The 144,179-nt window shown below is 43.8% G+C and overlaps 1 protein-coding gene across 2 annotated transcripts; it reads right to left on the bottom strand.

Annotated features, from left to right (window-relative positions):
• Window positions 1-35,054: 35,054 nt before the first annotated feature.
• Window positions 35,055-143,576, bottom strand: TMEM82 (transmembrane protein 82). 2 transcript variants are annotated; one of them, XM_078642524.1, is made up of 6 exons: window positions 143,264-143,576; window positions 124,229-124,301; window positions 68,930-69,104; window positions 39,493-39,904; window positions 38,660-38,847; window positions 35,055-35,901 (listed from the first exon to the last, which is right to left on the bottom strand). In XM_078642524.1, exons 1-6 carry the CDS (start codon window positions 143,343-143,345, stop codon window positions 35,821-35,823), a joined length of 1,011 nt encoding a protein of 336 aa, XP_078498650.1. In that variant the 5' UTR covers window positions 143,346-143,576; the 3' UTR covers window positions 35,055-35,820. The 2 variants fall into 2 exon arrangements, with proteins under 2 accessions (XP_078498650.1, XP_078498651.1); XM_078642525.1 differs by lacking the exons at window positions 124,229-124,301; window positions 143,264-143,576 and adding an exon at window positions 121,484-121,501 and having other exon boundaries at window positions 35,681-35,901.
• Between the last annotated feature and the right edge of the window lie 603 nt (window positions 143,577-144,179).

The raw sequence follows: 144,179 nt of genomic DNA, 5'->3' as shown, positions 1-144,179 counted from the left end.
TCATCAGGGATAGCAAGCGATATATAAATGCTTCCCTCTGCTATCCCTCAACTATCCCTTTCAATCTAAATAACAGACTAACATGCCCACCGCTCAAATTAATTTTATATTTCACTATATTAATTCAAAACGAATCCTTTTTGGGTTCCGGAGTAGAGTGCTACACACTGAAAAAGCGCTTCCAAGCCTCGTCAGGGGTAGTAAGCACTATATAAATGCATTTACAATTACAATTTATCACAAGAATACTGCACTCTGCAGTGCCGATTTCGCAGCACTGTCCAGCGTGCCCAGGGCATTATTATGTGGATAATGCACTTTACAGGACAAGTCCAAAAATGTACAGCGGTAAGTGGCAAAAGGGCACTATATTGGTGCCAATTAAGATATTAATACTGCACTGTACAGCACCAAAGACACAGCAATATAACAGCAACACAGCCCTGTAGCAGTCATGTTTTTTTTACAGCGCAAACCTTGCTCGAGGGCATTAAGGCGCTTTGGGACCGAACCAGACTATGAGTTGCCCAGGCGTAGAGGATGTTGGATGGAGGCCGAGATTCCATCCTGGGTCCTTGTGCTACGAGGTCGGCAGTTCCAGGCCCAAGGCCACCCTATCTCATCCCCAATAGTGAGATCGAATTCATCGCGCTACTTTTATGAATCCTGCGTTTCCGTAATGCCTCGAATTCGCAGCCCTGCCAAATGAATATTGCTCTTTACAATGCCCAATAACATCTAAATATAGCACCGCAATGTACCACATCCAGAGCAGTCCCCAGGAATGCAGTGCTGGGGTGTGTGGTAGGGAGGCCATCCAGCAACATTGCTACCAAGGCCACTCAGCCATCTGTTTTACGTAGTGCGAAAGTTACATTCCTTTGCAATTGTGACATCTAGTGGCCAATGTAGGTTTGACATAATTTATTAGAGGAATATTCGCAAGGGATGTTAGGAGTCTGAAACTCCGGAACAGTACAAGAAGAACGATTCTCGCACTAGTAACTTCCCTGACCAGTACTAGAAATAGATGAATAAACTCCAGAAACTAAACACGGCAGAGGGGTACTGGTCTTGAGGCGGGGAAACTGGATCATGGTGACAGGCAGGCAGCTGCTGGGCTGCCTGCTGACGTGTGCTCCAGGATCTCATCATTTCAACGTTACCTAATTACTCAAACGTCTCATTAGAGCTCCTTTACTCGTAATATGACGCTTATCAGCAAGGCTGTTGTACTATTAATGCACGATAGCTGCACTTCTCATCGGGTATACCAATAGTAAATAGCCACAGCAGTTCTGTTAAAGCAATGGTGAAGAGAACGAGCACTTCTCAACAGGCTTGTTAAACCAGCAGCAAAGAGTCTCTGTATTTCTCAGCAGGTCTCTTAAACAAATAGTAAACAGTACGAGCACTTCTAAGCAGGTTTGTTAAACCAATACTGAAGAGTACAGCACTTCTCATCAGGTCTCTTAAACCAATAGCAAACAATATGAGCACTTCTAAGCAGGTTTGTTAAACCAATAGCAACGATTACCAGCACTTCTCATCAAGTCTCTACAAGCAACAGTAAACATCATGAGCACTTCTAAGCAGGGTTGTTAAACCTACAGTGAAGAGTACCAGCACTTCTCACCAGGTCTCGTAAAACAATAGTAAACAGTACGAGCACTTCTAAGCAGGTTTGTTAAACCAATAGTGAAGATTACCAACACTTCTCAGCAGGTCTGTTATATCACTAGTGAAGAGTACTGGCACTTCTCAGCAGGCCTTTTAAAGCAATAGTAATGAGCGCGAGCACTTCTAAGCAGATTTATCAAAGCAACTGGGAAGAGTACCAGCACTTCTCACCAGTTCTCTTAAAGCAATAGTAAACAATATGAGCACTTCTAAGAAGGTTTGTTAAACCAATAGTGAAGATTACCAACACTTCTCAGCAGGTCTGTTATATCACTAGTGAAGAGTACTGGCACTTCTCAGCAGGCCTTTTAAAGCAATAGTAATGAGCGCGAGCACTTCTAAGCAGATTTATCAAAGCAACTGGGAAGAGTACCAGCACTTCTCACCAGTTCTCTTAAAGCAATAGTAAACAATATGAGCACTTCTAAGCAGGGTTGTTAAACCTACAGTGAAGACTTCCAGCACTTCTCACCAGGTCTCGTAAAACAATAGTAAACAGTAGGAGCATTTCTGAGTAGGTTTGTTAAAACACTAATGAAGAATGCTAGCACTTCTCAGCAGGTCTGTTATAGCACCAGTGAAGAGTACTGGCACTTCCCAGCAGGCCTTTTCAAGCTATAGTAATGAGTGCGAGCACTTATAAGCAGGTTTATTAAAGCCATAGTGAAAAGTGCCAGAATGTCTCACCAGTACTCTTAAAGCAATAGTAAACAGTACGAGCACTTCTACGCAACTTTGTTAAAACACTAGGGAAGAGTCCTGACACTTCTCAGTAGGTCTGTTATATCAATAGTGAAGAGTAATGACACTGCTCTGCAGGCCTTTTAAAGCCATAGCAATCAGTGCGAGCACTTATAAGCTTGTTACTTAAAGCCATAGTGAAGAGTGCCAGAATGTTTCACCAGTTCTCTTAAAGCAATAGTAAACAGTACGAACACTTCTAAGCAGGTTTGTTAAAACACTCGGAGAGAGTACTGGCACTTCTCAGTAGGTCTTTTATATCAATAGGGAAGAGTAATGACACTTCTCAGCAGGCCTTTAAAGCAATAGTAATGAGTGCGAACACTTATTAGCAGGCATATTAAAGCAACAGTGAAGAGTACCAGCACTTCTCACCAGTTCTCTTAAAGCAATAGTAAACAGTACGAGCACTTCTAAGCAGGTTTGTTAAAACACTTGTGAAGACTTCCGGTACTTCTCAGTAGGTCTGTTGTATCAATATTGAAGAAAAATGGCACTTCTCAGCAGGCCTTTTAAAGCAATAGTAACAAGTGCGAGCACTTATTATCAGGCATATTGAAGCAATAGTGAAGAGTTTAGCACTTCTCAGCAGGCCTATTATAGCAATAGCGGAGAGCTCTGGCACTTTTGAGCCGGTCGGTTATATCAATACCGGGGTGTCCCCGCACCTCTTACCGGGTTTCGTATTTCAATATTAGAGGGTCTCAGCAGGTCTGTTAAACCAATGGCGAAGACCCCCAGAACATCTCAGCAGGTGTCTTACACCAGCAGTGAAGAATAAAAGCACTTTATAGCAAGTATTTTATAGCAACAGTGGAGAGTACTAATGCTACTTTACAGGGCGGCCAGACCATTAATGGACAATACCAGCATTTCTCAGTAGGTTTCTTACACCAAATACTGAGGAGTCCTGGCACTTCTCAGGAGTGCTTCCTTAGCCATAATGAGAAGTCCTTGTACTTCTCAGCAGATCTGTTAGCAGCACTGGAGAGTCCAAAAACTTCTTAGAAGGTCTGTTCTCCTAGTAGAGAAGAGTACGAGCAGTTCTCAGTAGGTCTGTTACAGCATTAGCGAAACGTCCTGGTACTTATCAGCTCTATTATGCCAATAGTAAGGAATCCCTGTACTTCTCAGCAGGTACGCGCTAGCAGCAGCGAAGAGTACCAGCACTTCTGAGCAGCTCTGTTATACCAATAGTTGAGAGTACCAGTACTCCTTAACTGGTCCGTTATGCCAGTAATGGATAAAACACTTGCTACTCAGTTGGGCTGTTATACTTGCAACAGGATAGCACCACATGTTCCCAGCTGAGCACTAATAAAAGTAATAGCATCAGCAGTTAAAAAAAAGTATTTATTTACATTGACATGTAAAGCACAAACCGGGCCTTATGAGCGTCAGAGCGCTGTACACCAATAGTTTACTATAAACAGAGCACCTATTCAAGAGGATGTCATTTACATGATACCTCTATACTAGCAGCTGACTGTATTATCACAGACCTGCCGAACTTTGGGGCATATTAACAAGCAATAGCGATAATTATCGCTATTGCTTGGTTAGCGATAAAAATTTATCGTCGAGCTGCAACGGTTTTTTTTCGCAGATAAACCTTGCTATTAGCAAGGTTTATCTCTGAAACGATAAAAATCGGCCGAAATGCATGAATATCGCTGTAAAGTCAGCGATATTCATGCATTACCGAGCGAATGCTCTTAGCCATGTTATCCACCTCCCATTGGATAACATGGCTAAGAACTGCTCAGGGCAGGTGTTAGTTTTTGGAGATATTCGCGCTTAGCGCGAATATCTCCAAAAGTTGGTAATAGGAGATAGCGATGTTAGCGACTGTTTCCAGTCGCTAACATCTTGCCTCACCCACTTTGCATGTCATTAGTGATACATTTCTCTGACATGCAAAGCGGGGCCCAAGATGGTCGCTATCTCCTACTAGCTGTCGCTAACTGGTGTTAGCGACAGCTAGGTAATAGGGAGATCATTTTATCTCCGCTTTCTTGGCTTTTAAAGCCAAAAATGCAGAGATAAATCCCTTGATAATATGCCCCTTTCATCTTTTAAGGAGCACGTGCTTTTTGCACAGATTCTAGCCACAGTAGCGCACACGAATAGCACTTCGTTACAGGATGAGTATACTTTTAATGACCTTGGATCAGAGCAGTTCTGCAGGACTGTTATAGTTGTAATAAGACACTGCCAGTACTTCCAAGCAGAGATATTGTTCTTGTAATGCTCCAGTATAAGCACAGGTGTAGTAGGCTGCTGTATTGTTACGGGTACTACGGGTTAGGGTACTACGCCTCAGATCTACAATACTTGGCTATAATGGATCCTATTTGCACTTTATGCAGAACTGCTGCACTTTAAATTCAACAGGGCGATGAGTTCACACTTTAAATAAGAGAACGCAGGCTCTTCCCAGCAGGAAGCAGACATTTTGTGACTAAGTAATAAACCTGGCGGGCGGCCATCATTCCGGCGCGAGCCAAGAACGCTGGTGTGATTCACTGTGTTTCTCTTTGAAACAGCTCGCGGCGCACAGGAAGGACATACCATTTGGTGACGAGGGCGCTCTCATTGCCTGTGGTGTGTTCCAAGTGGGGGTGAGGGAGGGCGCAGCTGCTGGAAAAGGCGCGCTGTCACGTTCCGTTTCATTTCCGCACCCCTTTACTCTGATCATACCCTTTACTCGCCCTGGCTTTTTAGGTCTGGTCTAGAGACAGCTTTAGCATGTTCAACAGCATCATGTTATCAAAATTCCGAAAGAAAATGGATGCACATATACATGTATCGAGGGGTTTGGTTCTGCCCTTTTCATGCTTTGGGTTCTTCATTCACATTTTGCTTCGATTTTCAGGGCTGATTCTTTGCTTTCAAACTGCAAGCTAATGCTAGTCAAGGACCTTTTTGATTTTTGACGATCAACTCTCATCTTCCAAGATTTTGTAACTAAAGATAATATTATTGCTGCACTCCAGAAAACTAAAGTGAAGTGTGCACCTTGGCTTCAGTAGGTCATCACCCTGTCTGGACGCGGTAGTTATACATTTCACAGTTCATCTGCCATGATTACAGAGTTCAATAGCCCAGATTATCATGTCACAATGAACACTGACTTTTAATCACAACAAAAGCAAGCTGATGGATAGAACAGTTGACTCAATCTCAGGTTCTAGCAATTGCTTGGGGCTACATTCCAATCCATCCTTTTTCTCCCACCATGCCATTCTAGACTAAAACCTGCTTTGTGCAAATCAGTATCGGCTCTGCTCCTCATGGGAATAGTCTTTCCCAAACTGCCAGACAAGGCTCCCTCCAGAAGGAAATATATGCAACTCCAGACCAGTTTTGACCTACTTAGCGTTCATCAGTAAGGTATAGCTTGAGTCTTATGGCACAGTGAACATGCGGCCCACATCTGGGCATATTCGTAGTACTCAGAACTTAAAGTGTGATAATAGCAAGGTAATGAATGGTATGCTTAAATTAATCTTATCCACTGGCAGTTACACATGTATTTCAATTAATACTTTTTCGGCCACCATGCCTCTCTAGACAAGGCCTGCCTTATGCAAATCAGTATTGTGAGGATTTGGGAGGTATTATATGTTATGGCTGTGCAGCCTTACCATGGTATAAACTCTCAAAAACTCTCTTGGGTTCAGTCAGACACGTTTGCACAACCTTAAGCTCAGCCCTGGGTAGCTATTGCTTTGAGCAGCAAAGATTGAACAAAGGAACTAGCCTTCATTCCTGCCTAACATTTCTTTAATTATTTGTATTTTCTTTCATCTCTTCTTCTTTTCTTTCTTTTTCTCCATTTAAGTAAGAGCCTGATTTATAGGTTTAGGGAGGGCACTCCAATCGTCAAGGCAGCAGAAGACATTACCCCTGTTACCATAATGCACTACTATCCATCAAATTTAATGATGACCGCCAGCGCAGTGGTCATCTCTGTACATTGAAAGAAACCGCCACCACAGCGGTTCCTTTCAATGTTCACAACTTTTGGAAGGCTGCTGCCTTTAGCAGGTGTTAATTCTAAAAAAAAAAAAAGGTTTTCCCCCACACTCTGGGAGCTGTCTCCCAGAATGTGGGAGTCATTATTTATTTGTTCTGTGCCCCACCCCCAGGTGTTTCCCTGGAGATGATGGACAGGATAAAAAAGGCATTATACCATCTACCATAAATAGGGCAGGTGATGTAATGTCCTTCCTTCAACGGCCCCACCTGCATAGGGCCATAGAAGAAAGATTTCCTCCGATCTCTCAGTCAATTGAAAACTTAAGGTCCGCTTAGGGGGGCGGACCAAAGTACTCCATCATAGTTGTGATAGTGCACCTAGTCCGCCAATCTTTGAATCAAGCCCATACTTGTTATTCTTTACAGTTTAAATTAATCATTTTCTTTCAGTCATTCTATTTGGCTCCTTTAGTGCCACATATTCCTCCACAAGGGTTAGTGCTTAGTGGGAATTCGTCACTTTGCAGACTGTTGTTTATGGAATAATATGTTATTTTCATTACAATGTGTTGATTCCATTTGCGAGCTTTACTCTGTGCTTGTTCTTCTGATTTAGGTGGTGATTTATATCATGGCGACAGCTTGTTGTCCCGCCAGGGGGACGGAGTAAATAATCTCTTCGTCCTGGTGGATGGACTCCCAGCCAAATAAATGACAGTCAAGCTGGCGGTCATTCATAAAGCATTGGCAACAAGTTTATTTTTCATTTAAAAAAAGAAAATCCTAAAATGGGATTTTGTTTTTCTAAATACACCAAATGATGCTTCCTTTCCCATAGGAGTCCTTGCCCATGGCTGAGGGAGCATTATTTACATTTTACTGTCCGTAACGCCAGGGTTTGCCTGGTTGTGATGGACAGAAAACAGTGGCTACCTGTCCACCCATCTAATTTGATCAGGCGGACCTGTAGCTTTTTCTCAGTAGTCATCACCGTAGCCAATCCTATGGTCCACCAGCAATTCAATTGGCCCAGCAGACTAATATGTTGATGGTGTTTATACTCAGTTGCGATGAAGAATGCACAAAGCCAGCATATCAATTGTCACTTTAGTATTAGCTCTGAGTTTTCTTTGAACACTATACATATAGTTAAATTATACATGCAGTGCATACCACCTCCACTCTTTTGGGCATCATGGGCTAACCCACCAGGAAGTGGAACTCCTGGATTAAATTATTTGATTGCCAAGGATGGGAAATAACAATCAATGCAGAAAGAAAGAAAACATTATTGCTGAACTTATTGGGAGGAACATTAAAGAATATTTGAACACTTGCCTTCTTGTCAACCATCTTCAGGAACAACAGTAGGCAATTATGTTAGTACCATGAAGCTCTTTAGAGGTTGAAATGGCAATTTGAGGAGGATCCTCACCTTATAATGGAATGGCATAAATGTTGTGCTCATCAACAATTCCCTAATGAACCCACTGAAACTAATGTACCATAATTATGAGGTTTAGCGGCCCACTGCAAGTTTGATCGTACTTTGGATCTTTAGATCAGAGATCAAATTGTAGTTCATGGCCACAATAAAAATATTAGAACAATTGTTACAGCACCGTAACCTTTCTTTGAGGAAGAAAGTCAATATGTTTAAAAGTGCAAAGGTGTGGTGTTCTTGAGGATGTATGCTTTGTTAGGCAAAATATTTCTCCATATAAAAATAAGGGCAAATATATGAATCCTTTCCAATTCCTTATGCAGGAGTCACAAGTGTGGTTCACAATCACATGTGAGAAACTCCAGAAACTGTCCTGTTCAAGGTAGAGCATTTTTCAAATGCTGGGAAATTGGGCATTTTTGCATCAGCATGCGACCAGTCAGCAAAGAAAATAAATGTCATTCATGACATGGAAATTGAGTTCTATTAAGGCAAAGATAACATGATTCTTAGCATTGGAAAAATATTGCACCAATATGAAGAAGCAGACTGCCAAACTTCCCTAAAGTACAAGAGATATTTTCTGAAATGGGTCACGCAAGATTTTCTCCACTAGACCTATGTGTAGCCTACCATCAGATACAACTTGAGGATTGTTGTAAACATCTTGCGACATTTGTTACGCCTGATGGAGCATTTTGCTTTCACAGAATACCATTTGGCTTGGCTTCTGCAGTTTCTGTGTTTCAGAGACTTATGGATAATATATTCAGAAATACAGAGGGTGTTGCACCCTTCCAAGATGGTTGTATGACAGAGGCATGCATGGTTGAACCACGCTTGCCTCTACCATGCTGCCAAACCACAAATGCGTCTCAACATCGAATTCCTTTACCACGCATGCCTTTACCAAGTAATTTTGGGGTAAAGGCATGTTGTAAAGTTCACGCCCCTTTCCCTCCACCCAGAGTCCTGAAATCCTGGCCCATGCTCTATAACCTGACCCCCAGCCCTAAAAATGACCCCACCCCTTAAACCTTAAACAAACCTGACTCCCCCGCCCCAAAATCTGTCCCTTGAGCCCTAAAACTCTGCCCCCTACCTAAAACTTACCCTGAAACTCCCCCTTTGCCCTGAGCCCTAAACACTGCCATCCCTGCCCTGGAAACTGCCCCTTCTGTGCCCCCCCGCCCTGAGCCCTAAAACTCTGCCCCTACCTTAAAACCTACAGCAACCCCTGCCCCCCGCATGAGCCTAAAAACCATCCCCTCACTTAAAACCTAGCCCTCTTCGCCCCCGTCCTGAATCCTAAAACCGACCCCTCCCTTAAAAGAACCCCCACACCTCAGCCCAACTTACCACGTCGCATCCCCATCCTTCGTGCAGGTGCTCCTATCCTGTTCCTCTGCCTGCCAGCGAGCAGCTAGAACGCTGACTGCCTAAGGCATATGCATGGTTCAGCCATATGCATTGTGAAGGCAAACAGTGTTCAGCTTGCGGTGAAACAGAACGGGTGCCTGAAGCCTAGTTGTAAATTCCGTTTCCCTTCCATGATATTATCATTTTATATGCTCCAACGTTAGGTGAACATAAACATCTTCTTGTCAAAATACTGTCAGTTCTTAACGAAAGGGGAATGACTTTGGAAAAAGAGAAATGTAGATTACTACACAATGGTATGGAACAGTGGCAGCTGATGATCTTTGAAAGTGGTGGGGCGTAATACCGACCAGAAGCTCACCCCAATTCTTTCAAAATTTGTGTCACTGATACTCCAATCACTCTCACAGTTAGGTCTAATTAACAAACATTTTGCACTGGGTCTGCATCATAAAAGTGATGCAAACCTACACAAAACGTTTTTTTAACTTTCTAGCACAAAACTTGTTTTGGGATGGACAGTTGTCTGAAAGTAACGTAAAGCAGCGTAAAGTTGTGCTTTGTTGCTACTCTGCTTCATGGGGGTGTTCCATGGGTGGTACATGGAGGCTCCCAAGCAACCACCCATAGTTTTTGATTTAAAACCCTATCTACTAACAATAGTCGACTGGGATTTGCTAATAAAAAATAACTTGAAAGTAGGCGATGAAAGAGTGAAAATGCTTTTATTTCTCTTAACCTTTGCCAAACTGCATGTGCGCAGCACTGTACAGCATATATCCTAAGTAGGAAACGTTTTAAAGCTAGTCAAAACATAATATTTTGTAATAGAAGAGCACGTTTCCACTGCAAACGCTATGCTGAACTTACGCAGACAGCATTGCACTATGGCGCAAAGGTGTTTGCATGGCGCACAGCAGCCTAATGGTGCACCAGTGCTATGGAGAGAGCATGATAGTGCCATATCTGTGTAGGTATGGTGCTTTACTGCTCTTTCCCTCGCAAGCAACGCAGCATAGCAAGCAACGCAGCATAGAAACTTTGGGTGTTGCGCTGAGTGAAAGGTTTGATAATCTGGGCCTTCGTTTTTTTTCCCTCACTCACTCTAACTCATTCATCCATTTGCTCATTGTCACTCATACTCACTCCCACTCACTGTTACTCACACACAACTATACTCACTCTTACTGGTTCTCATTCTAACTTACTAATATGATTACACACCTTCCCTGGCTTTGGGCTTGGGTGCAACTGCACCTTCTGCACCATTGATAGCTACACCTGACTCACTTCCACTCTCACAACCTCGAATCAATCACTCTTTTTAACACAACCACAGTCCTCCACTCACTCCCTCGTACTCCCTTTCACTTATTCATACTCACTCTCAAAGTCAGCTTCTTACTCACTTTCATTTTCACTGACACTCTCAAACACCCTGACAAACACTTCCACTCAAAACCCTTCACTCTCTATTACTCACAATCACTCACAAACATGTACCCACACACATAGAGAAATCATTTTTTTACTTGCCTTGCCTACTTAGCTTGCAACTCAAAGGCTCCATGACAACAGCAGAGCAGGAATCTGATGCCGGGCACTGGAACCAGCAAGCCATGATCCCAGCGAGGAGTCAGACAGAGCAGCAAGGGGAGGACTGAAAAGGGAAACACACCTCAATCCTTGTCCCAGCTTCTTGATAGGACTGGAAGCACAGCCCTATAGGAGGCTGGGATGGTGCAGGTGATCCTGCCCATGCTGCTCTGTGTGGCTTTACATTGGCTTCAGGGATTGCACTGATGTGCAGCCCGACAGCCACAGTTTAGCAGACATACTGTGCTGCTTAAGACATGCACAGTATTTCTGATAAATAAAATGGATTGTGCCTGTGTGAGGGGGTTGTAGTTCAACTATGGGACACAGCCACGTGCAATCTAGACATCCAGCTACATAGTGTTTTATTTAAAAAAAAACACTCTGTAGCTGGCTCATGCCTCAGCCCTCTCCTCCTCCTGTCATCAGGAGCCTTGAGACAAAGCATGGAGGGCGGACCTATGCACCAGCAGTATTCATTAAAAAAAAGTCAAATGTGAGTGAAGTAAAATGTTTCTTGTGAGTTTGATAAGATTAACAAAAAAAGCTATTGCTGCACCTGCACTATCACCGTTTTAAGAAATGGGGAGCAGAGAGGGTTTAGGGGCTGTGATAACACAGGATACAAGAGGTAAGGATTAAAAGGAGCAAACCATAACATTTTCCTCTAGGTCATTGATGCAGAAAAGAGATACTCCACCATCGAAAGGGTAGGCACTTGCATATGTGAGCTTATTAGCATTTTAAGAGTTGTGGGGTGGCGGATTTGGGGCAAATGGTTGTACCTACTTGACTAAATGGTAACGATCAGTGGTTGGGGGGGGGATTATGTTCGATTCTAATCGTTCCTAGACTAAATGGGGAAGATTCCATGATTGTACTTAAATATCTAACATGTCACAGTGTCGACATGTTCTGTTTATTGGCTTTTTAAAATCCAATAAAATTGGTTATAAAAAAAAGAGTTGTGGGGGGGATTATTCCAATTGAATTCAGATCACAAGCCTCCTAAGACTGCCCTTAACTCTTTGCAGTTCTCACTGTCCTTTTTTAAATAATTGATGCCTTCCAGACAGCTACAGCTGTATTTAGCGGAACCTAACATGGCCCATAAAGAACAGTGTCATCCTCATATCATATTCAAGAACATCTGTCCAGTAGTGGCAACCCATGGCCCCTACCTCAAGAGCTGCCAAAGTGGATGCTTCACTACACACTTAACCAAGATATGTTTCTTCTCATTTCTTTTCATGTTAAATTTATTAGGGGCAAGAATGCTAATGTCCCATTGTGAATCTTCTTCTTGGGGGCTTGAGGCAATCAGTGTTAACTGGCAGCATCCGTCATGGATATTGTCATTTACCACTAGTGCCCCATTGGCACCAGTAATGGTGCACGGCAAATGGATAGTCAACTGACTCCCTTTGGGCACTGGACTCTATGGGTAGTGCTGTAGAGGTTTATGGTAGTAGGTGGTAGAGGTTAGAAACTCACAGACACCATCACAAAGTTCATGGTCCTTGTTCTAACTTTGAGTTTCTTACAGCAGAGGCCCCAGGAAGGGGGAGGAAGGCAGAATATTCAGTAGTTGCCAATCAAAACTTGCAGAAGCATATTTTAATTGTGTTAGTCAACTGGTTAGTGGATACTAACCAGTAGATAATGACCCTTCACCATTGTTGGGTGCTAACATCTCCAGATAGGGTGGCAACCAATCATGTCACAATCAGGGGCGGACTGGGAACCCAAAAAGCACTGGTAATTTTGTTGCACCAGCCCCAGGGGTGGAGGAGGGTATGTAAGTGTGAGGCAGTGCTGCTTTTGTCACTGGGGGCTGATATGGCAGCACCACTGCAAATCCGGCCCTCACTGCTGCAAAACCGCCCCCACCCTTCCAGCCTCCCGGGGAAACGCCTGTTGCCCGCTATGGCCAATCCAGCCCTAGTCATAATGGTAAAGACTACTTGTGTCACTAATGCCATACTTTGGCATTAGATGGAATGTTCAACCTGTGGTTGCAAACCAGCTTATAGAGAATGAGAGCATTAATTGTTAATAAAGGCCTTGCGTCCAGGGAACCACTGTTTATTCTCAAACAAACTTTTAAAAAGTTTTAAACTTTTTTTATTGATTTTTTAAAGCAGGCCCTTTTCCTTTAAGGATAACTGCTTGCATTTAAAAAATGTTTTTTTAAATGTGATCAGAAACATGGTGGTCTGCTGACCTGAGGTGATGATGACACGTAGCCGCAGGAATTTCAACCAATGCAAGCTAAATTGGTAGATAACAACACTTATACCTTATATAAGCACCGAGCCCAGAAGACACATCCAGTCCCCAAGCTCTTCACGCAGTGTCTCACTGGTGCTCTGTCCAGGAACCTTCATATGTCATCATGGAACCTTACTATGTCATTAGCCACTACTCGATGATCACATACTCATGACAAACACAGACACAGAATACACCTATGACTATACTACATGACCCCACCTAGCTCTTTGTATTTTGTAAGGTTCTAAAATTTGCTTTTATAGTCCCACCATTAACCTGTAATGCTTAAGCCCTCCTTGTCTTATCTCTAAAACTTTGAGATACCTCCTGAAGTTGCTGTTGACCTATACAATTTTCATTCATTCAATCATTAATCAAACGAGAATGCGTGTAAGCAGAGTAAAGTTTATTAACAGAGTTCCAAAATGCAAGACATGAACGTTACTGTTTGCGGCGTCTGTTCTGGACATGCCTTTTACGTGTAAACGTCATGGGAAGGTCCTCTCCGGAGGGCGGGACAAAGAGTCCAAAGCTGAAATGAAAACATGCAACATGGAAATAACTAGCAATGCAGAAGGCCTAAAAAATGACAGAAAGTAAAAACACAAGCTGTTTATATTTGAAACAAAAGGGATGTCAAGGAAGTTCGTATGAGGACAACTGGAAAAGTAAACACTTAATAGCCTGTGTGATTGGCTCTTTAAAGTGAGAGAGCAGACGGTACTAGAATGGAGATGTCATCAAGCTGATTATAATTATTGAAAGTTTGTAATATACAAAACAAATTCTCAGTGGAAACAACAACACACAATTTAAATAAGAAAGGCCATGGAAACAACCCACTAGTTCTTTTATTAAATACTGTATATGTATTACATTAGGCGTTTAAGTGTCACTGAGAAAGAAAGAAGATTGGTCTAGACATTGTATTGTCTTATACCAATGATGAAGCCCTTCAAAGACCAGACTTTGTCACAAAGCGCTCTGAGGCCATCCAGAAGCATCATAAGCACAGGCCCTGATCGCATGGTAAAGCAAACCGAGATCACTATAAGGAGTTCACCCAGGAATGACATATGCACAGGCCCTGGGGAAGCAAACAGAGAATGATATGTGGAATCTAGCCCAGGCCCTGGAGACATGGTTAAGCAACCAGAGAATATTGTATAGAGTCCACCAAGGAGCGACATAAGCCCAGGCCGTGGCTGTGATGGAGCAAGGAGTCGTAGAAAAGAGACTTGCTCGGAAGCAATCTGCTCGTTTAACTGACTAACCTGTTATTATTACGTATTGTGTGAAAATAACGTGCACCACATAAAAACATGAATTAGTGAAGCTTGCATATGTGTTTGCTAACGCTAACCAACTCGAACAAATTATTAGAACCGCTTTAACAGGGAAATCTTTACTGCGCATGCGTCAACCGCATCTACGCAATATGACGTACTAAAGCTTGGAGGGAAATTCTTGCGCATGAGCAAAAGGCACTATAATGGAGTTTTGAAGACTCGCATGCATGTCACCGGCTTAGCTGAAACAAAATCGAGATATTTAACTAATGCTAATGAGGGGAATGTATTAATAAGTAAAGGGGATTGGAGTAGAGATGGGCGATATACAGTGAAACCATTTATTTGTGAAAATAACATTTATCTTATCTGACTTTATCACTAGTGCGCTTTTGGGCCTCTCGTGTATGTCTAGCTAAACCACGTGACAACCGCGCATTACAACTGAAAGTCAGCCCGGAAGAATGACGTGCGAGTCGGGAAGAGGACAAGGTCACAGTGTGCCTGAGCCTGAGAACCAACAGTGAAAGATCTAAATGAATGAGGCTACAAGTTCAAATTAAATCATTTGTTGCAGATGAAATGTGAATGCGGGTGTGAAAATAAAATATGAATAAAAATACAGGGGATGGGTTTGTTAACAATGGGCTAACTGAAGAAAGTGATATGTAAGCATAGAGTGATTATCTTCCCCCCTTGCCTGACCAATTAGATCTCGTATTTGTATGAAATTGAAACTTTAATGGGTGGTACATGAGGAGTGAGAGGTATAACTGAGGTAGCTTTAGTTAGTTAATGAGCGGAGCTCAGGATGCTGTCTCTGAGATGTCGATGCTGAGATGCTGTGAGCCGTGGTTGTTGTCAGAGTAACGAGAGATGCTGATGAAGAAATCGAATGCAGAGCCCTCTATCCTAATCTATTAGGTTAGAAAGAAGATTGTGGAAGAATCTCCAGGAAGGAGAGAGTGTCAGAGAGGGGTGCGACGTTACCGTCTGTGTTAGAGAGGTCATCTATCCTGTCCTGAATCCTGTCCTGAAGTCTTTGTCTCCTGAACTATCCCGGGGGACCCTTACCATCCCTTTGGCCAGGGGGTTGGCCTTCACACCATCCTAGGTAAATATAGTTTAGTGTATTTGCAGATGTCCTTTTCTCTCTGTCCTCTCCTTTCTGAGCATAAGTCATTGCAGAGTTTTTTTAAAGTATGTGTTTGATGATTGATTAATTGAATTTTCCCTCCTATGAGTGGTGGTGGCTGTACTGTATTTTGCAGTGGTTCACAAGCAAATCATTTAGATAAAGATTTAAAACTTACCCACGTTTGTGGTTATTTTACTTTAAAGTATAGAAAAGTTAGAATTAAGTTAATTTTCACCATCAACTAGTTCAACCAATTGTCCATCGACCAGAGGAAATAACGTTTTGATCAGTGAAAGGTTAGTTAAGAGTAAGCAATAATCAATCTTGAAGTGTGGAAAATCATAAACTTTGACTCCAGTGGTTTACTCAATTGTAAGTGTGTTTATGGGCCCAGGTGAGTATATCGTATTGGAGTATCTGTTGTTGGTACGCTTCTGGATCGGTTGTATGTTTAAGATACCAGAGAATATTGTATAGAGTCCACCCAGGAGTGACATAAGCCCTGGTCCTGACTGTATGTTTAAGATACCAGAGAATGTTGTTTAGAGTCCACCCAGGAGCGACATAAGCCCAGGCCATGGCTGTATATTTAAGATACCAGAGAATATTATATAGAGTCCACCCAGGAGCGACATAAGCCCAGGCCAATTGCTGTATGTTTAAGATACCAGAGAATATTGTATAGAGTCCACCCAGGAGCGACATAAGGTCAGGCCCTTGCTGTATGTTTAAGATACCAGAGAATATTATATAGAGTCCACCCAGGAGCGACATAAGCCCAGGCCATGGCTGTATGTTTAAGATACCAGAGAATATTATATAAATTCCACCAAGGAGTGACAAAAACCCAGGCTCTGAGCATTGGTAAAGCAAACAGAAAACACTTTAAGAAGTCCATCAAGAAATTACATATGTGCTGACAGCATGTTAGTAAAGAAAGAACTATATCGAGTCCACCCAGGAGTGACATAAGCCAAAGCCTTGGTGGCATTGTAAAGAAACAAAAAAAGCTATATTGTGTCCACTCAAGAGCGATATAAGCCCTGGTCCAGTAGGCATAGTTAAGCAATCAGAGAATATAATATAAAGTCTACCCAGAAGCAACAGGAGCCCAGGCCCTGGTGGCATGGTTAAGCAACCAGAGACTATTGTATAGATTCCACCTAGGACCAATGTGGGCCCAGGCTCTGACAGCATGATTAAGCAACCAGTGAAAATTGTATAGCATCCCCCCAAAAGCAATACAAGTCCAGGACATGAGCATTGGTAAAGCAAATAGAAAACGCTTTAAGAAGTCCACCAAGCAATGACATACATGCTGGCGGCATGGTAAAGCAAAGAAAGACCACTATATGGAGTTCACCCAGGAGCAACATAAGCTCAGACCCTGGCAGCATGGTAAAGCAAACAAAATACACTTTATGAAGTCCACCCAGGAATGACATATGTGCTGGTGGCCCTGTGAAGCATAGAGAGAACACAATATGGAGTCCATCCCAAAGTGACAGAAGCCCAGGCCATGGTGGTCTTGTAATATAAAGAAAAACAGTGGTTCGCTGAGACATTAATCACAGTAATAGAACATTATGTCTTCAATCATTAGAAACACAACATCAATTGCCTAAGGCAAGGAAGAAGAAGGCAGGCAATCAATATTGTATAGCAATTTATTCAATCATTGCATACTTTTTCGATTATTATGCATCTTTTCTTTTACGTAAAAAGATCCATGGCTCACACATAGGTGAAGAGAAGTGCAGTGATAGGTGACAAAAAGGCGAAAAAACATGCATCACACATAAAAAGACACGTCTCCATTAAATTATTGGTGCAATATAGGGAGTGGAGTCTACATAGGTCTATTGTCGAAGGCGTTTCAACCTCTGGCAATGTGAGGCCATCATCAGGACAGGTCATGAGCACCCGATATCTGGAATTAAAACATACAATTAGGTATCATGGGAAAGCAAAAATGGGCCCGTCTAAGGTTAAAATCAAGTTATATGAAAGGAAAACTTGCCTTGGGCAAAGGAGTCGCAGGAGTCAATCCTGGCTTAGGTGAACCCTTCAATAGGATAGGAGAAGGGATTCTAGGGCATCTAGAGTGGCCCTAATTAAATAGAGAAAATTGTAACAGGTGTGTACTTAGGGCGCAGAATCTTAGGGAGCGTATCTCCAATGAGGATTAGAGGTCATCTATTGCATAGTAGTATGCTGTTCCTGAATCCTGGAACCACTGTGCTGAGGGAGGAAGCCTGAAACAATAGAGGCTCTTGTGGGCAGGTTCTGTACTGTGGGAATTCAGACAAACATAGCACTGTGGGGAGGGGAGAGCCAACAGCAATTAGGGCTCACTTAGACAGGTTCTGTACAAAAGAAAAGGAACCATAATCACTGAAAGGCCCCTGGGCCCTAACTGAAGTATGGGTCCATTGGAGGAAGGGACTTAGCTGTCCTGGCATGTGGCTTGCAACCGCGGCTGCCTGACGAGCATGCCAATGAATGGCGTGCTGGTAGAGGGGGGGAAGCAGTGAGTGGTGGCGATGGTTTGTGAGCGTGAGTCCTGGCATTGCAAGCTCCTATGATGAGGAATGCCGTGTTAGGGACAATCGAAGTTGGCCACTACTCTTGCTCACAGCAGTGCATCTGATTGGCGGCATGCAGCCATTGGTTAGTGAGAGCAGTGAAGGCTGCACCGCTGACTAAATAGTGTAGCGCAAAGGGCTCATGCGCATGAGCAATTACACTGCAGGAGAGCGGTTCAACGATTATCACTGATTCCTATGGGAGCCTTAAATTAATAAATCATCAATGGCTTAAAGCTGAATGAAAGAACGTGGTAAGAAGACTTACCATGCTGCCACAGGGGTTCAGAACGAGGCGGCACAGCCACAGAGAAGGGGGACCTAATACTAGGGTACAAAGACATTTGGCAGAATTACGTTAGATATGATGGCATTATAAGTATTTACACAAAGACTGAAACCAATAACGCCACAAGCAAAACAGCCTGGTCAATATATGATGAACACAATACAAACTCCCAAATACACATCAGAAAACTGTAAATGCTAAATAATAATTAAATAAATAAATGGCCAACCAAAGCTCATAAATAAATAATAAATATAGAGGAGCAGGATAAACAGAAAATGAATTGACCAAAAATGAAGACACATAATAATAAATAATGAATGGAATACATACATTGAACGACTGACACACATAGGGAAATTATGTTTCAAAGTTCATCAAGGAATTTTATCAAGTGGGGAAGACCATGGATAAGTCTACTAGACGGCTTTCCATTCATCTTGCATGTTTGTTCCATTAGATACTGACTGGCATTTGAAAATCCATTTACATTCCAATCTGTTGAGCAGGCATTGAGTGTCACCCCATCTGGCTTGGGATTTGATGATGTCAATCACTTGCCACAAGAAGTAGTTTTTGGTGTGGCCTGGTAGAAGAAAAAGTTCCACCAGGGGTGCCGTGGTTACTTTGCATCAGATTCTGCTTTTGTGTTGGGAAATCCTTGTTTTCACTTTCTGTGTTGTTTGATCAATGTAGATCAGGTCACAAGGGCAATGGTACAGTAAATGATATTACTCGAGTTACAGTTTAAAAAGAAGTTGAGATCTTGGTGACTGATGGAAGATTTTAGTGTTGGTGGTCAAATTACATGCTACACAGTTTCCACATTTGTAGTGTCCCTATACTGGAGGGAGGTTTGTTAGAATTAAACATTTTACTGTACCAATGCTTGTGTTTCATTCTGTGTTAAGTTAGCATTCATGGCCCCATTTTATTAGTAGCCGCCAATTCTGCTCTAAGATCTAATCAAAGCTCCTGCCTCATACTGCTTGCCTCAGCAGAAAACCGTCTCCATGCATCTTTCCTCTTGTTTCTCCAAGGCCGAGTTCAGCTGCACTAATGAATGTACTCCCTAGTGTTGCATACCTTTGCTATTAGATAGGCTTGTTCTCACCTTCTGGAATGGCGGGCATGGGCAAAGTAACCTTGGAGCTAAGATAACATGTACCAGGTCCCAGGACTGTAGCTCATCCTTCTGTACCTCCTTTGTTTGCTGATGCCTGGAATGAAATTTCCCAGCCTGGGCGTCTTCTCAGGGATTTCGAAATGTATAATATCCAATGTTCTGTTGGGGGGAGTTAGTCCCCTCGGCAGCTATCTTGTGAAGCTGCCTATCTCGCTGCAGTGCAATACTAATAAATAACTTGGTTTTATATTCTCTACTGTTTGACCGACTCTTCATGTGTTTGGACGGCTGAGAGGTGGTCACAAGTGACCCGGGTGACCCTTTTCGGGTCACTTCCTTCAGGTTCAGTAGAAAATGTAGAGTTTTGTCAACTCATTTTGGTTTATGTACTCTAACAAGGTTGTCTTTGATGTCACGTCCTTGTTTGAATGAGAACAGAGGTAGCTCTAGGGATAGATGGTGGATGGCGGTGGATACAATGTTCCAGTGTTTTTAATACTCTTAGTGAATTTGTTGCTAATTTGGCAAAAATGAGCACAATGGGTAATTTTATTCATTGATGTTTTGTCTATAAGTTTTATTAGTAGTTCCCTATGTGAATACTAGGCACGTTTTAGTGAATGTTTCACAAGGCTTCTGGAGTACCCCCTCTGCATCAGTTTATTGGCAAGTGTCTCAGCTTCTCTGAAAAGAATGCACAAGAATTGCCCATAGGTTAGGCCATCTTGAAGGGCACGTGGTTGGGAGCTAGAATAATGAAGTAGTGTGTTCCTTGCAGTCGGCTTACGGAACAGGGTGGTTTATAGTTGGTTCACTGATATTTCATTGTGACATGCAGATAATCAATTTGGGTGTTACTGTGATGGTGAGTGAATCTTAAGTCAGGTTGGCAATTGTTCAGCCCATTGCTATACAGTATTGATTGCCCGTCTTCTTCTGTTTCCTTGGGAAATTGATGTTGTGTCTCTAATGATTGATGACACAATGTTCTTTTATTGTGATTAATGTCCCAGCGAACCAATGTTTTTCTATATGTAGCATTTCCACAGGTTCTCTAAAGTTTTGGATTTTACCCTTGTTCATAATAATTGTGGCCTTGTAAAGCAACAAAAAATACTATAATGAGTTCATGTAAGGGTAACATACTCCCAGGTCCTGAAGGCACTGTTAAGCAACCAGAAAATAAAATATAGAATTTACTCAAGAACAGCAAAAGCCTAGGCCCTGGCAGAATGGTTATTGAACCAAAGAATACAATATGAAGACCATTCAGGTAATGGAGAATAGCAATTGAGAAGTCCTTTCAGAAGGTCGTAGTCATAGGAACAGGCAGTATACATCCAGCTGAGAAACGTGGGCCTCAACATCACCATGAAATAAAGAAAAATGTGTATTTGCATGGCAGGTTACGTTCCACCTATGCTGAAATCTTCGCTATGTGAATTTTCAGAGATAGTAGTTTACAGGAGATGTCACAGCCCTCCTGGTAGGATGCTTGGAAACCCGCAGTTGGTGTACCTGCCCAAGCATACTTCTAGGAATGTTTGTCAATTAAATAAAAAAACATAGAAGTATGTCCATGCAAAGATGTAAATGTCTGCCCGCACTATTATATATTTTTGGAGAATCAGGTCCAATTTGTTTTTATTTAAATCTACAATTTAAATAAATTATGTGGCATATGTGGGAAGTCCACAATTATATGAAAAACTCACTGGCCATAGAACCGCATAATTCCAATAGCCCTGCCTATATGTGGCCATATTGTAGAATTTAAAGATGCAAGCTTCAGGCGAAAGTAAAGTTTGATAGAAGATTTATTCTCAACAAAAGATCCCATCCATCCAGGTTCCCAGTTCAACTGCCTCTATCCAGATCTCAACCTACAACACTATGACATATTAGCATTCTACAATTTGATGCATGAGAACCATAGAAGTTTTAACAGAAAGAAAGACCATAACCATAAAGGATGGAATACCACACGTTACACGTCATGTTTAACAAAAGCAGTTAAGTGGGTAAACGTATTATTTTATTTACTCAACTGTACAAGAGTGTTGCCAAATATTGATTTTTATTCTGTTTTTTTCATAGTGCTTGCATGTCACTACTTGGATACTAGACAACGCTTTAAGGACTATGGAGAGAGGCAGAAAACTGAATTAGTTTGAGTGGTGAGGGATTGAAAAAAGGGGCTGAGTTAGAGTTTGATATACGCATCGATGGCCCAATGGAGTACAGGCCGTCAGAGATTGACATATAACACCATCCACTGATTTAGAATGGACAATGTTATATACATTTTTCCTGTTGCTTACCGCCAAGTAAAACCTAGCAGTGAGGGACAGTAAAAAAAGATAATAACTCCCAATACCATTGAAGACAACTCCCATGGTGTGGGGGCCATTAGTTTTACTTTTTCCACAAACAAACTTATGCTTTGGAAGTTTGTTTTGGAAAAAGTAAAACGCTGTAAAAGTTTGACGGGCGGCTATCATGTTTGACAAAGTTGTCTGTCAAACTTTTACTACATAACAGGAACCTCTGTCATGGTGGTTCCTGCTAATGTTTAGAGTTGTTCAAAGAGCTGGAGGACAACTCTAAATATGGCGGGCAGAGAACCCTCGATATGGCAGGAGTAAAGTACTCCACCATACCGACGGACTCGCCAAACACTATGGGCCTCATTTATGAGTTTTTTTCCCTAGGGCAGCGCTGCAGAAAACTGCATTAAAGGGAACAATATTTACAAGGCAGCATTAAGCCCAAAAATTGGCTTAGTGCTGCCTGGTAAATATGGAGCATACAGATGTATTCATTTTCTGTTTTTATCGTAGTGATAGCAGTTCTCATTGTGGCCACCTTGAGTGGAGGAAGACTTAAGGCATTGTATTACTGCGGCAAAATATGTAAAATAAATAAATAAAAGTAAGTTCCGAAATTCTTTATAAGGCCAATGTACCCTCCAGGATGAACCTTTGTAGACTACATAGCTGTCTTGATGCATCGAGATAGGCTGCTAAGCCTTGATAGTATTGTTCCTATACGCCAAGGCCTTTGATCAATACACTGGCCCTTCATGTTCAGAGTTCTGAAGAAAATGTGCTTTGGCCGGAAAATATGCACATGGATATGACTACTTTGTAAGGCACTGAGGTCCAGAGTGAAGGTGAATGGTGTACTCTTGAATGCATTTCTGTTGAAAAGGGATACTAGGCAGGGGTATCCTTTGCAGCATTATTTTTTGTCTTGGCAATAGAGCCCCTCACATTCTGGATCAGGTATGATGTGCGGATCTGGGGTGCCATATGGAGCCTGCTTCGAATGACAGGTCATTGCACTGAGCAGACAATGTCTTGTTACACAAGACTGACCCAAAGAGGCTAACATCAGAATTCATATATCCTTTACATTACCAAAGATGAAACAAGATTCTGTAACCAAATCTAGAGGCCTCTGCTTAATCATTCCCATTCAGACATGCTACACTGGAGAAAACTCCCATTGTTGCAGTTAGGAAGTGCTCTTTAAGTTGGTGGAACATGCCATGTTCCTGTATGTGCTACACAATGTCCTATTCTGGGTTACAGCTTCCTTATATGAGGTAGTGAATAAGATAACCAGACTCTTATTATGGGTGAGTCAGAGATTCCCAAGACCTATGTGAACCTCTGTTAGTGCAGGTGTCGGCTTTCGGAGTTTACAGCACAGGAACATTCATGGGTGCAATAAAGTCTACACCCTTCCTTAAATTTTGAAAGGTCAAATGGGCTGGAAAATAGCACGGTATTTATCTTGACATTTGTATTTTGGAGAAGTAAAACCAAAATATGAATGCAATGCCCCAAAAACTGAATAGGTGCATGTGAGAAATTGGGTTGTTGTTTTAGTGGGGAGAAAATCCTGCTCAATCAACAGCCATAATCCATGCTAGGGTGTACCACAAAAAGTCACTAAATCAATCTGTGCTTAACCCTCTGGTAGCTTGGCACAAAAGCAGTCAGGCTTAACTCGGAGGCAATGTGTAAAGTATTTATGCAGCACACAAACAGTAATAAAGTGAAAACACAAGAAAATTCCAATTCCAATTTAAAAAATAGAGTACATTTTAATAAATGATTTGACACTAAATCAACAAAAATCCAATCAGTCAAACCGGAAAAATACATTTTTACATTTTAAGGTGAAAACTACCACCTAAAAGACCAAAGGACCAGCCCTGGACATCTAGTTGCATGAGACTGGGGCAAAGTCAAAATTTCTGCCGACCGTGATGGAGCACGGGTCAGATACAAGGAGTGCATTGGATCTGACCTGAGTTTATCTTCAAACTTAAAAGAATTTTCAAAGAAAAATGTTTGAGAGGCTAAAGTTCAGCGGGACAAGGCTGCTGGCAGTGTCTGAGGAGGAAGCGTAGTCATCGGGGAGCCACTGGATGAAGTCGCTGTGAAGATTTCTATGTTTGGACATTGGTTTTAGGTCGAGCCTGGGCAGCGAATACGCTGCTCTGCAAGGCATGCTGTATTGAGTTATGGAATAGAAACTCTGCCCATTTCTTGCCCATCTTTGCAACTGTCTCCTGCTACTGTCCTTTTGAAATCGTTGCTTTTGATTCGTAATAGGCTTAGTAGTCCCTCCTTGGTACCACCTTGTCTGCGTTTGTAACCTTCCATAAGGACTGGACCTTTTACTTGTGTTGTTACATGGTCTGCTTTATCTAGTCTGCGAGCACTATTTTCTTTAATGGTCTTCCTCTATTCCACCCACGCTGTGCTTTCCTACAAGGCAGCATGCTGCTTGCTTTTATATTTTTAATAGTAATGGCTTCGGGTCCGCTTTAACTATAGTAGCCACACTTATTTATTTAATTTGCGACGTGTCTGCTTTAACTATAGTGGACACGCTTCTTTATTTATTTCATTTCCCAGCATTGTCCGCTTTAACTTTAGCGGCCGCACTACAGAACCTTTGTTTATTTATTTTTTATTTTTGAGTGAAAGCGCCCCATACCGCACTTGCACTTTAATGTTGCCCGCGCCCCTTTCTTTAGATGCTGCTCATTGTAACCTAAATACAGTGAGCAGCATCTAAAAAAAGGGGTGCAGCTACCATTAAAGTGGTCTTGCATTAGCAAGAGTTTGAGCTATTGGCATTATAAATAACAATGTCTTTTATCTGTGTGTTGGTTTTAAAAACGTAAATAAAAGGCATTGTCATTTACAATGCCAATAGCTTAAATTCTCGCAAATGCGAGACCTATTACATTGAAAATTTTATTTGTTAGGAAGACGAAAATTTTCAGCAGGATGGAGTAGCAGACTGTAGCCGACGAGGGTTTCATGAGGCCGGATGCCCCTTCTTGGAGGAGCTGCTGAACAGGATTTGTTTGTGCAGAGAACATAGCGGAAGCTGGCGTGAAGTAAGGCCTATCGGCGATGCATCTTGGTTGATCCACGAGCAGGTAGGTCCCAGTCTTCTCTCGGGTCTCAAAGCAGTTTTAAGCCAAAAAGTTTTGAAGTCCCAAGTTTTGGATTTTGGCTAGCTGGGCACCCTTAGCACCACTTCCAAGGGTTCGGGACTCGATGGACTTCGACTTGGGGGGGTCAGCAATCACTCAGGCTAGGTCCATGTGTGGGTGCAAGATGGTTGGAGCCTTTTCTGTCTCTGAGGCTGTGATCAGGAGGCCAGCCAAACAGCCCTTGGAGTCACTTTGACAGTCCTGTGTTCAAGCAATTGAACAGAGCTTAAGAAGCAGGGTAGACCTTTGAGGGTTCAAGGCAGGCTACATGCAGAATGGGCTAGTGTGAAGCCCTTTGTCTGAAGGCAGGACGCAGCCTATTGACTTGCAAGTGAGGATGTACCGCTCTATCCTGCCAGTGATGGCAGATTGAGGCACACCTAGTCCCTCTATTGTGTTACTGTCTTGGAGAAATATACAAAGACCAACTGGCAACTACACCAAGTCATGTGACCTAGGAACAGGCTTCAGATACCATATAGTTAGGGCATGAAAATGCCAGCTTTCTAAAAGTGGCATTTTAAAACTTAAAATCCTATTTTACCATTAAAGAGGATTTAACATTACAATTTCTCAGACACAAAACATGGCTTTCCTTCCTGCTCCTAATCAAAAGTTAGCACTTAAATGTAAAAAGGCAGCCCAGTGTTACCCTATAGGAGAGGTAGGCCCCACAGCAGTGAAACACAAATTTGAGAGTTTTTCACAACCAGGACATGTAAAATGTAAAAGTACATGTCCTACTTTTTAACTACAATGCACCCTGCCCGGGCGGTCTGTCTAGGGCCTACCTTAGGGGTGGCATATATGTAACAAAAGGAGAGTTTAAGGCTTGTCAAGAGAGTTGTTTTGCCAAGTCAAATTGGCAGTTTGAAACTGCTAAAATCCATCTGTGCCCTCCTTCTCTGCTGCCCTTTGCTTCTCCTGCCCACCCACCCTCTGCATTGCTTTCTTCTCCCCTCTTCCTCCTCTTCTGTTGTTTTCATGGGAATTTGAAAGTACCTGGCTCTAAAAACTGTTTTATCACTCTGCACCAGTCACCTGCTGTCTGTACTTATACAGGGTGTATGATCAGCCAGTGTATTTAATACCTTCACTGTCTCTATTTTATTAACGCATTAGGTTGAAAGACTGCCTACACATAATTTGAAAGGTAACGTTTGCCAATGTTATCAATTTTTTTTTTTACTGTAACTATTGGCTTGTGTATAATATCATTACACCCCGAGTTGCTTCAATATATATGTAAATTTATAACTATTCACCACACACTGAGCACACGTTTGCACCTTGTGCCGCCTGCATTTGATTGCATCATTGATTGTATTATGATATGTGAAAAATACATTGCACTCTAAAATCGTTTAGAGTCTTAATGGGTAATTGTTACACATCTGTACCCCAGTGAAATTGACATTATTATGTGGGTAGATCTGTGCCTTACACCGACAGAATCATTGTAAGTGTTGTAAACTCCTTCAGATATGGCACATCGTTTCTCATGAAATGTTAAGTGTGCTTATGCCGTACTCTTATTGCGCAGGTCCACTACCTCTTTTCCATGTTAGCCTCCCTTCCTCTATCAAGTCTAGTACATCTTTCATCTTCCCCTGCAGCCCTCACACCTCTTCTCACATGTGCCAAGTCTAGTACCCGGTGCCAGTTCAGTTGTGTGGTCTGGTTCCCCCCCTGCTAAAACACCAGAGTGAAACACAATACATTGATTAACAATATTGTTCTATATGGGCCACTCTGGAAATGCACTAGAAAAAGGTATCCTTTTCAGAGAAATATCAGCTTAAATTATATACTGCTAAACATGTACTACCATTAGCCATCGCAATATTGACTCTCTCCCAGTGTGGTGTGCTTTGATAACATATTTAGTCAATTAAACTGTGGTAACTCTAATGATTGTGATATAGCTATTGAAGAACAATTGTTCCAGCCTGAGACCATTTCGTGTAATTTAAAGGACCATACTGACTGTAATCACAAACCCATAAAATATGCTATTTTCGGCCAGTGTAATGTGATGCATATGGGAAAACATGATCAAACACATACTAGTAAACATCACTTATGGGTACAGACTAGCATTAAATATGCACTGATAGTGTTCCATTTTTTTTTAAGAGAAACTACAATGTTAACCAGAAAGGAAGCATTTGCCCCAAAGTCTGGATCCAAAGCGAGTGATCTGATCACCTTAGCTACAGCATCTAATATCTTCTATCACATTTGATATACCTTCAGAAAAAAATCTGTATGTCTAACTCTCTAAATTTTGATGGAACTATGAGTTTTCTTAAAATCGAAACTCAAAATGAATAAAATGGAACTAAAAAAATATTGAGAATTTTCGATCTAACTTCTGTTTTAGGAGAACACAATTCCTGATTAATTATTGTGCGCACTCCTGACTTAAGAGAACACACTTCCGGATTCGAAAATACATTCAAGTTAGTGGTTTCATAAACTGCAGTGTAACAAACACATTAGAATTAGAAAGATACCCAAAGAAACAAGGAATCATTTCCTCAAACTGTATCACTACCATAATACACCTCATGCATCAAAATAAAACATGTATCACCGTCCTTGAAGTGATGAGGCTCCTAGATTCTCCATCAAGTCAAATAACAAACTGTGCAAAAATACAAGTTTATAATCCATAAGGAATAGTTCTGAATCCGGACACAGAAAATAGAATTTGTCTCCATAAACACCCAGTATCCAGTTCAGCCTCCATTGATTCCGAAAGATGATCATAAAACATTTCCAAAGGTTTCTTTTACTCTGGCATCAAGGGCCTTGCTGCAGCAACAATGTCTCGAGTACCTAGCATGGAAGCTTTGGACAGTTAGGAACTTATATGCAGTGACTTCCAGAAAGCTGCCCCACCTGCAAGCCTCCTAAGAGTCCTTTAGCTTCATGGTACATGTAGCTTCCTTGAATATACACATGCATCCTGCGTGGTCCATCCAGCGAAGACATGCTTCTCTCCCAGTGGAGCCAACTCTCCGCAAGCACCACCCTTTCCTTCCTCTAAACACGCATACAGCCTGGCAGTTCAGAGTACGTAACTTCCATGTTTGTTAAGGGCGAGGAGCTGTTTGTAGACTACAGATCATGATTTTTGGCAAGATCTCCCAACCTGCCCAAAAAACCCACTATCTGAGCAGGGGAGCTCCTGGCTTACCCTCACTACTGGCATAGAACTTGTACATTAAATGTGAAACATGAATATTGGGGTCCGGTTCTGCGCTTGTCGAGTGCCATGATATGGTTTGGTTACAAAACCAAACAAGATGGCTTATCCTTGAGAATGTACAAAAGTAGTGATCATGGGGGGATGTAGATATGGTTCTAATTTTGAATCAGAATTAGTGGACTTTCAAACTCTATAGTATGAATGCTGGCATAAATTCATGCATTGAGTGCAAATTCTCTGATTCACATTTATTGTCATCCATCGCCTGCAACCTTTTATTGTTGTTGCATGTCGTAATATTTTTTTCTAGACAGATAGGGCCAGATGTACGACTGTATTTTGCAGTCGCAGAGGGGATTTCAGCCCCTTTGCGACCGCAAATTAGGTAAGCCCAATTTACTAAACCTATTTTGCGAGTCGCTAATCAATTGGTGATTCGCAAAATCGGTTTAGCGACCCGCTATTAGGAAGGGGTGTTCCAAGGGTATCCCTTCCTGATAGCGAGTCTATATCCCATAGCCAACGCCCCATCCCAAAAATAAATTGCCACAGCCTCTCTGCCCCCCCAAGAGGCAGATGGGGGCAATAGCCCCTTATCTGCCCCCGGGGAGGGGGGGGGGGGTAGAAACCCTCTACGCATCAGGGATTTTATTTTTCAAAGTTCAGGGGTGAGGTCTGCTCAGAATGAGCATGCCAATACCCCCTCAGAAAAATTGCCACAGTCTGCCCCCCAGGAGGCAGATATGGGCAATAGCCCATGATTTCCCCCCCCCCCACCCGACTCTGGAGGGGGGGCAGAGAGCCCATTAGGTGCCAGCGATTATGTTGGCTTTTTTTATACATAGGGGTGGGGCTATCCAGAATGGGCATACCAATGCCCCCACCCCCACAAAAATAGCCACAGTCTTTTTGCTCCCCTTGGAGGCTTATCAGGGCGATCGCCCCCAAACTGCCCTTCCCCAGTGCGGCAGAAAGCCCACAATGCACTGACCTTTTTTTCACAATGTGCCTAGCTGTGGATTTTGGGTCCTAGCGCAGCCGGCACCTAGGGAAACCTAGCAAACATGCACATTTTTCAAAACCAGACACTAGGGGGAATCCCGGATGAGGTGACATGTGTGCCTCCCACCAGGTTCTGTTTATTTATTTATTTATTTGTGGGTTTGTACCGCGCTAGAATCGACTCCCAAAGGAGTATCTCTGCGCCCAACGCCAGTGAATAGATGGAAGAGGAGAGCTGAGGCTAGATAAGATGCAGAGACTGGAACAAAAATGTTTTCAGCCTTTTCCTAAAAGTTAGATGGTCCGAGCACTACCTAAGCGAGATAGGGAGTTTGTTCCATAGTGCTGGGCCGATGGAAGACAGGGCTTTACCACCCTGTCTCGCCTTTTTTACAGTGGGGGTTTAAAGAAGTAATTGGTTGCTTGACCGGAGGGAGCAAGCTGGATTGTAGGGAATACATTTTTGGGCCAAGTACAGGGGGCCCAGCCCATGTAAGCCCTTATGGACCGTACAGCAGGTCTTAAATTTGACCCTTTGACGAATTAATAACCAGTGTCATTTTTCTAGCAGGGGGCGTGAAGGTGATCTGGGAGGGGCATTTAGGACCAGCCTTGCCGCAGTGTTTTGCACCACTTGAAGCCTGCTGAGTACTCCCTCATTAGCCGATGCCAGCAGCCGTTGCAATAATCCAGGCGACTGAGCACCAAGGCCTGAACCAAGGTTTTCCTGGTGATGTCTGGGAGTAAAGGAAACACTTTGCGGAGTAGTCCAATTACATGCAAACAGGACCCTACTGTGTTATTTGCGTGGTCCTTCAAAGACAGATCTTGGTCCAATCGGACCCCCAAATTCTTCACCACCTGCTTAGGGCTGGGAACAGGACCTAGATCGGAAGGCCACCAGTCAGGGGTCCACAGCATTTTGGCTTCCCCAAAAAGCATAACCTCTGTTTTTCCAACATTGCATTGTAGGAAATTCGAGGCCATCCACTGTGCGACCGCCTTCATGCCTTCAGAGAAGGACTGTTTAACCGCAGGGGTGAGTGATTTAAATGGAAAAAGGAGCTGAGTGTCATCAGCATATGACACTGGGATAAAACCAAAAGCTCTCATGATCCTAGCCAGGGGGGCCACATAGATATTAAAAGTGTAGGGCTCAAACAAGAGCCCTGTGGCACGCCCTTTGTGATCTCTACTGCAGCAGATCAAAAAGCACCCATGTTAACACACTGTGTGTGGCCGGATAGGAAGCTCCTCAGCCAGGCCAGTGAAAAAAACCCTCAAGCCAAATCTCTGCCAAACGCCCGAGCAAGATGTCATGAGATATGGTATCGAACGCTGCCGATAAATCCAATAGCACCAAAATCACTGAGTGTCCCTTGTCCTGGAACATACGAAGGTCATCTGTCACTGAAAGGAGTGCAGATTCAGTGTTGTGATTTGGTCTGAAGCCGGACTGAGAATATTTCAGACTCCCTGTACGTTCGATAAAGCTCGAAAGATGTATATTTACGTGCTTTTCCCTTATTTTGCTCAGGTACGGAAGCAGAGATATAGGTCAGAGGTTGGACAGATCTGTCCAAGGGATAGAGGGATTTTTCCGGATGGGTCTCACCCATGCCTTCTTCCACTCCTGTGGAACTCTGCCCTCGGAGAGCGAGAGGTTGACAAGGGACTGGATCACGGGACCGAGCACCCTGTCAACCACTGGCATAATTCTTGCCGGAATGAGATCTGAAGGGCAGCCACTCTTAATTAGACCAATGATGTCCTCTACCCCACCCAAGGAGGCAGCAGGAAACTTGGTAAGCACGGCAGGATTAGCTAACCTCTTTACCTGAGGCAACGCCACAGGTCGGCCCATAAATAGGCTTGAGTCAGTGATTTTATCATATATCCCTTCGATCTTACTGGTGAAATATAGGGAGATATCGTCACATAGTTGTTGTGACGATACGTCAGAACATTCACAGGCTGCAGGTTTAGTGAAAGTTTGAAGAATCGATAAAGGACCTTAGGGGCATTACCTGCCTCCGTGAGCTGAGAGGCAATATGGTTTTTGCGAGCAGCTCTAATGTCCTTATGGTAGGAGGTCAAAGCAGTGTGGTAGCATATTTTATAATCCTCCAAATGGGACGATCTCCAAACTTTTTCAAGCTTCCTGCTACCCAGAATCCCTTGCAAACCTCAAACTTTGTTTAAAAAAAACACATGTTCCTCACATTTCTGTGATGGTAAGTGGAATCTGCATGGATCCACAAAATTACACCCACCTCCCATTCCCCAAACTCTCCCGATAAAATTGATACCTCACTTGTGTGGCTAGGCCTAGTGCCCGCTGCAGAAAACGGGCCAAAACGCCACGTGGAAACACCACATTTTTACAGTGAAAACTGACCCTTTTTTTCAAAGTGCCTGGCTATGGATTTTGAACCGTAGCTCTGCCAGCACCCAGGGAAACCTATACACTTTTAAAAACTAGACAACTACGACAATCCAGGAGGGGGTGACTTGTGTGACTCTCATCAGGTTCTGTTACCAAGAATCCCTTGCAAACCTCAAATGTTGTTAAAAAACACATTTTACTCATATTTCTGTGATGAAAAGTTCTGGAATCTGCGTGGATCCACAAACTTCTACAAGCCCTGAATTTCCCAAAGTCTCCCGATAAAAATGGTACCTCGCTTATGTGGGTAGGCCTAGTGCCCACGACAGGAAACCGCCCAAAACACGATGTGGACACCACATTTTTACAGTGAAAATTGACCCTTTTTTCAAAGTGCCTAGCTGTGGATTTTGAACCCTAGCTCTTCTGGCACATAGGGAAACCTAGCAAAACTATACATTTTTGAAAACTAGACACCCATGGAAATCCAGGATGGGGTGACTTGTGTGGCTCTCACCAGGTTCTGTTACCCAGAATACCTTGCAAACCTCAAATTGTGTATAAAAAAATTATTTTCCCCCATATTTCTGTGATGGAAAGTTCTGAAATCTGTGTGGGTCCACAAACTTCCACCCACCCCACATTCTCAAAAGTCTCCTGACAAAAATGGTGCCTCACTTGTGTGGGTGTTTAAAAGTGCCGTGGCAGGGAAGGGCCGAAAACGTATTGTGGCAACATCAAAATTACCTATCACAAAACTACCTGGTTTTGAAAAGGGGCTCACCTGGGTTTTTGGCCCTGCGCTCGCCGGCCATCTAGGGAAACCTACCAAACACAGACATCTTTGAAAACTAGAGACCCAGGGGAGTTCAGGGAGGTATGGCTTGTGTGGACCCCCACCCCCCATGTTTTCCTACCCAGAATCCCCTGCAACCTCAAATTTAGCTGAAAAAAATCAACTTTTTCTCAAATTTCTGTGTAGAAAGTTGTAGGATCACCGGGCTGACACAAATTTCCTACTACCCAGCATTCCCCCAGGTCTCCCAATGAAAATGGTACCTCACTCGTGTGGGTGGGCCGACTACCGGCGACAGGCAAGGGCCCAAAACATATTGTGAGACATCAAAATTACCCATCACAAAACGACCTGGTTTTGCAAGGGGGAGCGGCACTTGGGTTTTTGGTCCTTGATACCTATTTTTCACTCTTTATATTTTACCAAATTAATTACTAAATACCCGGTACACAATGAAAAATCATTGCAAGACGCAACTCAGTTATTGGCTCTGTGTTCCTCTGGTTCTTGGTGAACCTACAAGTCCTATATATCCCCACAACCAAATGGTCCAGCAGATGTAATGGCAGATTGCTTTCAAAAATCTGTCATACTTAGAAGAACCTACAGGTGAAAACGTTGGCACAAATGCTGTTTTTTTCAACTTCAACTTTTCAATTTTTATTATTTTCAACGGTTAGTTTCTATAAAAATCCTTGAAGGATCTACAAAAATGACCCCTTGCTGAATTCAGAATTTTGTCTACTTTTCAAATATGTATAGATTTCCAGGGTCCAATATTGCTTTCACACCCGTTTCTACCACTAATTGGAAGGTGGTTGACAGCACAAAAAGTAGCAAAAATGGGCTATGTCCCAGTAAATTTCCAAAACTGTGTAAAATATCTTTGTTTTCTGACAAAGGTCAGTCTGTCCCTGAAAGCTAGGAAGATGGTGATTTCAGCACCACAAACCCTTTGTTGATAACATTTGCAGAGAAAAAACTAGATGCTTTCTTCTGCATAATTTTTTCCCCATTTAAAAAAAATAATTTATAATTAGCTGTATTTGGGCAACTTTCGGGACCCCCTCCAGGGGAATCCACAAACCTTGGGTACCATTAAAATCCCCTTGATGTTAAAAGAAAAGAACACAGATTTGGGGTGGATAATTATGTGGACAAAAAGTTACAGGGGGCTATGCGAAAACTAGACCAAATTGCCAAAAAAGGGTTAGCACAAGGTGGGAAAAGGCCTAGCAGCGAAAGGGTTAACTATGCTTCTGGTGTTGTAAACAAAACGTCAACTGATCTAAGCTAAATAGCCACTGCTGGCTGGACATCTGACCACAGACATGGAGTGCCCTAGGACCTCCTGAGAGATCAGTGCTTACAATGCAGGAAACAGGCAAAGTGACATTACGTGTTGTCAGTGGTGAAACAGAATCACATGCCCATTCATTAAAGTGCAGCAACTCTTGGTTTTGCCTTCTTTAATTTCTGTCACATTACCAGAAAACCACAAATTGTTAGTGAAGGTAGAATTTTCTACATGAATGGGTCTGTGCTGGCCAGGTAAGATTTTTCTGATTTTGTTTTTGCAGAGGATTTTGGTGGCTAGTTAGATCATCCATGGGCCCTCAGTTATGTTCACTTTATTACTGCACCTCAAGTGGACATTTAGGATTAACTAAGGGCTGTTTTTCATTTTCTTTCTCTCTTAGGGATATCAAAAATAAAATATGTATTTACGGGCCGAGGAGGATGGCGGGCGGACATCGCTGCGGAGCTGGGACCGTCCGCCAGAGGTGCGCTGGTCCTGCCCACCGTATTAGGATGCGCCCCCACACTGGCGGGCACATCCTGGTAGGTTAACATTGTGGACGGTGCTGCTGGCTGCAGCACCTTGCGCAATGTTAAAATACCATGTTTTGCTTTGCGATGCACACCGTGGCAGGCACTGCACGGTGCCTGCCAACTTGAGCATGGAAATGTAGGCGAGTACCATAGGTACCCCCCAAGTGCAGCCACCCACCCCCCACCCTCCTGGGGCGCCGCAACAGGCCTCGTGGCAAAACACCGTATGCCTGTCCATGGTGGCATCGCCGCCATGGAAAGGCCGGTTAAAGCTGGCATCCTAATCTGGTGGACGGTGCCTGCTAGGCACCGCCACCATTTTGGCCTCCCTGGACTGTCCACCAGGTACTCGGGATGATTGCTGGTGGTGGGTGGTCTTTGCGTCCGCTGCGGATGCATTCATGTTCCCAGCGCCATCCTAATCTGCCGGTGGGAAATATCAGTTCGATGGCGGAAGGACCGCCACCGCAGGGCGGGCGGTTGCCACCGCCAGCCTTGCGATGTCGGTCCTTCCGCCATCATAATCAGCCCCTTAATCACTGGGTATTTCCTCTCCCAGTCTCCCTATAGCAGTGAATGAAATCTCACTTCAAAGTCACCTTCAAAGAAAAAGAAAAAAGAAAAAAGGTTTAGAGGAACCATTTTTGCTAAACAGTAGAGACGTAATTTGTTAAACATTATATGTGGAATGATAAAATCCAAGTTGTGCATTAAAATTATTCAACCTACTTTCCAAGTGAAGTATGCCCCTTGGACATTTTGGAGGAATGTGTTGACACTGTTGTAAACTACCATTTATTGTAGTCATTTTGTGTTCCGAAGACTTTCATAACACACCTGTTTTAAACAGTATCCTCCTCTTTGGCATTTTCATTGTCTCTAGAGCATTACACTTTAGCCTTCAACAACTATAGCTGCTCATAAAATAACATCCCTCGTTAAATTAATAAACATAATTCATATTTTTATGATATGAAAACAACCCTCTTATATACTAGAAAAAGTCATTGTGGTATGATGACTAATGGTTTGTCACCACCGAGTTTTTGCCCAAGCACCCTTATTCATCAGAAACCAATACTTATTGCAAGGAGAAATGTGTAAATAATTACCTCCGAGGGTGTGAAGTTGTGCATTCACACATGGCCAATATTGTGACTATGGGAGAAAAGTGTATGCACAGTGAGGGAAACTTTGACTGTTATGGCAAGTGTCTTTACAATGCAGGCCAACATTATTTTTTGAAGTAAATCGACACATAGTAGAGAAAAGCTTCCACTATGGATATGTTTGTAATATTGGCGCTAGAAAGCATGGAGGCTGAGGCACCATGAGCCCAGGGAATTGCCTCCTCACAGGTAGACACAAACCCTTTGCCCCTTTTCTTGTGCCCAGAGCGATGATCAAGCTTAGGTCTTAAAACATTTCTCCATGTTTGTATCTGCTGCTTGTCGTCATGACCAGTCACTGTTTACTGAGGATTAAAGACCCCAATAAGAGATTGTTACAAAAGGAGTATCCTATTCTTCCTCCAAGAGTTTGGACTCAGTCATCTTTGTCTTCTATGTGCATTTTCCGAACAGTTGGTCTCCTGGCTGGGGTTTGGGTCTGCCTCAGGGAGAAGTCCTGAAAACAAGATACCATGAGCGTTAAATCTCTTTTAAGCTCAACGGGACTTATATACAAGATACATTTTCTAGGATATCAAGTTGATGAATAAAATCAAGGAATACCAATCAATATGAAACAATTACTTGAGCAATCTAAGCTCACCAGCAACTCATAGTTTAATCTTACACACTTTGAGCTTGCCTGTTTCTTTCATAGATGACCGGTTGGCCATACAAGCATATTATAAATATTAGATATATGAACTTTAAATAATTTAAGTGCATACTTAATGTACAGAAAGACTGAAAATAAATATGAAATACCATCCATCAGGCAAAAAGAAAGCAAAACAATGGGTATTAGAGTAAGGATAGAAGATGTTCCACATATTTTAATGCTTTTAGTTGTGTGAAGCCTAAAGCACCAGAAGGCTGATTTCAATTGCTGTAAATCAGTGTTAACAGAGGGCCGATGTAGGTGAAGCAGCTTAAATGTGATATTTTGGATTGTTTGCGTGCCAGTCCATAACGGATGGGTCAAGAGGACCCAATAAAGATCCACAATGTTGGAGGTAATGAGCTGGAATATAGTAGTGTATGCAAGTGTGGTTGCAGATAGTTTATATAATTTATTTTATGGAGTCATTGGTTAATAGTAGTTGTACACTGCTATATGACTTGCAGAATCAAAGTCGATTTTCTTTTGATGTTCAAGATAAATCATATATTTACATAGCTATTGGCTATACATAGATTTATTGTACTTACTGCCTATACATAAAACTATTTTAAGAAGGATTACAAATGTTTGGCGCTGAGTCTCACGACTACATGCCTAATAGTTTATAGATGCATAGGTAGTTTCAGGTGGCACAGATTTTCAGAACATCCACATGAAATGAACTTATGTAAATGGAGCTTACTGACATTCTCGGCAGTTATGCTAAAAATCTTTTTTTGATTGTGCCCGCCTGGAACTATGGGCCATATTATCAAGAAAGGGCGATACATTATCGCCACTTTTATCGGCAGGAAACTGACGCTAAAGCGGCGATAATGGGCTTCATAATATGCCCTTGTGAATTCCCATGGAAGCCTAGGTTAACACCAGAACCTGGGCTTCTATGGAAATTTACAAGGGCATATTATCAAGCCCATTATCGCCGCTTTAGCGGCAGTTTCCTGCCGATAAAAGCGGCGATAATGTATCGCCATTTCTTGATAATATGGCCCAATGTTAGATAGCAGGACTGATGAATGAGCAGATATTAGAGAATCATTTAAATTTGTAGAAGGAACAAACAGAGTAATATATTATATATATATATATATATATATATATATATATATATATATTATTTTGTACTTCTAGAATAAGGTGTCACAATATAAAGCTTTTGGTGGGGACACTTGAAAGTAACATTCACAAACATGCTGTCATGGAATGAGTAGTGAATATTTGTAAGAATATCCATGTTAAATGTTTCTGTCAAAAATAACCATCCTCTGAATGACAGCAAAAATTGTCATCACCCCTTAATTTAAAATCTCTTTTTGCACAGAAATAGAATTCATACATGACCACTGAGTTAGATTTAATGACCAGTGAGGTAAAGGATGACGGTGAAAGTTCAACAATGTGTCTTTACTCCAGAAATATAAATGAACATTTTTGGGGTTAGTTACAAGTTTGGAGCTAATGCTGTAATACATTCAATAAACACTGTAGTGATTAGTTGTCAATTAGCCATAGGATCTATTTAGGAATTCTAGAGGTACCAATAGCAAGTCCTTATGTTGCTGCTTTGAAATCCCTTTCACTCAATCCCCCCGACTACTGATTTCATATCGTAGGCATCCGTTTAGCTTTGACTCGTTTTTATATCTGTCACTTGAGCCATTCACAATTACTGTTCATTGATATGAATCCAGATCCTTCTTTCTTGAAATAGAATATTGCTCTTTTTTGTTTGGGTTATTTACATAATTTTTCAGCATATAGCACATCATACTACAAACTGTTGGTGAAAATAGAACACATACATTCATTACGTTGCCTGTCTACTTTTACGGTGGAAATTGTTTTACATTATTTAAATGTTTTGAATAGTTAGAAAAGATGGAATAGCAAGGACATAGTAAGGTGTGATTTCAAAGAAAATGACAAATAATAAAGAGAAAGGTAGGCTGCAGAAGTATCTGCTCAACATCCAATGGAAGAAAGACCCCATGATAAGATAATTCCAGTTGGGGATTTGAACAACATTCAGAGTTGACTCTTTCAGGAATTATCTGCTGCTACCAGACTAGGGTCCAACCTAGTCCCTCCCATTCAGTCACCCATTATTTCCAGTGATATTGTACGACTTAAGACAATGCTTCCTCTTGTCAAAAGTCACACAATCCAAACCAGTCATATATTTAAGGACTTTAGAAAAATATTAAGTCAACTATGCATGCACCTAGAATTGTAATACCAAATACCAAGGATAATGTAAATGAGTGATCTAGCCCGTATATCTCAGCTGTGGATCCTTCTGCTTTCTGCAACTAGCCACTCTAACCACAGCTGTGCCCTCCACAATGTCTCCTGGGTACGTTTTTAAGTACTGTAGTATACATGTGGCTTGGAAGAATACAAGGGCTTGTTGGTTTAGTTCTGATGCCACTATTCCTCCCCCACAAATCTCTGTCCACTGCTGATCACACCCTATCGCTTAGCTGTCCAATGTTGTTCACTTCTATAGAGTCATATCCCTCACTCTTTCTCTTACCTGTTCCCGGCAGATATCTAGCATTACTCCAGCACGAATCACACACCACAGCTCTGCGACCAGGGAGATGAAGATGTGCAGGATGTCAGCCCACCTGCCTACTGTCAACATGAGGATCAGGAGGCCGCCCATGCGCACACACACCGTCTGGTAGACCATTTGCTCGCTGGGATTCTGCTGCTGCTCCTCTGGTGGAAACAAACAGAAGATTCACTGGTGTTCCATGTCCATCCCTGTCACATACACAGAAGACACTGCTGTCTACATCCCTACTGCCCTAGACAGCTACAGTCACACTCAGTCTATCCACTGGCAAGCATTGTCCTGGCCTGTTTTTCCCATTTAATTAAGAAATAATCACAATGGAAATAAATAGGGAGTAAAAGATACACAGCACTCTGCCCAAGCTTCCACCTGCACTTCTCTAAGAATATGTTCAGATCAGTGGCATCAACACTGACGTCCCAAAAGAAGGGCTCCTGTTCTTTGTACGGCATGATCTAAAGAAGGTCTGTTAGGTGAATAATATATCCTTTAATTTATGTGAATTTAAAGAAGCATGAGTTTTCATAACGTGGCCCAAAATGTTAACATTTTGAAAATATATTTTATATATGCCTCAAGATACTCATATAAGGAAAGAGAATTTTCTTTTACACCCTAAATTTAGGAAGCAAAAAGTTCCCACTTGAAAACCTTACATGAAGCTCACTCTCCATTTACGAAGTATATTAGCGACACCTGCAACCAACGCACCAGTACACCTGCAGCCAGTGACACAATATTGACATTTATAGAGTGGTCTGAATGGTTGTGGATAAGCCTGTCCTTACCTTGCATGTATATCACTAGCAGGGTATAGCAGATGGTGAGCGGGGTCCAGAAGCGGACCGCCTCCGAGGTGGTGAGGAAGTCCTTGTTGATGAGCGAGATGGCAGCCACGTCAGCCACAATGAAGGTGATTTTCAGGGCATTGCAGAGGCCCTTGGGGATGCTGTGCCAGGTGGTCAGAAGAGAGATGCAGGCTCCACAGTAGCGCTCGCTGCTGTGGAGCTCGTACATGGTACACGTGTGCCTGCACAGTCGCCGCGAGTAGTACATGATCAGACTAGCCAGCCCCACAGCCAGCACTAGGTTCCAGGTGCGATGCGGAGCCCCCTCATGGAGGAAGTCTAGGCCACAAGTGATGCCACACCCCAGGGAGTACTGGCACAGGAGGAATAATTGGCTGCTGCTCTGTGTTGCCTAGGATTAGAGGACGACAAAGAAAGAGGAAAACAACCAATGAGTATTCATCGTGCTTCCTCAGTGGGCACGCTTACAATTGCTTTATGATTGTCCTAATACACCTAAGAACATTTTGGACAAATTGTGTTTTATAAGATCTATAGAAAGCTAAGCTTTATCTAGCACATCTCTTATAGATATTTGGAAACTATCTTTGTTTCTTGTCTGTTCCCTGTTGTGTGAAAAGCTAATACAATGCTCATTTCTTGTTATTGGAACTCATCATAGAGTAGGAGGGATACCATGTCAGGAGGGCAAAAGGCGCATTTAAAAAATATAACAAAGTATAATCTTACACAAACTGTACATTTATAACTCTGACTACAATCTTAGAGTGCTGGCTTTGAGGATTATGTGAAGCCCTTCCTCAGACAGTTGACTGCCTGAGGAAGAGACATCAGACTGCAGTAGCTAAATGAAGAAGTGGGTCTATGTGGACCTTAAAGGCTAAAAAATGATTTAGCAATCTAAAGTTATCCGCTCTTCCTGATTATGATTATTTCTTTTAAAAAAAGTAGGAATGAGTCGCTCATAAAAAGGTGCAAGTCAGATCTGACACCTTTTGGCTCTAAGGTTTGGGTTAATTTTCTTAGGTTTGTTATTTTGACTCAATGCTACTCTTTGTAATAGTTTTTTTTGATAATCAAATTTATTGAAATTTTAGAGCACAAATTCATAAAGGCATCACAATCAAGCAGAGTATCATACAGTACATACATGTGCAAAGCGACAAAGATCAGCGAATCAATAACAGGGAAGTTCATACAGAGGGTTAACCCAGAAGACAAGCAGTCCGTATCCACTCCTCAGGAGTACAGTTTGAACAATTTGCCCCATATCTTTTGAAAAAGTTCAGGGCAGCCCGGGCTTTGAAGAGGGGTTCCTCCTGGGTCCCACACCAGTCCACACCCCGCCTCCATCTCCGCACAGTGGGGGGCTTGGCCTGGGACCACAGCGCCGCTATGTCCCGCTGTGCCACCGCCACCGCCGGCCCAAGGAAACCCTTGTCGGCCCGAAACCCGTCTAGGCCATCAAACACACCCAAAATCAGGTGCAAAGGGTCATGGGGAATGGTCCACCCCAGGGTCTGTGAGAGCTCCACTTTCACACCCGCCCAGAATGGAGCCAGGGCAGGGCATTGCCACACCATGTGACAGAAATCCACGGGGGCATGGTCGCAGTGTCCGCAGGCTGGGGAGGGGCGCAATTGGGCTTTATGTAGGCGCTCCGGGTTGAGATAAGCCCAGTGCAAGTAGTAAAGTTGGTCTAAGTGCAGCTTCGACGAGGTCGTCAGGGTCTTAGGGCCCATAATGGCGTCCCTTCAATCCGCCTCCTCCAAGTGGCACAGCCATTCCTCCCAACGGGCTCGCAATGCGTCTAAGGTCACGGGGGTATTGTTCACAAGGAACAGTATATCCGGGAGACCCTACCCCTGCCAAGATTCCCCATCATCACCTGGGCCTCAAGAGGACTAAACTCGGGCAGGGAGGAGGGAGAGGGTAGGTGCACCCTCAGGGCATGCCTAAGCTGCAGGTACTTGTAGAATTGGGAGGGGTGGAGAGAGCAGCGCTGCTGGAGGTCTGCGAAGGTTCTGATATGGTCCCCCACCCAAACGTCCCCAAGAAGCGAGATCCCCATCGGTGGAAATCCTGGAGGGATGAGGTCTCCTGCAACCACGTGCCACACCACAGGGAGGTCTGCCTGGTGAGTGTCCGATCCCATCTCGTGTGGCGCAAAGCGGTGCGCCAAGCCAGGAGGACTGAACGAGTGATGGGGGGCAGGTCTCATGGCACGAGGGTTCCATACAAATAGGCCTAGAGTCGCGGAAAGTCCATCACTTGAAGCTCCAGTTGGTACGCTGGGTCGGACCAGCCGCCCGTGAACCAGTTGACTTAAACAGTCCGCTACTTTATTTTGCAAGACAGACAGGAAGGATAGTCGCCGCAAAAAGACCATGAAGGGCAGGAGGAAGTGGGCATGGGCCCGACAACTAGCCAGACTGGGCAGGGGCGAGGAAGTGGATAGGGGTCTGCACATAGAAAACGGAGGGCAGAGGGCAAAGGGGCAGGGCAGGCTAACCATGGTGGGCAGGCAGTATGGGCACTGGAAACACTACACACCATGGAGGCCAACAGTGAAACTATAATGGCATACACAAAGACAACGGAGGGAAGGTGGGAGGGGGTTCAGGGGCAGCATGCTGACCAAATAGGGCAGGTAGGAAGGGCTGTGGCAGCACAGGAGGCAATGCATGGCAATTGGGAGGGCTAGTGGCAGCATAACAGCCATGGTGGGCAAGAGAGAAGAGGCAGGGGCATGCACAAAGGACCATGGAGGACAGAAGGGAGGGAGTGGTGCTGGACACAGACAAGAGAGGCGCTTCACAACAGACCACGCAGGTCAGGCAGGAGGAGCAGTTGAAGCACAACAGAGTATGGAGGGCAGAAGGGAGTGCTGGCAAAATGGACCATGGGGGACAGGAGGGAGGGGATAGGGGCATGGAACTCCGACAAGCAGGGTGGAGGTGGAAGCCATCTGACCATGCTAGGCAGGTGGGAAGGGCAGTGGTAGCTCAACAGAATACTCAGAGTAGATAGGAGAGGCAGTGGAAGGTGCATGGAACATGGTGGGCAAAAGGGAGGGAGCAGGGGCATGCACACAGATGTAGGAGGGCTGGAGGAAGGAGAGTAGGGGCAGCAAGCTAGACACAGAGGCTAAGCAGGAGGGCAATGATGTGCATATAAATGGGCAATGGAGGGCAGGAGGAATGGGCAGGTACATCAAGGTAAATGAAGGGCAGTGGCAGCACATCGGAGCATGCAGGGCAGGAAGTAGGGATCTGGTGCATGAATTCAGACAACTGAGGGTAGGGAGGATGCGGATGGGTGCAATAAGCTAACTGTCAGAACAATGGCCATATAGGACTCTAATGAGGGAGCAAGGGTAGCAAGAAGGAGGGGGGCAGGAGCAGTAGGCTTGGGTGAGGGCAACACCATGCCAAGCCAGGCCCTGCAACCCCCACCACGTGCACGGCGATGGGCATCTTACTTAACATTAAAAAAAACTCTAGAAATTCACTGAAAAAAAGGTTACAGGGATGTTATAGTTAGGCTCAGATTTCACTCATACAAAACTAGTGAAATTCCGCAGTTATAGTTACCTGAGCTAATTAGAACATACACCCCAGTAATGTTCCGCTTATGACCTCACATATTATATCACTCATGACATGGTCAGTGACATCAATCAAATTACATCACTGATGATATCATCGAAATATCCCTCAGATACCCACTCACACCCCCATGTATCCTCTCATTCACCCACTCACTTGTCCACACACCACTCACATACACATTTACAGACCCAAACAACTACTCACACACCCACTCACTCATCCACACAGCTCCTAACTGTGAGAAGTTGGCCTGGTATATGATGTTCACTATTCTAGTGAGCACCTTGCACCAGTCCAAACAACCCTTATGGTGATGGTTGTAAAGTCAACCTTATAGACCAGCTATCCTAGTGGTAGCATGGACAAAGCAGTTTTAGGCTAAACTGAAGAGGGCATGTTAAGCCAGCTGTTTTACCATATGCAATCCTTTTTTTAATACCAAATGAAAGGACACCACACAGGTTATATATTCAAAATATATACGTATTTATTTCTAAACAACCCCTGACCTCTTTATGAGCACAGGAGCACAAGCGCATAACAAGTAACATATAATAACATACAAAAGTTGCACACGTATGGATAGGCCCTGGTGGCCCGTAAAACCATATACTAAAATAGTGGTATAAGAACCACGTCACGAACAATGGTAAGGCCTAGGGCCTTGGGAATCGCTGGGGCTACACTGGACTAACAGTAGTTAGGGAGCAGGAGGCCCACAGGATGCGGGTGCAGTGTCTAAATGCACACGCGTGCACACATAGAAGTCAATGAGTGCGTAAAGTTAGAAAGTTAGAGTTTTAGGAGTCTTCCGACTGGACTAGAAGCTAACCACTTAAAACTAGGACACTAGGGGTGTAAACCTCTACAGGAGCACCGCAGTACTCGCGTTACCTCACCCACAGGAAGCGGGTGCATAGGTGTCAAAGTGTGTCGGGTTTCGTCGTGGAGTTCAATGGAGCCTTTGGAGAAAAGATGCTGCAGGCGACCAGGAGAGAAGAGTCCGGTTGGATCCAAGGGCGGATCGAGGATGAAGAGTACCTGAAAGCAGAGGGGACAGAGTCTGGGTCACTAGCCAGTGACCAGGATGGAACCAGGAAGGAACCAGGCGATGTCGGGATGCAATCAGGTGCTGTCATGAAGATTGTCTCCACTGCCACGTGGACCAGGAGGTGTCGATGACAACCAGAAGCTGGGCACGGACGGTCCCACAAAGGCTCTCGCTGTTGGCGGTGTCGGTTCTCGATTCGGAATCAACAAGCCTTGGCAAATGCAACCCATACAGGAATCGAAGATGGCTCCTGGATCCGACCAGCAAGGTCTGATGGGCTGCTCCTTTTCAAGAGAGCAAGTGCCAATCTGGAGCAACCAGACCAGCATTAGAAATTTAAAGATTCGTCGTCGCAGAGGCCACTAGCCAACGGGCAAGTGACTGGACAGACGCGTCAAGCAGGAAAATGCAAACGGGCCCCATGCAGCACTCGGTGAGTGTGGAGAGGTGATTTTCGGTGCAATGGATGCTCGGGGCTAAGGCTTCTCAATCCCCAATGCACAACTTCTAGGGTGCCTTCGAAGCTGCACGGAAAGCGATTTGCTGGCTTTCCAAGATGGCCGGTCCCACGTCTCTCGTCTCCTCCACGGGTCTCAGCTTTGCTGTGGCTGTGGATCGGGCTGTTGGATGTCTGGAAGTCTGGTTCTTGTCAGGCTCTGTGTTCAAGCTCCGGCGGGAGCAACGACAAAGCAAACCATTGAGCGCTTGATGGTGCCTGCTTGCACAGGGTGGTCACTCCTTGACCACAAGGGAGATTCTTCAGTCTTCTACGTCGAGTAGGATGTCGAAGGGTCCAGAGTTTCATATCAGAGTTTCAGTCAGGATTATCTAAAGTCTTGGGACTCAGCTCCTACCTATATAACAAATCTAGGGGCTGGATTACCTGCTAGGTCCCTCCTATGGGTGGGACCCAGGAAGGGGGTGGTTACACCCCTTTCCCTTTGTCCAGTTTCGCGCCAGAGCTAGGGCTGGAGTGCCCCAGCACCGGTTTGAACTGGCCTAGGCACGGGACACCTTGTGTGCCCCAGGCAGTGTCTCGTTTCATTCAGCCCTCCCTGCCCCAATCCACTATCTCCTGTCTGGGGTGGTGCAAGCACCTCCCTGTGACAGGAAACCTATTGCCCAAGTCTCCCTCACTGGAAGGACTCCCAGCAGCAGGAGGTCAGACTTGTGTCTGTGGCAGCAGCATCCATTTTGTGATGCTGAGGCTCTGGTTAACTTTAACCGGGATTAATGGAAGTAACATGTCTTCTCCCTCTAGAAGGGTGGAATGCTACCCCCGTCGCCAGAATTGGCGAAGGGGTAGTATTCCAAAGCGTATGACACGGTACACAACATGTTTTGATAAAGCCAAACCAAAGTTAACATCTAACCGCGAGGTACATAATGCACTTAAGAGTATATGGTATGGCAATATCCTGGAACAGCTATAAGGACATGGTTCCGAAAGCTGCAGACAGGCTCAGCTCATCCTAGAGCACCATCTCACATAAAACCAAGCACTCTGCCTTCATGATTGTTAAGGCCTGCCATAGGAGTGACTTATAGGTGTATATGTGCCCAGATATAAGGTTAGACATAGGTATACTATATCTAAGCAAGGGGCGATTACACCAGCTTGCCCCAGGTGAGTGATCAGCCAGTTGTGTCAGTTTGGATGGCCAGCCAGGGGTGGCAAAAGATATGCTGCAGCCTCTGGTAGGCCTTGGATACACCTATGCCCTGGGTACCTATAGTACACTGTACAGAGGCTCATAAGGTGACCCAATCCCAATTGGTGATGTACCTAAAGTACATGGTGTGAATTTAGAGAGAGAACAGCAGGGTTGTGGGTCTGATTAGCAAGCCCACAGCCACATTAAGTCGAAAACCACTGAAGCAAAAAGCAAAAAATGGGGTGACAATAGGAAAGCAGACCCTACTCTCCTAATTACCCCCCCCCCCCCCCAACGCAGGGACATTAGACTAACCATGACCAGTTGAGTCTTCATGTTCAAAGTGGAAATACCTGCAGAGTCCATCTGCATTGCCATGGTCAGTCCCTGGTCTGTGCTCCACTGTAAAGTCCATCCCTTGTAGGGAAATGGACCACCTGAGCAGTTTGGGATTCTCACCCTTCATCTGATTTAGCAACAAGAGGGGCTTATGGTGTGTCTGAATTTTGAAGTGAGTGCCAAACAAGTATGGTCTCAACTTCTTCAGGGCCCAAACCACAGCAAAGGCCTCCCTCTCAATAGCTGACCAACGTTTCTCTCTAGGGGTCAGCCTTCTGCTAATAAAAGCAATGGGCTGGTCTTGACCATCTACATTAAGTTGTGAAAGCACAGCTCCCACCCCCAACTCAGAAGCATCTGTTTGGACAATAAACTCTTTGGAGTAGTCAGGATTCTTTAAGATAGGTGCAGAGCACATGGCCTTCTTCAGGTCATCAAATGCCTTTTGACAGCTAACTGTCCACTGAACCTTTTTTGGCATCTTTTTAGAAGTCAAATCATTGAGTGGTGTCACAATGGACCCATAATTCTTGACAAATTTTCTGTAGTCCCCAAACAGGCCCAAGAAAGCTCTGACCTGTGTCTGGGTGGTTGGAGGAGCCCAGTCCTGTATGGTCTGGATCTTACTCTCCAGTGGTTGAACCTGACCCCCACCTGCAAGGTGGCCCAGGTACACAACCTTACTCTGCCCTATCTGGCACTTTGTGGCCTTGATAGTTAGACCTGCCTTTTGCAGGGCCTCTAACACCTTCTTCAGGTGGATCAGGTGATCCTCCCAGGTGGAGGTGAAGACAGCAATATCATCCAGATAAGATGCGCAAAAGTCATCCAACCCAGTAAGGACTTGGTTCACCAACCTTTCGAAAGTGGCAGGTGCATTCTTCAAACAAAAGGGCATTACCACAAATTGATAATGTCCTCCTAGGGTTGAGAAAGCAGTTTTGGCCTTGGCATCCTCAGCTAACCTGATTTGCCAATAGCCAGCTGTCAAATCAAATGTGTTCAGAAACTTGGCAGAAGCCAATCTATCAATGAGCTCATCTGCTCTTGGAACTGGGTGAGCATCTGTCCTAGTGACAGCATTGACACCTCTATAGTCCACACAGAACCTCATCTCTCTCTTACCATCTTGGGTGTGAGGTTTTGGTACAAGGACTACTGGGCTGGCCCAGGGGCTCTCTGATGGCTCAATTACTCCCAATTCAAGCATTTTCTGCACCTCAGTCTTTATACAGTCCCTGACATGGTCAGGTTGCCTGTAGATCATACTCTTCACAGGCAGACTGTCACCAGTGTCCACCTCATGGGTGCACCAGTTAGTCTGACTAGGTGTTAATGAAAACATATGTCTAAAGGCCTGCAGAACTTGTCTGCAGTCCTGTTGCTGCTGATCAGTGAGGCTGCCTGCCAAGGCCACTCCATCAACTGAACCATCATCAGGGTTCTGAGTCAACAGGTCTGGGAGAGGGTCACTCTCTTCCTCCTGTCCCTCATCTGTAGCCACGAGCAAGCCCATGTCTGCCCTGTCAACATATGCTTTGAGTCTGTTGACATGGAGCACCCTGTGGGGGCTCCTAGGGGTGCCAAGGTCCACCAAGTAGGTGACCTCCCCATTTTTCTCAACAATGGTGTGGGGTCCAGACATTTGTCCTGGAGTGCTGCTGGGACCACTGGCTTCAACACCCACACCTTCTGTCCTGGCTGGTACTCAGTCAGCACAGCCTTTTGGTCATGCCAAGCTTTTTGAAGTTCTTGGCTAGCCTCAAGGTTTTTAGAAGCCTTCTCCATGTGTTCAGCCATCCTGGAGCGGAGACCAAGTACATAGTCCACTATGTTAAGTTTTGGCTTTTTGAGAGGTAACTCCCATTCTTCCTTCACCAGACATAGACGTCCCCTTACAGGGTGCCCAAACAAAAGTTCAAAAGGGCTGTAGCCAACCCCCTTTTGTGGGACCTCTCTGTAAGCAAACAGAAGGCAGGGTAAAAGGATGTCCCATCTTCGCCTAAGCTTTTCAGGTAATCCTTTTATCATCCCTTTGAGGGTCTTGTTGAACCTTTCAACAAGCCCATTGCACTGTGGATGGCGGGGTGTAGTGAATTTGTAATTAACACCACACTCCTTCCACATAGCAGTCAAATATCCTGACATGAAGTTTGCACCTCTGTCAGAGACAACCTCCTTTGGAAAGCTCACTCTGGAGAAAACTCCAAGTAGGGCCCTTGCCACAACAGGAGCTGTTGTGGTCCTCAGGGGAATAGCTTCTGGATACCTGGTGGCATGATCCACTACCACCAGTTTAAATCTGTGCCCAGATGCTGTTTGGGGGTCCATTGGTCCAACAATGTCTATCCCCACTCTTTCAAAGGGTTCCCCCACCACAGTTAGTGGTATGAGGGGGGCTTTATTGTGCCACCTGATTTGCCACTGGCTTGGCAGGTAACACAGGAGCGACAAAACTCCTTGGTATCTAATGACATATGGGGCCAGTGAAAGTGAGGGACAAGCCTGTCCCAAGTCTTGTTCTGGCCCAAGTGTCCTGCTAAGGGAATATTATGGGCCAAGGTGAGAAGGACGCCCCTAAATTGCAGAGGTATAACCAACTTCCTGGAAGCACCAGGTAGGGGTCTCTAGCCTCTGAATAAAGGAGCCCATCATCCCAATACACTTTATGGGTACCTTGAGCATTCCCAGCAGCCTCAGCAGCAGCCTGCTGTCTGAGGGGTTCAAGAGAGGAACAATCTAATTGAGCCTGCCTCAGATCTGCCCTGGATGGTCCCCCTGTCCCAAGAAACTCAACCTGATCAGGCTCAAGCTCTTCTGGGACAGTTCCCTCTTGGATCACAGAATCATCCTCCTGAGAGGGCTGATCCTCAACCTGAGGCAGGGGGAAGGCACTGCCTTAACCCTCTTGCTCTTTCTCTTGGGTTGTGTCTGGTCTATTGTTTCAAGATCCAGCACTGGTTCAGGTAAGCACTTTTTGGCCTGTGACCTGGTCACAGCAAGGACATGTGCTGAAATACCTAGCATCTCTGCATGAGTCCTATACTCCACTTCTGACCATACTGAGTTTTCTAGATCATTGCCCAAAAGACATTCAACGGGGAGGTCTGCACTTACCACAACTCTTTTGAGGCCAGTTACCCCTCCCCAGGAGAAATTAACAACTGCCACACTATGTGTAGTAGTGACATTGCTAGCATTGTTCACCAGGTAATTATCCCCCAGTACAATCTGTCCAGGGTCCACAAAGTTAGGTGTCACCATAGTGACACTGGCACATGTGTCCCTGTAGGCCTGAGCCACTTTGTCATTTATCAAAGGTGTCTGTCTGTACTTGCCCAAAGTATTGGGACTCACAGTAGTGGACATAGCCATGTCCACATCACAGGTCAGGACAGCCTGAGTGGGAATCCTGACTAGGCCAGGATCCACCTCAGTACCCATGGTTAACCCCACTATAGCCTTGGGCTGGGAACTACCACTGCTGACTGTACTAGGGGGTGCAGTTGCCTTAGGGGCTGCAGTGGCCGGGGCTGTACCTTTCTTGGTGCACTCACTAAACCAGTGGGAGGCAGTTTTACAGTCATTACACCAAGGTTTCTTTGGACCTTCTTTCTTTTTCTTGGAATTTTGGGACCCCCCCCCTCCTTAGAAGTATTTTGGGGGCCTGAAGAAGACTTCTGGTCTTTTTGCTTTTGATCTCCACCCTTTTGGTCTGCCTTCTTCTGATCACCACCTTGGTTCTGGGGCTTCTGCTTAACCCTGGTTCTGACCCATTTGTCTACCTTCTTTCCCAATTCTTGGGGAGAGGTCAGACCTGAGTCAATCAGGTGTTGGTGCAACAACTGGTTCTGACAATTATTAAGGATTTGCTCTATCATGATCAAATTATACAATCCTGTATAGTCCTTAACTTTACTTCCCAGTAACCAACCTTCCAGGGCCTTAGTGGCACAATCAACAAAATCTGTCCAGTCCTGAGTCTCTGTCTTCTGGGTATCTCTGAACATCAACCTGTACTGTTCAGTGGTTAGGCCAAACCCATCAATTAGGGCACTCTTCAGGACAGGGTTGTTATTAGCATCCTCATCACTAACTGTGAGGAGCTTATCTCTGCCTTTCTCTTCAAAGGAGAGCCACAAGTTAGCTGCCCACTGACTCTGGGGGAACTGCTGGACGTTGCAGTCCCTTTCCAAAGCAGTTATCCACTTATGGATGTCATCCCCAACTTTGAAGGGGGGCACTATCTTACTCAGGTGCCTAGAATTCTCATGGGACCTGTCTTTATCCTTAGGGATATTGCTGCCACCAGTGCGCCTTGGCCCACCCAACTTCTGCTCTCTAGCTAGGGCAAGCTTCTCTTTGGCAAGGGCAACTTCAAGTTCTTGCCTCTCAATCCTTAGATTAGCTTCCCTCATCCTAGCCTGATGCTCCCTCCTTTCAGGAGAGGTCACCCTTCTCTGAACAAGGGTATTGGATCCCCTAGAGGCATTAGAGTGGTGGGAGTCACCTGAGTGAGACCTCCTCCTCTAATATCCCATGTTAAGTCTACTGATGGGTCTGTATGGGTGTTCCTCATTGTCAGCCCCATGTAGGCTTAGGATAGCCTTGCTAAGTCTTCCTACTTGAACCTGGCTATCTTGGAAAAACTCTTCTTCAGAGCCTTCCTCGTTTTCATCTCCCTCCTCATTCATTTTTTTTGTTTGAATATGTTTTATTGGGTTTAATATGCAGGTAAATGGTACACAGTCATACAATTTCAGCATAACAAGACAGGAGTATATCTACGTTTAGTTACAGAGGAAACAAGGCAAAGTTGTAGGGTAAATCTGTAGCAACACTCTGCGCAGCAAATGACATACATATCGAGTCGTAAGACAGCGAGGTTGTAACTATTGCTGCAGATATCCTGTCTGCAGTGGGCGCAGTAGCAGCCTACTTGTGCAGGGCTGTGTATCTGTGGAACATCAGCAGGTGAAGTGTAGTAGGAGGTGGCATGCTCTGGTGGCCTCGTTCCGCGTGTACCCAAGTCTCGGTTCCCAGTGTGCGGCAGCGCCAGGCGCAAAGCATTCCTTAGTGTAGCGGGTACTAGGTGTGGCTAGACCTCCAATTCAACATATCCAATAATTCAACAAATACGGCAATCCGGGTCACCATGATAACTCCCAAACAAGACCTCTTCAGGAACAGGAGGTCAATCAGGGCTAAGAACAGGGTATTAAAAGAAAAACCAGGGTCTCAGGGATCGCGAAGTGATCGTGGAATAGGGTAGAAAGAAAAAGTGGGGGGGACAGGTCTCGTTAACAGATGTATAGCGTCAGTATGCGGGTCTACGTGTAGAAATGGGGGGCGAGTGCCCTGGTCAGTGATCAGCATGGTGGAAGTGCGGCATTATGTACTCGGTGGGTCCGGGGGGGGGGGTGGTCGGTCCGCCATGAACCAGGGAATGGTAGGGAGGTCAGCCGTCAGGCTCATAGGAGCCGAGGGGCTTGTGTGGTCCGGACATGTGGAGGTGACTCGCCTCACAGGTGCGCGCCCATCTCCCTCCTCATTCATGATAGTAGGATCAGATGCATCATCTGTAGAGGGTAAGACCTCTTCTGCCTGCACTGAGGGTCCCTGTCTAGGTGCCTTCTCAGCATCAGCCCTTTCTAGGACTTCTATCAAGTGGGAAATGGTAGGGTTAGAACCCTGTTTCAATCTCCTTGAGGTGCACAAGTGCCTCATCTCTTGGAAATTGAGCATTTCATATCTAGATGGTGCTCTTGGAGGGTCACCTCCCACAGGAAGAGCCATACTTGCCTCCCCTGTGGTAGACATGATTCTAGTGAGGTGGGGTGTGTGCACCTACCTACACTATGTGTTTACCTACTAGAACCTCTCTAGGAGCTGTAGTCAGGGTGTGCTAGGCCCTTTCCTCTACAACAACTAAGTTCAGTAGAACTTATGTATTTTAAGTCTTTGTTATATGTACCTAGGGTACCTAAAGTGATCTTTCAAATGATATCAAAGATTACAATTGGTAAAACAACAGCAAGCTCAAATCCCAACCGCTGCCACCAATGTGAGAAGTTGGCCTGGTATTCGATGTTCACTATTCTAGTGAGCACCTTGCATCAGTCCAAACAACCCTTATGGTGATGGTTGTAAAGTCAACCTTATAGACCAGCTATCCTAGTGGTAGCATGGACAAAGCAGTCTTAGGCTAAACTCAAGAGGGCATGTGAAGCCAGCTGTTTTACCATATGCAATCCTTTTAATACCAAATGAAAGGACACCACACAGGTTATATATTCAAAATATATATGTATTTATTTCTAAACGACCCCCTGAACTCTTTATGAGCACAGGAGCACAAGCGCATAACAAGTAACTTAAGATAACATACAAAAGTTGCACAAATATGGATAGGCCCTGGTGGCCCGAAATACCATATACTAAAATAGTGGTATAAGAACCACGTCATGAACAATGGTAAGGCCTAGGGCCTTGGGAATTGCTGGAGCTACACCGGACTAACTGTAGTTAGGGAGCAGGAGGCCCACCGGATGCGGGTGCAGTGTCTAAATGCACACGCGTGCACACATAGAAGTCAATGGGTGCGTAAAGTTAGAAAGTTAGAGTTTTAGGAGTCTTCCGACTCGACTAGAAGCTAACCACTTAAAACTAGGACACTAGAGGTGTAAACCTCTACAGGAGCACCCCAGTACTCGCGTTACCTCACCCACAGGAAGCGGGTGCATAGGTCTCAAAGTGTGTCGGGTTTCGTCGTGGAGTTCTATGGAGCCTTTGGAGAAAAGATGCTGCAGGCGACCAGGAGAGAAGAGTCCGGTTGGATCCAAGGGCGGATCGAGGATGAAGAGTACCTGAAAGCAGAGGGGACAGAGTCTTGGTCACTAGCCAGTGACCAGGATGGAACCAGGAAGGAACCAGGCGATGGGATGCGATCAGGTACTGTCATGAAGTTTGTCTCTGCTGCCACGTGGACCAGGAGGTGTCGACGACAACTAGGAGCTGGGCACGGACTGTCCCACAAAGGCTCTCGCTATTGGCGGTGTCGGTTCTCGATTCGGAATCAACAGGCCTTGGCAAATGCAACCCACGCAGGAATCGAAGATGGCTTCTGGATCAGACCAGCAAGATCTGATGGGCTGCTCCTTTTCAGGGGAGCAAGGGGCAGTCTGGAGCAACCAGACCAGCATTGGAAATGCAAAGATTCGTTGTTGCAGAGGCCACTAGCCAACAAGCAAGTGACCGGACAGACGCGTCAAGCAGGAAAATGCAATAGGCCCCACGCAGCACTCGGTGAGTGTGGAGAGGTGATCTTCGGTGCAATGGATGCTCGGGCTGGGGCTTCTCAATCCCTAATGCACAACTTCGAGGGTGCCTGGGAAGCTGCACGGAAAGCGATTCGCTGGCTTTCCAAGATGGCCGGTCCCACGTCTCTTGTCGCCTCCACGGGTCTCAGCTTTGCTGTGGCAGTGGATCGGGCGGTTGGATGTCTGGAAGTCTGGTTCTTTTCAGGCTCTGTGTTCAAGCTCCGGCGGGAGCAATGACAAAGCAAACCGTTGAGCGCTTGATGGTGCCTGCTTGCACAGGGTGGTCACTCCTTGACCACAAGGGAGATTCTTCAGTCTTCTAAGTCTAGTAGGATGTTGAAGGGTCCAGAGTTTCGTATCAGAGTTTCAGTCAGGATTATCTAAAGTCTTGGGACTCAGCTCCTACCTATATACCAAATCTAGGGGCTGGATTACCTGCTAGGTCCCTCCTATGGGTGGGACCCAGGAAGGGGGTGGTTACACCCCTTTCCCTTTGTCCAGTTTCGTGCCAGAGCTGGGGCACCGGTTTGAACTGGCCTATGCATGGGACACCTTGTGTGCCCCAGGCAGTGTCTCGTTTCATTCAGCCCTCCATGCCCCAATCCACTATCTCCTGTCTGGGGTGGTGTTAGCACCTCCCTGTGACAGGAAACCTATTGTCCAAGCCTCCCTCGCTGGAAGGACTCCCAGCAGCAGGAGGTCAGACTTGTGTCTGTGGCAGCAACATCCATTTTGTGATGCTGAGGCTCTGGTTAACTTTAACCGGGATTAATGGAAGTAACATGTCTTCTCCCTCTAGAAGGGTGGAATGCTACCCCCGTCGCCAGAATTGGTGAGGGGGTAGTATTCCAAAGGGCATGACACCTTACACGACATGTTTTGATAAAGCCAAACCAAAGTTAGCATCTGACCACGAGGTACATAATGCACTTAAGAGTATATGTTATGGCAATATCCTGGAACAGCTATAAGGACATGGTTCCGAAAGCTGCAGACAGGCTCAGCTCATGCTAGAGCACCATCTCACATAAAACCAAGCACTCTGCCTTCAGGATTGTTAAGGCCTGCCATAGGAGTGACTTATAGGTGTATATGTGCCCAGATATAAGGTTAGACATAGGTATACTATATCTAAGCTAGGAGTGATTACACGACCTTGCCCCTGGCTGAGTGATCAGCCAGTTGTGTCAGTTTGGATGGCCAGCCAGGGGTGGCAAAAGATATGCTGCAGTCCCTGGTAGGCCTTGGATGCACATATGCCCTGGGTACCTATAGTACACTGTACAGGGGCTCATAAGGTGACCCAATCCCAATTGGTGATGTACTTAAAGTACATGGTGTGAATTTAGAGAGAGAACAGCAGGGCTGTGGGTCTGATTAGCAGACCCACAGCCACATTAAGCCGAAAACCAGTGAAGCATAAAGCAAAAAATGGAGTGACCATAGGAAAGCAGACCCTACTCTCCTACACTAACACATGCAGTCACTCACCCATACAGGCACTCACAGACGTATTCACTCTCCCATACAGCCACAGATTCACCCACTCATTCTTCCATATAGGCACTCAGACACCCACCCACTCACTCACCTACAAACTCATACACCCAGTCACACACCTAGAAAACCACTTTCACACCCACTTACAACCCCATACAAGTACTCACACATCCACTCACAAACCCACACAACCACACCCACCCACTCATACATGCACTTTCATAGAGTGCTTATAGGAAAGAAAATCTTTTTCCTGAATGTTTGGCCACATGTGGAAGGATAAAGCAGCCAATCAGAGAGATGGTAAAGAGGCTTTGGCCCCAGTGGGAATGAGGACTAGATGGAAGTACTAAAACAAATAAAGCCATTGAATAGAAAGCAAACAAACATAGGAGTGACAAAACAAAAAGGCAATTGAAAGCAATGGGAGGAGCTGCTCCCTTGGTCAGCTGTAAAGATGTCTCCAATATGTCTTTTGCAACAGGCAGATGCCCTTTCTGGCATGCTTCTATCTAAAAAGGCCCTTTACTTTTTACCACCAATTCCCGTTTTTCCCTTGAAAAGACTGGAGGGTGCTGGTTTACAAACTAATTCCAGTGTTGCCAGATAAGGATGTATATCGAAAGTAACATAGTAACACAACGACAAACATCTAAAGCGCAATGGCTTGCACCCCAAAGCCTCCAAGCGTTAACAAGATAGAGCAATGTGTGCTGCCTTGTTATCACTCTCAACTCAACTCCTCACATGTTGCCAAATTCAAGGAGGGCTATTTTCTTTCATCCTAGCTCCACATTGCCAGAGACCAGGGGGGATTTTTTTCAAATAAATTCTAAGCCTTTGGGAACATGTAAGATGCCCTGTGTCACTTTCAAACCCGCGTTAACCGAATGTGGAAGGATTACCACAAACCTACCTTGCCCAAGGGAAGAAGATTTTTCAATGGTCCCTGCCCAGCCTGGCCACTGGTGCCAGGAGGGTTAATTAATACCCCTCCCTTCCTTGAGAGAGAGACAAGGAGAGGAGAGGAGAGAGAGAGAGAAATAAAAGATGCACACCTAACTGCTTCTGTGGCTCAGATTTGTGTACGGAGGCTACTGGAGCTCTGACACTCTTCTGCCCTGCTGTCAAATTGCAAAGAGGACAGCGGGACAGTTGTGAACTGTCCGGGTCTCCTTGAACTTTGTAGCAAGCATTGGCATATCCAATAGGTCTCGCCTTTTGGACCTTATAAGTATTTAGTTATGCAGCAGAATATCCTTGGTGCAACAACACCAACTGTTACATGGCTAAACACCTATAAGGTCCCAAATGTGAGACCTATTGGATATCCCACTGCTTGTTAGGTCTGGTGCGTGTCTCATCTCTGTAAAAAGCTCTCTGCTATCATGGCTTATGTCTCATGCACTGGAATGAACCAGTATTGAGGGGGTGACCTTAAACGCTTTTTTAATAGTTTTAAAATTGTATATTATCACATGCTTAGGTTTATCTTGTTTATTTTTGTTAGTTTATAGATAGTTGAATCATTATTTTGTGTATATTTATGGAAGGGGGATGTGTTATAATGGCTTACGTCTCCTGCACTGGATTGGAATGGAAGCGCCTTGAGGCTCCATGTTGTTCAAGTGGGAGCTTCTGAGATGGTCAGCTGTTCCTCGTCAGCAAGGGGGCGACCCCTGGACTGCAGCTCCAATAGATTATACGTTTAAAACGCGGCAGAAACGTGTCGCTGTGTCTTCCTTACTACACCCTCCGAGCACCAATGCCTACATCTACAACGCGCCCTGTGCTCTCCGACATGTTTACTATGCCCACGAATATACAGACTGTGTCATGGTTTAGTGGGATGCTCAGGAAAACCAAATAAAGGTGTTCACTGTAAAGGTGACCACCTCCCCCAATCTCCTGACCCACAATCTTGGATGTTAACAGCTCTTGCGAGGCTGATCACCAATCCACTGGTTACCGTGCGTTGGTCCTGGTGCGGGCACTTCCCAGGCACCAGCCTTTCGATTCTCTCCTGCTGGTGGGATTTTAGTGACTAAGTTCAAGAATAACATGCTTTAATTAGAAGCGCCCCACCCCTTCGGTCCTTCACACGAATGTGATTGGACAGCCAGCTGCATGCATGCCCCACAAAGTAAACCCTCAAAGACCCTTTAGGAAACATCTGCCAGGCATTTATGGAGTTCAGAACTGGACACACACAGGCAAGTCTCTGCCGAGGGGCAATTCAAGGACACAACTTTCAGCTCCAGCTCTACAAAAAGAGCACAGCATTTATCTGATCTTATCACACTGAAAATATGTGGATTAAAAGAGGGTGTGTCATGTCGTTTGTCACTAGGGTTGCAAGTAGTAGACCAGAGTTTAAAACGCGTTTTGTCGCTGCCAGCTCGGTAGGGTGTTATGGGGTGGAAGGTGGAGGCGAGGCGGGTTAGCTGAGGTGTAGTGAAGCTGAGTTGAGTGTACTAGAGATGGGAGCGAGAGTATGCCTGCTATGGAGGCAATAGGAAGAAGCATCAGGTGAGCGAAAAACTCAGGGGAGAGAAGTGCACGAGGAAGACATCGATCACGATCGCGGGGACGCACTCTGTAGTCGGGTGGTGATGGAGTGAGGCACGCTGCATTGGAGAGGCGTAGAGAGGCGCTCGCGCTTGTGCGCGTAATCGCAAGCTGGTGGCTGGGAAAAGCAGCCTTTGGTAGCACTTCGAAAAGCAACTGACTAAATGTCTCGGCCAGGCCAGCGCATGTGCTGGATCAGGCGAGACCTAAAAAGGAGGAGGAGGCTTCTCATAGCTTTACCGCTGCTTTGTTTGCAATTTAAGAACAGTGCAGTAGAACACCTATGAGCTGCTCTGGACTTTTTCACTGTCTGTTTCCAACATTGAAGGAGGCCGCTCAGAGCTGTCCCACTGCCCTTTTCTCAAATGTGAAAAGGGCAGTTAGTCATTGTAAGCTGGAAGTCCTTGTTCCTGTTGATGTTCATCCATTTTGTTAGTAAGCATAATTTGTGTTATTTCTATATTATGTAATATGGCATTGTTAAGAGAAAATGTGTTGATGTTGGATAGCGCATTAGATGTTGTTGAAAGTTGTGGTTAAGTGCATAAGCAAACGTGAATAAGATACTTTAACTTGTGAATTTCATTCCTTCTGAGGTTTTGTGCTGCAGCCACTATTACACCCCTGTCGACCTTATCTTGATTTTTTTTTACGTCAGGGTATACAATAACCCAATAAAATGCTACAATTAGTTTTTTATTACAAATGCAGTCTGAAGTCAGAATGAGCTGTAAAATGAACATTTCTTCACTACTCACTTGTAATAAATGATGACAAGTAAGGTTGTCGGAGTGCTACCTTTTCTGTACAGTGCTGGTTGAGGATTCCTTCCTCATGACCAGACCGAGGGGCCGAGTGGTCAGAAGAGAGAGTGGCCAGAGAGAGTGAGTAGTCAGCACGTGCACCCCACCCAGCTTCTAGCCTCTAAAGAAATATATGTTGCTGTTGACAGACCTAACAGAACAACAGTTGCCAGCCAGCCGATAGCCAGCCAAAACCTCCCCTCCTACTACCTTTACCGGGCCAATACCATAGGGACAGTTGCATCAAAGCCTCCTGCCTTGAGGTGTTGCATCGATGAAGTCTGCCTTTATCCTTGGATAGATCATCACCCAATTATTTAACCCACACACCTTTTGGAATGCAATGCCCATTCCCATTCATTATGTGTCAGTATGAAGGCCATTGCTCTGCTCTCGATTACACAATGGTAAAAGCCACTGTATAGTTATAGTTCAGCCGCACTTTCCATTGAAAAGGATTTTTTTATTTGCTTATCCCTTTTGGCCTTGTGGATACATCTGCATGAAATTTAGCAATCGCTTGGCACTGTCAGCTAAGGTATGGCATGCTAATATTCATACAGATCTAAGCAGGAGAAAAATGTAAGAGGGCAGGAGGGTGAGATGTAAGTGGACAAGAAGTGTGTTGCCTTTTTAGCTCCCCTAGGAATTTTTGCTCACCCATACAGTCGAAACGGCTGAAGGAATTTACACCAAACTTGTTATGAAAGTAAAACTTTACTCAGAAAGTGGGCCTTCGATGGTTTGGTGTAAATCTTTTCAGGAGCTTTTGAGATTCAAGCATTTTAAAAGGTTGCAAAACTGGTTTTAAATAGTTAACACTTCTGTATATCTCTGCTGTTTGGGATTCTCTGATCCATGGCATGTCTAGAAATTAAAAAAAAAAGGAATTTGATTGAATAAGCGAGCCAATTTCTCTCATTGTCCATTTCCGAACCACAGTGCCAAGGTGCAAACAGAGTGATCTGATTGGCTGCCAGGGCCGGAATGGCTACCGGGCAGTTTGGAATGCTGCTGAGCTGGGGGCTGATTTCATTGATGGGGACCCGCGTTTACTAAACGAAATTCGTTTTGCTTTCATTATTTCGAAGCACACACAGGTCTCCATGAACGAAATCAGCCCCCACCGCAGTGAAATCAGCTACCATCTTGGAAGCATTCCAAACTGCCCGGTAGTCAGTCCAGCCCAGAAACATTTCTCTTGCGGAAGCCATTTCAGGATGTGAGGTACTGTCCTAGTATCCTGGAAAAGAAAAGCCCATGTTGGGGGGCAGGGTACCTACACGCTGACCTCTGGTTCATAGTGAGGGAACCCTCAAAGTGCTCCACATGGAGCAAATGAGCTGTGGAATGCAAGGTATACTTCTGGGAAGTGTGGATCCCAAAGACCTAAGATGGCAGCCAGGGACCTTTCTCAATACCGTGGAGTCTGTCTGCCACTCTAGCTGTCGGGGATCCTTGATTCCCAAAAGGGTACAGAAAATCCAGCCAAGCTTCTTGCCTGGGTACCTAAATTCAGGGGAAGCTTCTCCAACGGTTGTATCTCCAATTTCAGATTCGTGGCTCCAGGAATAGAACCGCGAACCTCCCATATGGTGACCTGGTTCGGAGAAGCTTACATTGGGTTGGTGGTACCCAGGTATAACGCTTGCTATGGATTCATGGTTCCTAACTAGGAACAGCGAATCCCATAAAAGAAAAACACAAAATAAGACCAGGCCAAACACCAACCTCTGTGGCCCAACCCTCATCCGCAGGGCTTGCATTCTAGAAGTTCTATGCCTGGGGCAAGTTTAAAAAAAGCCAACAGCATAAAACCAAAAGCTGTGTGCACCAAGAGTGTATTTGCCTGTGTTGAGCTGGGTGCAATGCCTGGCATCAGGTCATGATATAAGCCCAGCTCATGCTGAGCACAGCCAAAGTCAATACTCAGCTGGGGATGGCTGTCCTCGGGTAGGTGGGCAACCATGCAAAGTGAGGGATGGCTGCCTGCAGGCAGTTTGGGTGCAGAGCCTTGCCATAGGCTACAGTGAACCTCTACTATGCACGGCCAGGGAAAATGGGCAGCGGGGTTGGAACAGGTTCGAAACTCGGAGTTGGTGATATGAGTGATTGTGATTGGGCTTACAAACATACGTGAGATGCATTTTTGAAAGGAGAGGAAATCATTATTGAGTGTATTACAGGTGTAGAAAAAATGCTTACTTTCAACTTCCAAGGAACTGGATTGGCAGCTGTTATTTAGCTTTAATGTTTACTAAAGTGTATCATGTAAATAATCTAAATAATAAGAGTATGGTACTCTTAAAAGAGCTAAACATGGTGCTTTACAAGAAGTAGGTGATGTCGTTGGTGCTACGATTCCTTCTGTATGCACAGTGTTAAATTATTTGAAGGTTCAAAAGTTGTCAACCTTGGTAGATTGTTTTGCAATTAACACAGCTGGAGCTTCAACTGCTATTATAGCTGAGTTTATAGCTATAAGGACAATGGATTTGCAGAACAGGTTTATTTTAGATATCTTACCTATGAAAGAGGACGGAGTCTGCTGCATTCTACATGTCCAGCAATGCTATATTTACATTCCAGATAACAGTAATGAAATTAACATGTTTGTAACTAACATGTATAAATTTCTCGTGAGGTTAAGGATTTACAGAAGACAGGTGCTTGGGAAGCAATAAGGGACAGGATTTTCTAACACTGGTGAGTGGTTTCGTTATATTGGTAATTGCATACTAGCCAAAATACTAAATCCGAAATTAATCATTATAATTTGTGTGATATGTCCATTTATTTTTGTGAGCGAGTTAAAAATAATTTTCTGCAAGGGGGGGGGGGGATTAATTTCAATGGAGCAAAGCAGCAACCTGAATAGAGTGGTAGAAAAAGGAAATGAGATGTGGAACTTGAAGATCTACAGGCTATTTGATAATTTGATGGATCTAGAGGAATCTAGGAGCAAGCTGCCAAATTTGACAACTCGGGTGTTAGGGAAGTTTCAAAGCAATATGGACAAAATGTTTGGTGACTCTCAGAGTTGTCAGAGGAAGGAAGGATTGATGGTGTTACTGTTTCTATTAAATGTTTTGTATTTTTTCTAAATCAACATCAATATGTACTCAGGCAAATGTTTAGACTGACAATAGCTACTGTAGGCCTGCGTTTAAAATGGCTTATATCTGGTTTCCATCTTGCATTATATCACATGTAAACCTTTTGTTTGAAAAAGAAACTGAACTCCCATTTTCAAATGTGATGTATCCTTGTTTTCTATCCCAGTGGAAATGTTTTCCTTTAGTTGATAACTACAGCATGTTTTAATGAGCTGTTCCAGTGTGTTGTGTGTCTCGAGCTAGGCTCGAGCACCTTGGTATCGTGTCTCATGCTAGGCTCGAGAACTTCATACTGTATGTTTTATTTATGTTTGAATGCCTTCTCATATCCTGTATGTGTCGTTTAGAGTTTTGAATGATTGGATGTAAGAACCTGGTTCCTGCGGCTGTGCCCGCACTTCCCCACTGTTTGGGGGTTTGAGTTCCAATAAAGCTTTATTCAACTATTACTTGTTGGATCATTAATGCAACATAACAATGGCGACGATGGCTGTGGCTTAAACCCCGGTAAAGAATACAAGCAACAAAAAGATTTACAACTAAGAAAATTTAAGAAGAATGGAAGTTGTTGTCGTGCTTTAAACACCTGCAGAGTAAAGGCTGGGCCAATATATCTCATTGTTTGGAGATAACTGTAAGCCTGAAGGATGCTTAGAGAAGGTGCATTGTGAACGATCCTGAGAAGCGAATGAGCTAACTATTGTATCTTTCTACTTTAAGCTGACTGGAACGTTTAATGGGAACCAGTGTGGGTGTAGCAAATGTTAGAATTGTGCGTTTTAAACTAGTACAGAGTAGAATACAACTCAGACATGCTCGTGTGCACTTTGAGACAGCTCAGAGATGAGTAGGGTGCGTTCCTTATTGGAGAACTGATGTAAATAGCATTTACTTTTGAAACAACTTTATACTAATGTGTCCTCTCATTTATATAACTCTAATCGATTTGAACTTCATAATTACTACATGCATTTATTTACTGATTATGGATTGATACAAATTTGAAGAATTTGAATTTGTAAACCTTTTAACCTTTAATAAACTTTTGAAGATTTAAAAACTCGGTCTACCTTTTGGAGCCTAATGTGCTACACAGTACTTTAAAATGTATTGATTTGATGACTAGCCTCAGTCATAGATTTCGATTAATCAGATAGCGCTTTATGTGCCCTGAGTTTGCAAGAAGAAAAGCGCACAACATGGGAGATGGTGATCTCTGAAGCTGATGAATGGTAGTTTGTCGGGGTGTCAGAGTCATTGTCCTCCACCACCCTGACGGCCAGGGCACTGTCCGTCAAGGTTTAAATCTGGCCCTAAGTTGATGTCTTTTGTTTAATTCACTGGAGCAGTACAATTACTGCAAACCAAATATAGTTTGATGATTGGCAGTCTCGAATAAAGCACTGGAGTACAACCGACAAAATGAGAGCATGCATAGAAGCAAAAAAAAGAGAAAGCGATATGCCCTTTGGGTTTTAGAAATAAAATCTAATTTTCAAACGCTTCAACCTTCCCAGTAAAATTTCAATTTCAATTTTTGTATATATTTGGTTTCTGAATAAAATAAAATATTTATCAATTTGGGTATTTGTCTGATGCATACTTGTTTCTCTGTTTTTGTGTATTGTTGTGGGGTCCAAATCATTTAAATTGCTACGGCCAGGGTTTCCAGCTTCCAGTAGTGATTCAACAGGGGTGCACAGAATTCAAAGGGTCAAGAACCACTGCCCTTGCGTTTGTTGTGCTCACATAGCTATAATACCTTACCTCCATATTCTTGCATAATAGCCTGAACACCCTAAGAAAATACTAAATCTCCCAAAAGAACTTAAAATCTCGTAGTGGTGCATTTTATGTTCTGGCATACTGATAGCGATAAATACCCCCCTCAGACAAATGCCTCTATGTTTCTTATGTGCCCTCTTTTTTAGGTTTGGCTTGCCAGTACAACTGTCACATTGGGTTATGTGTTCAAGTGAAAAACAGTTTTAAGAAGTGCTAATGAGGAAGGTATTTGGCTCCGCCTACATGTTGATTATCATAACTAGAGCATTTGATTGGGCAGGCGTTGTGTGCTTCTAGTTAAAAAGAGTTCTTGCCTTGTGGCAAAGATTATGCTTAATACATTAGGACTAAACTGCTTATTACTACAAGTCAGTGATGTCATATGAAAGAAGCCATCGGTATGGGCTGTTCATTATGATGGGGTACAACAAAGGCCCGACATATTCATTGTGAAAAGCATATGTTAAAGCCAATAGGTCTTTAAGGAATATTATTATTATACATTGACAAAGGCTATATGCAAGTATTTACTACATGGAATCTCACAGATCACTGTAGCTGTCAATGGTTTTGGTGTTTGGTTCCCCCATCTGACAAACCGTTGTGGTAGAAGACTTGCACTGGAGATATTCCTTGTTAGGCCATCTTAGGAGGGGTTGTATCTGGTTTTGCCCAGTGTAATTTTGTACATATGCCTTATTTTATGACTTTATGCTTGATGGCTGCTTTGTGGGCAACAATAGGAGGAGTACAGCAGCCCTGAGTTGGATATGGTAAAATGACAAAAGATACAGTATACAGACCTGATTGATTCATTGTGAAATGCCAGATTCCATAGATCGATCTGCTTATTTTGAAAATGTATTATAAAAGCAGAAGGTCTGTGAAAAACATATATTTAAGAAAATAGACCTGTAAGTGCCGATTGTTATTACGCTATGGCATGCCTGCAGATTTACCAGCTATTTGGTGAAGTGAAATGATTTTTTCTTTCAAATTTTTTTGGTCACTCTAACAACTACCCACATAGCCCCACTGTTCCGCTTGCTTGATGCTCCTTTCGTCTGTAATGCACCGCCTGCCACAGGGCAATGCATACCGCATAGCCACTGCATCGAAACTGGGCAGCCGGATTAGATTGGCGTTGTCCACAGTAGGGTGACCAACCGTCTGGAAATTTCACGGACTGTCCATAATTTGGACCTTACGTCCGTTGTCTATGAGGATCCCTTTTAAGGACACCTTTTGTCTATAATTTTGGGAGGAGCAGGGAGCAGAGCTGTTCCCCTGTGAGAGGTTTCTGCTCCCTGCTGGGGCGCCTCACGCTACTCCTGGAGCACAAGAGCAACCCCACCCCCCCATTGTCATTCTGTATGTGGCTGATTGTCACATACAGAATGACAATGGAGCAGTCTCGGGCTGTAAAAGTATGTGGGGGCCTCCTCCTGCCTCAGTGTATAAGGAACAAAATAACTCGTGTTTAACCTTGCTAATAGATTTGGAACGTCCCACAGTGCTCGAGGAACTCTTGAACTCGGCGTCTCAAGTGTAAATCGTCTTTGAGACCAAACTTTGATGTGAAGTCGATTTCACTGCCCCGTACACTTCTTGAACTATCTTTTTTGTGTGCGCTCCCTATGCTTGAAGAACTTTCAACGTGGAGGTTTGAATTATTTCCACCTCTTGAGGCAGGTTGCACATTGGGTGAATTTGGCTACCAATCAGCAACTGTCGCAACACCTGAATGCTTCCATCAATCTAAGGAATAAGCAATCATGTCAAAAATTGGGCCCCCAACAAAGTTTATGAGCCTCCCGAATACAATTACAGAACCCTGAAGAGTAGTCCTTTGATTCAGATGGGCTTTGAAACACGTTGCCACTAATTTAACCAACAGGGGATTACGTTTTTAAACTAAGTAGCAAGTGACAAAATGTATTCTAAATCTGATGATATTCTATTGCTAAAACTAAAATATCCCTGTTGGATGGTACCCTGAGTTTGCTCTATAGGATTTCCTTTGTGATGTACTATTGTTGACTGGTAGCAATTTGAATTTGCACATATGTGTTAAAGTCTGGATGTGTATAATTTTACAAGTTGTATTGTATTACTGCGTTTAATGTGAATTTGATCATGTGAATTTTTGTAATTTGTGAAGGAAGTTGTGTAATTTGTTAAGTGCTGTCCTTCTTTTGTACTAAATATATTGAAGCTAATCGAAAACAAAAGAAAAAATTCAATGATTAAATGATTGGATCAAATTATTAAGGATTTTGGTCCGGGTCTGTTTAACTGACGACAGCATATCTAAATGGTGAGCTAGTTATCCCTCTTGTTCAGTGTACAGCAGGGCATTCTGTTAGATGGATGAAAGGTAAAACGTCCAAGCTGTAACGTGAGAAAACAGTTTATATAAAGAAGCCTGTGAAACAAGTTAAAAAGAACGGTTTATAGTTCTTTCACTGTCTCACCATTTTAGAACTGACACATTTTCAATATTATATTCAACAAAGCCATGGTTGCTGCTTTTTTATTTTAAGCAACTAACAACCCCTGACAAAGCCAATAGTCCTTGGCTTGTGTTGGTGTAATGATACTTGCTGTATTATATATCTGGATGCAATGACAGAAACAACATAATACCAGTCGGGCGGAACACTATGCTAAGCACATATTTTTAGCCTAGGTGTTTTAAGCTACGCCCTTAATTACATCTAAGACCCCCTTTGAAGAGGCCCCTCAGTTTTTTTATCCCGCTTAAGGCACAGGAAACAACACGATGTCACTGTCACCTCACGTCCTGGCACTGTGCATCATGCATGACTTCTAAGTTTTCAGATTGCCTACGTGCAGGGGCATAGTGAACCCTCCCCCACCCCTTGCTTTAGGAACTACAGCGAGGTGAAGTTCTTGATGGGCCTCTTCTATCTGCAATTCTGCAGACAAAGGCTCAGCTCATAATGTGAAAAGGTGGGTGAATAAATAAGTGAAGGAATGTGTGAATGGCTGGATGGATTAGTGAAAGGATGAATGGATGAATGAAAGGGTGAATGGATTGATAATGAAGGAAAGGGTAGATGAGTGAGTGAGTGGAAGGATGATGAGAGAAAAGGTAAATAGGTGGATGTATGGGTGGAGGGTAGATGATAGGTAAAAGGGTGGATGATAAGTGAGAGGGTAGATGATGGGAAAGTGGATTGGTGGATGGATGAGTGAAAGGGTGGATGGATTGATGAATTGATAAGTGAAAGGGTGAATGGATGGATGAGTGAAAAGGTGGATGTAAGGATTGATGAGTGAGTTAAAGGGGGTTTGATGGACAAAAGGATGGATAGATGAGTGAAGAAGTGAAAGGGTGGATGGATGAGAGAACGGATGGATGGTTGGGTGAAAAGATGGATGAGTAATAGGGTCAATGGATGGATTCATGGATGGATGAGTAGATGGGTGGGTGGAAGGATGGATGGATAAGTGAAAGGGGAATGGAGAGAGAGAAAGGGAGGATGAATGACTGAAAGGGTGAATGGGTGGAAGGATAAGTGACTGGGTGGATGGATGGATGGATGAGTAAGTGAAAGGATAGCTGTATGGGTGAAAGGGTAAATGGCTGGATGGATCAGTGAATAGATGGATGGGTGGAAGAGTGGATGGATGACTGTACAGATGGATGGGGTGAAAGGTTGGATGGATGAATAATGGATGGATGAGTGAAAGGGTGGATAGAGGGATGGATGAGTGAAATGATCGATGGAAGATACATGGTGGATAGGTTTGCAGATGGTTGAATATGTTTGGATACAGATGGGCAAACAGATGAAAGGACAGAATGAATGGTGAAAGACTGAATGATAGATAAATGAATGATTACACCTTGTGGCACCCATTATCTTAAGTAACATTTCCTATACATTGACTTTCACGTTTATATGAGTCATTGTCTCTATATGATGTGTGTGTGATGTAACACACTCGGACACCCTGCCCTACATACTTGGGATGAGTAGCACTATAAAAGAAATTAAATACACATAAGAGACGGTCTATGTGAAGATGAGGGGCACCATTGGAGGGTGGTAGCAATCGGGTGTTTCCCTGGGAGGTTGGAACGGAGGTGAGGGGTTTGTGACTGGGGGCTGGCACTGCAAAGTTCCTTGTATATCCAGTAGTTTTCAATCAACAAGAAAAGCGGCCCCACTTGTATTCAGGTGTGGTTCACTATTGTCTGGTGACTAATACCTGCTGGAGCGAGATGCGAGTTTTGAATAGTCCAAGGAAGCAAGCCGCGTGCATACTGAAAAACCTTGAAGTGCACGATTGTCTCAAACGCATATAAACGTCTTTTGACTTGTACTTAAGTGGTTGTCTATTTACTTACTTTTATACTATTGTGCGACCTCCTCTGACGTGCCTGTAAAACTTACTTTGTCCCGAAGTTTTGTCCTGAATTTTGACCTCCTGTCCTGAATTTTTGTCCTGAATTTTGACCCTTTGTCCTGAATGTTTACACTCACTGACCTGAATTTGCACCCATGCCAGTTGGTCACCCTAGTCCACAGTGCATTCTTATTTATTTATTTATTTATTTATTTATTGTTTATTATTCTTGTTTTACTGTCGAAGGATGGCTGCCCTGTTCAGAAGCAACATTTCCGCCATTGCTACAGCAATTATATTCTAAGCACCATATCCTTACAAGATGACAGCCCACTGTAAGTTTTTTTTTGCATGTTTTTTCCATGGCAAGTGCTTGCCTTCCATGGTTAAGATGCAGCATTGTTTTCTTTTTGCTTAATTCGTTACTGAGCGCCTAAAAGCCCCCGTGACTGAAGAGGCACTTTTAATTATGGACCAGATCTACGGGCATTGGAAATGCTTGTTCTATAGAAAGTAACAAGGATACATAATTGCCACATGAGGAGTCCTACTACAATATTGAGTTTTAAGTACCCACCTGCAGCAATATCGTATTCAGAATACTGACACCCCAATATCATGACATTAAGTATATACAAGTAAATGTGGATTTATATAGATACGTAGAAGTGGTGTTATGAATAATAAATCCATGCTAACCTAAATATGCTAACCACCACAGTATTTTGATAATGAATATTCTGGATACTATATTATAGCAGGACAATATTCCTAATCTGATATTGTAACATAAATCTTCTCCTGCAAAACACCCATATTTAAATATGGTTTCTCCCTAGTTATATATCCCCATGTTTTAGGACCTTTGCTATTTGATGAGCCTCCGTCCATTGTAGGGCCATACACGCCTCATTGTAAGACAATAGAATGGAAGCACAGCGAAACATCTGTCAACTGACCAGACCCGTATATAAGCCCTGAACCTCATGATATGAATCCACTCCCACTCACATGACTGGCACACTGACTGACTGACTGACTGACACAGACAGACAGACACACACACACACACGTTAATTAACCCCTTCCATGCTGATGACGAGCTCAGCTCGTCATCAGCCTTACCTACCCTGTGCGGATGACAAGGTGAACTCGTCACTCAACATGTTGATTTTGAAAATCCAGCACACAGCGGGAAAACCGCTAGCGTGCAAGTGGTTAAACAGACCCTTTGATTTAGCCTGAACCCCATGATCTGATTCTACCCCTTCTGGCACAGCACACACACACACCTGATTTTGGGATAGCAGCATGGAAACAGCCCTCAGCGAGAACTCCAGGACCACCAAGGCAGCCACTCGGGACCCCACAACAGTGAAGATAGCGGTTAGTACGCAGAAGTGCAGCTCCTCCATCAGGCGACCTTGCCCCCGTATCCTCTCCTTCTCTGACCGTTTATCTGGATCACTGACACAAAAACAAAAAAACAATACTGTGTGTCAATACAACTAGTGCCTGTACCATGAAGCAGAACACCTCTCATTAACATTACCTGCTCAGATGCCTTTATATTTCACTGTTCTTGGTAAAGGGAGTGATTTACCTAGCACAAGTACTAGGGTGTGGGGATCACAGGACAGAGAATCCCTGTTCTATCCACTGAAGGATAGTCTCTCTGACACAATATGTAGTGAAGATTCCACCTAACTGAGTGTTACTCTAAATTTAGAAAAGCCATAATCACTCACCTTTCTGTTGATTGGTTTCTGCTTGTTCTTTTCCTCCCGTGTCTTACCCCCTTTTGCTTCTAGCACCAAGATAATGATTATGGTGGTAGCTGTACTCTACAAATAAATTAATACATCTAAATACAAATGGGTGCTGTACCTAAGGCAGGTGTGGTCTGCAAGTGAAAACTACAATGACCCACAGGGGTCTGGCTTGAACAATCCTGATGTTTTGAGTTTTTTTCTTTTGATTATTCACTACGTAATTTATCAATTCCATTTTCTCATGGGTGCACTAGGCTGCCTACAGGAATTGTGAACCTGTATATTTATACAGGAGTACCTGTGCACACCTATTGCAGAATTGCACTTTTCTTCTGATAAAATATATTTCAAATAAACATTCCAAATATATTCTGTGTTATTGTTACTCCATATGTTATTGTTTCATTCTTTTGTAAAGTTTGTTTGCAGTATCAATCTATATCACACATGTTTATTTTCACATTGCAAAACCATTAGTTCACTATTTCGTAAAACAATATGATAGGTATTCTAGATATATTCGCATTCGAATTCCTAACCAAATGCATTTGCGCCATTGGAGGTAAATGTCTATTAACAAAAACAACAATGAACCCTAATAGAAAAACATCTTGGATCTTTTTCTCACAATTGTTTTAATACACCATGCTGGGGCGTGCGACAATCTTCACCAACACCAGGGTAGTGAGTGACATAAATGTCCTTCCAAGTTCCAAGCTCCTAATTCAGAGTACAGCATGGGAGACTTTACCACCACCTTTGCCATAAACAAAATGTGTACAATATCACTCGCCACAAGTACTTGAAAATGTAACACCATGTACAATCTGGTTTCAAAACAACACCAGGCCAATATGCCCAGGTGAGCCCTGTGGGGATCCTTCCAGAAATAGAAACTTTGTTAACTGCCAAAAAAAGGTTTTCTCATTTTAACTCATTCCATATTCATGACGAGCTGAGCTCGTCATGAGGCACGGTGCTCGTGTGCTCATGACGAGCTGAGCTCTTCATGAGCCGTGGAACGCTCACACGCGGGGATAATTCCCCTGCTGTGCTGAGCATTCCACACAAACGGGTGTGGCCGTGACGAGCTCAGCTGGTCATGAGCACACGAGCACTGTCCCTCATGACGAGCCAAAACTGAAAGGACCAGGCCCATACGTTCTGGACCTATTCTAGAATTACAATCTGATGGTTCTCTTTAGCAGAATGTAAGTGTAGAGGGGAGAAAGTCGTTAATAATATTAGTTAATTTATTATTATTATTCATTTATTATTAGTTATTTTATTAGAAAGCCATGCATTGTGGGACAATGAATATAAAGCATTAATCTATCCCTGCGCTAACTCTAAAATGACATCCGTACTTAAGCATCTTCAGACAGGAGAGTTCAAAGGTGTCAGCCTGTGGAGTCTCCCTAAGAAGTCTCCCCACAATAATGGGTGATGTAGCATAAAGCTACAGAGACAGAGCTTGCTCTAAGATGCTCTCTCTCTGAAGGCAGAAAAGTGGGGCACTTTCCCTACTCTCAACATCGCATTTTTACAGGTATCTTTCCTAAGAGTCTGCAGGTCATGCCATCTGCTCGGAGTACGATCTTAAAGATGGTTTTCCATGGGATAACAGAGTTTTTGATTTGCAACAAGCTGACCTTGACTCCCAGGCCTTCTGCAGCGTGAAACACAACAGCTTTCCTTTATTGATTTGAGTTTACGATGTAACTCCTTCTCTCCTTGACTGACTAATAAAATAAAGACATTATTCTAGCTAACAAGGGTGCTTGTTCCACCTGCATCACAAAACGTGAGAAAGAACAAATTCCACAGCATACATGAAATGTAGCTATTAATTCTAAAGCAAGAGTTTCCAGGGAAATGCATTTCAGGCCTACAAGATTCAGCTAACATAAGAAAATGGCATGTGAGTTTTATGAGATTGCATAGGGAAATAAGGCATATTCAAATAAATGCATTTTCCTACATTAAAATGACACGATTTATAAACACATTTAATAAATGAATAATTGTCAGTTTCACAATATGAACTCTTCACGATAATGTTTTCTGCTAGTTACATTCACTTTCTACGTTAATTTATCAGGTTACTATGCAATGGCCTAAACACATCACGTTTCATGTTATTACATTTCTAAATTCTACCACTTCACGTTACGACAACAAAGGATTATATGCGGGTGAAATCTACACATGTGATTATAATGCACCCCTATAAATAAACTTCGATTTCCGCTACATCACCAGCCTGTTACCTACAGCCTCGTCATGATTTTTAACTGTTGTTCTTACCTTCGGCAACCAGCTTACCACTTAATGAGAACTGCCCTTTCTCCAATCTCTACAGAGTGACCGGCAGAAGCCTTTCCTCACACCAGTGCAACTCACAACCATGCTTTGCTCCATCCAAGGAACGTCTTGCCATAACCTCTTTAATCAAACCTTGATTTATTACCAGAGCGGTCTCTACCCTTAGGATGGTGTAGTCAAACTTTGGTTCACAGAGCTACACTGCTATTGCAGGCTCTACCCTCAGGATGATGTAGTCAAACTTTGCTTCACTAATCTTCCTGTTCAGTCAAAGAGCCATATTTTACTCCAATTATACGACACATGGGTAACAGCCGATTATCGCGAAAACGTTTACTTGTATACCAGATTTAATCACTGTACCATGCATCATGCCTTCCATAATGTTAGTTATAACCACTAGAGGGGTTAGGCCCATTGGACACGGGTCAGGTAGGGCCGTAATACTGGTCAAATACAGGAGGGGGTACCTGACTCCTTAAATACTTCTGCTTTATCTCTTTATAGCATCAATCAAACCACTACCTTTTTTGTTTGATTGGGTTATTTATTAATATTAATAAATAACCCAATCAAGTAAAAAAGGTAGTGGTTTGATTGATGCTATAAAGAGATAAAGCAGAAGTATTGAAGGAGTCAGGTTCCATTATGTTAGTGGCACATAAAATCTTGCTGTATAAATCATTTCATATTGCCTATGAAATTGTTAATAATTAACTTGTTTGCCCAGTTGATAGTGAGATAATTTCGATGTTGTACATGTATACATTACTGTTGTTTGTATAATGGAATTCAGAGGAAAATACCTCCTAAAATTAGGAGTTCTTATGCCAGACCCTAGTTTGTCATAGTGGTGTTGACTTTTCTGTCACAATCTTGAGTGCAAGCACCCACCAAAATACCAGGTGACCAGACTGAACAAATGACAGATAACAGAGCATCTATAAACGTATATGCTGAAACACAGGCAAACAAAATAATGTACATGCTTAACCGCTTGCGTGCGGCAGGAATTCCAGCCAAGTGCTGGACATTCCAATCACGGGCGTGGTCGTGACGGAACCATTCCGTCATCAGCACAGCCCAACCGTGACCCATGACGGAATGGTTCCGTCACGAGCATGGAAGGGGTTAAAGAAACCACTACTGAAAATAGGAGGGAATCAGTCATAAACATTGAACAAAAATGACAACATCTTGAAACCTTAATGAGAAACTAAATAAATAGGAGAATGCACGTTACAACTCTGGCAAAATATCACGAGAACTTAGACTTTATATGAAACCTACACTACGTGGCGACTAAAGAGGATTCATAAAGAGTTGGAAAGCCATTTTAAATAAAATACTTTTTAGTACTCATTATTTTAACAATAGAAGAATTGGCAAACGTCTTGGAACATCTTGAAAAAAAGGATTACCCATTTTAAGACAAAAATACAACATTCTAAGGAAAAGGAATGGAAGAAATGTCTAGAAGAGATAAAGAAAATACTGAATCAGTCAGTATTGCAAAGGAAAATAAGGAGATGTCTAAAAAAAGGGATACTCTGGATTATAAACTGGATATTGCTTCCACGTAGCAAGAGGAATACAGACAGTCATAATTATAAACATGTTACCACTTCTACAGACACTATTACTGAGAAGGAGACAAGACAGTAAACTGAAAGCAAGGTGGGCCCCTACAAATAAACCATCTACTGGAAGTAAACTAAGTGAATTACAAACAAGAGATTAACCATCGACCAGAAGTAAAGGTGCAGTGTAGATTGGTGAACCAGAGTTTGATTACATTTTCCTGAGGATAGAGTCAGCACTGGCAATAAATCAAGGTTTGCTTAAAAAGGTGTGGGAAGCGATGCCTTGGATGGAGCAAACCATGGTTGTGAAATGCACAAACAAAGGCGTGAACAAATGTGTGAACAAAGGTTTCTGGCAGTCACTTAGTAGAGGTTGTGGAAAGGGTGCTTTTCATCATCATTAATGCCTGGTTGCTGAAGGTAAGAATGACATAATAAAAAGTTATGAGTGGGTTGTAGGTAACGGGTTGGGAATTACAACAGGCCTGTGTTCCTTCACGCATGCTTAGAAAGCACTCGGAACTGGGCCATCATGTTTGTTTATGTATACAAAGAAAGCTCTCAGGACTGCACAGAAGAGCAATGAAATGTAAAATGAGAACACCATCTTTTTAGCAGGTAACACAGGGATAGATGCACTAAGACTTTTGTGGTCACAAAGGGTTTGATTAGCAAAATTGGACCATTTGCAGCTGCAAAATAATGTGTTACCTAATTGCAATTTGGATATGCGACTACATACCAAATTGTTTTTTGATCGGGCGTGGTTTTGGGTGTCCCTTCCAAATAGTGATTCCGAATGAGAAGTGTCAATGTTTTGTGACCCAAATTCGATCACAAATCATTAATATTTTACTGCCTACTGAAAGTAAGGGGGCCCCAAAGAACCCTTTCCCCTTCCTGAATATTGAAAAAACACTTCTGGAGAGTAGTATTAATAAATGTTTGTTAAACTTTTATTTATTTTTCTAACACATTCCATTTTCTTTTAAGGAAAACAGGCCGCAATAAAAAAAAAAAAAGGATTACTATATTTAAAAGCAATCACAGACATGGTGGTTTCCTTACTCCCGCAAGCCACCATCCCTGTGATGGAAAGAAATCATAGTGGATCGCTATTTGTGACATACCTCGTCAATAATTCATGAGAGAAGATGAATTGTGACCCACGACCACCGTTCCCTTTAAGGCGCGCGCGCGCACCTCTCCCGACGTCAGCGCACACTGCCCTGTGTGGAGCGCGCACACAGCCAGGACGTCGGGCGAGAGAGTCGCGCCGCCGCTTTAAAGAAGCGAGCGGCGCAAAAATATGGCACTTTTGAATGCGGTGTGCGTGCCGGAGGAGTCCTGATGCTCGTGACGAGTGCAGGTAAGGCTACCTTTTGGCCTGGCGGGCTGGTGGGCTTGTGGTGATGTGGCTGCAGAGAGTGGGGCGATTGTGGCCTTTTGTTTAAGTATTGATGCTCATCACAGCCTGTGAAAGGACTCTGATTAGCACCAATATTCAAACAAAAGGCCACAATCGTCCCTGCGCTTTACTAACAAAAGCGTAGAGCCAGTTTCAAAACACAGCGTGTAATTTAGTACACACTGTGTTTTTAAACTGGCTCTACACTTTTGCTAGTAAAGCACGGCACGGGGACGATTGTGACCTTTTGTTTAAGTATTGATGTTAATCAGAGCCCCTTCACGGGCTGTGATGAACATCAATACTTAAACAAAAGGCCACAATCGCCCACGCTCTGCAGCCACATCACCACAGGAGAGGTGCACGCGCGCCTTAAATGGAACGGTGCCCCTAACCCCCATCAGCTGATCCCACATAGAGTGAATTCCAATGGAAAAAAGAGGGTGGAAATTCGGATTCATGGGTATTTAGAAAGGTAAAATCAACACCAAAAACCATGTCAAATAATGTTGGGATGGCGGCATTCTAAAGTATGTCCCCCCTTCCCACTAATCCTGTTGTAAATAATTATCTCACATGATTATTGGGCCTGTGTTTAGCTCAGACCAGTTAGTTTCCCAGTTATGACATCTTCAGGGGGAAAGTGATGATGCCAGCAAGGAAAGAACTCTGCAGTGAGCTGCAAAACAATTAAAATGAAAATGAAAACATTTTACACTTTTGGATTCACATTCTTACAGGAAGACATTTCAAACATATGCAGGCTTGTCAAGAAGATAACCCGTTGAACTTGGCACTCATTGAAGCAGAAAGCATCAGCTCAGTTAAGATGTTACTAAAGTGTACCCACTGTGTATCAATTTTTAAATAATGTGCTAACGAAATATTGTCGCCAGAAAATTGACAAACAAAACACTGTGTAATTAAGTGTGCGTAGTTAAGTATAGATTTATCTATACTTAATTTCACATACATCTGACATATATTCGATATAGATATATATATATATATATATATATATATATATATATATATATATATATATATATATATATATATATATATATATATATATATGTATATATTACTTTGAATGATGTCCCTCATTGATTTTCTCTATTGCCCTTCACGGGCTGTGATGAACATCAATACTAAAACAAAGGTGCTCGAGGTGGTTCAATCTTTGATTTTAGTTTGTTCTCTTTGTTTTTAGCCCCATCGTTGTCTGACTCTCTAACTTTGCCCTCTAATCTGAGTGATCATAATCTTGTCTCAATCTGTGTATTTTACCTACACATAGACCGTCATTTACCCGCTCCACAAAATCAGAAGAAATACACCAAGGTGGAGATGAAGCTCTCCATCCATAGTGTTTTTACTTTGTTTGAAAATCGGACCCGGTGTTGTTTGAGTCCTTCTGTTCATTTAAGAGTAACACCAATATTAGGCAAGGAGCAACATGCTTCCAGACAGTTATTGACTAGCCTGGAGTAAGAAAATGATTGAAATTTAAATGTAATGTTGCCACCTTTCCTCCTGTTCCAAAACCAAACGTACCAGCTTTAACGCTGGTCATCAGCATACACATTTTGCAACATCACTCATATTTTTTAATTTGCAACATGAAACATATTTTGTAAACAAACAGTAACACAATATGCAATATAAAGCATCATTAGGTACTTCATTCAGGGGAGTGGTTTGACTTATCACCATGCCGGTTGCTCTCTACTAGAGCTCCACATTGTCAACCACCTTTCATTCTGCAAATCCTCCCCTATGCCTGCCATTGCCTCTTGCCCAGCAGCTCCCTGATGAGGGGAGGCTGGGGGTCTTACCACAAGGAACTCCCAATTAAATTAGATATTACAAACAGGTGTAAACCAATTACATCATATTTAGAGGAGAGTTCACATGAACTTTAGCACTGGTCAGCGGTGGTAAAGTGCTCAGAGTCCTAAAGCCAACAGAAGGAATTCAGCAAAAAGAGGAGGAAGAAGGCAAAAAGTTTGGGGTGACCCCTCCGAGAAGGACATTTTCCAACACTGCTCCTGCCCACCCCTTCCCCACTCTCTTCCCTACACACAGACAAATCACATCCGGAAATGGGTTAACCAATGGTCGTTAGTAGATGCATGGAGCTCCTTACAACCTCATAAGCGAGTCAACCTCTTCTACTCAGTAGGTCACAATTTTTCTATGTGTGCCTTTCCTGCATCCTTTTTTCAACCTCCCTTCTAAATGTCATACACCAAGCTGATCATCTGGGCTGCTTAATTTCCACCCATGATGCCTTTAAGGTGGTCACCCAGGGATACTGAATACAAGAAATAATGGCTGTCAGAAAGATAGCGAATTCTGAATGCCAGACAGCTGACCTAGACAAAGCAGTGGCTCTGGAGGCCTCCACGAGAGATGCACTCACACAGAACAAAACCCAATACGCGCCCCTCCTGGAGCAGCTACTCTGCTTCAATTTCAAATCCTATGAGGCTAAGATGCACTGAGAGGGGGACCAATCTGGTTGCTTTCTGGCATGACCGATCCGCCAGGATTCCCTCTTTGGGTCAATCCTTGAGATCACTTCACCCACAGAAACTGACCTCTAAGCCCAGCATGATATTCTAGGTGCATTCTTCACCTACTACTCTGCTGTCAAACTGCAGAGAAGATCAGCTTGTTACTATCAAGGACTACTCTTCTGCTTGTTACGCCTATTAGCAGAGGCGACCCTTAACAGGATGTGATGAACATCAATACTTAAACAAAAACACTGCTGCTCCTCAAAAATGCCCTTCATGAAGCATCACTTTTACTGTATCCTGCATGTGCAACACATTCAGCTTCTCCTCAAAAATGCCCTTCATGAAGCATCACTTTTACTGTATCCTACATGTGCAACACAGTTAGCTGCTCCTCAAAAATGCCCTTCATGAAGCATCACTTTTACTGTGTCCTGTATGTGCAACACATTCAGCTGCTCCGCAAAAATGCCCTTCATGAAGCATCACTTTTACTGTATCCTGCATGTGCAACACATTTAGCTGCTCCTCAAAAATGCCCTTCATGAAGCATCACTTTTTACTGTGTCCTGCATGTGCAACACAATCAGCTGCTCCGCAAAAATGCCCTTCATGAAGCATCACTTTTACTGTATCCCACATGTGCAACACATTTAGCTGCTCCTCAAAAATGCCCTTCATGAAGCATCACTTTTACTGTGTCCTGCACGTGCAACACATTCAGCTGCTCCGCAAAAAATGCCCTTCATGAAGCATCACTTTTACTGTGTCCTGCATGTGCAACACATTCAGCTGCTCTGCAAAAATGTCCTTCATGAAGCATCACTTTTACTGTATCCTACATGTGCAACACAGTTAGCTGCTCCTCAAAAATGCCCTTCATGAAGCATCACTTTTACTGTGTCCTGCATGTGCAACACATTCAGCTGCTCCGCAAAAATGCCCTTCATGAAGCATCACTTTTTCTGTATCCTGCATGTGCAACACATTCAGCTGCTCCGCAAAAATGTCCTACATGAAGCATCACTTTTACTGTGTCCTGCATGTGCAACACATTCAGCTGCTCCGCAAAAATGTCCTTCATGAAGCATCACTTTTACTGTATCCTACATGTGCAACACAGTTAGCTGCTCCTCAAAAATGCCCTTCATGAAGCATCACTTTTACTGTGTCCTGCATGTGCAACACATTCAGTCCTGGCTTTCTAATCCAAAAAGTGCTTTTCAATTTGGGGCTATTTTTTTTTCTTTACCATAATAGTAACAGGTTTGAAACTTCCAGCATGCAAAGTGCTGATGGCTAAACTTCAAGTTGGTGGTAATTTACAAATCCTTAGAAAGATTCACTTTTTTGCATTTTTCGATGTGCCATGGGGCGCATACACATGCCCTTAGGGCATGTATCTGCGCCACATGTGCACATTTACCTGCATTGGGGTGCATCAGGGTGTCCTTTTGGCCCCCTATCACCCTTGCAAATTCACAAAAAGGAATGGAATCAGCACACACCAATTATAAATCTTATTTAAAGTTCATGAAACATCAGGTGTCCACGATGATTTAAAGAAAATGCCAGGTCTAGATTTTTCTTATAATCTCATACATTTTCATTATTGATAAATATGTGCCCTTGTTAAAATCCAATATTCAAAAATTCATTTAGCCAAAGCGTTTCATCTCAAGAGAGACTTTCTTCTGAATTTTTTTCAAACTTTGATTACGGACGCTGAGGCTATTGCCGTTGGCCACCCTGCCTTTTAATGTTAACGTCTGTACCACTATTATCATACTAAGATGATTGCCTTGGCACAATACCCATTTGTGTCTTAGAATTTTTTCTTTGTTATTTGAATATGAGCATATAACGTTCACACAGTTCTGAGCCCTGAAGAATTCTTTCTTGAGACGAAACGCGTTGGCTAAATGAATTTTTTAATATTGGATTTTAACAACTGCGCATATTTATCAATAAAGAAACTTTTTGAGATTATAAGGAAAATCTGGACCTGGCATTTTCTTCAAATCATTGTGGACACCTGATGTTTCATTAACTTTAAATAAGATTTAGAATTGATGTGTGCTGATTCCACTCCTTTTTGTGATCATTTTTGGGGTATCACCCCAATAGGAAGTGGAGAAGGGTGCACTTCTTGGTTTTCTAGCACCATCACCATACGACTGAGCCACTTTAAGTGACAGGTGCGGGATCATTGCCTCAACCCTCTTTGTGTGTTTTGTTCTCCACCCTTGCACCTATTTGATACTCGCAAATTGTGAATGCAATCCCATTCATTCCTATGGGCCTCTGGGCCCATAGGAATGAACGGGAAGCCATTCCTTAATTGCGAAACGCAATTTGCGATTCGCAATTAAGGAATGTGTAGGATTCGCTAATATTTTAGCAAAACCTACATGTATAGGCAATTGTGATTCCTTACTAGCAATTCCTTAACAATCGCTAATAAGGAATCGCAATTGCCTAGCTTGGTGCATGTGCCCCTATATACCTGCATGTAGCCATTGTTTTAGCACTATGGTAGAAATCTACCATCCATTTACTCTCCTGGTACTTGTAATTGTTTAAACCTGCTTCTGTCTTATGATTGTTGCAGCACACTAGAATGACGCTGGTTCAATAATTGCTAATTGAAAATGCCCCCACTGTTTATTCTGTGTATACCTCTGAGACAAAGTGAGCATGAATGACTGAGCAAAAAGTACTGTACTTTTTCCACTGTCCCTGAGGGGTCAGGGTTGTCATGTTCGATAGTTGCAAGAAACTATTCTCTCCTTTGTAAAGGGATTCATAGTGGCACTGTGAGCTAGCTGGTATATAGGCGTGCATATCCAGTGGGGGTGTCCGGAAACAGTCTGGACACCACTACCACAGTTTATGTTGTCTAAACGTGCAGATCCTAAATAGATTTGTAGGAACTACATGACATAGCCCTAGAAAAAATGCTTGAATAGAAGAATACAGTAGACCTAAAAGCCTGGCTAGTTTCCTAAGAGTTAAAGAGTCCTGTTTGAGAGCATACCTTATCCCTTTTCGAATTTTGGTAATCTTAAAGGGCAGAAGCAGAACCACATTAACTTTATCTATTGTGAAGCGAGCTCAAGAACTCTAGAGACCCGGAGGGGGTAAAAATTGATTTTTCCTTGTTTACTATGAAGCCCAAACTCTCCAGAAGGGACATGACAATGTCCCAGTCCTTCAAAACATTTGCTTGCCATTTGAACATAATGAGAATATTGTCCAAATAGATGATCATATGTAAGCCTCTCTCTCCGAGATAGGAAGCTACAGCTCTCATTACCTTGGAAAAGCATCATGGTGCCAATGAGAGGCCGAAGGGGAGCAAACAGGATTGGTAAAGTCGACCCCCGAGGTGAAATGAAGGTAAGGTTGATGTTCCCTGACCACTGGAATGGTAAAGTAGGCATCTTTTAGGTCCCACTTCACCTACCAATCTTTCGTTAGCAACATATCTCTTAAAAAATGGATCCCATCCATCTTGTAATGCCTGTACACTAGGAATCTGTTCGAGTTTCTAACGTTTATCATGGACCTCCACCCTTTGTCTTTTTTTTTTACTAGAAAGAGTGTATTTATGAAAACTCTGTACCCTAAACCTACTTCTAAAATGGCACTCTTCTCCAACATACGTTTAACCTCTTCTTTTACCACTTTCTGCTTATCTGTGGTCAGGTTTAGGTCTCATGGAGGGACAACTTGGAAGTCTATTCTGAAACCTTGAACTGTTTCTAAGACCCAAGGATATTCTGTAATTGTTTCCCAGGCGTGGGTAAAAAGTCTGATGTGGCCTCCCACTCTTCCCGGGGAAGAAGAAAAGATAAAATTGTTGTATTCACCTTGGTATCCGGCTGGGCTTTGTCCTTGTGACCTATTCCCTTTTGTACGACGGAATCGTCCTCTCTGGGGATAGAAGGTCAGGGTTGCTCAGGTTTGGTAGCCTCTGCCAAAGCCTCTTTGCATATAGTATCAGAACTGGGACTTCTGGGAGTCCCGGCCAGCAGAAAGTCCCCTTCTGCTGGCCCGTCCAAAAACACCTGGGCTGAAGACTGCATGGTCGAGGGCAGTAAAGGTTGTGACATATCCTCGCCGAAGAGAAGCCTCTTGGGGTTTACTGAGGCTTCTTTGTCCGCTAGATTCCCAAACTTGGGATTTAGCTTCATCAGTAATAGCTTATGCCTCTCAGCATTCAGCCCTGCATTTGCAGTTTCGAGAAGAACCATGGTCCTTGGCTCCAGCCCCTGAGGAGGTCTAGATCCAATGGGAGTTTGCTGACATATGCCTCTTTGGCCATGTCAATATTCCTTGCCAGGTGCCCGACCATGTCAAGGAGGCGGTCCTGGCATGATTTGAGGGATCTCTCAAGCCCCTTCCTTGGGTCTCTACCCATCTAAAAGAGGAAAGTGATTAGCTCCGGGTTCAGGTTCGGGGTAAGGCACACCTTATCATGCATAACGGGCCTTGGATTCCTGATCTGTTGTTTGATAAACTTGCCAACATGGTCAAGGGGCACCACTTGGCACTCCTGGGGTGCTTAATGTCGTGTGGTGAAAACATCTCCTCTCCTAGAGGGTCTTTGACTACATCCTTGGAGGTTGGAGGTAGAAGGTATCTCATCATCTGTAAAGCGATCGTCACCATCAATATTCCCCTGATAGATAATACATATTCGCCCAAGGGCATCTCACTCCCCCAAGTCACTTTCTTAAATGCTATTAATGTCACCTGATTCCATTGTGCCGCATCAGACACCTCTCAATTTCGTGCCGCATCGGACTCCGTTCCCCTTTGCTTAGACCTCCCATCCGTTTTGAGGTGCTTGGACCTTTCACCTTTTTAGAGGTGCTTGGTCCTCCCATCCTCTTAAAGGTTATGGTTCCTCTCTCAATGTGCTTAGATTTCCTCCTTCTCTTACCTCATTTCACCTCACAATCGGAGTCTCCCTACAAGATAGACCAGTAGTCATCATCAGAGCCCTTAAATCTTTTTTTAACCATCACCTGATCACTTGTTTAGCGTACACAAGTATGCACTTCATGATGTATTCGTTTTTTTTTAATCAGCTCTTCATTTATCTTCCCCTGTGAAATCTCAGGGAATGTCCTGATCTGACAAAATAATGTGGGGAGGAGGGGGGTTATAGAAAAAACAGAAGGAACCCTGAAAGGAATTCTATGACAAACGGAGTGCAAAGCTTTATTAAAGTACCTTAAACAACAAGTCCCCCTAGGTAGTGAGCTGTGCTCTGTAGGCAACCGCTTTGTAAATAGGATAACATGTTTATTAAAAGAAACACTGGACGATCAGCTGTTTGAGCAGACACTGCAGCAGTAAACTGCCAGCGTGACGTTACAGTGTCTTCAGACAGCCATCCAGTCTAAGTGGCAACAATTGGGAAAACCCAAACAAATATAGTGGGATGCTGCATGTTGGGACAACAAAGCTGTTGCCCAACACTTTCCTCTGAAACCTGCCCAACAAATCCTTTCCTCAGGATCGTATCAGGCGGGTGCGGCCTACAACGGGAGTCCCACAGGGACTGGAGTGGGCCTGCGGAGCACCCATCAATCTGCTACCGCAACAATAGTACACGCTGTAGGGGCTCGTTGTTCCCTGAGGCACACAGAGAGATAGCCTCTGCAGTTTGGGCCACTGGATTTTTAAGCGGCGAGGGAGCGATGCGGGCGGCGCACCGTTCCACTCGAAATACGTTACAATTAAGGCCATCTTAGCCGTCAGGGATGAGAATACGCTGCATGGTTTGTTAGATATTTTGAGGGAATCTAAGCTAATACCTCAAATAATAATAACTTTCAAGGGACCAAGAAAGGGCGAACGCATACATTGTAAGAAAAGTGTTTCCATAAATTGGAAACTGTGTGAAAAATACTGCATAGATAGCAAGACAACAAACCAAAGCTAAACAGTAACTGTAAAGATAAAAAATAGAAAGGTACTTATTGTAAGGAGCAGCATTTTAAAAAGTCAGATTGTTTGGGGCATGGACTTATTATATGTTCTGAATATTATATTCTAGACTGTTTGTTTTATGATGTAAACTTCTTTCACATACTGCGTTGGAGTAGCATTAAAGGAATAGGGCATAATGGTAGCCTCCAGTCTTGTAATGAAATTAAAAGGCAGGAGAGGAGGTGTTTTTGGAGGATCACTCTCCAAGCAGCATGCAAGTGTATATCGTATGTTTATTAGTAGCACTGATGGAGCAAGGATTCGCATATTACGCGACTTGCTTGGATTCATGAACCTTGAAATAACATGTAATAACGTAATTCAACCTGTTTGTCTTACTAATGTCCCTTTATTTCTAAATTGGGATTGCCCTAGTGAAGCTTGCATATGTGTTTACTAATTCAATAACTCTTGTACCTAAAATGGCCGCTGCTTGGCGGGTTTTCTTTCTGCGCATGCGTTAGTCACACTCGCGTGACGTGACGTACTTGCAGTTCTGGTGGGAACCTTTGCGCTTGCGCACTGGCTTTTAAGATGGCTGCCTATGCTCTCACATGGTGAAGCTTGCACTGATGCTTTCATGTCATTGTCTGTTGCACTAAACTTTAATGCCATAGTATAATTTTAAGTAAAGGGGTATAGAGTAGCTATTCATGGTATACAGTGTATTCATTTATTTCTATGTTTTAATTTGTTTTCGCTTACTTTTCATGTACCGCGATATTGAGGATCTGATGGGACACTCGAGAATCCATATTGAAATGCTGTTCTGCGCATGACAGTCTTCTGCCGGTGGCATTGACAGTGTGCCAACTGAAGGTCCCTGCCAAGACGTGCCTGGGAAGATGCACCTTCACCCAGCCGGAGAAGCTGAAATGTACTACAGTAGCAACAAATGTATTTCTTTCTATTGTATTCTGTAGAATAGGTCATGGGAACCCCAAAATCAATAGGCGGTCCCAGAATATGTAAAACCTGGCTAGTAGAAGTCAAATGTGATTGGTGTGTTGACCTATCCTACTTGGGGACCAATCGAAATTGGGGATTCTGACACTTGCAACATTTGGGGGGTGGTACACTGACCCGAAAACAGTATAACTAGCCTAGGTTTAGCTAGAAAAATTGTCCGACTTGTCCGAATAGCTGACCTGTCACTGACCCAACGCACTCAATAGGTGACTTGATACAGAGGGCTGCGGAGCACTCTGTCCGAAATATCCATAGACTCTAGAGGGTTTTGCTAAGAAAACCTTAAGTGCTGGCGGAGCACTTTGCTGGGGAGCTCGCTAACCCAATCGGGGTTCTGACTGTTAGCTGTAGAGAGGGTGGAGCGCAGGTGTTTCGTCCAATCTGCGGGTGCTGGTCGTGCCTTGTTGGTCCTGTCCTGATCCTAATCTGGGTTTCCTGTCCTGTCCTGGGGGGTCCATTCTGCACCTGCTGTCCCATTGATGGATGTCCTTCCTTGGGGTTTTTCCTGTCCTTGACTGATCCGTGGCCAGGGTTGGTCTTCACATTGGTCTTCACACCATTCTAGGTAAATATATAGTGCTGAAACTCTATACTGCACCTTCTATTTTCTGTCTTTTGCTTTAATAAAGACATACCTTTGCATATGTTGACTTTCCATGCTTTTTCCGCAAGGCTACTGAATTGAAAAGCTCATACGTTGTTGTGGTATCCTAGAATGTTCCTATGTTACCTTTCCTATAAGCACATTTCTCTAGATGTGGTTAATAATTTTCTCATTTTGCCAACTGAATTGATGTTTATAGCATTATAGCGTGTTCCATTCTTACCTTCCCTATAGTTGTATAGTGTTCCAGAGTCTCACAATAGAGACTAAATGCTCTTCTCCCTATCCGTATATTAGGGTAATTTTCCATAGCGACTTTTTAGAGTGTCCTTAATATTTCCCGTGATTTAGTCATTTTCCTTAAGTCCAAACTCTGAAACTTACTGACTAGCATGTTTCTTGTCCATACTTTCCCGTAAACTCATAAATGATCAGCTTAATTTACTTCTTGTATGGATATGTGTTTTTCGTTATCTTGATTATTGATTGCCTTTTGGTTGTAAACTTGATGATTTCCGAATCTGAACTTTAGATAAAATCTTTGAAACTTCCCAGTAGTCTCTGGTCATTTTATGAAAGTATAAAGAGTATATGTTGGTATTTTGGTTTTGCATCTTTCTCCACAGCTAGCTCCCTGATCCATCGTGGTCATTAGGTACCCGTAACGGTGGAATGGTAAGTCGGGTACAGTAGAGAAAATAGGAAGGAACCAGGGTTACTGGTAGTAGAGTGTAAGGTCACCTGATTAACGTATATATTAAAATTGTTGGTTATGGGCCCGATACATAAATGGTGAAATGGTTGGCCGGGTAACCTGCGGCTCTATCAGCACCACCCTTTCCCTTTTTGGGTAAATGTCTATCCTTGAATGGTATGCTTTGGGAGAGATGTTAGAACGAACACAACCTCCGGTTCACAATGCATGAGAAGCATGCGGTCACTTTATCACTTGAGCTCGTGATTTGACACAGTTCTTCACCTCCGGGACCTCGTATGTTGTCAACTTTGGGGCACAAAAGGGCATGGCTGTTTCCAATTAACACTCATGCATATTTTTTATGAACGCTTATATTTATGTGGGAACCACACCAGCACTTGATATATTTTCACACTTAATAATTAATTGTTTTTAGTAATAACCATACACATGCAGGTTATTGTTGCTTTTATGTTTTCAAATGAAGGAAGCACTTGCCTTGTATAGTCCAGAAGAGGCCAAAAGTTATGGGGCTGAAATGCATCAACTTCTTCTTAAAGGAGTCCACAACAGATTTAAAGAACTATTAACACTAGAAACACCAGTCAATGCATAATATATACATATGGTTTATGGAATGTTGTTGAGTGGATACACAAGTGAACGACCTATTAGACACACCCAGCATAAAAAATAAGACATGGGCCACCATTGCTTTTGTATGAAAAATATATGAGGAAAGAGTGTATACTTTGTGTAATTCTTTGAATAGTATGAATATTAGCACTATTTTGCAATAGAAAATGGAAAGAAAAAAATAATTTACAGCTATCTTGAGTAGTAGTTTGACATAATTATTACAATTACTAAGATAAACAAGCATAAGTGGTCCAATAGTAATTAGTAGACTATTGTTGACCAAGTAATAGAATCTATACTTCATGGGCCAGATATTTCTTCACAATCCTGTTTAACCGGGCCACCTGTTAAACTTTTTCAATATTGACAGGAACGTCGATGACAGCAGTTCCTGCCAACATTAAGAGATATCTACAGGGCAGGCAGTGACCTTTAATTTACCCTCTCACCCCGATAGACATTACTCCATCATCCAAACTTTAAATTAGCCCAAGGGTATGTAAATTAACCAGAAAAAGATGTTAGAGTGACCTTCTCAATTTAAAAGATGATGGAGTCCATTCTGATGCTCTGTTATGTCATCGCATAGCTACAGGTAATGTCAGGAAGTTGTAGCAGCGTTTGATGTGATTGCTCCAGCTATAAACTACTTAGACATTAACTGGCTGATACCTATAATGGAAAGTTGGTTTGTGTAGAGTCGTGAATACGCTTGTGTTTGTGAATGTTACTGTAAAATGGACTCTGTCTACTTGATTATTTGGAAATTATATTTTGGAAAAAATATTTTTGTATTGTGTATACCGCTTAATGATTCCCCTCCCATGTAGAAATGAGTGAATCTTTGAAACTAATTGGTTACCAAATTAGAGATGACAATATGAAATGTACAGAACATGTTGGTCGGAGGAAACGAAATGATTGCAAATGTACACATGCACTGTATCACTTTATTGTCAACTGTTATTACTTTGTTTTCTTATTTAATAAAATAAGAAATTAATATATATATATATATTTTGTAAAATGTATTACAGTTGACAAATAAAGTACTATGAAGGTCTTGTGATCTAAAATGGAGTAGCAAGGCACATCCTAAAATCAAACATATTATTAGGGGAGATTCCACTGGAATACAGGTAGTAGAACAATAAACTTCAGGCAGAAAAGAATCCCCAAAATAGACCCATTACTTTTTCATGCTCAGCATTTGTTTTGAGTTGTATCAATATCAATATTCCTAAATTCTAGACAGACAGAAGAGCTTGAGATTCTTTCTGTTTCCATACGAGCAACATACATAGGGAGATTAATGACCCCTCTCTTCGCAGTGATTTAAGACTCTGCCCGGCCGAGTCCATTAACAACACGCTGTGGGAATCCATTTCCCCACACTTCTAAAGTCCACCACAATCCCAAGGAGCGGTTTGCTGCCAATTAGAAAAGTTCAATTACAGTTCTTTTCTCAAGTGCTCCACACAACCTCCTGTCCTGACGAAGACCCCACAATGAGGAACTAACAACCCTTCACCATATAGGGGTCGAAACGTAGACTTCTACACACCTTCAAACCCATAGGAATAGAAGAAATTATTTGATTAAGACCTACGTGTTATGATTCTAGGAGAATTGAGGTCTTTTTGTAGGTCGTAAAGGTTTCATTGTACATAATTGTTATTGTGCCTATGTCGCAACACCTTTACCCTGTCCCTCACTTACCTAATCACTCCCATTTTTCCCCATCAAACCTTTCCTCTATCACACTGTGAGCACTGTAAATATTACACGCAATTGAAGTATATGCAAGTGTATACATGAAATAATGGAAATGTTTTGAATTGGTAAAGCATTTAATGAATGCACATGTAAATGAAGTATATTCGAGTGAATACAGGGAGTAACATTAATGTTTTGAATTGAAAAGCATTTAATGAATGTGTCACTTAGTAGAATATATTCATGTTCCTGGTGAACAAACTACAAACTATTGCTGTGGTGAAATATGTGTAAAAAGTTAAGAATATTGATATTGATACTACTCTGACCCTTTCTCGAACATAATGTTATGATGACCCAGGTCGGGTAGTTTTATTTGGGTTAACCCCGTTAAAACTCATCACAGCATTTGTTTTGGGTAGAAACTCTTTATAAGATTCTGAATATTTCTTCAATTACTGATATACCATTGGGTTGACAGTGGGCTATGTCTCCCTCCATGAGTTCCAATGCCAATCATTCCAGAGCCTTAACTCAATCTTCAGAATTCTTGCAGGCCACACATGACTTTAGGCAAACTCCTCCTCAGGATACTCATCTGCTACTCACCAGTTCTAACTTAACTTCATGGAGAGTCTGGTCTAGTACACATCCTACCTCACCAATGAACCCACGACTGAAATCACAAATGGCTCTCCACAAGACCAGACTCCTAACCTCAATGGGTTGATCGGGTTAATTAACCCTGAGACTAACTCAATTCGAAATTCATCAAAAATGGCAAATTTTGCTTAACTTACTGAGGAAAACTATTTTACCAAAAAAGCCTGTTCATCAAATGTCACTTAAAATTGATTAACCAAACTGAAATCTCCCTGAAGGACAATCATGGGTGGGCTAGGCTGCCCAGGAATAGCTGAGAGCCATAAGACTGAGATTCGCTCTAGATGATGGGGAACTACTGGAATTTGTTGAAAGTTATGATCACCAAAAGTTTGTAGCAACCTTAGTTGAGACCAAGCTTTTGACGTCTTTGCCTTGTCCACCATCACCAACCCCAGACCACATTGTATTTTTTTCTTTACCTAAAAAGGTGGAACATAGTAACCTCATTAAAGTTCCTATTAAATCTCTTGTTATTCTGTTCTCCAAAACCATCTACTCCTTTCAGCAATATTAGCTGCATAACTACTGATCAGCAGTAAAGCATGGAGGTTTCTGACACCATTGTTAGCCACAACCTGGGAATCCTAGGTGTTACAGAAACCTGGCTCAAAGATCTCTCACATTATGTGTTGCACCTTCTTGTCCTACAGCTTTCCTCCATTCTCAGTTTTAACTGCAAGAGTAGACGGGCAGTGGGTAGGGGTAGGAGTTATTCATTAGGATTCTATTCCTTGTAGGATTCCAAATGATCAATAACACTCTCATTTCAATGCCTTACTCTGCCAGGTTAAGTGGTATCTATCATCCTCCAGATGATAATAACCCATTTGTTGAAGAATTCTTGGATTATATTATGATCCAACTGATAATCTCCAATTCCACTATTTTGCTTGGAGTCTTCAGTTGGCATTGGGTGATGCTAATGACATAGCTGTTCATTTGCTCTCTGCATTTCTTTGTGAAAATAAGCTCCTCAATTACTGCCAAAACGTTGCACTTCAAAGGCTTCATATGTGACTACTTATTTCAAAGGATTTCCTGCTGCCAGTGATGACTTCATCCTAGTTAATTGGTCTGACCAACTCCATATCCCTTTCAAGATAGCCTCTGCCCACTGAAAAACATTTGGGGCCCGATGTAGGTAATTTAATTTTACCACTTCTTAAATACCGAAACATACCGATTCGGTATTTAAGAAGTGGTAAAATGGAGGGGGGGGGATGTAGGTATTTCAGAATCGGTAAATACCGAATCGTTGAGATTCGGTATTTACCGATTCTGTAAATACCGATTCGGTAATGCCTATTGATTCCTATGGGCATTGAAGCCCATAGGAATCAATGGGCATTACCGAATCGGTATTTACCAATTCGGTAAATACAGATTGCAGCAAGGGTGCAGGGGGTGTCACTTTGACACCCTCTAGCACCCCAAATACAGGCATGTGTGCCATGTGGCACACAAACATGCCCTAAGGGCATGTCTGTCTGTCACATGGCACAGGTGTACACGCACAGATGTGCATGTACACCTGTATTCGGTATTTTATCACCCAATAGGATTGGGTGGTAAAATACCGAATTCTGAAGGCCTGTAGCACTGTAAACAGTGCTACCTACATCTGGAATTTACCGAATCGGTAAAATTACCGATTCGGTATTTTACAGAATCGGTAAATTTACTGATTCGGTACATTTACAGATTGTGCAAAATATTGCCTCCTACATCTCAATCACCAAATACCGGTCGGTAACGGCCGAATTCGGCCGTTACCGACCGGTATTTGGTGACCTACATCGGGCCCTTGGTCATCAAAAAAAGAAAACTGTAATATTGAAACACAAGAATATTGAGTTTGGAACACCAATAATATTGACATTGACACACATGGGAGTAATCTTCCCCCCTCCACTCACCATTTGAACTAATCAAGACATCAGTGGCTCCACAAATAATCACAACACTTGCATAAATAACTTTATTTGGGATTGGGCTGGTCTGAAAAGTAGAATGGAAAAACTAGAGCACTCTGCTCCCTGGTTCTTGAAGGGAATATAACAGGAAAGACAATACCAGTGAAGACTAGAGAATATTGAGCGACACAACTCCTTCTAATATGATCTAGCAAGGGGCTACCAGAAGAAGGTATTTTAAAAAATCACATTTACACAATTACATTGTCAAAGTCCTCAAATACCAAATCAGTAATGGATTACTCCAAGAATAGCTAAAAACCTCTCATTGAATTAGTTGAACAATCCAATAGCCCGAGAACAGTTGGCAGTGTTGATGTCCTAGAATCCAAATGTGAAGATTTTGTGAAGTTCTTTGCTAAGAAGGTATGCCCATCAAACTCTCACTTCCTCCAACGACGTCTGAAATTGTAGTTGATTGCAAGTTCAACCCTAAAGCTCTAGCAACCTGGTCTCATTTTACTAAAATCTCAGAGTAAAAATTACTAGAAATTATAACCAAAGTAAAACCCTCAAACACTTTAGTGATACAGTGCCTGGAAACATTTGTAAGAAACTGCCTAACACATGCTACCCTACTGAACTGCTTTGGTGAATTAGTTGCTTGTCCTAAGTATATTTCATGGCAGTTTTGAAATTAGCCAGTGAATTGCTCAGGTGTAGTTCGTACAGTGCAACCAGCAGCGCAGAATGTGCCCAATGTTGGATTGTTCATGTTTGGGCAAATTATCCCTTTGGAGGAAACTCTCAGTTTATATTAATGACCGTAATAATATCTACTGTATTTAGGGACTACCTTTCCTATGGAAGGTGATAAAAAGTTGTTTCAACTCGAAACTGTTACATCACATCTAATCTAAGAATTTCTAATAGAACTTCAATCCAGGGTTCAGACAGAACTAGAGCTAGGAGATAGCTCTTCTATAGGTTGTTGATTGTGAGAAGTTGGCCTGGCATATGCTGTCCACTATTCTAGTGGGCACCTTGCACCAGTCCAAACGACCCTTATTGATTATAGGTTTAAGACAACCTTTATTGAAAGCTATCCTAGTGGTAGTTATGGAGAGCAGCCTCCAGGCTAAGTCTTGAAGGAGTGTAAAGCAGCTTTGTTTACCAGATTATAACCTCTTGAATGGCTAAATGAAAAGAGATCACCACACGGTATATGTATAAAATATATATATTTATTTCTAAACACTCTCTAGTAATCCCTTTATGAAATTACAGAGCAAAGTACACAATTTCAATGCAATATAACTTCAGTAAATAGCAACAATATACACTGGGACCCAGGGGGATACCAAACCATATATTAAGAAAGTGGTATAAGAACCACGACTTGACTAGACACAAGGTCTAGAGCCTGTAGAATCGCTGGGACCACAAGGAACCACCCAAGGTAGTGACACAGGGACATGGGGAAAGTCGCGGTTGGAAATTTAAAGATTAAGCACACTTAGGAGAGGAGTTTGAGCAAACCCATTTAGACTTAAGCGGTTCTAGGGCCAATACCCATGGGAGTACCGGAGTACTTGAGTTACCTCACCCAGGGAAGCCGGGTGCATAGGTGTCTTTTGGTGTCAGGAATCGTCGTTGATTTCAATGGTGATCTGCTGCAAAGAGCTGCTGCCGTCGAAGTGGAAAGTGTCCGGTGTGATCCAAGCCTGGATCGAGGATGAGGAGAACCTGAAAGCAGAGGGGACAGAGTTGGGGTTGCTAGCCAGTGACCAGGGGCACGATAGACAAATGCCCACTGATGACGGATGATTCAGGTGTGAAGAAGTGTAGCTTGACTCTGGGCCACGAGGACCAGGAGGCGTCGACGATGACCTGGAGCTGGATTCGAGCTGTCCCACGAAGGATGTCAGGTTCTGCGGTGTCGGTGCCTGGATTGGACCCGACAGGCCTTGGCAACAGCAACCCATGCAGGAAGAGAAAATATGCTTTGGGGCGGACCAGCAAGGTCCGGGGCACTCACCAAGTGGTGGAGAGTCTGGGGACGTCTGGAACAACCAGAGAAGCCCAAGGAAAGTCAAAGTTGTTTTCTCGTGGACCCACCAGTCAACGGACCAGGGATCATTAAGGTACCTCGAGCGAAAACACAAAGGGCCGGCTCACGAAACACTTGTGGAGTGTAGGCGAGCAATCTTCAGTGGAAAAAGTGCTCTGGGCTACAAGTAACCCAATGCACAGCCTCAAGGTACGTCGAGAAGCTGATGCACTTGCAAATGTGCATGGTGTCCAGGGGTTTCGGTTCCACGGTGCTCACGAGGGCTGCAGGTCTCAGCTTTGCTGGGGACTCAGGTCGGCCTCGAATAAGTCTGGAAATCCACCTCCTGGGCTGCTATTACTTCCGAGTCCGTCAGGAGCTTCGGAGATGCAGACAGGTCAGATGCGTCTTTGGTGCCTGCAAAGCATGGGAGTAACTCCTTTACTCCAAGGGAGATTCTTCAGTCATCCAGCGTCGTGCAGATAATCGAAGTTCCAGGATTCAGTATCAGAGTTTCGTCCAGGTGTAATCTAAAGTCCTGTAGTCAGGGATTCCTTTCTTATACCCAAGTAAGAGGTTGGACATACTCTGGGGACCCTCCTATGGGAGGGTTTGGAAAGAGGGGTGGCTACACCCATTTCCTTTGTCCAGCTTCGCGCCAGAGCAGGGGCTGGTAGCCCGTGCAACCGGTTTGAACTGGGCTATGTACAGGGACACCAAATGTGCCAACAGTGCAGACTTCAAAGCACTCTTGAAGTGCTCCCACCTGACACCTCCCTGTGACAGGAAACCTATTTGTCCATGCCTCCCCTGCTGGAGTTTTGTCCAGCAGCAGGAGGCCAGACTAGTGTCTGTGGCTGCAGCATCCATGCTATGATGCCAGGGCTCTTTTAAACTGGTACTGTGTATACCGGTGTGTACATGCCTCTCCCTCTAATATGGTGGAATTAGGGGGTAGGATTCCAAAGTGTTTGACACCAAACACAACATGTTTCCGTGCAGCCATTCCAAAGTTAACATTTACCGTGAGGTTATAATGCACTTAAGAGTATATGGTCTGGCTGCATCACAGAACAGCCCCAGAGAATAGGTTCCGAAGGCTGCAGAGGGGCCCTTCTCATGCATGGGCACCCTCTCACACAAAACCCAGCACCCTGCCTTCAGGACTGATAAGGCCTGCCATAGGGGTGACTAATAGATTTATATGTGTAGTGATTTAAGGTAGATATAGGTGACCTATATCTAAGTAAGGGGTGCATGCACCACCTTACCCAGGCTACAGTAGTAGTCCTGTGGTGTCATTTTGGAAGGCTTCCCAGGGGTGGCATGTTATGCTATGTTATTTTGTGACTTTTATAGCGCACGGCTACTCAAAGAGTGTCCCGGCGCTTTATTAACATCCTGAAAGCAAAACATAACACACAGAGAATAAAAAAAGAGGACAAAGGAAACTCAAAATCTAAGAGGCAAACAGCCAAGTTTTTAGGCCCTTTCTAAAAGATAGCAAGTTGGAGTTACTTCGTAACGCGAAGGGCAAAGAGTTCCAAAGCTGAGGAGCCCGGAGCATAAAAGAACGACCTCCCAATCGGGCCCTCCTCACCCGAGGAACGATGGCAAGAAACTGCGATTCTGATCTCAGACAGAGATCGCGACGGACAGTATTGCTTAAACCTCCTCTGCAGGTATTTAGCCCCGGTGGAATAAAAGGCCTTGTGAGCAAGAGTCAAGGTTTTAAAAACTATCCGCTGTCGGATAGGCAGCCAATGAAGTGCCTGTAATAGGCCAGAAACATGCGCTTGCCTGTGCAGACCAAAAATGGCGCGAGCCGCCGCTTTTGGACCACCTGCATCCGTTGCAGGAGGTATTCGGGCAGGCCAAGATATAAGATGTTAGCATAGTCCAATCTTGAACCAATCAAGGCCTGCACCGTAATCCTCCTGTGATCCTCTGAAAGCAGCGGAAAGAACTTCCGCAACATGCGGAGAAGTCCAAAGCATGTGCCTGTAAGGGTGAGGATCTGAGATCTGAGGGTCAAGCCGTTGTCAATTTTGACCCCCAGATTCTTCGCTACATGCTGCAGCCCCTGGTAGGCCTCTGGGGTACCTATGCCCTTAGTACCTGGTGTACCATACACTAGGGACTCACAAGGGTACCCCAGTAACCAAACTGAAGTGTACCTAAAGTACATGGAATCAATTTAGAGAATATGCAGCTAGGCTGGGGTCCTGGATAACAGGGCCCTAGCCAGATTAAAGTCGAAAAACAGTGAAACACCAGCAAAAAAATGGGGGTAACTATTAGAGGCAGATCCCACTCTCCTACATTGATGATGCTTTCCACTTTCTTGAATCTGAAAATTCATACATATTTGGGCTTCCAGACATATCAGCTGCCTTTGAACTGGTCAATCAGATCTCTTTGATCAACATAATGAAAGAATGACAGGGCACTGAAGTGTAGTGTTAAACCGGCCCACCTCCTCTTTGTCTATCTGAATCAATATGGTTAAAATATGTAAATCTATATCTATTAAGTTTCCATGATGGGATTCATCAAGACTCCATTGTTTCACATACACAGTTTTATCATTATTTGGAACCACTTAGGCGAGCCCTAGGAATTCTAGGTAACTTTGTAATCAATATGCTGATGACACCCAGGTCTATATAAATATGATATCCCTGAATGGCATGTCTCTGCTCTTCGACATCCTGGAAAACATCCAAAGGTGGATGTCTAATCATCAATCGAAACTCGACCCCTCAAAAACAGAGTTTCTGTTAATCTCCTCCAAAAAATCCAACCTGCCAGCTCAATTGTGGATTTATACCTCTACTCTCTTGGAGCATAAACTGGCTATTGTGGATAAAACAAATCCCTAGGTTTTACCCTCAACAACAGACTTACCCTGAAAGCACAATTCTTTGCTATAGCCAAGAGCTCTTGTTACCAACTTAGGTTGCTTTGGGGTAGAGGCGTAGCTCCCGGGGGCGTGGTGGGATGGCTTTGTTTGGGGTTTTGTAGGAAATAGTTGGGTACAAGAACTTTCAGTCAGGTAAGGTGAAGTGCCGTTGGATTTAACTTAGGATTCGTACGTGCCCACACTGACAAAAACACACATGCTTTCTTTCTCATCTCTTGAAGGCCTTAATACACAACATTTTTCAAACTAATCAACTTTTTTAAGTACACGTAACAATCCACACTCATCTCTCTTTCCACTGCCCCTTAAGCCCCCCCACCCTTGTGTCATGCTTCTCAATTAATGTATTTTAATAAGATGTCCCAGTGTGATTGTTGGGAAATCTGAAGCGCACACCCTCAATCATACTGACCAAACTACGCCCCTGCTTTGGGGTGTCAAACAGTTTATTCCCGAATAAGAGTTAAAAGCCATAGTATAGGTACTTGTTCCATCGTGGGTGGATTATGGGAATTATCTTCTCACTGTTCTGCCAAATGTCAATCCCACTGCCTTTGACCACTTACTTTTGCTCTTTTAACACTACAATAGTTTCCCGTTTAAGAAAGAGCCCAATTTAAGAAGCCCTACACTTCTCATCATTCTCCTATCTGGCTTAGAAACTGATAATCTCTAGTGGTCAACGAGGATTGCAGATTTCAGAATCACTTCTCGAGTGTCTTGCACTAAAATACAGACACGGTGCGAAGTAAACATTCTCTGGTAGCATCATGAGGATTTTGAATTCAATTCCACTAGCTCTCGGCTCCACTCTCGATCTTGCAACTTTTAAAATGGAGCTTAAAATTCCCAGATTAAAAGATATTTTGGCTGAGGCTGAGAATAATGTCTATTCCTCTAATATTCAAGCCCAGCTGTCGCATAACCAATTTCGCCCCTTCAGATACCGCCCCCTTCCTTCCCATTCAAACCCTCTCCCTGCTTTCTGAGTGTTATAGTCCTTACTTTGGTTTATTTCACTCTTTGCCACTTCTGGGTTCTTTCAAGATTACTTACCTTCTCTGACTGTCTGCACCTCTCTGCTGATACCACCTAGTACTTCTCTTGCTTGCCCTTCACTATGTACACTTTATGGATTTATTGCATGGCACGCGAGCTATCCTTTCACTAATTTACTTATATACTTTGTCCCTACCCCGTTGCTTATACTACATGGTCTTGTTCGTCCTTTCTTTTCTTCATCACATGCGTATTTGTACTACTGTCGTCCCTATTTAATAATGTACCATTGACTATGTCTAACTGCACTACTCCTGTCTCACCTTACCTAACCTTGCCTTTAATACCTTCACCACCTACCTCCTTTTATAGTCCATATATAATGCGTGCCTTTGTAAGAAGCAAAACGAGCAAAAAGCCGAATGTTTCGACCCGCCACTTTCTGCCTTTAATAATTATCGTAACTAGCAACTGTTTGTAACTTTGAATTTCTCGTCATGAAACCTGTTTCATTGAAAAGCGCTCAACACTTTTGGTTTATTTCCGTACTATACAAAAATGTATATATAAAGATTTTTTTTTGCCAAACGTTGGTGCCTCTCTGTTAAGCAGTTGAGTTTGCTTTTTATGAGCCCTAAGGAAATTGTTGCTTCACGAGTGTTCCCAGTCTCAGCCTGCAGGTGTCACTGTACACCAGAACTTGTCTCCCTAGCCAACAGCCACAGAATTTAAGAAATGTCATTACAGAATATGACCCCAGAAACACATATATTTACATATGGCACATTTCTGTTGCATCCTTTCGCTGGTGCACTGTGTGCTACTTAGCACCAGCACAGACATCTTTTCACCAGGGTGCAGGAGTGCCTGCGTTACAGTAAGGATTGTTTTGTGCAGGAAAGAACACCTTCCTGCAAAAAAGAAATCTTTAAAGACATTTTCCTTTTTATATGTGTGATGCAGAATTCATCATGCATAGAAAAAAATGAAGCATCGAGGAGAAAGAAAGATTTCTCTCAGTTATGCCTGGGTCTGGGAGTCATACCATTTTGATGTATTCCCAGGTTTACAACTCTTTTAAATCTGGTAATGCGCTAAAAACCGTAGGTGTAAGCATGGGAATGATCATACTCCAACCATGGAATGCCTCCCTGCCGCAAGGTAATGCAATCTAAACAAAACAAGATGCCAGTACTGAGCAGAACTTTTGCAAATATCAGTAGACAATGAATCAAACAATTGTTCTACAAAAGACCTCCAATTCAGTCTGTATAAATCTTTTAATTAAATAGTTTTTTTAGGAAAAAATGTTGGGAAAAATCCTCATTTACAATAGAGCAAAATTAGATTTACAGTTTATTTACAACATAAGTTTTTGTTTTCAAAAAGGGGGAATCTTCACCAAAGTGTTCAGAGAAAACGAAAGACGAAGTTAAAGCTTCTTATTCCAAACATACAATCGCATTACCACACTCATTCTGTGATACTTTCAAAAACGTACCTCAATCATTCACTCAGAAGACATTCAAGAAAAAGACAAAAGTGAGAAAAGATGAATGAAAGTGGGAAAAGTACCTCACCTAGATTTAGCAAAAATCTATATTTTTATGTGGTGAGGTACTATTGAATACCTATTTTACAAAAAATCGTGTGAATCACCAAACAAAGGCCATCTGAAAGATTTTTTATCAAAATTTTTTAATTCTAAAAACACAAGACATAACAGATTGGCCTAGACAAAACAAGGTCGACGCGTTTCGAAACCCCTGAGTTGTGGGGGTTCTCCTCAGGACCGTAGGGACCGAATCCTTATCTTTTCAGAGGAATAGTTAATCCTTATTTCCGATGGTAAAGCAGGATATTCTCCTACGGAGTCTCTCAATCCAATATAATGTTGCATTAGAGCGAACGCGTCTGTCAAATGAGATGGTGTGGCGTCGAGAGAAACACTGCTAAAACAATTAAGGCAGAGTTCAAATTGAGAAGAAATCCCAACAGCATGACGATTATTTGGGGCCTCATATAAATAAGATATTGGATTGAGAGACTCCGTAGGAGAATATCCTGCTTTACCATCGGAAATAAGGATTAACTATTCCTCTGAAAAGATAAGGATTCGGTCCCTACGGTCCTGAGGAGAACCCCCACAATTCAGGGGTTTCGAAACGCGTCGACCTTGTTTTGTCTAGGCCAATCTTTTATGTCTTGTGTTTTTAGAATTAAAAAATGTTGATAAAAAATCTTTAATTACAAAAAGGGGGTGGTGATGGACAGAGTATCTGAGTTAATCAGAACACTCCTACCCAGTCAACAGATCAGGGCTGGATCCATCACCGTTTTTTAGCTCACTGCACCATCCCAGTTCAGAACCTGGCTATATGCAAATTAGTCTGTCCCTGGCCCAGTGCATCATTGGAACAGGGCAGACCAAACTACCAAGCCAATTCTTTACTGGAAAGGAAACAAGCTTCCGGGGACCGGTTTCTGGCATTACAGCCGTCTTCGGCCCGGCTTGCTTGAATCCTGATGGTGCAATGAGCAAGGGACTCATGTCTGAGCATACCCTTCCACACTCATGGTGGCCAAAATAATTACAAAAAGGGGGTGGTGATGGACAGAGTATCTGTGTTAATCAGAACACTCCTACCCAGTCAACAGATCAGGGCTTGATCTATCACCGTTTTTTAGCTCACTGCACCATCCCAGTTCAGAACCTGGCTATATGCAAATTAGTCTGTCCCTGGCCCAGTGCATCATTGGAACAGGGCAGACCAAACTACCAAGCCAATTCTTTACTGGAAAGGAAACAAGCTTCCGGGGACCGGTTTCTGGCATTACAGCCGTCTTCGGCCCGGCTTGCTTGAATCCTGATGGTGCAATGAGCAAGGGACTCATGTCTGAGCATACCCTTCCACACTCATGGTGGCCAAAATAATTACAAAAAGGGGGTGGTGATGGACAGAGTATCTGAGTTAATCAGAACACTCCTACCCAGTCAACAGATCAGGGCTTGATCCAGCACCGTTTATTAGCTCACTGCACCATCCCAGTTCAGAACCTGGCTATATGCAAATTAGTCTGTCCCTGGCCCAGTGCATCATTGTAACAGGGCAGACCAAACTACCAAGCCAATTCTTTACTGGAAAGGAAACAAGCTTCCGGGGACCGGTTTCTGGCATTACAGCCGTCTTCGGCCCGGCTTGCTTGAATCCTGATGGTGCAATGAGCAAGGGACTCATTTCTGAGCATACCCTTCCACACTCATGGTGGCCAAAATAATTACAAAAAGGGGGTGGTGATGGACAGAGTATCTGAGTTAATCAGAACACTCCTACCCAGTCAACAGATCAGGGCTTGATCCATCACCGTTTTTTAGCTCACTGCACCATCCCAGTTCAGAACCTGGCTATATGCAAATTAGTCTGTCCCTGGCCCCGTGCATCATTGGAACAGGGCAGACCAAACTACCAAGCCAATTCTTTACTGGAAAGGAAACAAGCTTCCGGGGACCGGTTTCTGGCATTACAGCCGTCTTCGGCCCGGCTTGCTTGAATCCTGATGGTGCAATGAGCAAGGGACTCATGTCTGAGCATACCCTTCCACACTCATGGTGGCCAAAATAATTACAAAAAGGGGGTGGTGATGGACAGAGTATCTGTGTTAATCAGAACACTCCTACCCAGTCAACAGATCAGGGCTTGATCTATCACCGTTTTTTAGCTCACTGCACCATCCCAGTTCAGAACCTGGCTATATGCAAATTAGTCTGTCCCTGGCCCAGTGCATCATTGGAACAGGGCAGACCAAACTACCAAGCCAATTCTTTACTGGAAAGGAAACAAGCTTCCGGGGACCGGTTTCTGGCATTACAGCCGTCTTCGGCCCGGCTTGCTTGAATCCTGATGGTGCAATGAGCAAGGGACTCATGTCTGAGCATACCCTTCCACACTCATGGTGGCCAAAATAATTACAAAAAGGGGGTGGTGATGGACAGAGTATCTGAGTTAATCAGAACACTCCTACCCAGTCAACAGATCAGGGCTTGATCCAGCACCGTTTATTAGCTCACTGCACCATCCCAGTTCAGAACCTGGCTATATGCAAATTAGTCTGTCCCTGGCCCAGTGCATCATTGTAACAGGGCAGACCAAACTACCAAGCCAATTCTTTACTGGAAAGGAAACAAGCTTCCGGGGACCGGTTTCTGGCATTACAGCCGTCTTCGGCCCGGCTTGCTTGAATCCTGATGGTGCAATGAGCAAGGGACTCATTTCTGAGCATACCCTTCCACACTCATGGTGGCCAAAATAATTACAAAAAGGGGGTGGTGATGGACAGAGTATCTGAGTTAATCAGAACACTCCTACCCAGTCAACAGATCAGGGCTTGATCCATCACCGTTTTTTAGCTCACTGCACCATCCCAGTTCAGAACCTGGCTATATGCAAATTAGTCTGTCCCTGGCCCCGTGCATCATTGGAACAGGGCAGACCAAACTACCAAGCCAATTCTTTACTGGAAAGGAAACAAGCTTCCGGGGACCGGTTTCTGGCATTACACCCGGAGCCACCGGGGAAACCGCAGCTCCACTCACCGGCAGACTGCAGATCGTCGGTGCCGCCACCAACCTCCATCGATGTCAGGCAGGCCAAGCTGGAAGCCCCAGCTGCTCAACTCGTCCCTTGCGGCCTCGCACCCCGCTAACGTCCCAGGTCGCCTCTCTCACTGTGCCACTTTCGTCGGGGGGAGGTCGACCGGACCAGCTTACACCTCACTGCTACGGGGCTGCTCTCCTGTCCGCCGGAGCTCCGCCGGTCCGTGCTCCCAGCCCCGTCGGCCCAGGGACGCGCGCTCACCACAAGATGGTGGCCCGGGCCCGGCTCCCCCTTAACACTCCAGACCTCAACTGCGAGGGGACCGTCAGACCGCAGCCCTCCGGGCCGCCGCTGCCAACACTGAAGCTCCGGTGTCCGCACCAATGCGCACTGATCCTCTGGGTCTGCCGCCTTACCCCTCGGGAGTCTCGCCGCTGGCCTCTGCGTCTGGACCTATCCTCTCTAGCGCGACCGACCGGTGCTAGGTCGCGGGCAGCAAACTTCACCGCAGCAGCCACCTCCGACCCGGAAAGTCGCTCCCGGGGTTCGGGCTCAAAGACGCTACAAATACTCAGGCCGACTGCTGCTGGATGCATGATGCACTGGGCCAGGGACAGACTAATTTGCATATAGCCAGGTTGGCCCAGTGCATCATTGGAACAGGGCAGACCAAACTACCAAGCCAATTCTTTACTGGAAAGGAAACAAGCTTCCCCGGAAGCTTGTTTCCTTTCCAGTAAAGAATTGGCTTGGTAGTTTGGTCTGCCCTGTTCCCATGATGCACTGGGCCAGGGACAGACTAATTTGCATATAGCCAGGTTCTGAACTGGGATGGTGCAGTGAGCTAAAAAATGGTGATGGATCAAGCCCTGTTCTTTTGACTGGGTAGGAGTGTTCTGCTTAATTCAGATACTCTGTCCATCACCACCCCCCTTTTTGAATCGTTTTGGCCACCACAAGTGTGGAAGGGTATGCTCAGATGTGAGTCCCTTGCTCACTGCACCATCAGGATTCAAGCAAGCCGGGCCGAAGACGGCTGTAATGCCAGAAACTGGTCCCCGGAAGCTTGTTTCCTTTCCAGTAAAGAATTGGCTTGGTAGTTTGGTCTGCCCTGTTCCCATGATGCACTGGGCCAGGGACAGACTAATTTGCATATAGCCAGGTTCTGAACTGGGATGGTGCAGTGAGCTAAAAAACGGTGATGGATCAAGCCCTGATCTTTTGACTGGGTAGGAGTGTTCTGCTTAATTCAGATACTCTGTCCATCACCACCCCCCTTTTTGAATCGTTTTGGCCACCACAAGTGTGGAAGGGTATGCTCAGATGTGAGTCCCTTGCTCACTGCACCATCAGGATTCAAGCAAGCCGGGCCGAAGACGGCTGTAATGCCAGAAACCGGTCCCCGGAAGCTTGTTTCCTTTCCAGTAAAGAATTGACTTGGTAGTTTGGTCTGCCCTGTTCCCATGATGCACTGGGCCAGGGACAGACTAATTTGCATATAGCCAGGTTCTGAACTGGGATGGTGCAGTGAGCTAAAAAACGGTGATGGATCAAGCCCTGATCTTTTGACTGGGTAGGAGTGTTCTGCTTAATTCAGATACTCTGTCCATCACCACCCCCCTTTTTGAATCGTTTTGGCCACCACAAGTGTGGAAGGGTATGCTCAGATGTGAGTCCCTTGCTCACTGCACCATCAGGATTCAAGCAAGCCGGGCCGAAGACGGCTGTAATGCCAGAAACCGGTCCCCGGAAGCTTGTTTCCTTTCCAGTAAAGAATTGACTTGGTAGTTTGGTCTGCCCTGTTCCCATGATGCACTGGGCCAGGGACAGACTAATTTGCATATAGCCAGGTTCTGAACTGGGATGGTGCAGTGAGCTAAAAAACGGTGATGGATCAAGCCCTGATCTTTTGACTGGGTAGGAGTGTTCTGCTTAATTCAGATACTCTGTCCATCACCACCCCCCTTTTTGAATCGTTTTGGCCACCACAAGTGTGGAAGGGTATGCTCAGATGTGAGTCCCTTGCTCACTGCACCATCAGGATTCAAGCAAGCCGGGCCGAAGACGGCTGTAATGCCAGAAACCGGTCCCCGGAAGCTTGTTTCCTTTCCAGTAAAGAATTGGCTTGGTAGTTTGGTCTGCCCTGTTCCCATGATGCACTGGGCCAGGGACAGACTAATTTGCATATAGCCAGGTTCTGAACTGGGATGGTGCAGTGAGCTAAAAAACGGTGATGGATCAAGCCCTGATCTTTTGACTGGGTAGGAGTGTTCTGCTTAATTCAGATACTCTGTCCATCACCACCCCCCTTTTTGAATCGTTTTGGCCACCACAAGTGTGGAAGGGTATGCTCAGATGTGAGTCCCTTGCTCACTGCACCATCAGGATTCAAGCAAGCCGGGCCGAAGACGGCTGTAATGCCAGAAACCGGTCCCCGGAAGCTTGTTTCCTTTCCAGTAAAGAATTGGCTTGGTAGTTTGGTCTGCCCTGTTCCCATGATGCACTGGGCCAGGGACAGACTAATTTGCATATAGCCAGGTTCTGAACTGGGATGGTGCAGTGAGCTAAAAAATGGTGATGGATCAAGCCCTGATCTTTTGACTGGGTAGGAGTGTTCTGCTTAATTCAGATACTCTGTCCATCACCACCCCCCTTTTTGAATCGTTTTGGCCACCACAAGTGTGGAAGGGTATGCTCAGATGTGAGTCCCTTGCTCACTGCACCATCAGGATTCAAGCAAGCCGGGCCCAAGACGGCTGTAATGCCAGAAACCGGTCCCCGGAAGCTTGTTTCCTTTCCAGTAAAGAATTGGCTTGGTAGTTTGGTCTGCCCTGTTCCCATGATGCACTGGGCCAGGGACAGACTAATTTGCATATAGCCAGGTTCTGAACTGGGATGGTGCAGTGAGCTAAAAAACGGTGATGGATCAAGCCCTGATCTTTTGACTGGGTAGGAGTGTTCTGCTTAATTCAGATACTCTGTCCATCACCACCCCCCTTTTTGAATCGTTTTGGCCACCACAAGTGTGGAAGGGTATGCTCAGATGTGAGTCCCTTGCTCACTGCACCATCAGGATTCAAGCAAGCCGGGCCGAAGACGGCTGTAATGCCAGAAACCGGTCCCCGGAAGCTTGTTTCCTTTCCAGTAAAGAATTGGCTTGGTAGTTTGGTCTGCCCTGTTCCCATGATGCACTGGGCCAGGGACAGACTAATTTGCATATAGCCAGGTTCTGAACTGGGATGGTGCAGTGAGCTAAAAAACGGTGATGGATCAAGCCCTGATCTTTTGACTGGGTAGGAGTGTTCTGCTTAATTCAGATACTCTGTCCATCACCACCCCCCTTTTTGAATCGATAAAAAATCTTTGTCAGATGGCCTTTGTTTGGTGATTCACACAATTCTTTGTAAAATAGGTATTCAATAGTACCCCACCACATAAAAATATAGATTTTTGCTAAAGCTAGGTGAGGTACTTTTCCCACTTTCATTCATCTTTTCTCACTTTTGTCTTTTTCTTGAATGTCTTCTGAGTGAATGATTGAGGTACGTGTATGAAAGTATCACAGAATGAGTGTGGTAATGCGATTGTATGTTTGGAATAAGAAGCTTTAACTTCGTCTCTCGTTTTCTCTGAACACTTTGGTGAAGATTCCCCCTTTTTGGAAAAAAAAACTTATGTTGTAAATAAACTGTAAATCTAATTTTGCTCTATTGTAAATAAGGATTTCCCCCAAATATTTTTCCTAACAAAACAATTTAATTAAAAGATTTATACAGATTGAATTGGAAGTCTTTTGTAGTACAATTGTTTGATTCATTGTCTACTGATATTTGCGAAAGTTCTGCGCAGTACTGGCATCTTGTTTTGTTTAGATTGATAGAGGCGTGGCCTTGCTGCGCTTTAGCCAAACCCTTGTTGTTCTTTCGCAAGGTAACGCAAGGCAGCGATGTGCGCTGCCTTGTGTTACTTTGGATTTACTAAACGACGCAACTTGGGTTTGAATGGCTTAGTAAATCCCAATAAAGGACTTGTGTTGCCTTATGAAGACTTGCGTATTGTAATGGGAAGGGCAACGCAAGCTTTTTTAAAATCTGGCCCTAAGTACGGACCTAAGTTTAAAATATATATTTAGATCCGGCTAATACCTTTGTCGGTCAAATGAAAGATATTATTGGCTCCTGTACAACAAAGTGAATTTTGTCTCGGACTAGCATGGCAACAAGACAAGCAACGTTTTCCTCAAAAGCAAGAAAAACAACCACCTGTAGCAAGATAATAAAGTCTCACATGCCAGAGGGTAGGTACACTTTGACACTAAAAGAAATACAGAAATCACATCCTTAAAAGGAGTGGAAAGAAGCCATCTCACTTTAAGTGAGATAGCTTTCCCTAACAAGTGAGAGTGAGAAACTACAAATGGAAAATGGAACAAGAGCGTGAGAGAAAGAGCAAGAGAGAGAGGGAGATAGGGAGGGGAAAGAGAAAGTGAGGGACGGAAAAGAGAGAAAACAGTGCAAGAAAAAATGTGTGCAAAAGGAGAGAAAATAAGTCATAGAGAACACCACACAGCAAGAGAGGTGGTGTACGGAAGAATGATTGTGAGATATTGTGAGAGAGGGAGACAATAAGGACGGAGAGCAGGCAAGAAAGATATAAGTTATCCACTGTACTAAAAAACATACAACACAGGTCACCATAAAAAAACACAAGCATTGGCTTAGCCAACAGGTCTTGCTTTTGGGACCTTAAAAGTAGTTAGCCATGCAGCACATTACCCTGGCTGCTACAACATCTACTGTTATTTCACTTGTCACTGGTTAATGGCCACACACACCTAAGGATGGGCTTCTGTGCTATTTAATGAAAATATTAAAAAGTCTCTTCAAAATTCAAAAAAGTTTTTTTCTTTAACAAAGAAGCTTTGACACTAATAGGCACATTATAGCACTGCATTCTTAAAAAGTATTCAGACAATAGGGGTACCTTCCTTTAACTTTTGCTTCAAGTTTACCAACATGATCATTCATGATACTGCACCAAAACTCGCAGATGGAAAGAGCCCAACCAAAGGTCACGCCACTGATCTGGTTAATGCCAAGTATTCTTAAACGTCCAGTAACTCACTGAGGAAGATGAAATTTTACATGACCAATATGTCCCCTGCGTGTACCCTATGTTTAATGTATGTGCATGTCATACATGCATTTTCCCTTAAGTGGCCTGAATCACAAGGCCTCTGCATTTACGTCCTGCATTAGGATGCCAGTCATCAAGTCTCCCATGTAAGAAATATTAAGTTAGCATTTAAGGCCCATGTATTTGCATTGTGCACTTTTAAATAAATCACGACAAACCCATTTTGTGGTTCAGCCTGAGCCTGTTTCAGAATTAAGGTTTTCATGGCTCAGACACTCTGAGAGCTACAGTTACGTATCCCTGACCTTGCATACCTCTGGCTCAGCCGAGGCCCAGCACGGGGTGCCAAGACAGTGTTTTGCAAAATAGTTATCTGCTTGTTGTACAGAATCACATTCCTGCCCAGTGAAGAAGGTAAACAGAACCCGTCTGGAGAGATAGGGCCTAGCCTTTCTGTCTCCGTTTAAGTAAATTACAGAGCTTGCATCCGTAGAAAGCCCACGGCCCCCATCCAATGCACGAAGAAATATATGCCCTCTCTGGCTCTTAGTGATGAGCGACCTTTGCTTCAGATAAAACATCCCCGGACTCAAGATATCAGATATTACAAGACGTGCTGGTCGCCCTGACACTAAAGGCCTCTCTACTAGACTGAATGTCAGCTTTCCCCCCAGTCACACGTCAGCTGCATGTCATGATCAAGTTGCACGCACAAGTAGGGCAAAGTTCCAGACTGCCATGCAACCCCCTCCATGTATCCACCCACCTATGACTCCTCCTCTAATGCACGCCCATATTCACGCCCACATGCTCTTATCTCTCTTTCTCTTGCTCTGCCTGGAGCGTTTCACCCTATGTACAAGATTGCACGTATAAATATGTAATCAGAAAATAATGTTTTAGAAGACCCTTCCTGAACCTTAGAGGTGATGGAACAGATTCTCCCTTAACTCGAGTTATTGGAATAAAGCCCTTTCACTCGGATACCACGGACTCTGCCTCTCATTTACTGCATGTTGCATTGTTTATGTATAGAAATTATGACAGGGTAATATTTTATTTACCACATTAATCTGGCGCCCGAATAGTGGACTAATCCCTTTCCCCACACGCCGGAGACGTAGGTCCAGCCTTTGCCCCCTTCTACAGCCGTGACGGACTTCGAAGTGTACACGCAGCGGGACTTCCTGCTTACTCCCTCAGGCCCACGGAGGAGACGGACTGCGACCAGGCGTCCACACGAGGCGGTGAGGATCGCGGATCATCCCAACCAGAGCCCAACCCGTGAGAGAGCAAGGTCCGAGGTCCCGAAGGCCCACCTGTTCCGAGGCGCATGCGTGGAAGTAGAAGTAGACGTGGTATCAAGTATCAAGTTTCCGAGGCCTTCAAGTTCTGCTTCCCGGTGAGTACCACTATGGGGAATGCATCAAGTTAAAGACGTGTCCGTTCACACGGACACGGTAAAGACGGGTCCACGGTAAAACGTGGGCACGGTAAAGACGGGTCCACGGTAAAACGTGGGCACGGTAAAGACGGGTCCACGGTAAAACGTGGGCACGGTAAAGACGGGTCCACGGTAAAATGTGGGCACGGTAAAGACGGGTCCACGGTAAACGTGGGCACGGTAAAGACGTGTCTCATTTTTGGGACCGGTATGGTTGTACTGTATTCCAGTGCATAAAGTTAACTGTTTTCAAGTATGTGTTTTATTCCATGTATCAGGTTAGACTGTATCTGTTTTAGTGTTTTAATGTTGTAGTGTGAATGATTGTTGATTGTTTCAGTCTATTCTATGTGTATTGTATTTCCATTGTGTTGGTTTCAACATGCCGCTGTTTTCGAAATTGCGTCAGATGGGGACCAGGAAAGGTATACTAGAAGAGTCAGTCAACATCCCGCCCAGAGACACACCTGGTCATTTTATGTATAATAAGCACGGGCTAGACGCCATTTTGTTTTTAGATTTATGGGTAGATTACACAAAGGACTTAGAGGAGAAATATAGATGGCCTGTCTCGGGAACATGGGATTCTGAATGCATTATGAGAGTAGAGGAAGCGCTATGGAAAAAGAAATCAAGACCCTCTCAGAAAGATGCCATTGAATTATGGCGCAAAGAGTCACATAGGAGAACAGAGAAAGAATTGAACAAAGCAGAGAGAACTAAACAGGCAGGGGAAAAAGCGAAAGAAAAGAATTGCGGGAGGAGGGGGAACGGGTCAAATTAGAACAGGTTGACAGAGAAAGAAATGCCGTCGTTACTGGTATTTACCCCGTCCTCTCAGAAGAACTAGCTAGAGTGACCACCTCAGAAACACCCAGTAGGTCGCGAACGCCACCACCTGTACCCTTTAGAGTATGTAGAAAGAAGCCGACAGCATCAGAGGCTTTTATTTCCTCCTATCTAGAAGAGTCCCCATATATATATACGTTTACTGTGGAGTTCCTTGTAAATAGCTCCTTGTAAATATGGTTTATGAAGAGCATGTCATTATTATAACTTATTGAGTTTCTTGTGAATATGGCTTGTGAATAGCGCCATGTGGTTATGGTTTGTGCAGAGCATGTTATCATTACGTTAGGCAGGAGAGAGCTGGATCTCTTTCAAGTGCTTGGAGAAAACGTTTTGAAGATGTGCGTACATGTTATGTGATAACGTGGAGAGATGAGTTCATGACTTTCCCATGTACTGCAGTCATTGGGGAAAGATTGTGCTTCAGCTGCCAAAGAGTTAATATCTTGTATTGAGAAGGCAGTATTTGTTTTAACATGCTGTTTAACATGCATGGTTATGTGAGCTGACACTAAAAGTCAGTGAGTATTTAGTTGATTGATGGTTTGATTTAACTTTTTCATTGGTTGCTGGGTCTGCCTATGTGCTTTGTCAGTTTGCTGACTGAATGGTAACGTCTTGCATGGAGAGTAAAGAAGTGTTAATTTAACATTCTATTTCAAATGCGTCCGTGTATTTGTGTGGGTTTGCCTTGGAACACTTGATTTAATGTGTTTGACTCAGAGGTCGGTAAGTTGTAAATAAACCAGTCGGATTGAGATAAGGGTTTGCACGGAGGGTGCTTTAATGTTTTCACGGTTGAGAAGAAAATATAAAACAGACCCATCATAGAATGTGCTTTTAATTAGTGTAATGCAACCGTGTGTTTTTAAAAAAAATAAAAATGTGTTCTACAAAATATTCATTATTATTTTTCCCAATGCAAGCTGCCCTTTAGAATAGCATGTGACAGTTAATCCACTCAATTGGAAAACATGGCTTTTTGAAAAATGATGAATCTGGCCCTTTTAATAGGTAGAATAGAAGAGCTTGCACACTTAATTATGAAAATCTTGGTTCTGCAATGCAAAATTATAGTGTTTCACATGTTATTTTCATAAAGTAAAATGTGATGTGTTTCCATGTCATGTTGTTCTGTTTTTTTTTTCCTTTGCAGCTAGTAACAATATTTTATGATATAATTATTTTGAAATGCTAGCATGCGTCTAGGTTACGAAATAAAATATGTCCTTATTAATTACTGATTTTAGGATGCTTTTTATCACGTTTTAAATTTGCTTCAGTTAAGTTAGAGAATGTTGGTTAGCTCTCTGGCCTGGGTACAGATATATTTTGAATTACAGAGAATGTGGTTTTCGGCCTTGAGGTGGCCTGACTCCCAGGGAAAGATATTTTGTAAAGGGAGGGCTTTTCCCTCTTGGAGCGCCGAGCAGTGCCTGTCTTGTTATTATTGCCCATACTCCAATTCTTTTCCGCGGACAGTTGTTGGCAGTCCTCCAACTGACTCAGGCTTCCTTCGCATGCAGATAAAGAATGCTTGCAATTTGACCAAGCTCTCTCTTCAGTAACTTGGCAGCTGTTCTTAGCTCTCAGAGTTTTGAAAGGGTGGAGGAACAGCCCTGTGGGTGACATCACGATGAAGGGGAAGGCAGTGTAGAGAAAAAAAAAACTTGATGAGCCGCAGAGAAATGTTTATATAAGGAGGGGGTCAAGTTGCTCTTCCTTACAGCCAGCACTGAAAGCTTCATTGGCTTCAGATAAGGCATGCTTGCAAATGTATGGTTTTTCCCTCGTAGTGTAAACAGAATAATTGGCAGGAGTTTCGCTCTTGCAATGAGTCCTAGCATTTACAGTCAAGCATTGAAAAGACAGCTGGACAGTATTTACATGCCTCCAAACACAGCTCTACTCCAATACGTAGACGACCTCCAAATTACAGCACAATCAGAACCAGACTGCGAGAATGCATCACTGACAGTTTTACACTTTCTGGCTGACAAGGGGCACAGGGTGTCCCCTTCAAAGTTACAATTCTGTGAACAGCAAGTGGTGTACACTTGCTGTCCAAGGATGGTAGACAGCTAACGCCACTCATTTCTAACCTTTCACAGCCTAAGACACAAAAGGAAGTACGGGCCTTCATTGGCCTCACTTCATACTGTAGGCAATGGATTCCCCAGTATGCCTATCTAGCCACCCCACTCATACAATTGACAACACAGGAGGCAGCGTCTTCGACTGTCCTCCCTTGGACACAAGAACATACCTTGGCATTTGAGGAATCAAAAAGAGCATTATGTCAAGAGCCAGTTCTAGCGACTCCTAGTTACAGTAAACCTTTTATGCTCTTCTCTTAAACAGGACACAGACACAACATTTGACTATAGCGAGACTGACAGGATATGAACTGACATTATTTCAACCACACATAGAGATCAGACGATGTAATATTCTAAACTCTGCTACACTTTTGCCCTCAAGTACAGTAAATGCACCACCACATGACTGTGTGGAAGTAATGAATATAGTGACGAAACCAAGACAAGACCTGACAGATATTGCACTTCCAGACCCTGACCTAACACTCTATGTAGATGGATCATGCATGAGAACAAGTGCAGGAGAGTTAGTAGCAGCATATGCCGTGACCACTGCTACTGAAGTCATAGAGACACAAAGAATAGACATACTGTCAGCACAAGCAGCAGAGCTCATCGCCCTGACACAAGCCTGCATAAGAGCTAAGCACTTAAGAGTGAACATTTATACAGATTCACAATATGCTTTTGGCGTAGTTCATGATTTCGGAGTACTATGGAGGGAGAGAGGTTTCTTGACCTCTCATGGGGCCAAAATTCAGCACGGCCCACTTATTCAAGCCCTGTTGGAAGCAATACATTTACCTACAGCCATAGCTATCCTGAAATGCAAAGCTCACACCAAAGTTACAGACACCATTTCCCAGGGTAATGACCTGGCAGACCGAACTGCTAAACTTACAGCCCAGACACCAACAGACACGACAAGGACAGAAGTACCATTACTGACAAAAAGTATGACAGTCAGGGATCCTTCTCAAGATGTACTTGACATACAGACACATGCCACTACAGATGGAATAAAGAAATGGACTGAACAAGGAGGGGTCCAGACTGACCAAGGTTGGATGACAAAGGGAAAAGGCACATGGTTTCTTCCAGATTCCATGGTACAAGTAATCATAAACACAACACATAGTCCAGCACACTTGGGAGAAAAGGCAATGATAGACAGTTTACAGAATATCTGGTTTAACAAGCACCTGCGTGCAGCAGCGAAACAGAAAGTACGAACATGTATGATCTGTTGCCAGTTCAATCCAGGTAAAGGCATCCCGGTGGAACAAGGCGGATTTCATCCTCCTGACCACCCTTTTGAGGTCCTCCAGATGGATTACATCCAAATGGACAGATATAGAGGTTACAAGTATGTCTTGGTAGTTGTGTGTGCACTAACTAGATGGACAGAAGCATACCCAGTTCCAGATTATACTGCTGTGACTCCGTGCTCGATGCGGGTCAAACGGCGGCGCTGGTGCTATTAGATCTGAGCGCCGCCTTTGACACCGTATCGCACCCGATCCTTCTGCGTCGCTTAGAGGAAGTCGGTGTCACCGGCATCGCTCTCCAGTGGTTCCGGTCTTTTTTAGCCAATCGGGCCTTTAGCGTGACCGTCCCGCCGTACCAGTCCAAATACCATCCTTTGGACCTGGGGGTTCCTCAAGGCTCCTCGCTGAGTCCTACGTTGTTCAATCTCTACGTAAGGCCGCTAGCTGAGGTTGTCAGGCAATGGGGTATGACAATGGTGTCATACGCCGACGACACCCAGCTAGCGGTTACGATCAGCGGGGATGCCGATGTTGATGCCCCCAGATTCCAACAAGGACTGCGGGCGGTCGCCGGCTGGATGACGTCCAACTGTCTCCAGTTGAACGCTAGCAAGACCGAGGTCATGATTTTTGGCAAACAACCGGAACGCTGGGGAGAGAGATGGTGGCCAGGGGATCTGGGTCAGATTCCCATCCCAGTTGCCGAGCTTAAAAACCTCGGGGTCTGGCTGGACCCGTCCCTTACGTTTGCTTGCCATACCAAGCGTACGGCGGCCTGCTGCTTTGGTATCCTGCACGGGCTCCGTCCAGTGCTCAAGTTCTTTGACGCCTCCACTAGGCAGCTCATGATCCAAGCTACCGTCATCTCTAGGCTGGATTATGCGAGCTCCCTGTTGGTAGGTTTGAACCAGGCTGAAAGCGGACGTCTGCAACGGATCTAAAACGCCGCAGCAAGATCGGTGGTAGGATTACCTAGATCTTGCCCCACTTCCAGTACTCTGCGCTCATTGCACTGGCTCCCGGTGGCCCAGCGGATCCAGTTTAAGGTCCTCTGTGTCGCATATAAGATTCTGAAGGGGTCCCCAGCTGTGATTCTGTCGACTCTTTTGGCCCACTACATTCCAGCCCGAGCTTTAAGATCTGCTGATCTAGAACTGGCTGTTGTCCCGCGCTTTAAGCGGAGTAGAGCTGGCGGGCGCTCCTTTAAAGTTCGGGCAGCGGTGCTTTGGAACTCCCTTCCCCCGGCGATTCGTGCCCTTGGGGATCTGCTTTCCTTTCGCCGGGCGGTGAAAACCTTTTTATTCCCTTAGTTTAATTTTGCCTGATTATTGTTTCGTTGTGTTGTGCAGCTGCCTTGTCGGGCGCCAGGACGCTCCTTGGCTGGAGCATCTGTGCGCCTAATAAAAACGCATAACATAACATAACATAACAACCGCCAGGCAATTGGTGCGCGAATTCTTCCCCAGATATGGATTGCCCCGTGTAATCTACTCAGACAATGGCCAGCCATTTTCCTCTGAATTAATGAAACAAGTGTCTCTTCTGTTAGGATATACTTGGAAGTTCCATTGTGTACGACACCCTGAAGCAGCAGGCCTTGTAGAAAGACATAATCAGACAATTAAGACAAAACTAGCGAAGATCTGTGCCGACAAGGGCGTGGATTGGATGGTAGCCTTGCCGGTTGCCCTCTTTTACATGCGTATGGTAGCTCATTCCAGAACAGGCCTATCTCCATATGAAGTAGTTTTCGGTAGACCGCCAAATATGTGGGGTACGCCAATGCCTAAGAAAATAACTGATGTTGACAGTAACATGCTGACAGATTACCTGGCTTCCTTGATGTCTGCACTACTCTCTTGTCGTTCACAGGTTGCTGCCACCTTCCCTGACAACGCCCAGGTCAAGGAACACGCCATAGTCCCTGGAGATTTCGTGTTTGTCCGGAATTTTGATCGATCAAGCCCCCTTGAGCCACGTTGGAAGACGCCGAAGTTGGTGTTACTGACCACGAGGACTGCGATTAAGGTCGAGGGAAGAAGGGGATGGCTTCACGCTCATCACTGTAAACGATACTTTGGACAATCTGGAACTTTGATAAAGACATTAAAGACATTAAAGACTTTGCGCCGCTTGCGCCGCCTTTGCTAGAAAAGACTCCACAGCAAGAGTATAGGTCTAAGTTAAGATCTAGTAAGTCAGACGAGGTTTAATTGTTTAAGTCCACTCGGTGGTGAATCGGTTAGCCTAGATTTCTGACATGTATAAGATCACATATGACCATGATAAGAAGAGCATAATGAAAGAAAAATATTGCAAGCTATTACATAGTAGATGTATAGTTTCTTTGATTATTCTATTTTTCCTGTGCATTGTTATAATCTGTGTTAGTTTAATACTACATGTTTTCTTTCCTCCTTTTGCCTCACATATGCACTCTTCCCTTAACAACACTGTAGAGCTTACATTCAGTGACCTGCCACCTCATGAACTGTCCTATCGACTTGCCCTGCGTAACAATACTTTCATCCGAATGTTACACCGTTCTCATCAGACCAGCAATGCGACTGATTGCTGGGTATGTGGCCAACTGCCACCTTATCAAAAGACGAAGGGAGTTCTGCCCTTCTTCCCTTTACCGTTCTCCCACAATGGTTCGTGCGGAGCATGGTTTGCCTTAATGACCTCACTAGACAAAAAGTCCATAATATACCAAAATGAATGGATATATGGAAACCTGAATAAAGTAATGAATGAAGCATGTTTTCCAGACCAAGACGGATTTCCCCAAAGGAAGGGAACTGATCTAGAAAATGAAGAGTACGAGCAAGGAAATGCATCTGTTAGTTTTATAATGCTGAACGCTCAGCCCATGCAAAATATAGGTCCACCATTTATTTCAGTCCTACCGGTAAAAGGTGATTTATGTGTTAGAAAGAAAGGTTCAGTACATATGGGACACAGCGAGTGTAAAGCTGTAGTAGAGTTTAACGATAAAGGACAGTCTTCTTTCAAAACATCACGCCATACCTTTTTCATTTGCGGTCAGACAACCTATGTACATCTGCCCCCAGACTGGGGTGGGACATGTTATATAGCGTTCCTGCTGCCACCAGTCTTTCTGGCCCCATCCCATTACCATCGAGATTCACGACTAGAGCATGTTAGACAAAAGAGAGAGACCGATGCCTCAGAGATCGATCAGACTGAAACAGCTTGGGAGCAATATACAGATTTCAATAAAGGATTCTTTTTCTTCATAGGTCCCGTCCAAAACAGTAAACTGATACGCAGGTTAACAAGGACTCTGGAAGCAGTAGTGAATGTGACTGCCTCTGCTCTGGCGAATTTGACCCAGGAGCAGTCTGCCATGAGACTTGTTGTTCTTCAGAACCGCCTTGTTCTTGACGTCATCCTGGCGGATAGGGACGGGGCTTGTAGAGTGATCGGCTCTAGTTGCTGCATTTTCATCCCTAATAACGCGCCATCTGTGTACGCAGCAATAACAAGACTCCACAAGATTGCTCATGATATACATCAAGACCCAGGCACATGGACTTGGTCCAGTTGGCTCTGGGGTGTAATATCGGCTTGGGGATGGAAAGTGTTGTCGTTCCTAGGAATGATACTGCTTATGATATTCGGCTGCTGTCTCTGTCTGCAGTGTGGCCCGGCCATTTGCGGCCTGTGTGCGACTGCCTGTGTACCACATCCACGTGTACAAAGGATCAAAGATGAACAAATGATGCTGTATGATCAACTATACGGTCTCATGAATATAGATGTGTCCTGAAGGGTAAAGTAGGGGACAAGGAGGGAATGAGGAAGATGAAATTTTACATGACCAATATGTCCCCTGCGTGTACCCTATGTTTAATGTATGTGCATGTCATACATGCATTTTCCCTTAAGTGGCCTGAATCACAAGGCCTCTGCATTTACGTCCTGCATTAGGATGCCAGTCATCAAGTCTCCCATGTAAGAAATATTAAGTTAGCATTTAAGGCCCATGTATTTGCATTGTGCACTTTTAAATAAATCACGACAAACCCATTTTGTGGTTCAGCCAGAGCCTGTTTCAGAATTAAGGTTTTCATGGCTCAGACACTCTGAGAGCTACAGTTACGTATCCCTGACCTTGCATACCTCTGGCTCAGCCGAGGCCCAGCACGGGGTGCCAAGACAGTGTTTTGCAAAATAGTTATCTGCTTGTTGTACAGAATCACATTCCTGCCCAGTGAAGAAGGTAAACAGAACCCGTCTGCAGAGATAGGGCCTAGCCTTTCTGTCTCCGTTTAAGTAAATTACAGAGCTTGCATCCGTAGAAAGCCCACGGCCCCCATGCAATGCACGAAGAAATATATGCCCTCTCTGGCTCTTAGTGATGAGCGACCTTTGCTTCAGATAAAACATCCCCGGACTCAAGATATCAGATATTACAAGACGTGCTGGTCGCCCTGACACTAAAGGCCTCTCTACTAGACTGAATGTCAGCTTTCCCCCCAGTCACACGTCAGCTGCACGTCATGATCAAGTTGCACGCACAAGTAGGGCAAAGTTCCAGACTGCCATGCAACCCCCTCCATGTATCCACCCACCTATGACTCCTCCTCTAATGCACGCCCATATTCACGCCCACATGCTCTTATCTCTCTTTCTCTTGCTCTGCCTGGAGCGTTTCACCCTATGTACAAGATTGCACGTATAAATATGTAATCAGAAAATAATGTTTTAGAAGACCCTTCCTGAACCTTAGAGGTGATGGAACAGATTCTCCCTTAACTCGAGTTATTGGAATAAAGCCCTTTCACTCGGATACCACGGACTCTGCCTCTCATTTACTGCATGTTGCATTGTTTATGTATAGAAATTATGACAGGGTAATATTTTATTTACCACACACACACACACATGCAGTCACATATAAGTACTAAAATACCTTTGCAACCAAATTAAAAATAGTTGCCTAGGATTCTGCTCTAGCAGTTAAAATATACAGCATTACTGCTGATTTTTTTCATTAACGGAGAATTACAATACGATAGTAAAGTCATAACTTGATGTAAATCCTATGAGCTGAATGTGCTAGTAAAGGACTGATGGAAACCAACCTCAAATACTTGTAGAAAAAAGTGCAGCAAATTTATTGTACTTTATTTCTGAAAAAACTCTAACCCCCAGATTCATCAAAGTCCTGTTTTGCGAGTCCTTAATAGCGATTTTTAAAGAATCGCTATTAAAGACTCGCAAAACAGGATGCATGTAGAAATCGCAATATTTATTGCGATTTCTACTGCTTCCTTATATGCAATTCGCTAATTGCTAATCGCAAATAAGAAATGGCTGTCCTATTCATTCCTATGGGCCTAAAGGCCCATAGGAATGAATGGGGAGTCATTCCTTATTTGCAAAGGACATGTGTGTGTGTAACATACAACTTAGAAAAATGCACTAAAGTGCATTTTTCGAAGTTTTCGCTATTTACCACATAGTTAGACTTCGCGGTAAATAGCGGCCCCAGATTGCGAATTCGCAATTTTAAAATTGTTCATGAATTGCATTTAAGGAATCTCAAATTGAAATTCCTTAAATGCAATTATTCGCAATTTAGCGATTTCTAGAATTGCGATTTTTGTATTTGGGATGATGAATCCCAAATGCAAAAATAGCGCTCGCAAAGGGCCAGATTCTCAGAATCTGGCCCTTTGCGAGCCGATTTTGGCTTGATGAATCTGGCTGTAAATGCAGAAGAAATGCACAGTGTAACATTATTACTTGGTACTCATATTTCCGCAATGCCATGTGTGAAGAGCTCATCAACTTCAGTTTTTTGTCCTTATTCAGCAACATTTTGAGAAATGTTAAATATTACCTAAATACTATCAATCGGGGTTGAATCACTGTCATATAGCATCATCATAATCCTGGCAGTCGGAGTGGACAACAAAATACTAGTAATACCATTATGGAATGAATCAAATGATACAAAGAGCTCCACATAAAGGCATTTCTATATTAATTTCCCAGGAAAGTACACGTAGATCTGTCCCTCCAGTGTATACTTCCATAATTTGCTTTTTTGTCGGCTGGTATGCCTGTTACCTCCCGCAAACTATGGATGCGGGTGCAGTCTCACTCACACAGCATCATTGTTGTAACCTAAATGGCTGTATATAAAGGAGATCAGAATCCCCTTGGGCATGTCTGACTGACGTGAATGCCATAGAGCACAAAACTGAAAGGACTTCAGAGCGTTCTGACCTAGCCTCAGCATGTTGCTAAGCAGCACATTTGGAGTGACCATACAGCAGAGCAGTATTGTATTTAAAGACATCCCTGCCACAATGGTCTATAAACTTATCAGATGGATAACATGACAGAGGAGACTAGCACATAATAAGCTTATCATCCCCACCCTCTCTGTGATGCGTATTTTATGTACATAAACACTCCTATATGTGGACAACAATTAGGAAGGACTCAGCGCTTTTGGTCACCTCAAACTGTGTGCACATGAGAACAGCATCACCTGACCCCACTTTACGGGTCAGAAGTCGATACAAAGACATCACAACTGACTACTTGTTTAATCTCCAATGATTGTGGTACATTGGAGTGGGGTAAAGTAGATTGGGGTGGAGTGTGGTAGATTGAAGTGGAGTGGAAAGGGGAAGATTGGAGTGGGGTAGATTGGGGTGGGGTGGATTGAGGTAGATTGGTGTCAATTGCGTCAGAGTGGGGTGGAGTACATTTGAGTAGAGCGGGGTAGACTGCAGTGGAGTGGGCAATTTTGAGTAGAGTCGGTGGATTGCAGTAGGGTAGATTGGATTGGGGAAGATTATAGTTAGATTGGAGTGGTATAGAGGTAGATTTGAGTGGGGTAGATTGAAGTGGAGATTGGAGTGGGGTAGATTCGAGTGGTGTATATTGGTGTAGGTTAGATTGGAGTGGAATGGGGTAGATTAGGGTGGAGTGTGTATATTGGAGTGGAGTCGGGTGGATTTGGGTAGACTGAAGTGGAGTAGAGTAAAGTGGATTAGGGACAAGTGGAGTGGGTTAGATTGGGCTAGGTGAACTGGGGTAGACTATGGTGGAGTGGGGTAGATTGGAGTGGGGTATATTTGGGTAGAGTGGAGTGGGTTGGATTGGAGTGAAGTGAGGTAGACTGGAGAGGACTGGAGTGGGGTAGACTGGGGTCGACTGGAATGGAGTAGATTGGAGTGGGTTAGATTGAGGCAGATTGGCGTGGGGTGAATTGGGATGGAGAGGAGTAGATTGGGGTAGACTGAAGTGGAGTGGGATAGATTGGAGTGGGGTACACTCTAGTGAGGTAGACTGGAGTGGGGTGGGGTAGAGTTGGGTAGGGGGTGGAGTGGATTAGGGTTGATATGGGTAGCTTGGAGTGGAGTAAAGGATATTGGGGTGTAGTGGGATAGACTGGGGTAAAGTGGAGTAGAGTAGATTTGGATACACTGGAGTGGGGGTACATTGGAATGGAGCACAGTGGGCTGGGATACATTGGATTAGGGGTAGATTGGAGTGGAGTAGGGTGTATTGGGGTAGCCTGCAGGGGAGCAGGTAGACTAGGGTACAGTAGACCAGATTGGGTGTTTTGCAGTGGAGTAACTTGGGGTAGTCTAGAGTGGAGTGGGGTAGATTGGAGTGAAGTGGGTTAGATTGGGGTGGAGTGGGGTAGTTTGGGGTGGATTGGACTGGGGTAGATTACAGTGTAGTTGAGTGAATTGAAGTGTGATAGACTGGAGTGGAGAGGGGTAGATTGGGGTAGGGTGGAGTGGGTTTGATTGGAGTGAGGTGGGGTAGATTGAATGGAGTGATGCAGAGTGGAGTTGAGTTGGGTAGGAGTAGAGTGGAATGGGGTACATTGGGGTAGACTGGAGTGGAGTACATTGTAGTGGAGTGGAGTGGATTTGTGGATTTGAGTAGATTGGAGTGGGGTAGATTGGAATAGAGTGGAGTGGTGTAGATTGGAGTGAAGTGTGGGAGATGGGGTGGAGTGGATTACATTGGAGTGAACATGGGTAGATTGAATGGAGTGAGGTAGCTAGAGTGGAGTGGGCTATATTGAAGTGAAATAGAGTGGGGTGGGATCGATTGGGGGCAGAGTGGGGTAGACTGGAGTGGGGTAGATTTGGGTGGAGTGGGGTATACGGGGTATAGTGGAGTGGGGTAGATTTGGGTGGAGTGGGTAGATTGGGGTATAGTGGAGTGTAGCAAAGTGGGGTGGAGGGGATTGCTAAATTGAGGTAGATTGGAGAGGAGTGGGGTAGATTGGAGTGAAATAAACTGGGGTAGATTGAGCTAGATTGGAGTGGGGTGGGGTGAATTGGGGTAAACTGGACTGGAGTGTGGTAGATTGGATTGGAGTGAGGTAGATTGGGATAGACTGTAGTGAAGTGGAGTTGAGTGGATTTGGGTAGAGTAGATTGGAGTGGGATGGAGTGAAGTGGGGTAGATTGCAGTGGGATGTGTGGAGGGGAGTAGAGTGGCGTATAATGGAGTGGAGTAGCGTAGAGTGGGGTGGTGTGGCGTAGAGTGTCAAAGAGTGGAGGGACATAGAGTGGAGTGGCATGTCTTAGGGAGGAGTGGGGTGTTGTGGAGTGATGTAGAGTGTCATACAATGGAGTGGCATGTCATAGAGTGGAGTGCAGTGTATTAGAACGAAGTGGTGTGACAGAGTGGAGGGGCAAAGAGTGGAGTGGGGGTTGTAGATTGGAGTGGTGTAGAGGGGAGTGTCGTAGTGTGGAGTATGCATGGTGTGGTACGGCACTGCCATTAGAGACAACACATTTTTCATTTCATTTGCACAGACATACAGTTTTATTGCACACACATGCTAATGTCATAACCTAGGGCATGAATGTGTTTTGATCGTATTCAAATATTTGTTTCCAACACACTACAGAATTTTGATATATTCTGAAATATCAGAACAATTCATTTTTGTTCTATGCTAGAAAAAAGCCTTTCGTTTCACAGCAAGATTGTGAGTGACATAAATTCTCTCACTTTGAAGCTAGTGTAAGAAAAGTGAACACCAAGGCCCTCATGTACAAAAATTCAATGTAAGGAATCGTATAATTGCAATAAAAAATTATTCTCAAGTTGCCATTCCATAAATGTAATGTAGAAAATGAATTTGTTTGAAGTGGTCGCAATTTGTACACTTACTTCTAACTAATCCATTGGTATTTTTAGAACCGGCATATGTATTAAAAGGTTGGTTCTCAAAATACTGATCCATAGAAGGTCATAATTCGACCTACCTCATTAATATGCATTAGGTAGGTCGTATGTTGTGACCCCCTACATTTGGCTACATTCTCAAGCAAGGTGGCCTGCTGGGGTCAACAGAACACCATGCCTGTGATTGCTTTTAAACAAAACATTTTTTTTTAATGCAGCCCATTTTCCTTAAAGAAAAATGGGTTTTGTTTAAAAACAGAAAAAGGAAAATGACACAAACCTTTTTTATGAGCAGGCAGTGGTCTCATGGTTTCTCCGATGAATAGATACTCACCTGAGGCATATGATCATCAGGTACTACTGAGACCCATGATTCCACCTGTAATGAATTGATACTCACCTGAGGCACATGATGAGCAGGTACAACTGAGACTCATGATTTGACTCAATATGAATAGAAACTTGAGGCACATGATGAGCAGGTACTACCAAGACTCAAGTTTAGACAAATCATGAATATTCATCTGAGACACATAATGATCAGGTACTTCTGAGACCAAGGCTTTCTTCGTAATTAACAGATCCTTACCTAAGGCATATTATGAGCAAGTGCAACTGAGACCCATAATTCCACCTTAACAATGCCACATGATGATCCGGTACTACTGAGACCCATGATTCCAACCATAATTAACAGATGCGCACCTGAGACACACGATGAGCAGGTACTACTGAGACCAATGCTTTCACTTGTAATTAACTTATTCTTACCTGAGGCACATGCTGAGAATGTGCTACTGAGGCCCATGCTTCCACCTTAACAATGGCACATGATGACCAGGTCCTACTGAGACCTATGATTAAACCTGTAATCAATAAATTCTTACCTGAGGCACACGATGATCAGGTACTAATGTGACCCATGAGTCCAACCATAATGAATAGATACTCACTTATTGATGAGTAGTTACTACCAAGGCTTTCACCTGTAATGAACCAATGCACGTAATGAGCAGGTACCACCAAGATCAAAGTTTACACCCCTGACGAATAGTAATAGAGGTACTAATGACACCCATGGTTCCACCTTAACAATGGCACATGATGATCAGATACTGCTGAGACCCATGACTCTACCTGTAATGAAGGGATACTTACCTGAGGCACATGATGAGCATGTACTAATGAGATTCATGAATGGACTCATGAGGAATAGATACCTGAGGCACGTGATGAGACGGTACTACCGAGATTTAAGATTAGACTCCCGATGAATAGATACTCATCTGGGGCACATGATGATCCGGTACTACTGAGACCCATGATTAAACCCGTAATCAATAAATACTTACCTGAGGCACATGATGATCAGGTACTAATGAGACCCATGAGTCCAATCATAATGATTAGATACTCACTTATTGACTTATTGATGAGTAGTTCCTACTGAGACCAAGGCTTTCACCTGTATGAACCAATTGACGTATTGAGCAGGTACCACCAAGATCAAAGTTTACACCCCTGACGAATAGTAATAGAGGTACTAATGACACCCATGGTTCCACCTTAACAATGGCACATGATGATCAGATACTGCTGAGACCCATGACTCTACCTGTAATGAAGGGATACTTACCTGAGGCACATGATGAGCATGTACTAATGAGATTCATGAACGGACTCATGAGGAATAGATACCTGAGGCACGTGATGAGACGGTACTACCGAGATTTAAGATTAGACTCCCGATGAATAGATACTCACCTGGGGCACATGATGATCCGGTACTACTGAGACCCATGATTAAACCCGTAGTCAATAAATACTTACCTGAGGCACATGATGATCAGGTACTAATGAGACCCATGAGTCCAATCATAATGATTAGATACTCACTTATTGACTTATTGATGAGTAGTTCCTACTGAGACCAAGGCTTTCACCTGTATGAACCAATTGACGTATTGAGCAGGTACCACCAAGATCAAAGTTTACACCCCTGACGAATAGTAATAGAGGTACTAATGACACCCATGGTTCCACCTTAACAATGGCACATGATGATCAGATACTGCTGAGACCCATGACTCTACCTGTAATGAAGGGATACTTACCTGAGGCACATGATGAGCATGTACTAATGAGATTCATGAATGGACTCATGAGGAATAGATACCTGAGGCACGTGATGAGACGGTACTACCGAGATTTAAGATTAGACTCCCGATGAATAGATACTCACCTGGGGCACATGATGATCCGGTACTACTGAGACCCATGATTAAACCCGTAATCAATAAATACTTACCTGAGGCACATGATGATCAGGTACTAATGAGACCCATGAGTCCAATCATAATGATTAGATACTCACTTATTGACTTATTGATGAGTAGTTCCTACTGAGACCAAGGCTTTCACCTGTATGAACCAATTGACGTATTGAGCAGGTACCACCAAGATCAAAGTTTACACCCCTGACGAATAGTAATAGAGGTACTAATGACACCCATGGTTCCACCTTAACAATGGCACATGATGATCAGATACTGCTGAGACCCATGACTCTACCTGTAATGAAGGGATACTTACCTGAGGCACATGATGAGCATGTACTAATGAGATTCATGAATGGACTCATGAGGAATAGATACCTGAGGCACGTGATGAGACGGTACTACCGAGATTTAAGATTAGACTCCCGATGAATAGATACTCACCTGGGGCACATGATGATCCGGTACTACTGAGACCCATGATTAAACCCGTAATCAATAAATACTTACCTGAGGCACATGATGATCAGGTACTAATGAGACCCATGAGTCCAATCATAATGATTAGATACTCACTTATTGACTTATTGATGAGTAGTTCCTACTGAGACCAAGGCTTTCACCTGTATGAACCAATTGACGTATTGAGCAGGTACCACCAAGATCAAAGTTTACACCCCTGACAAATAGTAATAGAGGTAATAATGACACCCATGGTCCCACCTGTAATGAATAGATACTTACCCTAGCCTCATGATGAGCATCTGCTACTGAGATTCATGAACAGAATAATGACAAATAAATACCTTTGATGAGCAGAGTCTACTGAGACTAAAGATTAGATAATTGATGCATAAATACTCCCATGAGGCACATGATGAGAAGGTACTACTGAAACCCATGTGTAAACACGTGCAGAATGGATACTCACTTGAGGCACATGATGAGCAGGTACACCTTCATGAAGCTACACAGGATTGAGACAGCACAGGCAGCCACTAGACCTGAGGAAACAAATGGTGGAAAGTTGAACACCTTCTCATTTACACCAACAAATCTATGGCTACACTCCCCTGCCCCCATATGACCTCCTCTTGTCAATAATATATATTATTTAATATTTGTCAAATGTCAATTTCTTTATTTCAGCCTAAAGGGCCATACCAGAGCAAGATAAATACATAAATACAAAATATATGAAAGCAAATAAAAATACAGAGAATATAAAAGAAAGAAAAAAGATCTGACTAAATATAGTACAGTAAAACCAGGATAAAATATGTTAAAACGTTAAGTACACAGCAGCATTAGTGGGGTACCTTTTTCTGCCCTAACCTCCACATAGACATCAAATACCGTGAGACTGCAAAGACAATGGAGTGGCTTGTATTACTTCAAAGTATTCTAAAGGCAATGCTGTACTTCCTCATACCCAAATTACGACAAAGTGGCAAAATACACTTTTTCCTTGGCCCATGATAGGCTGGACAAAATAGAATTACATGTTCAACCACTTAGATCACCCCAGGGCAGAAGAGGCATATTTTGTCAGACTCTGAGTTCTCAGACCTTCATGCAGTGGCAAAGGTTTGTATTGGGAGGATCCGTAGGCAGAACTTTAAGTACAGGGTTCTGACAAGGCGGGTTCCACCTCATCCAAAAATTATTCAATGCAGTAGTATTTAATATCTAGTGATGCCTGCCTTGAACATACAGCTCACACCCAGAAATGAAGTGCAATTAGACCCTGGCAAAAACCCATCTGGACTATGCTTTTTTTATAGAATATTACTGTGTGGCTCATCCGAGGGTATATGTGTTTAGGATAATAGTGTGTTTTCAGTTACTGCTGGTCAGTCTATCCCCCATCCTTTCCTAATGAGGATTACCACATTCTTTCTCCTTTTGAGGGCAGGAGTAGAATGTGTGAGTGTGAGGGCCAGTGGGAGTGGAATGTCCCATTGTGCATGAAACTGCCTGCCTCTCAGGCCTGAAAGTATGGTCCTGCCTAGGGTCACCAGATGACTCCATGTCAACATGGCACAGTGATTCCAGTGTTGGGATTTTAATTGACAAATCAGTGCATTCTGGGAGCTGTGATATTGGTGTGATTCAGTTGAACCAAGGGGAATTACATAGCTGAAATCAATGATTTTAAAAGAAAACACGAGGCATGGAAAGGAAGTGTCCAGGTAACATAGAATTATCTGGTAATCCAAGTCTTACCCCTTAGAAGTAAAACACGACCCAGGACCCTTATTTGTTAATAGAGAGTGCACCATAGAATTGCAGTTATCCGTTATCGGTCTGTCTGTTGGGTGAAGATGTTGGTAATAATTCACTGCCCATCCCAAGGTTTCACTGATGAAAGAGAAATATCAATGAAAGCCCTGTTGGAAATAATTGAGCCATGACTGCGTGAGTATCCAATGGTAGCACTTCAGAATATACACATGTTGGAAGCGCAATTTGGCTTCTAGTTCTAGTAAGTGATGACACTGAAATCGGTCTCATTTTGGAATGAGTTGTTGAAATGAGCAGAATAGATCCTTAGTAAGAAATCACATAGATATTGTATATTGATCTCATTACATTGTGTTGGTACTAAAAAGCAGTTTTATACCTAGCCAGATTTTGTGAGCCATTTAGGCTCTAGATGTGGCTAAAATGCAAATATTGAGAGTAAGTTAGTCGGATTCAGTTCCCATAGTAAAAAGCTGTAATTTAGGAATTTCCCTTATATCCAAATTACAAAAAGTATATTATAAAAAAACTGGACTTGTTACATAAATGTGAAGGCATTTACATTTTTATTACATCTGATTGGAGTTATTAAAACGGACAATCCACTTTTTCTTGTTTTCTCTTTTTCCATTCTCTCTTCTTCTGATGTTCGTGTCGCCCTATGTTGTTTCTTTATCTGGAATATGATGCCTTTTGTTCGTATACATATATTATTGGTGACATAGATAAGGCTCAATGATTTTAAAATAGTTCTGCCTAGACATGGGTTATAGTTTCATAGTTTGCAATATGAAGGGTCGTTCTTTCTCCAAATCCTTCAGAAAAATATAGGTGTTTATAGTCAAAAGAAATGGATTGAAATGATTTGTCTCCACCAAGCTTCCCTGATAAGTTAGATAAATTCCTTTTAGAGCTCAGGCTGATGCCCTGCGTTGTTTGCAATGGATTAGCTGGCTCGCCCAGCAGCTAATCAGACCAAAGAATGTCGATTTCAAATCCAAAGGGCCTCACTTTATTTTGGAAAAAAGTGGGACTCCTTCCTCAAAAGGGTCATAAATACCAAAATCACTGAGAGACAAATGTGAAGCACATAAATTCCAACAAGTAAAATTCAAATGGCAGCACTGTGTGCCTTATGATTCTCCTGTTCTTCAGTTCCATGGCCAGTGGCCCCCACGCCCCACCACATGCACATACACATGGCATTCACCCCTTTGATCTTCAACTAGCAAAGAAAACTTACCGAGCCTAGCAGAGAGGGCTAAATGGACCTCTGGCCAAGTAACATTAATACAAGGATCTACACTGCCTCTCTGTCTTTCACTGGAATCAAAGGGCCTGCTTTTGAAGGGAACAGGGTTCCCCCACAGGTGGCTTCAGTGTCTCTGGGACTAATTACAATGCGGTGCACAGCAAGTGCACTTCCATAGATCCAGTTTACCCTAGCGCCTACCTCAGTAATGTGACAGCGGCAAAAAAGGAGAAGCACCCCAATACAAATGAAGACACAGCCCTTGAGATAGAGTAGGCTCAAAATGTGCACTTGTGTTAGATGAGTAATATAGAGGTGGCCTCAGACGTTTCAACAGTTCATTCTATAATATGAGTGCCCACCTGGTGTGCAAACAATTGGGGGGGGGGGGGCCCATTTGTGGCATAAGGCCAGACTTGCCAACTGTGGAACTGGGGAACCAGGTTAGAATCTCGGCGTCAGCTCAACACCCTGTGATTCTGGGGAAATCATTAAATCTCCCTGCGCATAAACAAAAAGAAAAATGAATGTGACCTTGTGTAAGGCAATTGGTGCTCATATAAAGCTGTACAATACATACAGGTCACATAGGCGCTATACAAATTGAAAAAAAGAAAAAATGTCCCAACTATAAAAGCTCGAATTCCCCAGTTATACTTCAGCCTCGTATAGCCTGGGGCTAATCTGAACTAGCAGCATCACCTGGAGGAGATGTGGCAGAGCTGCCGACTTTGGGGCGCACCAGGTTTGAATCCCGGCATCAACCTCTCAATCTCCCAAACCTAAAAAAATCCGACTTTGTGGTATATAATGTGGTGCTCATGTAAATTGCTTTAATGACCTTGGGCCAAGTTTGTACTGTTAAAAAAAGGCTTTTTTACTGGGGCTGACTGCAGTTTACAGATCAACCCTGGCTATACTGATACTAAGCGTCCATCAAATGGCACATTTGTTTTAATTAAAAACATTTTTAAAAAAGGTTCGCAATTGGATGCACAGACCCCTGCAGTTCCTTCTTCTGTTAACCAGCTAATCTCATCTCTGTGTTTCCGGCATTGACCTTTTTCTAGCCTGCATGCTTTTCTTCCTTCCTGTAACCTCCCGGAAGTAAGTCATTCCCTTTATAGTCAGACTGTTTGCCCATTTATCTTTGAATATGGGTCAAAGTCTGCGAACTCTTTGATTTTGGCACAGATGTTTACTGTTGGATCAAAGCCTCATTGTTAAGAGATAAAGAGAGCAGCATGCAAATTCCGATTGCTGCTTGTGGGGTGATTTGTCCTATAAACGTCCTATAAACCTGCGCACAGTCTGGGACGTAGCCTGGAAAATATACACCTTCCCACATGTGTTATTTCATCATATTTTTTATTTTCATTCCTCCTGGCTGTGGTACACGGATCTTCAGCAGTACTGTGTTCTGGCTTCAGAAAGGACGATAAGTTTTTGTTCTGCCAGTTGTGTACCAATATCATATTTATGTCACGTGAGGCAGGACGGTGTCCATCATGTCAATCATCTGAATGCTTGAGTAGTTCAGTGGAGAACACTGAAAACAGACCAATGAGTATATTCTCTCTTTGCTAAGGTCAATTGATCAAGCGAGTATCAGATTGGGTGAGCCTCAGCAGACTATACGCAAACGCATCAGCCTACAATAGAGGTTGGCGAAACAGAAAGGTATATTTGGCTTTGAAGAGTAACAAGCTGGACTCTTAACCCTTCGAATTTTATTGTGTATGTAACAATGAAAGCAGCTACTCTTTGGGTTGTGAAACCTTGGAACGATGTTGACTCTAAAGTTCAAAATCCATGTCCACGCTTGCGGCGTTGGCCCATTGCTTGAAATGGCAGAAAGGGTTCCTGAAGGATAAACCTTTTTTTGTCAGATTAATGAATATGCAGTTAAGAAATCAATTAAAGGGCATTGAAGATACCGGCATATCACACAAGTAATGTCCGAGTATTTCCAGCATGAAAAGAAACAAAAACAGCTGAAACCATGGATTTCAGTCTATGGTATGACGTTCTCCAAGTTAGTTAAGAACATCCCGTTCAGTATATCAAGGGTGCTCTTAGAAGTGAGTCATTCGTGTCCTTTAACCTGCAGATGTTGGATTTTATCTCTCACTGTCAAGTTCAATGTCGTGCTACCTCATGTGCTGACTATAGGCCACTCCAGGTGTTGACGAAGGCACCGCCATCTTATGGGAACATCCAACTGGTTCTATCGATAAAGACTGCCCTGCTCTGGCTCGACACTTCCATAATACAGCGAGTAAAGTTTGAATTTAGCCCCCAAGCTCAAAGGTGTGTCAAATGTAGAACTCTGAGCTGGGATTTCTAGTGGTGGCAATACCTGTATCGCAAACAACCCCATGTGCACGTTCTCACAGCTCACAGCTCACAGAGCTGACATGACTAAGAAACCCCACCAATGTGGCGATTTCTTACATTAATGTTATTCTAACCCCAGATGTGTGACACTTCGCAGGGCTGCTAAAGTATGAAGATATGTTGTAGGTTTGGAGGAGCTTTGTAAAAGGCTCTTTCACTCCCCAGTAAAAAGGCAAGTTGGAAATGTAGCAGGGATAGTCTGTTTCACATAAGACCAGTGAATCTGGAAAAAGTGATTATGTCTGTACCCTTAGCTGAGGTCAGAAACAAGGTGAGGAAACATAATAAAGTTGGGAATGAGGAGAGGGATCTCCTAAACATTACTTCTGCAAATTATTTTTGGGCCGTGAGTCGCCACCCCAACACTTTGGGAATCCCAAAGACTCGGGGTGGTTGTGTTTCCAGGTATGTTTACAAGCAAGGAGTCAAAGTGAATATTTATGAAGCATTTCTTCATATTGTCATTTAAAAAAAAACACAAATGGGTCTTCTTGAAGCCGCCCTGGGCTAACAAAAAACAAAAGAAAAGACATAAATGTATCACAACTAAAAAGCCAAATTATTTTCTGGCTTCCAATGTAAATACACTGGACAGAAAATATTGTTAAGGAGAGGCAAACAAAAATGCACCAAAAATGGCATTAATTATGGAACAAACATTGTGAATTTTCTTGACACTGCGGAGCATTTAGCAGGTGTGCTACAGTATATTATGCTATTATGATGAGAAAATGTCCATGAATAAAAATAATATAATAAGCAGGCTGTGAAGACAAAAAGTCATAAAACATTTTATTTTGAGGTCACTCTAAAAAAAAAAAAGTTTAATTTTTTTTAAAATCATCAGTAAAAATGCATTGTGACATACAAATTAAGGGTAAGGACCTGACTACGAGTTGAGCTGAGCCATATCCCCAGGTGAGTCACTGCTCCACCTGATAACGACTGGCCCAGTATTCCCGCACTGGGCTTCCTCGTCTGAGGGAACCACGGATTCGATTTAACTGCGCAGTAAATCTGCTTAGTAAAATCACCTTCAACTTGGGCTGCAAATGAAGGCCTTACTTAACCCTTGGACATGCCCAACCTCCTTGGATGGCAAAGAGGATGCCCCATTCCAGGCCTCATCCGCCCCTTTCCTTGGCCCTCCGCCCCACTCCTTTTCTTCCATCTTTGCCTCACACTAGCCCTCCTGGCCCACGTGTATCCCCTGCTCTCAGAAGGTAGCTAATGTGTGTGCTTTACACCTGACAGAATTAGGGATTCCGTCTGGTAAATCCAGCTCTTCTGTTATTCCCCATTACGTAGAGTTAAAGTCCCAATCAGACAGAACTGGTGAGTAACACCACATGGTGCTGGGCTAAACAGAAATAAGTCCAGTTCACCAGAGTAAGGTTAAGAGACACTTAGAGGGATAAAGGCAATGGATTTATTAAAATGTGTAAATTCAACCTGGGTGGGGGAGTGTAGGTGGCAATCAATTGCGAAGTTGTGTATTGGTTTTAATCAATATTTAGTTGTTAAAATTGAAGATTACAGTAAAAGTATATATTTTTTTAAGTGAATTAGGTTGTATCAGTATGGAGTTAGATAAAGAGGAACATGGATGATGATGGATTAAGGATATTAGGGTTGGGCAGTTAAATTATTTATTTTTAAAATGTCATTTGTCATATAAGTTTAGTTATTGTAAACCACATAATGTTAATTAAAATCTTAGTCTCAGAAAAAATGACATTTGGTGCATCCTCACATTACAACTCGAAGCGTGGCAAGTGCATAACAGAATTCAAAAGTATACAAAGGTTCTTTGCAACTGATAAAGAGTAGGGCTCCCAGTTTTCCATTTTTACTGATTTTTACAGATAAATACAGACAGAAAACAATGCGTTTCGTGTCTTGTTTTATTTTTAAAAGCAGAAAAATATTGAAAATTGTGATTCTTTGTGGCGCCTCGCCCTGCTGTTTTTCGTAATTTCCAGGACAACAGCTGAGAAGATAGACAGCATCGGAACTTAAAAACAAGTGGAGATTTCCCTAAATGGAGCCATATGTTAAATATATTTGCATTATAATGCTGATAATTACCTGTAGGTATAGTGTTTTGCTACATTTGGCAGCTTAATTTGCTAAAATGTGGCAGTCAGCAAAGTATGAGTGCATGTTTATCAGTTAAATATATGTGGAAATATACAATTTTAGGAATCCATACATTCACAAAACACAAAATAAATATGGATAAATACCAATAAGATGGCCAAAAAATAAATATGGATAAATACAGATGGAGATAAAAAAAAAAAAGCCATAAGTATCCCACCCGGGGGTACCACTCTCCCTGACCACTGCTGGTCTTGTGTTTCTGCGCCTAGTTTCACTCGAGCTGGAGCAAAGAACTGACTTTACCAGCCAGTAATTCCGGTGGGTAAAATCGTACGAAGCTTTGGCTCAGCGGCCAAGCTTCGTTCCACCGCTCCGGCTCGCGCTTTGTCTATGGAAAGGGGGGAGAATTTAATACTCCCCCCCCCCACCAGAATTAATCTTCCTTTTCCCTCTCGTATACTCCTAACCCTCTTACCGCCACCTTTTCCCCGCACGGAAGCTCCTGCTCTCATTTACCACCTGCTTTGAGATAGCAAATTGGAGTGATGAACCCCACAGAATTGGAAATTCTATGTGGCTTAAAACCAGGTCTGCACCTATTTCCAATTCTGTGGAGTTTAACTTGTACTGGGTGTATACATGTGCAGAGAAATCACCCCAAATCTATGCACATGTTTACTCCTAAATTGTTATTGGAGCCTTTGTCTATATGAAGAGAGAAACATTTTGCTTAGTTTCTATTCCTGGTGGAAGTTCGATATTTTATGAGATAGTGTGTGGTCAAAATCAGTAGATTATTGCAGAAAAAAAGTGAAATGGACTGAATGTTGAGCAAGGTGACCAGTATCCACCATCAACCTCTATGCATCTACACTAGTGCCTCTTTCTACTGAAACCCCTGAAAGTCACTGAATTATATCTGCCGCCTGGCTGGCACCGCCAAGCAGGACAAATCTTCATTGTAATCTGAGGAACTGAGATCTAGAACAGTCCACATTTTATGCATTTCTTAGTTATTGCTCCCTAAAATCGTTCAATGTATTTAGGGGTTGTACATATTCGAAAATGTAAACTTTGTCTAAATGGATACGCAAACTAATTGCATGAGCAAAGTATAAGAACCATCCATTTAGGCTGGGAAGCCTTTGCTGGGCTGTCCAATTGCTAAATCAAGCTGAGATCCATGCATTACGAAGTGTCACAGTGCTTTACAGAGAAAATGCATTTCTTCCTTATCTCTCTGAATTGTACTTTTCTGAAGAGAGTGTCTCTACATTATGGCCCTGTGAATAGTGCATTTCTCAATGGCGCACTCCACGTCTACTTTACTGGTCATCTATTTGTGAATTGGGCTCCTCTGAACAGTGCCTATCTGGATCTTGATTCACAGAATTGTGCCACTTTCACTCCTTCGAAATTATTGCCATTTAAATTGAAAAATTGTGACTATGAATTGTTTCTCCAGCAGCGTGCTCATGTGCCATTTGGGTGGGCCTTACCTCTTGGTGATGCCACTTTCTATTCCTCCCAGTGCCAATTCTCAGAACTGCTATTTTGAATTTTACCTCCCTGAAAGTGGTTTGTATTTAGTTAATGCAGGATATAAAACACAATTGGTTCTATTGGAGCAAAAACATATAGTTCTATGTAGACAATCCCTTTTGTCGTTATACAAAAAGGATATAAAATCCTTTTTAGATATCTTTGATTAAGTAGAAATATTCATTATAAATGACAGAGCACAAATAGGTCTTGGTTTCACAACCCTTTGATGTATTCAATTATTTCATATCAGAATCCCATGAAACAAACATAATGGCTGATCCTTAGTGTAAAAGTAATTGATATTTGTTATTCTCGTTTCACATAATTACTATGTCAAAATGATTTAAAGAACGCCTGTCTCAGACAAACAAATTAATAATCCCAGATTGTACATATTTAGAAAAGTATATCTCTTCCACTCTCCACCGGACTTTGGATATAGTACAGGCTGAATATGTTTCTGTGAAACGATTTTTCAGTTTTTATCTTTGCGAATTGAATTACTTTCCTCAACTGATGCACTGTATGAGCACTTTTTTCGCCTTTACAACAAGCAGCAGCCTTTATGTTGGTTTCATGTGATTCTTATGTGAAATAATCTGACCTCACTTTCTAGCGTGTTTTACTCCCCAAAGGCATGTCTCCATTGCCTTGCAGAAGCCGTCTGTCTCTACTCTACTTTTCAAGATTCAAATATTTAGAATTTATTTCTATTTGTGCCACTCCAAATTTTCTCCAAACTTTTGATTACGTGATATTCAGGTAAAAGTGCCACTCTTAGCTCTCTTTTTCTGTATCCTTGTTTTACAAACACTCCCATGTTGAATCATCACCCCTCTAAGTATATTTTCCGGAAGGATCTCCAATCTGTGATCTTCCAGAGATGTTCTGCTCCTGTTTCTATTGTCTGGGCTCATCAGAATCTCCTTTACATGTGGACTAAGCAGTGAGTAAGGGATGCTTGATCTCATCTCTGTGCTATTTTTCCAGGGAGAGTTTTTGCCCAACAGCTTCCACCCTCTGCCAGCAAATTCTAAAGACAAAATGTTTTCCTTCGTTACTCTCAACTGCTTTTTCTTCCCTGCTGTTATTCCAGCCACTGCACCTTATTTCTACTCGTCTCTCACTCCCACAGCACTTTAACACCTGCAGTGTCGCCATCTCAATTACTAACCCACTACCCAAAGAATTCAAAATGCAAGACAACACTTCAACTTTCTTTGTGTGATCCTCTAAGGGCATCCTTAAAATATAGGATTTTTTTTTTTACCAAGGTCACATACTATCCTTTCAGGACTGCAGTTGGAATATTACCTTGTATCCTTACAATGGTGGAGGTACTTGTAACTAACTCACTGTTTGAAGAGTCCTTTAGGAAAAACCATCCTGAAAGCTGCAATCCTCACCGATTCACAAGCTCTTTGGAAATGTAGGGGCCGTGTTTCAGGACTCTGTGGGTTGCTGCTCTTCATTCTGATCAGTTTTAGAAAGCTTTGAGAGACAGGGGGAACACTTCTTCTGAAGATATATCTCATAGAGAGATCGGCTATTCTGCTGACAAATGACAAAGTCAAGATCTCAATGAGGATATTCTGTATTTCAGTTTTTAAGATTCTACAGGGCTGTCATTGGATGCCTAATTGTCTTCAATAAGCTGGCTTCACAAGAGATGCACTAACTGCAGATGTCCCCTGCTTACTGTGACCTACTGCACAACATGTAGTCTTGTCCCACACAGGATACGGAAGAGTGGAGTTCAGGTTAGAAACAGAGGAGACAAATGGTTATGGCTTTCGGAAGACTGTATCGTTGGACATTCTCTATGAAGTGTTTGGTACCAAGGATGTCACAAGCCACCAGAGAAAATAGATTGTGACTTAATGGTAAATTACAAAGATTTGTATTTTGGAGATGGTGGAAAATGGTAAGCTCTCAAATGATTGTACTACTGAATATCGACCTCCAGAATATCGTGGACAAACTATCAAGGGACAAATTATTGAAAAGTAAGTGCATATAGGGAAGTATAGACTTACTATTTCTAACTTCACATCTACGTACCTTGAAGACATATGTATCACCTAGGTGCATATATGTGGAGCTATGTATAGAGCATCTAGCCCCTTCCGTGCTCCCGTCAGCCAATGGCCGACGGGAGCACTCCCTCCCTGGTGCTGTGAACGACCGTTGGCCGTCGCAGCCCCGCCCACCCTTTAGAACGCCCACACCGCAGTGGGATTGCAGCCGCAGTTAAGGCGCTAGACTCACTTACCTGTCAACATATTTTTTTTTATGTTTTGTCCTCTGTATTGTCTCCCACTGATTTTCTTGGGTTGATATTCAGGACACACACCCTACGAAGCATTGAAACTGAATGACGGAGATGACATCCTAAAATGAGGTCCTAAAGATGAGGTCCTAAAACCAGCCGGATGCCATGATTGTATGCGAGCTCCCTTCTTTCTAGAGAGTGAAAGGGCGTAGTGATGCTGTGAAACTGAAGTTGCATCGGATCCCCTAGTGATATCCAACATTGCATTACCATTTTTAATGCAGCTTCTTCTTTGGCACTGAGGTTTGGTTTCAATTCCTCATGATTTTTGTCCTCTTCCCTACTCCACCTAACACTCATAGCACGATTTTGTCTCGAGTTCTCCCGCATTGCGGTTTGGTATCTTCTTTTGGTTACTCCATGTGGAATACTTGTGATAGTGATGAACCATTACACAATTCGGGTTACCAAAATACAATGAAAGAGACAGATGTCACAAAATGTCGGTAGGCTGTGGGTAAGAACTATAATCTGCCACTCGGCTCCCATGATAACACTCCCCTGTAAACTGATGGGCACAACACAGTTTAACTGAGGTGGACACTAAATGAGATTTCAGTCTAAGCGTTTCGATTTATTGAGTCTATCCCTGTATGCTATTGTTACCTCGATGTCTGTAAAGTACATTCTTCTGTTTACCTTTGAGTATTACTATGTATAGGACAACTTCCACAGGTTAACAACTGTTCGGGTATGTATATATTTCATAAATAAAGCACTCTGATGAGTCTGGTTCACGCTATACAAAACCAAAAATAATTCAACAGGATGAATGCTTAAATGCACTTTCATCAATGTAACATTTCCCCCGCAAAAACATACAGTACACTCATGATTTAATCCTGTACAGCAACCCAGACCTCCTCTTCATGAGGGTCATCTGGCACAGTGCAGATATCAACCAGTAGCACATGAAGCTGCTACAGATAAAAGGTGGAAGGGAATGCCGTAACCCACAAGAACCATGCACATGTCATCCCACCTTGTGTGGCAGTAGAGTGTGAAACCTTATTGGTCAGGTCCAACCAAACCCCCATAGAACTTTATCATGTCGGCTCATTTGGAAATCCCCCACATCTCAATGTGCAACTTTTGTGGGAGCTTTTACTGCCTACCTCCTCAACCTTCTCATCCCCAATGTATGCATTCTTGGGAATGTTATTACCTGGAGCTCTATTGCCTAATGTCCAATGGACGCAATAGGCGTATGTGCTCGCTTCTTGCACCCACAGGGCAGTAGCACAATGCAACCGAGGGAATCCTTTGCCTTTGTGCCTGCGCCATAATATAGACACTCTGGGGCGGAGGCAGAGAGGCTGTCAGGAAGCACACTGACTGTGCCACAAACAGTTGGCGCAGTTGGTAAGACCCCTAAGAATGCCTCATCAGAGGGGTCCATGTGGGGACCCGGGAACCTGTCGTCATCCCCCTTAAATGTGACGTCAGACCTGCTGCCTCGGTTAAAAGGAGGTGGGTGGCTTCAAACAGCTGGTCCGCCTTTCAGTAATGCGCTTCACCCCTGCACGGAGAGGAGCGCATTGACTGGAATAAGACGCACTGTCCCACTGTGCCCAGCGCGCCCATATAAAGGCACTGCCTGGGACTTAGGTGACCAACCGTCCGTAAATTTCACGGACAGTCCGTAATTTCGGCCGTCTGTCCGTTGTCCGTGAAGGATTCTTTAACGGACGCCATTTGTCCGTCATTTTAACAGGGCACCGGTTGCCCCACCTTAAAGCCGGCACAGCTTGCACCCACCTCCCTTCTTGACTCCAATGCTGCACCAAAGCTCTTCAGATACTCAGCAGCATTGGAGAGGCACAGCGGGATGGCAACCCTCACACCTCCAGCCCTTGATGACCTGTTAAGAGGTGCTTGGAAGGTGACTGAGAGGGAGGGGCTGCAGGTTCAGGAGCAGCGACATCTATTCACATGCAAACAGCCCTGAATGTGTCATGTCTCTGCTATTTAGAGGGGGGCTCACACATTCCATTTCTACCCAGGGCCCCAAACATCCTAGACTCGGCCAGATTACACCCCTGATTACACCGAGCCAGAACGTGGTTCTCTTCTCAGAGCGTAATTACTGTCACTAAATTGTAAGCAAACCTCGGTTCTTCAAACATGCAGTCTATAATGTAATACAATAAAGAAATGGCACAATCGCACCCACACTGATTAACAAAGTATGGAGGACAATTAGTTCAATCAGTTCTCTTAGAGTATCTCCTGTAAGTACTGTACATCACAGTAGGGGATGGCATTTTGGACAGAGAGCCTGTCTTCTCATTGTCTTGTGCAGGAGGGGGCGAGGCGCCCAAGATGATACTAGAATACTGCATGCCCACCCCCGTGCCCACCCTGGTGGATCCTGTTCCCTCTCCTGTGATGGCTCCTGCCCTCCCCTCAGTGATGGCTCCTGTCCCCCCATGTGGTGGCTCCAGTCCACCCCCCGCCTGTGATGGCTCCTGTCCCCCAATGTTGTGGCTCCAGTCCACCCCTGCCTGTGATGGCTCTTGTCCCCCCCTGTGGTGGATCCTGTCTCCGCCCTCGGTGGCTTCTGTCCCAGTCCTGGAATGGCTCCTGCAGCGAGGGTGAAGTTCTTGACGGGCCTCTTCTCAAAAGGGCTCAGCTCAAAATTAATATGGAAAGGTGGGCGAGTAAGTAAGTGAAGGGATGGGTGAATGGCTGGATGAATTAGTGAAAGGGTGAATGAAAGATTGAAAAAATGGATAATGAGAGAGGATGGATGGATTGATGAGTGAGGGGAAGGATGGAGAGAAAATGTAAATAGCTGGATGTATGGGTGGAAGGGTAGCTGGATGATGGATGAGGGGAAAGATGGATGATGGATGAGGAGAAGGATGGATGGATGGAGGGGATGGATGGATGGATGGAGGGGAAGGATGGATGGATGAGGGGAAGGATGGAGGGGATGGATGAGGAGAAGGAAGGATGGATGGATGGATTGATGGATGAGGGGAAGGATAAATGGATGGGATGGATGGATGGGTGAGGGGAAGGATGGGTGATGGATGAAAGGAAGGATGGATGAGGGGAAGGATGGATGGATGAGGGAATGGATAGAGGGGAAGGATGGATGGATGGGTGGGTGGGTGAAAGGATGGATGGATGGATGGATGGATGGATGGATGGATGGATGGATGATGAGGGGAAGGATGGATGATGAGGGGAAGGATGAATGATGAGGGGAAGGATGGATGGATGACGAGGGGAAGGATGGATGGATGGATGGATGATGAGGGGGTGGGTGAAAGGATGGATGATGAGGGGAAGGGTGGATGGATGGATGATGAGGGGAAGGGTGGATGGATGGATGATGAGGGGAATGGTGGATGGATGGATGATGAGGGGGTGGGTGAAAGGATGGATGGATGATGAGGGAATGGATGGATGATGAGGGGGTGGGTGAAAGGATGGATGGATGATGAGGGGAAGGATGGATGGATGATGAGTGGGTGGGTAGATGGATGGATGGATGATGAGGGGGTGGGTGAAAGGATGGATGATGAGGGGAAGGGTGGATGGATGATGAGGGGAAGGGTGGATGGATGGATGATGAGGGGTGGGTGAAAGGATGGATGGATGGATGATGAGAGAATGGATGGATGATGAGGGGGTGGGTGAAAGGATGGATGATGAGGGGAAGGATGGATGGATGGATGGATGATGAGGGGGTGGGTGAAAGGATGGATGATGAGGGGAAGGGTGGATGGATGGATGATGAGGGGAAGGGTGGATGGATGGATGATGAGGGGAAGGGTGGATGGATGGATGATGAGGGGGTGGGTGAAAGGATGGATGGATGGATGATGAGGGAATGGATGGATGATGAGGGGGTGGGTGAAAGGATGGATGGATGATGAGGGGAAGGATGGATGGATGATGAGTGGGTGGGTAGATGGATGGATGGATGATGAGGGGGTGGGTGGATGGATGGATGATGAGGGGAAGGGTGGATGGATGGATGATGAGGGGAAGGGTGGATGGATGGATGATGAGGGGGTGGGTGAAAGGATGGATGGATGGATGATGAGAGAATGGATGGATGATGAGGGGGTGGGTGAAAGGATGGATGATGAGGGGAAGGATGGATGGGTGATGAGGGGAGGGATGGATGGATGATGAGTGGGTGGGTAGAAGGATGGATTGATGGATGATGAGGGAAAAGAATGGATGGATGATGAGGGAAAATGATGGATGGATGATGAGGGGAAGGATGGATGGATGGATGATGAGGGGAAGGATGGATGGATGATGAGGGGAAGGATGGATGGATGGATGATGAGGGGAAGGATGGATGGATGATGAGGGGAAGGATGGATGGATGATGAGGGGAAGGATGGATGATGGGTTGGTGGGTGAAAGGATGGATGGAGAGTGGGTGGGTGAAAGGATGGATGGATGGATGATGAGTGGGTGGGTGAAAGGATGGATGATGAGTGGGTGGGTGGGTGAAAGGATGGATGGATGGATGAGTGGGTCTGTGAAAGGATGGATCAGTGGATTGGATGGTGGGTGGGTGAAAGGATGGATGAGTGGGTGGGTGGATGGTGGATGGTTGGGTGGATGATGGGTGGGTAGGTGGATGAGTGAAATGATGGATGAATTGATGGATTGATAAGTGCAAGGGTGGATGAATGGACATATGAGTGAAAGGGTGGATGTAAGGATGGATGAGTGAGTGAAAGGGAGGGTAGATGGACAAAAGGATGAATAGATGTGTGAAGGAGTGAAATGATAGATGGATGAGTGATAGGGTCAATGGATGGATTCATGAGTGGATGAGTAGATGGATGGATGGATGGGTGGGTGGATGGATGGATGGATGGAAGGAAGGATGGCTAAGTGAAAGGGTCGATGGAGAGAGAAAGGGAGGATGGATGGATGACTAAAAGAGTGGATGGGTGGAAGGATTAGTAAGTGAAAGGATGGCTGGATTGGTGAAAGGGTAAATGGCTGAATGGATGGATGGGATGAAGAGTGGATGGATAAGTGTACAGATGGATAGGGTGAAAGGGTGGATGGATGGATAATGGAGGATGAGTGAAAGGATGGATGAGGGGATGGATGAAGGGATGGATGAGTGAAATGATAGATGGAAGGATACATGATGGATAAGTTTGCAAATGGTTGAATATGTTTGGAAATGGCTGGGCTTACTTATATACTATTGCACGACCTCTGATGTGTCTGTAAAACGTACCTATTGTCCTGAAGTTTTGTCCTGAATTTTGACCTCCTGTCCTGAATTTGTGTCCTGAATTTTGACCCTTTGTCCTGAATTTTTACACTCACCGTCCTGAATTTGCACCAATGCCAGTTGGTCACCCTACCTGGGACAGCAGGCACTTGCATAATACGCAGGATAGTTGGGAAATAATGCACTGGAAAATACTATTACCTCATGACGTCTCTGTCCGACCATAGCTGGTTTTACCTTCCAAATCCATGTTTAAGAAGCTGGAATGAAGACTAACTTGCAATTAAATTGCATGCAATGTAAAACACACCGGTAATGCATGTATTCTTTCCAGCCTCTTTACATGCACAGATTCTGCCGCGTAGTTTCTGGGGTGGGGGATAAGGTCACCAAGAGACCAATCGTTATTTGCTCCCAGCGCGGACCGATCCAGTGAATCTTTTCTTGCAGCCTGCAGGCACTGCCCCCTAGGAACATATGCTGGCACTTCGCTACACAATTGGCAGGAGTAACCATCTTGCCAACCTATTTTTAGTTTCTCTGTCACTAAAATATACGCCCAGTAAAATAGTCAGATCACAACACCCCTCCCCTCAACGAAAGACCATATCCCTCACCAACGCTGAGGAAATCTGACCCTCACAGCGCCTGATATTAAGCATGTTTCTGGCGCTGAACGAACTGTTGCCAGAGTGGAGGCATGATTCACCGAGGCCATCGATTTCCTCCTATCATTCAGTCCTGGCTCTGATAAGCGGTTCAACAAAGAATTGTCTTCCATGAAACGATAAACAGGGCTTGGGAAGGGCATAGGTGCAAGAAAACTAACCAGACAAGGTACATTAGCTCCAACACACCAGCCTTCATAGGAAAACAAAAAGTGGTTTCTAGCCACCCCACATACCTGAAGCCAATTTATCTAAGCAACTGTTCATGACCAACCCCTCGAGCACCTGTCCAAGCTCCACAGCTGTCATCAACTCTGGGGCAAGGGGTTTCGAATCCCCAGATAAAATGTAATTTCGCCAATGGGGCGCTCCCTGTCCTATAGTGTTCACTATGCCATTTTGCTCCTCGGTACTCTGTATACCCGGAAAACATTTAAAAAAAAAGGGTATTTTCTTTAGCTACTTTATGACCTTCAGCCAGATGTAGGAGCCCCTTTCTTCTCCATGCAGTACAGACGACTGCCAGGTCTATTCACCTATAGATGCCAACTTCTCCAAACATTTATGGCGCCTTTCAACCAGTCTTGTGCTTTGCTACTTCGGACAACAAGCATGGAAGGGCATGTAGTTTAGCCGTACAAGTATGGTACTGCATAGTATTTCTAAAGTGCTTCATATGGTTTACGAAAGCGCTATAGCGCTTTAGAGGATAGGAAGCACATTACACCATGGGGGGACTAGTTGGTTAAGTGCGTGTTGGATTTCAATGTGGCCTATGGGGGACGTGTTTTGGTGTGTAAGTGAGCAGTGGCGTACTGGCAAAGCTACTGACAAAATACAAAGATTGTCGCGTTGTTCCTAATGACAGAGAAAGGTGTTGGTACAGTCTGTAGTGCAAGTGGATTAGAACAGGGTAGCCTGGTGGTCACCCTGGGAATCCATTTTGTTGGATTTAATGCCCTCACACACCCTTTCAGGTGTCATGCTTCATCATTTGGGCCTGCTCCTCGTTGGGTCGGCGGTGCAATACCCAACGGGCAACACCTCATAGAGGGGCTCTTTGGCGGAGATCTTTTTCCAACTGCCGTGTAGATGAAGTGCGGGAATGGGGCCAGGATTCAGGGTAGACGTAGCTAAGTGAGATAAAATAAAGCTAGTGGTACCAGAGACACTTTATTCAGGAAGGCCACTGCTTTAGTTAAAAATGATATCCTAGAGGAGAGTAGTGGAAAGTGATGTTTCCCACTCTCTTCTGGAATGTGTTAGAGTCCGGTCTAACACATGAGTTTATAATAAATTCCCGTGTTCGGTTGAAAGGGTGTGGGTTATGAGTGTGGTCTATGTGGGGAATGTTTTGGTGGTGGCACAGACATCTCTTGTTACTGCCATCCTGTAGTTCATTCTTGGAGTGAATGGAGATATATTAAAGACAGGTGCATCAGGCCTGGGCCTACAATCAATCAGCAGTATGCTTAGTGATGTAAACTGAAATGCAACAACTGACTGAAGGTCCCCCTTCTAGCATGGGGCCACCGAGGCCAAACAGCCCGCCTTAGTGACAGTGTATGTGTGCGCTGCACCTCAGACGGGAGCCATGTCAGACCCTGGATAATCCGTGCCCCAGAGGCAGACATGCCTTCTGCTCTTGGACACAATGCACATTCTCCTCGCAGGACTGTACAATCCGGTGGACAGTCAGGGGAATAACGCGTGTCCCTGCAGCCAGTCCTTCGTCCCCTTCCAGTCATTCCGCCCATGGCCAAGCAATCAATATCTGAGAGACATGGGAGACTGATCGGCCCTCATTGCGTCCTGCAAGGTGGTGGTGTTGGTGGTGGGGGGCGGGGGATTCTTATACTATGCCACTGAGGACAGCCAAGACTAAGCTGTCCACTGACTGCTTGTGAAGCGAAAGAATTACATCCAATCCGTGTTTTTCTGCAAACAGAACAATCAAGCATGCTGGGATTTGTAGGCCATAACAGCTCAGTCAGTCAGTGCTGCTGACTGACGGCCCGATTCGTGGCACTGGGCTGATGCCTGACAGCTCTACCTACGCTCCACAGGGTGTTCTGGGTGTGTTTTATGTTAAACGATTAAAGAGGTCCTACCTGAGGAAGGCTACCTCCTCAGTTCACCTCAAAGCACCGCCATGTCTGCGCGCCCCTCTCACCTGCGCCTACAGGGCTCGCGCGCCTCACCTTGCAGGAAGGAGTCCAGGGGGCTGCAGCTCCAGATGTCCCAGGGCAGGCTGGGCAGGAAAGACTTCAGGTAGGACAGCATGGTGAGCGGGGAGCACTGACTGGAATCAGTGACAGAGGAAGCAACTCTCGGGCAGAGGAGGAGAGACCGGTGCCCTGCGGGGAGAGGGAGGTGCGCTCTGTCACCGACTGTGCCGGGGGAGAGCGCGCCCAGTGTCTGAGCTGTAGACTGGGATCTCTGTGTTCAGCTGGTACCGGCTGCTCGTCTCCTCCAGGGACACGCTGTTTACAAAAGCCTAGTGACTGAGAAGGTTCAAAGGTCAGTCTGGATACAAGCGACGTGCGCTGACAACGGCGGAAGGAGGAGGGGTAGTTGTCAATCTGGCTCACATTACTAGTCTCACACAGAGTTGGGTCATGGCCCGAAAAAGGAGTGAAGGGGTGAGCTAGATGCCAGGCACTATTAGCCTTCATTTTACAGAGTGAGGTCATCATAGCTGCCAAGCCATGTATGCCACATTCGGGTATTCCTGCTCGTTTAGCCAACTGCGGGTTGCATTCTGGGACCCGTAGTTTCGCTTTTTCGGGTATTTTAGGGGCTTAAAACTACACAGCTTGAAAAGTGCTGTTTCGGCCAACTAGCCATGTCTGGATGAAGTGTCACAAATGACGTGAGTCATTTTGGCAAAAAGGAATCTGTGGCGAGTGGTTGTCAAGTCTGACTGTCCTCTTCTATATCAAATAGGGTGAGGAAAGGGTGGATGAGAGGGTGTGGCTGAAAAGGGATTTGGGGTGAGGAAGTAAGGGAAGAGGGGGTCGTAGTTGTAAATAACCCCATACCATGTGTGTTTTTCTCTGCAAGCCCTGGCTTTCTCTCAAGCCACACTTACCATTCTGGGAGCGGTTCCAGTGTTCT

The sequence above is a fragment of the Lissotriton helveticus genome, chromosome 5_1, assembly GCF_964261635.1.
Source record: "Lissotriton helveticus chromosome 5_1, aLisHel1.1, whole genome shotgun sequence".
Taxonomy (NCBI): Eukaryota; Metazoa; Chordata; class Amphibia; order Caudata; family Salamandridae; genus Lissotriton; species Lissotriton helveticus.
This window is presented reverse-complemented; position numbering and strand designations above follow the sequence as displayed.

Coding starts and splice junctions, on each gene's coding strand:
- TMEM82 (XM_078642524.1), bottom strand. CDS start 143,345: ATGCTGTCCTACCTGAAGTCTTTCCTGCCCAGCCTGCCCTGGGACATC. Junction 124,302..143,263: donor CCTGGACTCCTTCCTGCAAG/GTGAGGCGCGCG, acceptor TTGTTTCCTCAG/GTCTAGTGGCTGCCTGTGCT. Junction 39,905..68,929: donor TGCTGCTATCCCAAAATCAG/GTGTGTGTGTGT, acceptor CTCTAATCCTAG/GCAACACAGAGCAGCAGCCA.